This window comes from Hypanus sabinus, chromosome 1 (genome assembly GCF_030144855.1).
Source record: "Hypanus sabinus isolate sHypSab1 chromosome 1, sHypSab1.hap1, whole genome shotgun sequence".
NCBI lineage: Eukaryota > Metazoa > Chordata > Chondrichthyes > Myliobatiformes > Dasyatidae > Hypanus > Hypanus sabinus.
The window spans coordinates 8,676,932-8,821,110 of NC_082706.1; the positions used below are offsets into that span (position 1 = coordinate 8,676,932).

Consider the following 144,179-nt stretch of genomic DNA (forward strand, 5'->3'; position numbering starts at 1 on the left):
TGCTCCTACCATTTTTCTGCATGTGCTCTAGAGCAGGAGTAACCAATTTTTTTTATATATGCCTCGAACTGTTGCCATTAATCAGGGGTTCCATAGATTGGCAAGCCTCGCTCTAAAGCATGAAGTGACTAATAAGCCTAATAGAATAACTGGTATTCAGTGATAATTATGTTGACAACTGGTTTGATTACCTGAATTTATTTCAAAGGAATATTTAAAATGGGAATGGTGACTAACTTTCCTGAGACAAGTCTACTCTTGCTTTTTATGAGAATGAGTATTTGGTTAACCTGAATAATTAAATTTCAGTTGATGTAATTCTTTAATGTATTTTCCTGCATCAACTTGACCTTAATCTGATTTTTCAGGTTGGACGGAAAGCATGTTGTGTTTGGCCGTGTGGTAGAAGGCATGGATGTCGTAAAACAAATGGAATCAAAGGGATCGCAGAGTGGAAAGACGAGTGTTACTGTTCGCATTCTTGACTGTGGAACAATGTGATAAGAACATTCCTACGGTGGCTGCTCAGTCTTTTTTCCATTGGTACATTGCTATGAAGGTGGCAAAATCCAAATCTCAAGTTGATTTGTGTAATCGTACATTTCCAAGTTACCTGAGGCTTTTGCCCAGGTTGGGAGCCTGAACCATCAATTTTCAGTGATCTGTGGCAGTGCTTAGCCTTTAACTTTTTCATGAGGTATAATGGAATTGTGTTTATTTTAGCCTTGTACTAAAACACTTCATTCAAATAAAATGTACATTTGCTCACCAAACCTGCTTCTTAGAAGTTCCTCTTTTTCAAAAGCTGAAGTCCCATCTATCTGCATCTGGATTATGGGCCTCAATACCTCTCATCCATTTACCTATGTAAACTTTCAGTTGACCTCGGCTATTGCTTCACACTTGCACCACACAGAAGTTCTCCTTGAATGTATTCTAATTCTGCACTCTCCCTATTCATACTTTTGCATCAATTAAGATTTCTTTTTGCTCCACTGTACTCCAGGAATAAAGTTCTAGTTTGTGAACCTTTCTCTATAACTCAGGTCCTTGTGTCCCAGCAACATCCTTGCAAGCTTGATATTTTCCCCTGTAGGTAGGTGAGAGGAGCTGTGCGCACAATTTGTCTTCACCAATGACTTGGACAACTTCAACATAACATCTCAATCTTGTACCCAATACTTCAATTTATGAAGGCTGTCAGAAGCTCTTTATGACCTTAATCTACTTGTGATGCTACTTTGAAAGAATTGTGTATATGGATTCCCAGGTCACTTCAACTACATGCCTCAGTACTCTACCATTCAATATGCAAGTCTTGCCCTGGCAAGCATTTCACACATCTGCATTAAATTTTTAACTTTTCCATCCATTTTCCCAGCTGGTCAAGAAGGTGCTGTCAGCTTTGATGGCCTTCGCTGTCTACACCAAATCTTGGTATCCTCTGCAAATTTGCTGATCCCTGTGATAACACCTCTAGTTACAGACCTCCAGTCAGAGACAAGAGTCTACTTCTCAGCTCTTGCAAAGCCGATATTGAATCCAGTTGACAATTCATCTGACTACCAAGCAAGTGAACCTGGACCAGCTATATGGGATTTTGCTTAATGTCCACATCATCAGCAACAACCACTACTTTCATCAACCTTAGTAGTTTCAAAATATCCTTAAGATCAATTTAGACATGACCTGATGTGCACAAAGCTATGTTGATTGTCCCTATCTGTTCAAATTCTTATAGTATATCCTATCCCTTGGAACAAATTCTAATAAAATTTCACCAGCCTATAGTTTATTAATTTCTTAATGAAATGTTAGAGAAGTCCTCTAGCACCTCACCTAAGGGCATTTTAAATATCTGCCAGGGTCCTTGCAATTTCTGCATGAGCCTCCCACATGGTCTGAGTGGACACCTCATCAGGCTCTGGGGATTTATTCACCTTAAGGCTGCAATCACCTTTCTGTTACCTGGATATGGTCTGTGACCTCACTACTCTTTCTATACCTTGTGTCTGTCTGCTGAGTAAATGCAAACAGAAAAAAATACTTAACCTCTCCCCATCTCTTGAAGCTCCATGCTGATCTTTGTCCCTTGCTGTTCTATTGTTCTTAATACAACTATGAGATTTGCTTTTGTCTGGTTCTCCAGTCATCTGGCACTCTACCTGTGGTTAGCAAAGTTCTAAAAAAAATTAGCATTGAATATACTATTATCAGGCCTAGGAATTCATACCCCTTTAAGCTCTTGAAGACAGTACTTGCATTTTAATAACACATTTCACCACCTTGACTGACTGTCCCCAACTCCCCATCCATCTCCAGCCCCTCCCTGAATTCTCCAACTACAACCTCCTTTGGTGAATACTTCTCATTTGTATTTACTGTGTTCTCCAGGTACATTAGCAGATTTCCTCAGGTACTTCCCTCTTTCAATATAAAATAGTTAGGGAATTTTTCTTAATCGTATCATTTGGTGACAATTCTACCAAAATTTGCTTAGTTCTGGGAAGGTTAAAAAACTGCAAACTATTCAAGGAGGGAAACATTGAAAGGCCAAAGATAGAGTGGGTGTGGAGAATAGAAGGAGACTCTAGGACCAGAGGGCACAGCTTCAGAACAGAAAAGCACCTCTTTAGAACAAAGATGAGAAATGTATTTAGCCAGAGGGTGATTAAATGAATTCATTGCCACAGACAGCTGGGTAGGCCAAGGTCACTGGGTAAATTTAAAGCAGAAGTTGATAATGTTAATTCATTAGTAAAAGCAAGCAGGAGAATGTGGGTGAGAGGGGAAATAAATCAGCCATGATCAAATGGCAGAGCAGCCTTGTTGGGCTGAAGAGCTGAATTCCACTTACATTTTTTTAGTATGATAATCAGAACAGCACACGATGGTTCAGGTGCAGTCTTATCAATGTGTTGTACAGCTGTAAAACAATGTCCTGACTTTTGTACTCAATGCCAGTATAGCGGTTCTGATTGACAAAATCTTCTCCAAGAGGACTGACACATTGAATGGTAAGACCCTAGTAGGTATTCAAAAACAGAACAAACTACAAGTCCATGGGTGCCCTAAGGTGGCAGCATAAGGGTAAGCAGTAAGATCTGAGGAAGGATTTTGTTTAGAGGTGGTTGGTATCTCGATCACATCTATTACTGTCCTTGTGCACAAGTAAATAAGAGTGATTGAGTAATTGCTTCTAATTGTGTTTTTGCAATAATATCTTGCAGTTTTTTTCCTTCATTGTCTTGTATAATTTGAGCAAAGGAGGTTAAAGAAATGTGGCATGTCCCCGCGACCTATACCAATTTTTATTGATGCAACATAGAAAGCATTCTATCAGGATGTGTAATGGTAACTGCAAGAAACTGGAGAGTTGTTCACACAGATCGGTGTATCACAGGAACCAACCTCACCTCAATGAACTGTGAGTATATTTCTCACTGCGAGAGTAGAGCAGCCAGCGTAACCAAATACCCCACATACACTTGCTATTCTTTCTTCCCCCCCCCTCCCACTGGACAGAAGTTACAATATGAAAGCATGTACCACCAGGTTCAAGAACAGCTCTTAATCCATTGTTATCAGACTCTTTTATGATTACATGAACACTTGACCTCACCTGTGGAAGTTGCAGCAAGGCAAGGATTCAAATGGTGTGCTGACAGAATAGAGTGCAGGCACTACATTGTACAGTTGTGGTGAACTACATATACCTGTCTGGACATGCTCCCCCCGCCCCACTGCTGACTGCTCCTTAAGCCCCTCCCACTGACCGTGGCTCCTCCCACAGACCCTGGTATAAAGGTGATTGGAGTCACAGACCCTTCCTCAGTCTCCAGGATGTTGTACAATGGTCACTTGCTGCTTGTGCTTTCTTCCAGTCAATAAAAGCCGCTATCTCGCCTGACGTCTCAGAGAGTTATTGATGCTGCATCAACAGTCTCAAGCACAGCCAGACTGGACTTCCAAGCAAGACTTAAGTTGATAAGCCTGCAGGAACAGTGTGCAGTCCTAAGCTAAACATGGCTCCTAAAAGGCCAATTCTCCTTTGTACAGCATTTCTATTCAAGTCTGGAAACTGAGGTCACAGAGCATGCCAAAACAAGATAAAGATATTAACAAAGGATTTTACTGCAACATTATTGAACTGTTACTTTACTTATCTTAAGTAAACACAGAGATTTAATTGGTTATTAAACACCTGAAATATGATTGGTATTTAAATATTCAAATAGTGGGATTCAGAAGTGCTCGTAGTTTCTATTGGATCAGTATCTATCCAATTAGTCAATTTCGGTATAAAAATGGCATTTCTCTGTTGAAACTTCAGAATTGTTTAGTGAAAGGGACTGAACTCCTCTCCTTACGCATAGGTAAATAAAGTGTACATTGAGTAAGGATTGCAAGTTATCAAAGTCCAGTTAATTAGAAACGATGTCACAGTCTACCTCATTATAATCACTTAATATTGTTTATCTGCACTGCACTCTGTAGCTTTTACACTTTACTCTGCATTGTTACTGTTTTACCTTGTTCTACTTCAATCCACTATAATGATTTGATCTATGTAAACAGTATGCAAGACAAGCTCTTCACCATAAGATATAGGAGCAGAAGTAGGCCATTCAGCCCATTGAGTGTTCCGCCATTCAATCTTGGGCTGATCCAATTTTCCACTCGTGGCCACTCCCCTGCCTTCTCCCCATACCCTTTGACACCCTGGCTAATCAAGAACCTATATATCTCTGCCTTAAACGCACCCAATGACTTTGCCTCCACAGCCTCCCATGGCATCAAATTCCACAGATTTACCACCCTCTGGCTGAAGTAATTTCTCCGCATCTCTGTTCTAAATGGACGTCCTTCAATCCTGAAGTTGTGCCCTCTTGTCATCGACTCATAACTTCGCCACATCTAATCTGTTCAGGCCTTTTAACATTTGGAATGTTTCTATAAGATTCCCCCCCCCCCCCCCTGGGAATACAGCCCAAGAGCTGCCAAATGTTCCTCGTACGGTAACCCTTTCATTCCTGGAATCATTCTTGTGAATCTTCTCTGAACCCTCTCCAATGTCAGTATATCCTTTCTAAAATAAGCCCAAAACAGCACACAATTCTCCAAGTGTGGTCTCACAAGTGCCTTATAGAACCTCAACATCACATCCCTGCCCTTATATTCTACACCTCTAGAAATGAATGCCGACATTACATTTGCCTTCTTCACCACTGACTCAACCTGGAGGTTAACCTTCAGTATATCCTGCACAAGGACTCCCAAGTCCCTTTGCATCTTTGCATTTTGGATTCTCTCCCCATCTAAATAGTAGTCTGCCCGTTTATTTCTTTCATCAAAGTACATGACCATATTCTTTCCAACATTATATTTCATTTGCCACTTCTTTACCCATTCCCCTAAACTAAGTCTCTGCGGACTCTCTGTTTCCTCAACACTACCCACTCCTCCACCCATCTTTGTATCATCGGCAAATTTAGCCACAAATCCATTAATCCCATGGTCCAACTCATTGACATACATTGTAAAAAGCAGCAGTCACAACACCGACCCCTGTGGAATTCCACTGGTAACCGACAGCCAGCCAGAATAGGATCCCTTTATTCCCAATCTCTGTTTTCTGCCAATCAGCCAATACTCCACCCATGCTAGTAACTTACCTGTAATTCCATGGGCTCCTATCTTGCTAAGCAGCCTTATGTGCGGCACCTTGTCAAAGGCCTTCTGAAAATCCAAGTACACCACATCCACTGCATCTCCCTTGTATACCCTGCTTCCTCAAAAAAATTGCAGGGGGTTAGTCAGGTAGGATTTTCCTTTCAGGAAACCATGGTGGCTTTGGTCTATCTTGTCATGTGCCTCCAGGTACTCTGTAATTTCACCCTAACAATCGATTCCAACAAATTCCCAACCATTGATGTCAGGCTAACTGGACCTTTCTGCTGCACCCCCACCCTTCTTGAATAGCAGAGTAACATTTGCAATTTTCCAGTAATCCAGTACAGTGCCAGAATCTATCAATTCTTGAAAGATCACTGTTGATGGCTCTGCAATCTCTCCAGCTACTTCCTTCAGAACCCAAGGGTGAATTCCATCAGGTCCAGGAGATTTATCCACCCTCAGACCATTAAGCTTCCTGAGCACCTTCTCAGTCGTAATTTTCACTACCCATACTTCACTTCTCTGACACCCTTGAATGTCCAGTATACTGCATCCGGTATACATCATTTTGTATTGGTCCTATATCTACCCTTGACTCTCTTTTACCTTTTATATACTTAAAAAAGCTTTTAGTATCTTCTTTGATATTAGTTGCCAGCTTACTTTCATAATTCATCTCTTCCTTCCTAATGACCTTAAATTCTTTCTGTAAGTTGTTAAAAGCTTTCCAATCCTCCATCTTCCCACTAGCTTTGGCTTCCTTGTATGCCCTCTCTTTTGCTTTTACTTTGGCTCTGACTTCACTTGTCAGCCACAGTAGTGCCCTTCTTCCATTCGAAAATTCCATTCGGAATATATCTGTCTTGTACTTCCTTTGTGCCATTGTAATTTCCTTTATTCCACTGAAATACTGACACATTGGAATTTAGTTTCTCCTCAAGTTTCAAAGTTAACTCGGTCATATTGTGATCACTATTCCCTAAGGGTTCCTTAACCTTAAACTCTCTTATCACCTCCGGATAATTGCACAACACCCAATCCAGCACAGTTGATCCCCTAGTGGACTCAACAACAAGCTGTTCTAAAAAGCCATCCCTAAGACATCTACAAATTCTCTCTCTTGAGGTCCAGTACTGGCCTGGTTTTCCCAATCCACTTTCATGTTAAAATCCCCAATGATTATCATGACATTGCCCTTCTGACATGCCTTTTCTATCTCCTGCTGTAATTTGTAATCCACATCCTGGCTACTGTTTGAAGGCCTGTATACAACTGCCATTAGGGTCCTTTTACCCTTGCCATTTCTTAATTCAACCAGTAGAGACTCTACACCTTCCGATCCTACATCATCCCTTTTTTTCGTAATTTTTTTTTATTGAAGTTCATCAAACAAACATTTCCATAAGATGTATTTCAGATATTGTATATATAGAGGAGGTACAGCGGCTAACGGACTGGTGCAGAGCCAACAACCTGTCTCTAAATGTGAATAAAACAAAAGAGATGGTTGTTGACTTCAGGAGGGCACGGAGCGACCACTCCCCGCTGAACATCCGACGGCTCCTCGGTAGAGATCTTAAAGAACACCAAATTTCTTGGTGTTCACCTGATGGAGAATCTCACCTGGTCCCTCAACACCAGCTCCATAGCAAAGAAAGCCCAGCAGCGTCTCTACTTTTTGCGAAGGCTGAGGGAAGTCCATCTCCCACCCCCCATCCTCATCACATTCTACAGGGGTTGTATTGAGAGCATCCTGAGCAACTGCATAACTGCCTGGTTCGAAAATTGCACCATCCCGGATCGCAAGACCCTGCAGTGGATAGTGAGGTCAGCTGAGAAGATCATCGGGGTCTCTCTTCCCACCATCACGGACATTTACACTACACGCTGCATCTGCAAAGGAAACAGCATTATGAAGGACCCCATGCACCCCTCATACAATCTCTTCTCCCTCCTGCCGTCTGGGAAAAGGCTCCGAAGCATTCGGGCTCTTACGACCAGACTACAGTTTCTTCCCCCAAGCCAACAGACTCCTCAATACCCGAAGCCTGGACTGACACCTTGCCCTACTGTCCTGTTTATTATTTATTGTAATGCCGGTACTATTTTTGTGCACTTTATGCAGTCTAGTGTAGGTCTGTAGTCTAGTATAGCTTTCTCTGTGTGTTTTTTATTATGTAGTTCAGTCTAGTTTTTTGTACTGTGTCATGTAAACCATGGTCCTGAAAAACATCTCATTTTTACTATGCACTGTACCAGCAGTTATGGTCGAAATGACAATAAAAGTTGACTTGACTTGACTTGATATATCATATATGCCACAAATCTCCACATAATATTTATCTGAGGTATGCACTTACAGAAAAGAGAGGAAAGAAAGAACAAGTGAAAGGAGAAAACTATGTACAAGTAGGGAGTGAACTTTTTTTACAACATATTCATTGATTTGTGAGGATAAAATCAGGCTAATGAGGTGTTATGTAGTTAAATTATTTTTCCCAGTATGAATCAAATTGTTCCAACTGATTAACAGATGCTGTTACTTTCTCCATTTTGTAAATGTAAATTACAATTTCCATCCATGCATTTAAGGTTGGACTCTCCTGTGATAACCATTTCCTAGTAAGAGTCTTTTTACCAGCCACCAGCCGTATATTCATTAAATATTTACCTCTTTTTCAACCAATCTTGAGGTATATACCTAAAATATGTGGTCTTACATTCTAAGGGTATTTCGCATTTAAAGATATCTTATAGGGCATTGTGTATCCCACTCCAATAGTCTTTGATACTGGGGCATTCCCAGAAAATATCATAATGGTTTGCATTTTGATTTCCACAATTTCTCCTGCAAACAGGGAGTTTGCTATCATAATGGGATTTCTGAGAGGGTGTAATAAAATATCTTATCAAGATTTTTCATCCGAACTCCCTCCATTTCTGTGAACTAGTACAGTTCCATTGATACCTCCATATTATTGTCCATTCTTCCTCAGATATAATTATCCCTCCTTCCTTCTCTCATTTTGTTTTAATGTATGAAGTCGAATGTGTTTTATGATTTGACAAAACCTTATACACGCTTGAAATTATTCTACTACTGTTATCTGAATTATATGCTTTTCTAAATAGCTCTATCAAACAGGTTCTTGCCTTGGTTACATTTTTAACCGTCCTATTAACATATTGTCGCATCAGTAAATACCAATAAAAGTCTTGTTTTTCTAACGTGTTTCTGTTTAGCATTTCAAGACTGAACAGTGTTCCCTCTTTCGTTATATTGCAAAGAACTGTTATTCCTTTAGCTGGTCAGTCCTTAAATCTAGCATCCAGTCTATTCGGTGTAAAATCCGAGTCATATGCACACCATTTAAGAATTGCAATATCTCCCTCTAGTTTATATTCTTTTATAATAGGTTTCCATATTTTGAGAGTCCATTTCAGCCATGGGTTATCAATAGTATTTATGTACATTTGTCAGCCAAAATTGTCTGTATGGGGATGGGAAGTATCCCCTCCTGAATGTTTTCCCATTGAGCGTCATATGATGGGTTGCACCAACATATCACAGCTCTCAACTCTCAATAATAATCTCTAAGAGAAGGTAGGCCCCATCCCCCCTTTTCCTTGACTAATTGCAACGTTTTGAGACGAACTCTAGGTCTTTACCTTGCCAAATATATCTTGATAACATTTTGTTTCATTCATTGGATTGATTTTGATTAATCTCTATCGGTAGGGTCTGAAAAAGATATAATAGTCTGGGCGATATATTCATTTTAATAGATTCAATCCTTGAACTGAGACTGAACAAAAGGAATCAGGTTCCATCTTGTTGTATCTTCCTTAATTTTTTTATATATAGGCTGATAATTGAATTCTGATAATTTTGCCAAATTCTTTGGCTTAATGATGCCCAAATATTTGAAAGACTCTTTGCCATGCCCAGGGATATCTACTTTCAATTTCCCTTGGTGGGCTATAGTTATATGGAAGTAATTGGGTTTTATTTATGTTGATCTTGTATCCTGATAATTGACCATATTGTTCAAAGGATTGCATCAATTAGGTAAAGAGTATGTTGGTTGCCCTAAATAGATCAAAATGTCATCCATGTAACAAGCCAATTTATGCTCTGTCCCTTTAATAGTAATTCCCCTGATATATTCATTTTGTCTGATGTATTGAGCTAATGGTTCCAGATATAATGTGAAAAGTAGTGGTGACCATGCACAACCCTGTCTTGTGTCCCTTTTTAGGGTAAAGCTATTTGATAAATATCCATTGACTTTAATCCTAGCAGTAGGGTTATCATATAGTGCCTGCATATTTTTAATAATTGTGTTATGGAAACCAAATCTAAGTAAAACTCTGTAAAGAAAATTCCAATTAACCAAATCAAATGCCTTTTCAGCATCCACACTTATCTCTATTGCATATTCAATTTTTTTTTGTATATAATCCATAATGTGACGTATCCTTCGTATATTGTCTTGTGTTTGGCATTGTATAAAACCTGTCTGATCATTATGTATCAGTATGGGTAGAAACTCTTCTAATTGTTTGGCCATGATGGAGGTAAATAATCTATTGTGGCGACCCTTTTCCTGGCGTATCCGAACCGACTCACAATGAGATAGCCTACGGGGGTTTGCGAGCACAGAGCTTTGGAGCCTCCGCGCCATGGGGGGCCGGTTGACAGAGGCTTAAAAGTGAGGCTGAAGTTTTGGAATAAAGTTTTTTCCTTCGACTGCAGTTACCGACTCCGTGTCGTAATTTTAGCGCTGCGTGTAGCACACCGCTACACTATAATCTACATTAAGAACAGATATTGGTCTAAATGACCCACAATCCATTTTATCCTTGCCTTCTTTTGGTATAGCTGAGATTATTGCTTCCTTCCAACTGAATGGCATTTGTGTCTTTTTAAGAACCTGAGTAAGACTAATTTTTAATTTAATTTAATTTAAAAAAGACTAATTTTTAAATTCTTTGTACCACTCTGCCGTATACCCATCTGATCCTGGTGACTTGCTTAATTTAAGCCTACTAATTGCAGCTTTTAGTTCAACTTCAGTTATGTCAGCAGTCATCGTTCTATTTTGTTCTTCACTTGAAGTAGGTAACTCTAGAGAATTCAGGAAGGTGTCAATTTGGGTTATGCTTCCCCCTGGAACTTTGGAATATAGAGTTTTGTAAAACACTTCAAAAGCTTCTTGAATTTCACTTAGCTTATTTTTTATGATTTTTGTTCTTGGATCCCTAATTCTGTGAATTGTATTTCCTGCTATCTTTTTTTTTCAGTTTCCATGCCAGTATTTTCATAGATTTCAATTCACTTTCATAATGTCTGTTTCAGAAACATAAAATTTTTCCCGATTTCTTGCATAGCCAAACTATTAACGTCATTCCTAATTTTTAAAATTTCCTCTAATGTATCCAGTGCCAAATTCAATTTGTGTTTTTTCTGGTTCCTTCAGACTATTTTGTAATTGCTCTAATGTTTTATTCCTTTTTTTTCTTATATGAAGATATTGCTATAATTTTCCCTCTTAAAACAGCCTTCAGAGTATCCCATAGAATGGAAGGTGAAACCTCCATTATCATTTGTTATGAAGGATGAACAGCTCTGATGGGCAGAAGGGTGCAGAGTTGCCCATCCCCCCGCGGGAGATTTGCAAACCGTTACTGTTGCTATGCTGCTATTGAGAGAGAAAGAGAGGAAAGGGAAAACATGCTGGAATTGGAATATCTGCTACAGATAAGAGAGAGATAAATCCTGGGAGAGAGACTTGTTCCACCATATTATGACTCCTGAAAGACTTATGGCTTCTGAGAGGGTTGTTTATCTTAAACTATTTTGTTCATTAAAATTGCTCAGTGGACAGCCGGAGTGGGCTGGTTTGATGGACTAAGCCATTCAAAACTAATTGACACCTGAGACCCCATGAGTAGGGATAAAAGTGAGGTCTGGGGAGACACCTCTCAGACACACCAGGAGACACACTAGTGAGCACTGCTTGAGTGTTGGAACCCACGTGAAGGTGTGGGGCATCGGGGACCGAACAAAGGATCGGTCAGTTTAACTCAGTGATATAGCAGGGCCGGTGGGGGCTTGTGTGTGTGTCCGCCCTTGCCTGGGTGACGAGTCCACCATAGAAGAATGATCATTAACAATAAGTATACCGTACTGGATACTGTTGTTCGGGATGACCTACCAGGAATGAATTGTAGTGGTCCTGCCTCTGGCACAGAGGTTGAACCCTCAACTAGGAAGCGGAGGAGGGAAGAGAAGAGAGCGATAGTTTTAGGGGATTCTATAGTCAGAGGGGCAGATAGGAGATTTTGTGGGGCAGATCGGGAGTCTCGGATGGTATGTTGCCTCCTTGGTACCAGGGTCCGGGACATCTCAGATCGGGTGCAGGCTATTCTTGAGAAAGAGGGCATGAACCCAGATGTAGTGGTCCAGGTAGGACCAACGATGTAGGTAAGGTGAGTGAGGGGGTCCTGCTTATAGAGTTCAGGGAGTTAGGAGTGAAGCTGAAAGGCAGGACCTCCAGGGTGACAATCTCGGGATTGCTACCTGTGCCACGTGCGAGTGAGGCGAAGAATAGAATTATTATGCACATTAATACGAGGCTGAGAGCATGGTGCAGGAAGGAAGGGTTCAGGTTTTTGGATGATTGGTCTTTGTTCCAGGGACATTGGGATCTGTTTCGAAGGGATGGTCTACATCTGAACTGGAGGGGTACTAACATTCTTGCAGGAATGTTTGCCAGTGCTGCTCGGTGGGGGGGGGGTTTAAACTAGATGTGCAGGGGGCAGGAATCCAGAATACAAGAGAAGGTGATATGATGAAGGTTAAGGGACAGGTGGGGAATACACGTCTCCCAAATATTAATTGTGTAAAGGAGAAAGGTGAAACAGAACATGTGTTGGAAAAGTTACATGTACAGAGGGTTGGTCAGAAGGAGCATGGGGTTAAATGTGTAGAAGGTTTGGGTGATCTTGAGAAGGTCATCAAAATTCAAGGTGCAATTAGCCCGATGGAAGTTCAAGGAGCTGGGTTAGGTACAATAGAGTGTTTTAAGCAAAGAGAGGAGGAATGGGCTAAGAATTCTATACTTGAATGTGCGTAGTGTCAGAAATAAGACAGATGAGCTTGAAGCTCAGATGAAAATGGGGAACTACGATATTGTTGGGATAACGGAGACATGGCTGCAAGGGGATCAGGCCTGGGAATTGAGTGTACCAGGGTATACGTGCTAACGTAGAGACAGAAATATGGGAAGAGGGGGTGGGGTGGCCCTGTTGGTGAGGAATGAGATTCAGTCCTTAGCAAGGGGTGACTTGGGAACAGGGGAAGTAGAGTCTGTGTGGATTGAGCTGAGGAACAGTAAGGGTAAAAAGACCCTAATGGGTGTTGCGTACAGGCCCCCAAACAGTAGCGTGGATATTGGGTACAAGTTGATTAGGGAGTTAACATTGGCATGTGCTAAAGGTAATGCAGTCGTTATGGGAGATTTCAACATGCAGGTGAACTGGGAGAATCAGGTAGGTGCTGGACCCCAGGATAGGGAGTTTGTGGAGTGTCTAAGGGATGTATTTTTGGAACAGCTTGTGCTTGAGCCAACCAGGAACGAGGCTATTTTGGACTTGGTGATGTGTAATGAGCAGGAATTGATAAGTGATCTTGAAGTAAAGGAGCCATTAGGAAGTAGTGATCATAACATGATAAGTTTTTATCTACAATTTGAGAGGGATAAGGGCAGATCAGAGGTGTCAGTGTAGCAATTAAATAAAGGAGACTACGGAGCCATGAGGGAAGAGCTGGCCAAAGTTAAATGGGCGGATGCCCTGGCAGGAAAGGCAGTGGATCAGCAGTGGCAGATATTCTTGGGGATAATACAAAAGATGCAAAAGCAGTTCATTCCAATGAGAAGGAAGGATTCAAAGAGGGGGAAGGGGCCATAGTGGTTGACAAAGGAAGTCAGAGATTGTATAGCATTAAAGAAAAAGAAGTATGACAGGGCTAAGATGAGTGGAAATACAGATGATTGGGAAAGTTTTAAGGAACAGCAGATCTGATCTAAAAAAGCAATATGGAGAGAAAAAATCAGATATCTCAGTCTAGCCAGGAATATAAAAGGGGATAGCAAAAGCTTTTTTAGCTATGTGAAGAGAAAGAAGATAGTTAAGAACAATGTCGGCCCCTTGAAGAATGAATTGGGAGAAATTGTTATGGGAAACGGGGAAATGGCAACAGAATTTACTGCGTACTTTAGATCTGTCTTCACCGGGGAGGACACAAGCAATCTCCCAGATGTATGGATGGGCCAGGGTCATAAGATATCAGAGGAATTGAGACAGATTGACATTAGGAAAGAAACTGTGATGAGTAGACTGATATGACTGAAGGCTAATAAATCCCCGGGTCCAGATGGTCTGCATCCGAGGGTTCTAAAAGAGGTGGCTCAGGAAATTGCGGATGCATTGGTAATCATTTTCCAATGTTCCTTAGATTCAGGATCAGTTCCTGAAGATTGGAGAGTGGCTAATGTTATCCCACTTTTCAAGAAGGGAGGGATGGAGAAAACGGAGAACTATTGCCCTGTTAGCCTAACGTCAGTCGTGGGGAAGATGCTTGAGTCCATTATTAAGGACGAAATAGTGGCATATCTTGATGGCAGTAATAGGATTAGGCCGAGCCAGCATGGATTTACCAAGGGCAAATCATGCTTGACTAATCTGTTGGAGTTTTTTGAGGGTGTAACAAGGATGTTAGACGAGGGTAAGCCAGTGGATGTTGTGTACCTAGATTTTCAGAAGGCATTCGATAAGGTGCCACATAGGAGATTGGTGAGTAAAATCAGAGCTCATGGCATTGGGGGCAGGGTTTCAACATGGATAGAAAACTGGTTGGCAGATAGAAAGCAAAGGGTAGCAATGAATGGGTGTTTCTCGGACTGGCTGAAGGTGACTAGTGGGGTACCACAGGGCTCTGTATTGGGACCACAGCTCTTTACGATTTATGTCAACGATTTAGATGAGGGCATTGAAAACTATATCAGCAAGTTTGCTGACGATACTAAACTGGGTGGCAGTGTGACATGCGAAGAGGACGTTAGGAGAACACAGGGAGACTTGGATAGGCTGGGTGAGTGGGCAGATGTCATTCAATGTGAATAAATGTGAAGTTATCCACTTTGGAAGCAGGAACAAGAGGGCAGAGTATTGTCTGAATGGTGTAGAGTTAGGTAAGGGAGAAATGCAAAGAGACCTAGGAGTCCTAGTTCATCAGTCAATGAAGGTGAATGAGCAAGTGCAACAGGCAGTGAAGAGGGCAAATGGAATGTTGGCCTTTGTTACAAGGGGAATTGAGTACAAGAGCAAGGATGTCCTTTTGCATTTGTACAGGGCCCTGGTGAGACCACAGCTGGAATATTGTGTACAGTTTTGGTCTCCAGGTTTAAGGAAGGACATTCTGGCAATTGAGGAAGTGCAGCGTAGATTCACTAGGTTGATTCCTGGGATGGCAGGGCTGTCTTACGCAGAGAGATTGGAGAGATTGGGCTTGTACACACTGGAATTGAGGAGATTGAGAGGGGATCTGATTGAAACATTTAAGATAATTAAAGGATTTGATAGGATTGAGGCAGGAAATATGTTCCAGATATTGGGAGAGTCCAGTACCAGAGGGCATGGATTGAGAATAAGAGGTCAGTTATTTAAAACAGAGTTGAGGAAAAACTTCTTCTCCCAGAGAGTTGTGGAGGTGTGGAATGCACTGCCTCGGAAGACGGTGGAGGCCAATTCTCTGGATGCTTTCAAGAAGGAGCTAGATAGATATCTGATGGATAGGGGAATCAAGGGATATGGGGACAAGGCAGGGACTGGGTATTGATAGTGAATGATCAGCCATGATCTCAGAATGGCAGTGCAGACTCGAGGGGCCGAATGGTCTACTTCTGCACCTATTGTCTATTGTCTATTGATCCAGCTGAAGGACAGAGGGGTCATACCTGAATGGCCACAACACATCGACGGATCAAGAACGTAAAGGAAGAGTTGCCTGTCTGTAGCCGTTAACGCTCGCTCACTCTCTCTCTCCAACAATTACAACACAACCACCAACATCTACCTCAGCCCGTATGAACTGAACTGAACTTTATACTTATAAATGACAATTCATTATCCCCTAGACATCAACAGAGCTTGTTTATTATTGATTATTGTTATACCCACACTTTTAGGTTTAGTATTGCTAACGAGTATTATCTATATATTTGTGTTGTTGATATTGATTTGTATATTTTACTAATAAACACTGTTTGAAAATAGTACCACCAAACTCCAGTGGATACTTCTTTCTCTGCTGGTTAGACACCCAGTTACAGGGTACATAACACATTTAATTCTAGGTAACGACGAATTCCTTTTTTAATTTGTTCCTTAAAGTAGGGATCATTGAGTAGACTTGAATTTAGTTTTGAAATAGTATTCTTTGGTTGTAGGTCAAAATCAACAGATAAGTATATAGGTGCATGGTCACTTAGATCTACTGTCCCATTTCCACAGGTGTTTATTTTGTCTTTGTCTTTTCCAAAAGTTATGAAATAGTCTATTCTTGTATATACAGAATGGGGGGGGGGGCAGAATAATGAGTGTAATCTCTTCTGTTGGGAAAAAGGTCCCTCCATATATCAATTAGACCAACATCCTCAAAAAGTGTATTAACTTTGTTATGTAAGGGTTTTGTTTCATAGGTTTTTCTATTGGGAGAGTCTAACTTTGGTTGTAATTATAAATTTAAGTCTCCCCCACATATCAGGAGGCCACCTGTTTCCCCTACCATTATATTAGTAATTTTCTGAAAGAAACTAATATCACTTCCAGGGAGTGTGTATATATTCAATAGAGTAACTGAATTTCTGTCTATATTCCTCCTTGCCAGAATGTATCTGCTACCCTTATCTCCCATTTTAAATACTTTTTCAAAATTTAGCTTGCTTGAGATAAGAATAGTAACTCCTCTCCTATGTCCTGATTTATATGAGGAGAAAAACAAATTAGTGAAGCCCATTCTCTTTAGTTTGTCATGCTCATTATCACTTGTGAGTTCCTGTGAATATACTACATGGGCTTGTTTGTTTTTTCATCTTGGATTAGATTTTGATGGGATTTAACAGCCCAATGACATTAAAAGAAATGTATTTTACTTTGTCCTTAGCCATGTGTATTTATCCGTCAATATATCATTGAAATTAGCAGAATAAATCTTAATCAATCTACTCCCTGAAGAAATAAGAGCCACGAAATGCAAATAATAAAAACAAAAGGCAATGAAGGTGTGATTCCAAGGCTGAGGTCTCTAGTAGATGACTCTGGGTTGAGCTAGAGGAAACGTCTAGCTGTGGGGGATAACCCCTCCTACCTGTGAGTTGAGGGCCCCCATTGCAGTATCCATTAAAGTAAGTGAACAAATCTATGTCCATTACACTGAAAAGATTTCCCTGTGTATTCCTCCTATATATATATATATATATTCTCATTTAGGTGGGGGGAAAGGAGTGAATGAATGAATAAAAAAGAATAATTGAGTAATATAAAATCTACATTATAATAACTATTTCTTGGGATAGGTATAGCACCATCTATTTTTGCTTCTGTTTAGCTTCTCAACATTTTTAAAGTTAGCCAAACCTTATGGCTCTTCTGGAGGGGGTAAGGGCTGTGTCTGGAAAACTCACAGTCTCTTCCTGATATACTTCTCTCGCCCTCCTCACGTCCCTGCTTTCTCGATTCCCTATTTCCCAAGCAGAGCGGGATAACTGCTCAGCCAGGTTTTCCCTCGGTTTGATCATGCTGATGGGCAACCCTCTGGCCTTCATGTCTGTAGTCGCCTCTTCCACTGTCTGATACAGTTGGATCCCATCTTCATAAAACACTTGCAATTTAGCAGGGTACAGAGCTTGAAATCTAATCTTCCCTTGCTTTAATATTCGTTTTACTTCAGAGTATTCTTTACATTTCTGCAGGACCACTGTGGGGGGGGGGGGTAATCTTGATTGAAATACAGGTATATTAATTTCCTGTCCAACAACACCCTCTTCTCTCCCCGACCCTTCCTATGATCTCCGCCTTGGTATTGTACTGCAGGAATCTAATTACTATTGAGCATGGCTTATCTCCTCTGTCTCCAGTAAGCCTCAGAGTGAGCGCACGATGCGCCCTCTCAATTTCAAGCTCCATAGTTGAAGGAATTTCTAGCACGTCCTGCAGCAACTTTTCTACAAACTCTATCATAGACAAACCCTCCGCTCCTTCGGGAAAATTGTATATCCTGATATTTTTCCACCGTGATCTTCCCTCCTGGTCAAGCAGTTTACTTTCTTGTCGATTTAATATTTTTATTGACCTTCTTAGTATCCATTCCACATCTTGCACATGACCTTCCACCTTCTCAATTTGTGTCTCCGCCACCGCTATTTTTTGATCGACTTTGGTGAGCTTTGACTTGATATCATTTAGTTGCTGTTTTATATCTTTTTGGAATCCCTGTATCTCTTCCAGAATTTTTATCATATTCGCCGCTTCGCCTGAACGAGGCCCGGCGCCCACCTCACTACCACGTAGTCGGGTAGGAGAGCCGCTCGCTGCACCCCTCTCATCCACAGGCTCCGCAGTGATTTTTATCTCCATTCTTTTTCCCCCATTCTTGCCCCCCTTATCAATTCAGATATTTTTGAAAGGATTAACAGGGCATAATATGCATTTTTCTGGAGGAGCTAATGCCTTAAGCTGCCATTCTGGACGATGATGTCACCAGAACTCCCTGTCATCCCTTTCTAACGATTTAATATTATTTCTTATAGACATGGCTACAACACCCCCTCTGCCTCCTAACCTATCTTTCCGATACACTGTATATCCTTGGACGTTCAGCTCCCAATGGCAGCCATCCATTAGCCAAATGTCAGAGATGGCCACAACATCATACTTTCCAATCTGTAGCTGAATTTCAAGATCCTCTATTTTATTTCTTATGCTGTGTGCATTCAAATATAATACTTTCAGTCCAGTATTTGTTCTTTTCTGTTGTAAATCATCCCACTGGCTGTGATTATGCCTAATCTCCTGTCTGTCCTTTCTATCATCTCTTTTGCACGATACCTTTGATTTATTTCTGTTTCCCCCTTCCTCAGCCCTATCACTCCGGTTCCCAAACCCCTGCCAAATTAGCTTAAACCCTCCCTAACAGCTCTATGCGACAATAATAAACCAACACCAAAGTCATAGAAAAGTACACCACGGAAACAGTTTCTATGACCCATCTAATCCATGCCAAACCATTTAAGCTGCCTAGTTCCATTAACCTACACCTGAACCAATACCCCCGTCCTCCATGTACACATCCAAACTTCTCTTAAGCATTAAAATCGAGTTTGCATGCACCGTGTGCACTGGCAGCTCATTCCACACTCTCACAACCCTTCGAGTGAAGCAGTTTCCCCTCATGTTCCCCTTAAACTTTTCACCTTTCACCCTTAGCCCATGACCTCCAGTTGTAGTTCCACTCAACCTCAATGGAAAAAGCCTACTTACATTTACCCTGTCTATACCCCTCATTGTTTTGTATACATCTATCAAATCTCCCCTCAATCTTCTATGTTATAAGGAATAAAATCCTAACCTATTCCATCTTTTCTTATAACTCAGGTGCTCCAGACTCGGCAACATCACTGTAAATTTTCTCTGCCACTTTAGATCCCTTTGTTCTACCGCACTCAGCAGTACCCACCATTCACTCTGGTTGGTCCTATCAAGATATAACACCTCGCACTTGCCTTCATTAAATTGTCCACATCTGCCATTTTTCCAGCTGGTCCAGATCCCGTTGCAAGCTCTGATAGTCTTCCTCACTATCCACAACACTCCGAATCTTGGTGTCATCTGCAAATTAGGTGACAAACAAGAACAGACCCAGCACAGAATCCTCTGGCCCTCCACTAGTCACAGGCCTCCAGTCAGAGAAGCATCACTCTACCACCACTCTCTGGCTTTTCCCACATCTCCAACTATCTCATCCTGAATGCTGAGTGGCTTAAACTTCTTGGCTAAACTCTCATGTAGAACCTTGTCAAATGCCTTGCTAAAGACCATGTAGAAATTATCTACTGCCTTGCCTTCACCAATTTTCCTGGGGTAACTTCCTCAAATAACTCTATGAGATTGGTTAGACATGCATACCACATGAAGCCACGCTGACTATCCTTAATCATACCAATCTATTCAAATACTCATATTTCCTGTCCCTTAGAACAGTGATTCTCAAAAGCAAACACAAGGAAATCTGCAGATGCTGGAAATTCAAGCAACACACACAAAAGCGGTGGAACACAACAGGCCAGGCAGCATCTATAGGGAAAAGCACTGTCGACGTTTCAGGCTGAGACCCTTCGTCAAGACTAACTGAAAGGAAAGATAGTAAGAGATTTGAAAGTAGGGGGGGGGGAAATGTGAAATGATAAAAGACTGGGGGGGGGGGGTGAAGCTGAGAGCCAGAAAGGTGATTGGCAAAAGGGATACAGAGCTGGAGAAGGGAAAGGATCATGGAACGGGAGGCCTAGGGAGAAAGAAAGGGGGAGGGGAGCACAAGAGGGAGATGGAGAACAGGCAGAGTGATAGGCAGAGAGAAAAAAAAGATGAGAGGGAAAAAAAAACTATATAAGGGATGGGGTAAGAAGGGGAGGAGGGGCATTAGTTAGTTAAGTCAATGTTCATGCCATCAGGTTGGAGGCTACCCAGCCAGTATATAAGGTGTTTGTGGTAAACTATGTGTATACCTGTCTGGACATGCCCCTCTGCTGACTGCTCCTGTGGCTCCTCCCACAGACCCCTGTATAAAGGCGATTGGAGGCACTGCTCCTCCCTCAGTCTCCAGGATGTTGTGGTCACGTTTGCAGCTAATAAAAGCCTATTGTTTGCCTCCCTTCTCCGAGAGTTATTGATGGTGCATCAGTGTTGTTTCTGCAACCTGAGCGTGGCTTCATCTTGACAGTAGAGGCGGCCATGGATAGACATATCAGAATGGGAGTGGGATGTGACAGTGCCAAAATCAGTTTCGTGAGACTGGCAAGCAAGACAGAAAACAGTGACTTTGAATAGGTATATTAATCACTTAATTACTAACAGTAAAAATGTGACCAAACATTCATGTTCCCCAAGTTACAAACACTACAGAGCTGAATATTCAACAAACATCTGCAGATTTTCTATTGTTTGTGATTCAACAGACATTCTTAGTTAAAACTGGGCACAAAGTGTACCTTACCAATGGTCACGTGCACCACCTGCCTTAAACAAAGGAAGAGGAAGAACTTCCCAGGATATTTCAAACTAGACACCCTGCAGCTAACCAATGGGAAAACAGCTGCAGTTTCTAAACTAACCAATCACAATGGAAGTGATTTTCGACAGTTAGAACAAGCCATGGCCTCCATAGGACTCACTTCTATTTCAGAGTGCAGAGGACTTGATCCAAGATGTCCTGGACCCTGGCACCCGGGAGGCAATGTACCATCTGGGAATCTTGTTCCTATCCTCCTGTGTGCTACAAATTGGGTGTAACTGCATCTGTACGTGTCTTATTTATCCCAGATGATCTGGTGTTCATCCAGTTCCAGCTCCACCTCCTTCACGTGGATTGTAGAAGCTGCAGCTGGACGCACTTCTGGCAGTTGCAGCTGCCAGGGACACCTGAGGCCTATCTGCCTTCCCACACCCCACAAGAGCAACATTCAGCTATCCCGTCTGGCATCTCTACAGTTCTAACTGTGCAAATATAAAGACGGAAACAATAAATAAACAGAGGGAAGATCTACTTACAACTTTTTCACCTTCTTTCACCCAAGCCTCTTAATATAATTGATGTAAGATACGTATTTAAAATCTGTGTCCCGTGAATTGTCTGAATCCATAGACCTGTAATATGGTTGCAAACAAATTTGTCATTGTATTTGTACCTCACATTATATTTGCACACGTGACAATAAATTTGTTTTTAATATGAAGAATTGGTTCAAAGTACATTTATCATCAAAGTATGTGCTTAGCATACAACTGAGACCTATCTTCTCATAGGCAACCATGAAACCTGTTCAAGAAAACATCAAACACCCGATGCTGAAAAACACACTAATTGCCCACAGTGAGCGAACGACAGATAAAGTATCAACATCAAACCAGGAGTCCACTGTCGTCCCGCTAGCCAATGCTGGTCGCAGGGCTACTCTTTGAAAAAGCGCCCCAGTCCGCATCAACCAAACCTATCAAAAAAAAAGTAACCAGAATCCAGGAGCACTTGCAGCGTGAACTTTAAGTCCGCCAAAGCGAGATAAGATATGATCAAGGGCTCTTTCAACTAGCCACAATTAAAGAAACAGGAAGACATCTCAGAAGAACCGACTCACTATTTGAGCAGAAAGATCGAGCCGGAGGAACCGTGAGAACGGAGTGGAGTTATTTCAGGGAAAAAAGAATAATCAAAAGTAGACATGGGAGTCTATGAGCTTGGAGTGGGTGTCTGTTGTTGAGCTAGCCTCTGAAATCTAGAAAAGAAAGGGAAGAGTGTGATATGAATCACAGGAAGGTGAGAACAAGGTAGAACTTGGTAACAAATTGCAGTCAGTAGAGTATCCGAAAGAGCCGAGGGAGTAATCCAGAAATGTGAAAAAAGAGACCGTCTCGTATATCGTAGAAAGGATTTGCATCACATGTTGGGCACAGAACTATGCGGAACACTGGGGTGCAGAATGGGTCTGTCTGTCTGTCTGTATCCGCATCCTCTGCTCTTTAAGTAACTGCCTTGAGTAAATCGGGTTGTGAGTCTTGAACCACCGGCCCAAGCCTCGCAGATCTCCCGGGACCCGCCGGCACCCGGCAGCCTCGCTACTCTCACGTCCGCGTTACCGCTGGAGGACGATGCGACACCCGGCCGACGTGACTGGCTCCCCGGAAGACGTTCTCTTTCTCAGTGGCTGAAACGCCGGTCAATCCACACACGTCACAGCCAGAGGGCGCTGGGAGTTGTAGTGTTTACGGCCCGACAAGCGCACATGCGCACAGTGCGGGATGGGTCGCGCCGGCCCGGGAGGCGGGGCATGGAGCAGGTGTGGAGTCCGTCGGCTTCTGCTCGCTGACTGGGGCACTCGGTGCCGGTGCGCTTGAGTCTCTGGCCGTGGCCTACCTCCGCCCTCACCCCTCCGGGGCGCAGGTGAGGAGCCCTGGGCTTCCCGATGACTGCCTGGGTCATCCTCCCCGTCAGCCTGTCCGCCTTCTCCATCGCCGGCATATGGATCGTGTGAGTACCTTGTTGTCTCTAATCTCCCCCGGTCCCCCACGGGTTTCGCCCTCCATCTCCCTCCCTTCCTCGCAGAGGGGGCTGTGGGTGGGAGGTAACGGCTCTCCAGCCCCGAAACGCTGTCTGACCTCTCCCCACCCGGGGGCTCTGCCGCCGGCCACGGCCGCCGGCCACGGCCACCGCCTCTCCTCCTCCCCCCGACCCGCTCTCGCTTTGCTTCGCCCCCTGCCCAAACCTCACTCTTCCCCGCTTATGGAGCTCATTTTAAAGCCGCCCTTCCACCGGTTTTCACGGGTGGAAACGCGCGGCTTGTGCTTGATGTGGACGAGATGTACACCGCGTAAATGGTATGCTGTAACCACGTCTGAAGTTTTATAGTCCAAGACTTCCCAGCCGTCAACTGTAGATACAGTGCAGCATTACCCTGTCTTGTCGGTAGACTCCTCACTGCATCCACTCGAAACAGAGATCTAAATCAAAACGCTGTGTAAAAAAAAACCCAGTAGGTCAGGCAGCGTCTGTGAAGATAGAAACAGTCCAATGCTTAAGACTTAAAACTCCTGGCCGGCGATTCCTTCTTTCCACAATGCTGCCTGGCCTACTTTTATCAGCATGTTATGTTTTAGTTGCTCTGTATTTACTGTGAGACTCAACCTGCGTATATCAGGAAGCAGGAGTAAGGGGAGAAATTGTCATGGTTTGAAAGGTGGCTTCTGAAACTGGACAGAGAAACAGTAGACACAAAGGGTTTACCGGTAGAATGTGGTAGACTGCACGTTGAACTTCTCTAAGAAGGAAGGCTGATCGTTAGAGGACTTTCGGATCCAAAACCAAAATACCACAGGCATTACACGCAAGTTAAGGATTCAGCAGGTTAGGCAGCATCTATGGAAGTGAATAAACTGTCCACAGGTGCTAAAAATCTGAAAAAAAATAGAAATGCTCAACAGATCTGCCAGTATGAATGGAGAAAGATGGTGATTTTTTTTTGGTCATAATCATTGACTGGAAGTATGGAGAGGTGATTATAACTGCATATGAGAATTTTGAACTTGCTTGGCTAATGTCTCTGGATAATAACTAGCCCAGTGGTGGAAATCTGGAGGCCCAGAGGCCTGTCCTGAGGTTGGAAGACTGCCAGTGTGCGTGGGTGGGAAAGAGGAAAGGGGTTTTGTGTTGATCTGCCAGCTTTATGGGGACTCTATGTTGGTGCCAGTACGGGTGGCAACTCTTGCAGGCTGCCCAAAACACATCCTTAGGTTAATGTTGGTTGCTAATGCAAGCAATGTATGTTTTGATGTACATGTGTAATATAAGTTTGGATCTGAAAGAATAGCCTGACAGTTTTAGACAGGTCTGAGTTTATATAGTTTTGAATTGGATTGTGAAGAACTTGCATGAGAGGTGATGGAAGTACATTTAAGGGGCTGTTCTTATTGATCAATGTTGCAGAGGAAAGAAATGTAAAGTGATCTTAGTGAAGTCTTTAACCTGAAATTTTAACTCTTTTTCTTTTTCCATGAGTGCAGCCAGTGTGAGAGATTTTCTAGCATTTTCTGTCTTATAAGAGATAATTTGCATTTATGCAGAGCCACTGATGTAAACTCAGAAATGACTTTGATATTAAGGGAATCAAGAAATATGGGCTTATTACAGTGGTGCTGAGGTAAAAGACTAGCAACGATCATATTAAGCTGCTGTAGGTACAAAGGGCCTGATGGACAATTCTTGCTCCAGTTCCTTATGGCAAAGGGAGTACTTACTTTCAAACAATCTTTGAGAGAGGCAAGTTTAAGCATTCCAGTTTAGGCAGAACAGGTAGGGGAGTAAAAATAATAATCTTAGTGGAATTTAGAGATGATGGTTCTTCGAATGAATCAGAAAAAATTCCACCTGCCTGTACCTCTTGTCAGATAAAGAATTTGATGATTTACTGCAACAGATACAGAATAAAGTTTTAATCAGAATCAGTTTATTAACGTTAATGTATGTTTTCTTTTACAGCAGCTGTACAATGCAATACATTAGGTTACAATAAGCAATCTAAAAAATGGTAATGCACGGAGAGCAGGTAGTGCGGCGGGGTTCAGGGACCCATTCAGAAATCTGATGGTGGAAGGGAAGAAGCTGTTCCTAAAACATTGAGTGTGTCTGGAGGCTTCTGTACTTCATAATGGATGCTGCCTTCTTGAAGTGTGGCTCAGTGTGAGGTACATTTGGACCTTGGCATGCTTGCGGGTAATCCTAGAAAATGCAGAATGTAACCGGACAAAAGGATAAATTTGGAAACAATAGTAAGGTGGCAAGAAAATAGATACTGAGTACATGGGTTTGGGTAGAGTAAATGGGCCATTATTTAGACAAACAGAACTGAAATAGTGGAAGACGGTGGTGTGGTTAATTATGACTCTGGGGCTTTGAGATAAGGTATATTCAGTGCTTCTCCCAAGTGGATAATCTTTATGCGTGAACCTGGTTGGCAGTTTATTAAACTAGCTGAACCTCTGTTCACCTTTTCCATTTCCTTATCCTAGATCACAACATTCGGTTCAGCCAAGTAAACATAAACTGGGATCAGATCCAGGAGATTCCTTGTACATATCACTTATCGCCATATCATACGATAGGTATGCTTACAGTTCTGGGGATGGTTAGTTAGTTGTACTGTTTCCTGATATTGCTGTGATCCCTTTTAACATTGTAATTACACCTAGAAGTAGAAATTATTAATTTGGTTGAAATAATTTTCAGGAATTATATTGGCGGCATGTTGTGTGTGGTTCTCCAGGTTTGCGATTCGCAGAAATTTTGCACTGTGTACAAAATTATCGCAAACAGCTGTGAAATAGGAGGTCTCCTGAATTCTAGGGAGGACAGGTGGTAGATGAAATTTAGTACTGAGAAATTTGAAATACTATATTGCACTTTGGTAGTGTATACAGCCCCATTCATCACAGGAAAAGACCTCCCCACCAGTAAGCACATCTACAAGGAGCAATGCCACAAGAAATCAGCAGCCAACGTCAAGGACCTACACCTTCCAGGCCACCCTCTCCTCACTGCTGCCATTGGGAAGGAAGTACAGGAGCCCACACCACCAGCTTCAGGAACAGTTATTACCCCTCGACCATCAGGTCCCACACCACCAGGTTCAGGAACAGTTATCACCCCTCAACCATCAGGTCCCACACCACCAGGTTCAGCAACAGTTATTACCCCTCAACCATCAGGTCCCACACCACCAGGTTCAGGAACAGTTATTACCCCTCAACCATCAGGTCCCACACCACCAGCTTCAGGAACAGTTATTACCCCTCGACCATCAGGTCCCACACCACCAGGTTCAGGAACAGTTATTACCCCTCAACCATCAGGTCCCACACCACCAGGTTCAGCAACAGTTATTACCCCTCAACCATCAGGTCCCACACCACCAGGTTCAGCAAAAGTTATTACCCCTCAACCATCAGGTCCCACACCACCAGGTTCAGGAACAGTTATTACCCCTCGACCATCAGGTCCCACATCACCAGGGTCAGGAACAGTTATTACCCCTCGACCATCAGGTCCCACACCACCAGGTTCAGGAACAGTTATTACCCCTCAACCATCAGGTCCCACACCACCAGGTTCAGCAACAGTTATTACCCCCTCAACTATCAGGTCCCACACCACCAGGTTCAGGAACAGTTATTACCCCTCTACCATCAGGTCGCACACCACCAGGTTCAGGAACAGTTATTACCCCTCAACCATCAGGTCCCACACCACCAGGTTCAGCAACAGTTATTACCCCTCGTCCATTAGGCTCCTTAACCAGTGTGGATAACTTCTCTCACCTCAGTGCTGAGCACAACCCGTGGACTCACTCTCGAGGACTCTACAGCCCATGTTCTCAGTATTATTTATTGTATTTGCAGTTTGTCTTTTGCACATTGGTTGTTTGCCAGTCTTTGTAGTTTTTCATTGATTTTTATTGTATTTCTTTGTTTTACTGTGTCTGCTGCAGGAAAATAAATCTCAGGGTCGTATATGGTAACATATATGTGCTTTGATAATAAATTTTCTTAGAACGTTGACAAAGTATGAAAAGAAGTAGTATGAATTAGTAAGAAGTAGTGTGCATAGCCAATAAACTCAACTTTGAACTTCGGGTGTGTGCTGTCCCTCCACAGATAACCCAGTTCTGTAACTCAGCTAGCTAGCTAGCCAGCACAAGGTGGCAAAGCTTTAAGAACCCAAAGGTGTCATGGGTTATTTCTGGAGATTAGTTATAGAATCACTCTGTGTGGAAACAGACCCTTTGACCCATCAAGTCTCAGCCAACAAGCAAGCCTCAATTTACTCTAATCCTAAAGTAATTGCATGTATTGTTCTCCTCAAACACATTCTTGCCAACTCTCCTGCACTTTCTGCTATAATCCACAGATCAGGGGCAATTTATAAAGGTTTATCAATTGACTGACTCAGTAAATTTATTATCAAGGTACATATAGTACTGTGCCAACATTTTTGGCACTTATATATAGCTAAATCTCCTACGACTTCTGCACAGTGCTGTGATAATTTTATTAATTGTATTTTATTGCTGCCACCAAAAACAAGTTTCTTGACATGTGTGAGTGATGATAAACCCAATTCTGATATGGGTTCCTTTGTGGATTAAGAGTGGGAAGTGGCAGGGAGTGGGGAATGATGGTTGGGAAAAGGGGAAAGGAGAGGAGAGGGAGTGAGAAACACCAGAGAAACATTATGTAGTGATCAATAAACCAATTGTTTGGAATCAAATGACCATTCCTGGTGTCTCTCAGGGCTGGGTGTGCCTGCACCTGTGCCAATGCCTGGCCCCTGGCATTGGTCCCACATTACTCTCACGGTACTCCACAACTGGCATTCCCAACGTCTTTTGCTCCCACCAGAATTACAAATTTGTTCATTACTCCATGTTGACATATACAGTCCTGTGCAAAAGTCTTAGACATATTAGCTGTATATATATATATATGTGTGTCGAAGACTTTTGCACAGTATGGTATATGTCATCATGCACTACCTTGAGATTTATTTTCTTGCTGGCATTTATAGGAAAATAAAGAAAATAGACTATAGATTGACAATTAATGTACAAAAGAAGACAAGTCGTATAAATAACAATGAAAATGTGAGTTGTGGAAACAATTGAGAAAGGTTTCGGTCTCAAACGTCGACTGCGCTTTTTTCTATAAATGCTGCCTGGTCTAGTGAGTTCCTCCAACATTTTGTGTACGTTGTGGAGCCCTTGCTGGAGCCTTTAGGTTGTGGAAGCAGTTTAGATTTGAGATGAGTGAAGTTACCCACACTGGTTCAGGAGTCTGACAGTTGTAGGGTAATAATTGTTCCTGAACCTGTTGATTAGGGACCCAAGGCTCCTGTACTTGTTGTCCTGTGGTAGCAGTGAGAAGAGAGCATGGCCTGGATGATGGGGGTGCTTGATGATGGATGCTGCTTTCTTGTAGCAGCGTGACCTGTAAATGTGCTTAATGGTGGTGGGGGCTTTGTCTGTGATGGACTATGCTCCACCCACCACTTTCTGCAGACCTTACGTTCCTAAACATCGTATACCTTTTGGAATACAGGAGAAAACCTTTAATGTGAACTAAGTGAATTTCAGCAGCATCCTGTAATATTCCAGCTGGGTTACTCAAGCTCTGTACACCAATTAATTTGGTGCCAAGTGATGAGAACCCATCTTCAGTAACAGTCTGAATGGTATAGCCATAATTAATTAAATTAATTGAATGCTATTAAGTGCATTAAAGATGATGCAATTAGTACAGATGGTCTGATCCTGCGAGGAGTTGCTATCACCAGTGATGCAACCATTCTGTGCTTCTGCATTCATGTAGATGCTTCTCCTCTGTGAAGCAAACTGCCAATATTCCACAATGGGTACTATCCTTCTGACTGAAACTTTGTTCTTTCAGATATGCCATGGCTGTTATGAATCACCATGTTTGTCCTGTGGAAAACTGGTACAGTATTTACAATTTATTTGCTTTCTGTCAGAAATCTGAATTTTCTCATGGTCCAGCCTGTGCTGAATTAGTTGATCTTGTCCACTCTGCTTTGTGGTGCCGTTAAGAGTCGGACTGCGAATTTAGTTCCTTACTGGGAAATGGAACCAAATCAAGTGTACCATATAAACAGTCTGATAAAAGGCCCATTTGGAATGGATGTGGTGAGGATACTTCCAGTGTTGGGAGGGTCTGGAACCAGAGGGCACAGCCTCAGAATAGAAAGGTCTCCCTTTAGAACAGAGATGAGGAGGAGTTTTTTTTTAAATTCAGAGGTACAGCACAGTAATAGGCCCACTGGCACAACAAGCCCACAATGCCCAATTACACCCATGTGACCAATTAACCTACTAACTCGTATGTCTTTGGAATATGGAAGGCAACCAGAGGAAATCCATGTGGTCATCGGGGGAAGGTGCTAAGTCCTTACAGACAGGGGAATTGAACCCTGGGTCGATGGCTACACTACTGTGCTTCCTGAAAGGGTGGTGAAGTTGTGAAATTCATTGCCACGGATGGCTGTGTTGGCCAGATATTTGGGTACAGTTAAAGTGGAGCCTGATAGGTTCTTGATTGATAAGGGTGTTAAAGTTTTGAGGAGAAAGCAGGAGAATAGTGTTGAGATGGAAAATAAGTCAGCAATGATTGAATGGTGGTGCAGACACAATGGGCTGAATGGCTTAATTCTGCTCCTATGTCTTATGGTCTTATAACAATCATCTAAAACTAAATTTCTCTTGCTTGCAACAAGCTTCAAAATAAATCTGTGAAGCAGTTATAATTACTCTTCTCACACTTTGTTTTGAGTTGTGTCTGTTCACTGCTTTGTTTCTGACCCTGGTACTTGTACCAATCTCTTCTCAGCATCCAGTTACACATCTAAGGATTAAGTTAGCATCAAATAATCCAAGAATCCAACTTCATTTTCATTCCCCAGTAAAGCTGTAGTGGCTGCCACAATATGTGTGACTGAATTACACTCTCAGTGGCCACTTTGTTATGTATGTATGCATATACACCTTGTTAATGCAAATATCTAATCATTCAATCATGTGGCAACAACACAATGCATAAAAGCATACAAACGTGGTCAAGAAGTTCATTTGTTGTTCAGACCAAACATCAGAATGGAGTAGAAATGTGATCTAAGTGACTTTGACCGTGGAATGATTGTTGGTGCCAGACAGGGTGGTTTGAGTATCTCAGGAACTGCTGGATTTCCATACATAAGTTTCTAGAATTTACAAAAAATCTATTTTTTAAAAAATATGAAGAGTGCCAGGCACCGAGCTTGTTAATGAGCAAGGTCAGACTGGTTCAAACTGATAGGAAGGCTACAATAACTCAAATAACAGTGGTGTACAGAAGAGCATCTCTGAAACATAAGTCAAACCTTGAAGTGGATGGGCTATAGCAGCAGAAGACCAAGTGTGTCCACTCCGTACTTAATAAAGTGGCCACTGAGTCTATAGATGGTTCTGTGTAAGCATGTGGTGATACAATTGTGTTTGAAGTATTGTTTTTCAGTTAGTTTTCTTCCCTCTTGTAACCTCGGCAATATGGCAACCTGACCAAAGGCATCGCAACAAAATCTATTCAGTCCCTAACCAGATGCTAATCACCTTCCAGCAAGATTTATCGACAGTGATCAGTAGTGGGAGTTCCAATTTGTTTTCTCTCTCACCCCTTTACCAATTAAACAAGGGGTCTCAAATTGACTGTGACGTGCCAAAGACTAATCAGCATAGAAATCAAGCCGCCTTAGTTATTTGGCACAATCACTTGTATGTAAACTATGGAAAGTATTTGTAGAGTTCAATATTGTAACCTCTAACTAATATTAGAGCACTGGTGACTGCATTGGTGCTGCTTCCTGCACCCATGCAGGGCTTGTTGACCTCATCAACTTTGCCTTCAACTTACACCCTGCCCTCAAATTTACTTAGTCCATCCTCAACACCTTCCTCCCCTTTCTCGATCTCTGTGTCTCTAGACACAGTTCCTCTACTGATATCTATTATAAACCCACTGACTCTCACAGCTACCTGGCCTATACCTTTTACCACCCTGGTTCTTGGAAAAGTGCCATCCCTTTCTCTTATTTCCTCCATCTCTACCGCATCTGCTCTCAGGATAAGACTTTTCATTCCAGAATGAAGGGTTTCCCTACCACCACCATCAACGTTACCCTTAACTGTATCTCTTCCATACGCACGTCTGCCCTCACTGCATTTGCCCGCCACCCCACCAGGGGTGGGGTTCCTCTTATCCTCACCTGCCACCCCACCAGCCTCTGCATCCAGCACATAATTCTCCATAACCTCTGCCATATCTGGCGGAATCCCACCAAGCACATTCCCACCCCACTTTCTGCTTTCCGTAGGGATCACTCCCTACTCAACTCCCATGTCTATTCATCCATCCCACTGATCTCCCTCTTGGCACTTGAAAGCAGAATAAGTGCTACACCTGCCTGTGCACCTCCTCCCTCACTACCATTCAGGGCCCTAAAATGTCCTTCCAGGTGAGGCGACTCTTCACCTGTCAGTCTGTGGGGGTCATCTGCTATATCCGGTACTTCTGGTGAAGCCTTCTGTAGGTTGGTGAGACCTGATGTAGATTGGGAGACCACTTCGCCGAGCGCCTGTGCATCACTTGCCAGAAATAAAACTTGATCTCCCAATGGCCACCCATTTCAATTCCACTTCCCATTCCCATTACAACATGTCAGTCCATGGCCTCCTTTACTCTTGTGATGAGGCCACACTCAGGTTGGAGGAGCAGCACCATATATCCTGTCTGGGTAGCTTCCAACCTGATGGCATGAACACCGATTTCTTGAACTTCCGGTATTGTTGCCCCTCCCCCTTCACCATTTCCTTTTCCCTCTCTTGTCTTATCTCCTTACCTGCCCATCACCTCCCTCCGGTGCTCCTTTCCCTTTTCTTTCTTCCATGGACTTTCGTCCTCTTCTGTCAAATTCCCTCCAGCCCTGTATCTCTTCCACCAATCAACTTCCCAGCTCCTTACTTCACCCCTCCCCACTTCCTGGTTTCAACTCTCACCCTGTGTTTCTTCCTCCCCTCCCCCACCTTCTAACTCTGACTCCTCATCTTTTATTCCTCCAGTCCTGATGAAGAGCTTTGGCCCAAAATGTTGACTCTTCTCTTTTCCTCCAGCTTTTTGTATGTGTTGCTGTCCTCGTCCTGTTCAAGTTAATGTGGTAATAAGACAGTAAGACATAGGAGCAGTGAGGCCATTCATCCCATCAAGCCTGCTCTGCATTCCATCATGGTTGATTTATTTTTTCCCTTTCAACCCCATCCCTCTGCCTTCTCCCCATAACCTTTGCCGCTTTTAAGAATCAAGAACCTAGCAATTACTGCTTTAAATATACCCAATAAACTACCTGTAGTTGGTTACCCTGGCAGTGTGGAAGTGGAATTTATTCACTTGACCTCATAAACTTGCTCCTTAAGAACTTTACTGATTGGTCCACTCCTGTTCATTTCAATTCCATGTCCTTGAAAATTAAAAGCAAGTACCTTTCAAATCATGCTTTTTAAATCTACTGTATCTTTTATTCCCAAGGTTATATAACGAGTCTTGCTCTGAGGAAACTTCAAAGCATGGCTATCCAAAAAGTTGCTGTACTATTCAGGATATCCCGCTTGTCAGGTAAACCCACTATGTTTAATGAAGCTGTACGAACCTATTAATTTTTCCGTATTAAACAAAAATTAATTTTAACTAGTTCAACGACGCAGGAAAGAGAAGGAAAATTAACATTGCAAGTAGATCAGGGCATTTCATGTCATTTATTATCATTTAACTATCTACATTTGAGGAATTTGAGGAAACTATGGGAGAGGAGGTTAGTTCACCAGTAGAGCAAGTAAATAGACAGTGTGTGAGGGAGGAAAGGCAGGTGATGGAGAAGGGATGCGCTCAGCCCAAAGATGTAGGGGAGAAGAAAGAAAAGGATAATAAATTTGAATGCATTGTTAGGGATGAAAAGAGAGGAGGAGGTGGAGAGTATCTTAAATGTATCTATTTTAATGCAAGGAGCATTGTAAGAAAGGTGGATGAGCTTAAAGCTTGGATTGATACCTGGAATTATGATGTTGTAGCTATTAGTGAAACATGGTTGCAGGAAGGGTGTGATTGGCAACTAAATATTCCTGGATTTAGTTGCTTCAGGTGTGATAGAGTAGGAGGGGCCAGAGGAGGAGGTGTTGCATTGCTTGTCCGAGAAAATCTTATGGCGGTGCTTTGGAAGGATAGATTAGAGAGCTCCTCTAGGGAGGCTATTTGGGTGGAATTGAGGAATGGGAAGGGTGTAGTAACACTGATAGGAGTGTATTATAGGCCACCTAATGGGGAGCGTGAGTTGGAAGAGCAAATGTGCAAGGAGATAGCAGATATTTGTAGTAAACACAAGGTAGTGATTGTGGGAGATTTTAATTTTCCACACGTAGACTGGGAAGCTCATTCTGTAAAAGGGCTGGATGGTTTAGAGTTTGTGAAATGTGTGCAGGATAGTTTTTTGCAACAATACATAGAAGTACCAACTAGAGATGGGGCAGTGTTGGATCTCCTGTTAGGGAATGCGATAGGTCAGCTGACAGATGTATGTGTTAGGGAGCACTTCGAGTCCAGTGATCACAACAGCATTAGCTTCAATATAATTATGGAGAAGGACAGGACAGGACCTAGAGTTGAGATTTTTGATTGGAGAAAGGCTAACTTTGAGGAAATGCGAAGGGATTTAGAGAGAGTGGATTGGGTCAAGTTGTTTTATGGGAAGGATGTAATAGAGAAATGGAGGTCATTTAAGGGTGAAATTATGAGGGTACAGAATCTTTATGTTCCTGTTAGGTTGAAAGGAAAGGTTAAAGGTTTGAAAGCACCATGGTTTTCAAGGGATATTAGAAATTTGGTTCGGAAAAAGAGGGATGTCTACAATAGATATCGGCAGCATGGAGTAAAGGAATTGCTCGAAGAATATACAGAATGTAAAAGGAATCTTAAGAAAGAGATTAGAAAAGCTAAAAGAAGATACGAGGTTGGTTTGGCAAATAAGGTGAAAGTAAATCCGAAAGGTTTCTACAGTTATATTAAAAGCAAGAGGATAGTGAGGGATAAAATTGGCCGCTTAGAGAATCAGAGTGGTCAGCTATGTGTGGAGCCGAGGGAGATGGGAGAGATTTTGAACGATTTCTTCTCTTCGGTATTCACTAAGGAGAAGGATATTGAATTGTGTAAGGTGTGGGAAACAAGTAAGGAAGTTATGGAACCTATGACAATTAAAGAGGTGGAAGTACTGGCGCTTTTAAGAAATTTAAAAGTGGATAAATCTCCGGGTCCTGACAGGATATTCCCCAGGACCTTGAGGGAAGTTTGTGTAGAAATAGCAGGAGCTCTGACGGAGATCTTTAAGATGTCATTAGAAAAGGGGATTGTGCCGGAGGATTGGCGTATTGCTCGTGTGGTTCCATTGTTTAAAAAGGGTTCTAGAAGTAAGCCTAGCAATTATAGACCTGTCAGTTTGACATCAGTGATGGGTAAATTAATGAAAGTATTCTTAGAGATAGTATTAATAATTATCTGGATAGACAGGATCTGATTAGGAGTAGCCAGCATGGATTTGTGCATGGAAGGTCATGTTTGACAAACCTTATTGAATTTTTTGAAGAAGTTACGAGGAATGTTGACGAGGGTAAGGCAGTGGATGTAGTCTATATGGACTTCAGCAAAGCCTTTGACAAAGTTCCACATGGAAGGTTAGTTAAGAAGGTTCAGTCGTTAGGTATTAATGCTGGAGTAATAAAATGGATTCAACAGTGGCTAGATGGGAGATGCCAGAGAGTAGTGGTGGATAATTGTTTATCAGGATGGAGGCCGGTGACTAGCGGGGTGCCTCAGGGATCTGTTTTGGGTCCAATGTTGTTTGTAATATACATAATTGATCTGGATGATGGGGTGGTAAATTGGATTAGTAAGTATGCCGATGATACTAAGGTAGGAGGTGTTGTGGATAATGAGGTGGGTTTTCAAAGCTTGCAGGGAGATTTATGCCGGTTAGAAGAATGGGCTGAACATTGGCAGATGGAGTTTAATGCTGAGAAGTGTGAGGTTTTACATTTTGGCAGGAATAATCCAAAAAGAACATACAGGGTAAATGGTAGGGCATTGAGGAATGCAGAGGAACAGAGAGATCTAGGAATAACAGTGCATAGTTCCCTGAAGGTGGAGTCTCATGTAGATAGGGTGGTGAAGAAGGCTTTTGGAACGCTGGCCTTTATAAATCAAAGCATTGAGTACAGAAGTTGGGATGTAGTGTTAAAATTGTACAAGGCATTGGTAAGGCCAAATTTGGAATATTGTGTACAGTTCTGGTCACCGAATTATAGGAAAGTTATCAATAAATTAGAGAGAGTGCAGAGACGATTTACTAGGATGTTACCTGGGTTTCAGCACTTAAGTTACAGAGAAAGGTTGAATGAGTTAGGTCTCTATTCATTGGAGCGTAGAAGGTTGAGGGGGGATTTGATCGAGGTATTTAAAATTTTGAGAGGGATAGATAGAGTTGACGTGAATAGGCTGTTTCCATTGAGAGTAGGGGAGATTCAAACGAGAGGACATGATTTGAGAGTTAGGGGGCAGAAGTTTAAGGGAAACACGAGGGGGTATTTCTTTACTCAGAGAGTGATAGCTGTGTGGAATGAGCTTCCTGTAGAAGTAGTAGAGGCCAGTTCAGTTGTGTCATTTAAGGTAAAATTGGATAGGTATATGGACAGGAAAGGAGTGGAGGGTTATGGGCTGAGTGCGGGTAGGTGGGACTAGGTGAGATTAAGAGTTCGGCACGGACTAGGAGGGCCAAGATGGCCTGTTTCCGTGTTGTGATTGTTATATGGTTATATGTTATATGTATACCACCGAACGAGGCAATGCTGCCCAGGGTATACACAGTAGTACACATCATATGCATATAACACACAGTAACTTTCGAAAGTAAGGATCACATCTACAGATGAATGACGTATAAATAAGCAAACTAAAGCGCATAAATTAAATATTGTAATATACAGGACAGATTAACCATTGACACTTTGAATACCATGTGGCAGGGATGCTGGATGGGTGGGTGGGGATCCTTGATAATTAAGGGCCATGTGTATGCTGGGCTTCTGATAAATGTTAGGGAGACCCCTATAATTCTCTCGGCTGTTCTCACAGTGCTTCGTTGGGACTTTCAGTCTGGTGCTTCAAGAAGGATGAATAATTCTACCTCGGGTGTCAAGTTGTCTTTGTGGATTTGCTACAAATTTTCAGCACATCTCAATTCCCAGTGATCTTATTTCTGATTCTTTGTGCTTGATTTTTGCCTTTTATTATTTCTATTTGGTATCAGTTCATTTTGAAAGGATTTGGGCAAACTACCTCCCAACAACTGTGTTCAGTTTCGGTCACCGTGCTGTAGGAAAGGCACTATTGACTGGAACTGGAAAGAGAGTATACTTATGCAGAGCTTGGTAGGTTATTGATTAGTCAGGGTGTCAAAGATTATGTAGAGAAGATGGGTGAATGAGATTGAGAGGGATCATAAATCAGTCGTGGTGAAATGTCTAAGCAGGCTTGATGGGCTGAATGGCCAGATTCTGCTCCTGTGTCTTATGGAAAGAGTGAGGTTGTTGACAGGACTTGAGGGACTGAACAACATGAAAACAACAATTTTTATACAGATGGTAGTATCAATGTGGAATAAGCTGCCAGAGGAAGTAGTACAAAAACTACTCTTAACAGGGACATTGAACAGGAGAGGTGTAGAAAGTTTGGGCCAAATGCTGGTAATTGGGACAAGCTTGGATGGGGCATCTCGCTGGGCAAGTTGGGTCAAAGGGCAAGCTTCCATGCTGCATGACTAAGTGAAAAAGAATAATTCTGAGCAAGACAATTTGAAGAACAAATTGTAATTTTAAATGCAGAAAATATGTCAATTCTTCATATTCACAATATCCACAGGAAATTATAGGTTTGATTACAACATATCACTGTCAGTTTCAGTACATAAAATTTAAATATTTCTTAATGTAGATGCTCTATTTAATATTGAATTTTATTGTGTGCCTGTTTTGAAGTGCTTCACTTGCACTTAACCTATGTTTTATTTGGGGAAGGAATATTTTTGGATTTGTCTTTTTCCCAGTTTTCACTCCACTTGTCCTGTTTCTGTGCCATGATGTCCCTCACCTTGGATGGTGCCCAGTCTCCACCTGCTCCTCCCTCAGTTCTTTAATTCTCAACCAATAAAACATTCATTGGAATATTTGGAAATGGCCCTTTGATGCATGATCAAATAAGTTTAATACAAGGTGCACAACTTGATCTTCTGTGAAGAATGCATTTTCTCTGCTGAGAAAGTTTAAATGACAAAGAAATAGGTAGAACAACGTTGCACTAATAGAAAGAAAGGAATTATATCTCAACATTAACTTAAATGCTAATAAGTTCAAATGTGTTTTGTTTTAAATAACATTATTTTCTTTGACATCATGATCTGACCTTGAGTAATGTTTAAACATGCAAATATATCTACTATGTTAATCTTATTTACTTAGTTCCTCAAATATTAAAAAAAAGTTGGCTAAGCCCAATCTCCCTTTTGGAAACCCTGTTAATATATATTATATTTTCAGTTTACAGATATTTACATTTGTCTGGATAAAGATTTCACTATCTTTTCTGGCATTTAGCTAATTAATATGTTGTTCCCTGGACTCTTCATACGTAGGATTCATGCTTGACGCCTACTGGTTTTCTGGAGTCATTCCGTAGCTCTGTTTATTATATAAATACAAATTCCTTTATGGATTTTCCTGACACCAGAAATCTGCAAATCTTATTGACAGACCCTCCTTGCTTTTTCTCCAACTGCTCTTGTTAGAACTAATTATGCTAGGTTAAGTTCCATTGCAAATAGGTTGCTGTTGGATGGTATTCAACCTTCTACTCTTCTCCTCCCCCAAGCAGCAAACATCAGTTATATTCAACTGTTTTTCACTCTCTGCATATTACACACTCATTCGTTTCTTTGTCTGTTCACCCCAACAAGCAGATGATCACCGCAGGTCTTCAGCTTTCCATTTTAAGCTGATTGCTCAGATGAAAATGAAGGATAATGGGTAACTGGTTCATCAGTGCTTTGTGATCCCCTTTCCTCATGGGGCTTAATGACAGACAGGCATTATTTGCTCTCAACTTTATGCCCATTTTTACAATATTGATGAGCAACTGCTGCTGGAAGGTGTGGAACACTAGGAAGATGCAACCTTGATCCTGCAATTTGCTTAGTAATTCTTAACTTCAGTATTAAAAATGGCACCTGTGAGGGATAACAGAAGGGCTGTACATTGGGTATGTAAATCTGTACAACAGATCACCGACACCAGCCTAATCCATCAGACACGTACAGTATGCAGCAAGATGCCGGCAAAAGGCCAGCAATATCATAAAGGATCTCACCCACCCCGATTATGGACTGTTTGTCCCACTCCCATCAGAGAAGAAGCTACACAGCTGGACTACTTGGACTTTAAAAAAAACAAGCTGTCAGGCTGGTCAACACCTCCCCCACCCCCCACTAATCCCCTCCACCCACCTGTCACTACCACTGCATACATATCACTTAGTGTCACTTTATTTACAGTTTATGTATATAACAGTTTTATTGAGTTTTATAGGATTGTTTTTAATGTCTACTTTTTTCTTTAAATTGTTTTCTTTGTTTATTGTGTTTTTTTATGCTAGATTGGATCAGGAATAACAATAATTTTCTCACAGCTACCTGGACTATTCCTCTTCCCACCCTGTCTCTTGCAAAAAGGCTATCCCCCTTATCACAATTCCTCCGTCTCCACCGCATCTGCTCTCAGGATGAGGCTTTTCATTCCAGGACGAAGGAGATATCTTCCTTTTTTAAACAAAGGGGCTTCCTTTCATCCACCATCAACTCTGCTCTCAAACGCATCTCTCCCATTTCCCGCACATCTGCCACCCCACTCGGGATAGGATTCCCCTTGTCCTTACCTACCACCCCACCAGCCTCCAGGTCCAACGTAAAATTCTTCTTAACTTCCGCCACCTCCAACAGGATCCCACTACCAAACACATTTTTCCCTCCCCCCCCCCCCCCTTCTGCTTTTCACAGGGATCGCTCCCTACGCGACTCCCTTGTCCACTCGTCCCCCCCATCCCTTCCCACCAATCTCCCTCCTGGCACTTATCCTTGCAAACGGAACAAGTGCTACACCTGCCCTTACACTTCCTCCCTCACCACCATTCAGGGCCCCAGACAGTCCTTCCAGGTGAGGTGACACTTCACCTGTGAGTCGGCTGGTGTGGTATACTGCGTCCGGTGCTCCCGGTGTGGTCTTTTATATATTGGTGAGACCCGACGCAGACTGGGAGACTGTTTCATGGAACACCTACGCTCTGTCCGCCACAAAAAGCAGGAGCTCCCAGTGGCCACATATTTTAACTCCACGTCCCATTCCCATTCTGATATGTCTATCCATGGCCTCTATTGTCAAAATGAATCCAAACTCAGGTTGGAGGAACAACACCTTATATACTGTCTGGGTAGCCTCCAACCTGATGGCATGAACATTGACTTCTCTAACTTCTGTTAATGCCCCTCCTCCCCTTCTTACCCCATCCCTGACATATTTAGTTGTTTGCCTGTTCTCCATCTCCCTCTGGTGCTTCTCCCCCCGCCCCCTTTCTTTCTCCTGAGGCCTCCCGTCCCATGATCCTTTCCATTCTTCAGCTCTGTATCACTTTCGCCAATCACCTTTCCAGCTCTTAGCTTCATCCCACCCCCTCCGGACTTCTCCTATCATTTTGCATTTCCCTCTCCCCCACTACTTTCAAATCTCTTACTATCTTTCCTTTCAGTTCGTCATGACGAAGGGTCTCGGCCCGAAACGTTGACAGTGCTTCTCCCTATAGATGCTGCCTGGCCTGCTGTGTTCCACCAGCATGTGTGTTGTTGTTATAGCAATAATTTTGTTCACTTTTACACACGTGCACTGAAAATTGCCAAGAAACAATCTTGAATAAGGGTAGACTGTAGCTCCCAGGGAACTAGCCCAGAAATCAAAAGCCTCTAGAGGTGGACAATATTGGCCCCAGTCATCAAAGCAAATGCTGATTTTTTTATTATATATTTTCTTGACAGTAAATGTGGTTCATATCCTCCTGAAAGCTGCCTCTTCAGTTTAATTGGCAATGTGGGTGCCTTTATGGGTAAGTGATTATTTTGTTCATTAACAAGAGCTGCTGTTAACTTCTAGCTTTCCTACTCTTTATTGCTACCATTCTGGATCAATTATTTCTATCAATATTGATTGCTTGTTTCAGTGGAGCATCAGTTTTCTCTGGAGGCTGTTCAGAAGTGACTCAACTCTGGTTCAGTTGAAGTTTGTTGACATTGTCCCATTCTGATATTGAACACTGGCCAGGGGTGTCATGTGGTTTGCAGTCATAGAAGCATAGAAAATAGGTGCAGGAGTAGGCCATCGGCCCTTCGAGCCTACACTACCATAATGTATGATCATGGCTGATCATCCAACTCAGAACCCTGTACCTGCTTTCTCTCCATACCCCCTGATCCCTTTAGCCACAGGGCCATATCTAACTTCCTCTTAAATATAGCCAATGAACTGGCCTCAACTGTTTCCTGTGGCAGAGAATTCCACAGATTCACCACTCTCTGTTCCTCATCTCGGTTCTAAAAGGCTTCCCCTTTATCCTTAAACTGTGACCCCTCGTTCTGGACTTCCCCAACGTCGGAAACAATTTTCCTGCATCTAGCCTGTCCAATCCCTTTAGAATTTTATACGTTTCAATAAGATTCCCCCTCAATCTTATAAATTCCAGTGAGTATAAGCCCAGTCGATCCAGTCTTTCTTCATATGAAAGTCCTGCCATCCCAATCAATCTGGTGAACCTTCTTTGTACTCCCTCTATGGCAAGAATGTCTTTCCTCAGATTAGGGGACCAAAACTGCACACAGTATTCTAGGTGCGGTCTCACCAAGGCCTTGTACAGCTGCAGTAGAACCTCCCTGCTCCTGTACTCAAATCCTTTTCCTATGAATGCCAACATACCATTTGCTTTTTTCACCGCCTGCTGTATTTGCATGCCCACCTTCAATGACTAGTGTACAATGACACCCAGGTCTCATTGCATCTCCCCTTTTCCTAATCAGCCACCATTTAGATAATCTGTTTTCCTGTTCTTGTAACCAAAGTGGATAACCTCACATTTATTGTAACCAAAGTGAATAACCTCACATTTATTGCAACCAAAGTGGATAACCTCACATTTATTGCAACCAAAGTGGATAACCTCACATTTATTGCAACCAAAGTGGATAACCTCACATTTATTGCAACCAAAGTGGATAACCTCACATTTATATATATTCCCCAGTCCTGGACAGGAAGCTTCAGTGCCAACCAATCTTGGCAACTGGCAATCCTCAGTGGCTTATTTGGGAGATATTGTATGAATAAATAAGCTACGAGGTTAAGCATGTCCATACCACGAAAATTACTGCACAAAAATAATCATTTGGTTCAGCGATGTCTATCATTCATTCATTCATTGTGTGCCATGTCTGAGATGGGCGATTGTGATCTTTCCATGACCATGATGGTTCTCGCAAGTTTTTCTACAGAAATTGTTTGTCATTGTCGTCTTCTGGATAGTATCTTTACAAGGTGTGTAACCGCAGCCATCGTCAGTACTCTTCAGAGATTGGCTGGCTTCAACAGTTGCATAACCAGGACTTGTGATATGCACCAACTGCTTATATGACCATCCACCACCTGCTCCCATGGTTTCACTTGACCTTGATTGTGGTGGGTGGGGGGTGGGTTGCTAAGCAGATGCATCAACCTTGCCTAAGGATGACCTACAGGATAGCAGAGGGAAAGAACACATTACACCTCCATTGGTAGAGACTGGAGACACCCTGCCACTCTAATATCTATATGCCACCTAGAACTCCTACTGTAATTACTACCTCCCATATTCAAAGTTAAAAGTGTGTGTGTGTATATATATATATTACCCTGAGATTAAATTTTCATGCAGCATTTACAATAGAACAAAGAATACAATAGAATCGATGGAAAAACATCTTATCCCCATAACTTTCGGTGGAAGTGGTATTGTTGTTTATAATGATCAGGCAGGAAGCTGGAGATTTTAGTCATATAAAAGTGCACTGCAGAAGCAGGCCCCATGGCCCATCTAGTCTGTACCAAACCATTTAAAATCCTTACTCCCATCGATCTACACCATGACCATAGCCTTCCATACCTCTACCATCCATGTACTTATCCAAACTTCTCTTAAATGTTGAAATCAATCTTGCATGTGCCTCTTGCACTGGTGTACATAGTGTCTTCTTGGAATTTGTGTGTGTATAATTTGAAAATTTCTTCTTCTTTGAATCACATCATGAACTTGCATCTCTTATCTATAAACTTCTCTAACTTTCCTGAACACTATTCCTCTAGGACAGGGGTCGGCAACCATTACCACTGAAAGAGCCATATGGACCCATTTCCCACAGAAAAGAAAACACTGGGAGCCACAAAACCCGTTTGACATTTAAAATGAAATAACACTGCATACAACGTTTTTTTTTGCCTTTATGCTATGTATAAACAAACTATAATGTGTTGCATTTATGAAACTGATGAACTCCTGCAGAGAAAACGAAATTACATTTCTGCATGCAACAAAAACATTTTGAACTCCGAAAAAAAGACGTTGGGTTGAAGGTTACTCCATAGTTAGCCTACCTTCGATCGAAAAATTAAAAGAAATCGCACAGTGGCGGGTGTCAGGGATTGGCAGTGGTGACGTATATTAATAGCGATAAAAAACACGTTGTGGCAGTGTGCTACACGCAGCGCTAAAATAATGACACTGCAGTCAATGATAACTTTATTCGAACTAAACAGCCTTGCTTTAAAGCCTCCCTCAACCCGCCACCCGTGGGCGCGGATGCTCCAAAAGACACGTACTCACAAACCCCCGTAGGCTATCTCCCTTAGCCGGAACGGTGGCTAATTGTGAGCCGGTTCGGATGTGCCAGGAAATGGGGTCGCCACAACTTTTTATTTAGATTGTACAAGATCACCATAATCTTCAAATTTCGAATTACATTTCAAAAACTAACAAACCACGGGGAGCCGCAGCACAGAGATGAAAGAGCTGCATGCGGCTCCGGAGCCGCGGGTTGCCGACCCCTACTCTAGGACTATTCCCTTTGCAAACCACTTCAACTTGCTTTCAGTGGCACCACCCTAACTATGTGCCGTGTGTGAATGTTGGTACTGTGTTTTGCACCTTGGCTCCATAGAAACACTTTTGTTTGGCTGTATTCATACATATGGTTAAATGACAATTCAACTTGAATTTTTCCACTACAGCAGCTTTACAGTGTCAGTAATATCTCATCAGGTTTCAATTCTCACTGCTGACTGCAAGGAGTTTGTTCATTCTCCCTATGATTATGTGGGCTTTCTTCAGGTGCCCTGCTTTTCTTGCACACTCCAAAGATGTATGGGCTAGAGTTAGTGAGTTGTGGGCAGGCTAAGTTGGCACCAGAAGCATGGCAATACTTGCAGACTGCTTCCAGCACATTATTGGTCATTGATGCAAGATAAGGCATTTCACTGGTTGTTTTGATGTATATGTTACAAATAAGGCTAAGATTTATCACCACTGATAGTCATTGCTACATTTATCTCTTTGGTATCTTACCCCAAAATCTCTCTGCCTCACTAATTCCATCTCTTTAACATTCACTGCTTTAACCAAGGTCTTGAACAATTCTTTTGACTGGCTCATTATTTGTCTTTGAGATAATCTGGATAGTTTTTATTTGTTAAATGTGCTAAATTTATGCAAATTCTTCTTTGACGTGTTGGTATTAAGACCACTGTAGTACTTTCCTTGTGGACAAAGTTTCTTTGCGATGAATATTCAACAAGAATTGTGGTTGGATAAAACAGGGTGGGACCATAACGTTACCTCAGCATGTGTCTGTCTTTAGCAGCATCAATTGTTACAGGCCCACAGCATCTGTGCTAGATTACTCTCTGTATAGACAACCCATAATTTCGACTGTTATTAGTTTTAAATTGCATGACAAGGCACCAGTTAAAGAGGTGATGGGAAAAGAGAGTACAGAATTGTACTTTTACGTGCCTGTTTTGGGGACGTTTGGTTGGATAATGCTGAGAGAGCTCTACTCTGTAACTATCCTGTATTGTATTGATATACAACATGGAGGGAGGCCATTCCATCTGTTGAATTTATCCAGGATTCAGCTAATCCCACTGCCTTCATAGAAGTTTAAAGGTGGGGCTGGGTGGAGGCAGAGAGAAGGGCATGGTAGAACAATGGACTTTGGCGTTGTATTTATGCTAATACAGCATCTATGCCTAGTAATGCTCGTTGGACGAAAAATACTTGAATATGCGATTCACCTTCAGTAATGAAGACAGTACTCAAAAATAAAGCTTGAGCAATGAATTGTTTAATGGACATATACAGTTGCTATCGATGAACAGAAACAATTGTTCTGATCATTGCCTGTGTCCATTCACAGGCAATAACTACGCGGTTTCTCTCTCCAGTGGAACAGTGCCAAATTGCTGATGTCCACAGATATCTACTGGTTTGGTCATTTCCTTGCCATTAGCTACATTCTACTTAGTTTTGGGAATGGCTCTAACTATTGTGCATTTTGTGTTTTCTCTTGTCTATCCAGTGATCTTGATCTGTGGTCTACGTTACGGTCAAATTTTAGAGAAGTGCCGTCCAACATGGATCAACTCTGGGGCACTGATTGCTGGTTGCATTAATGCAATTGGCCTTGTCATGGTTGGAAACTTCCAAGTAAGTTCCTGTTATGTTTTCCCTGTATTTGAGAAAATATTTTGATAGTTTAAAACAAAGGAATTAGTTTCTGTAAACCATGAGGATTAATTTTGTGACCCTGTGACTGAAGGATGTCCCTTTATGGTATGAAGATTGGTGGAGGGGTAGGTAGTGTTGAGGAAACAGGAAGGCTGCAGAAGGACTTAGACAAATCAGGAGAATGGGCAAGAAAGTGGTAAATGAAATACAATGTTGGAAAATGCATGGTCATGCACTTTGGTAGAAGAAATAAATGTGCTGACTATTTTCTAAATGGGAGGAAAATCCAAAACTCTGAAATGCAAAGGGACTTGGGAGTCCTTGTGTAGAACACCTTAAAGATTAATTTGCAAGATGAGTCAGTGGTGAGGAAGGCAAATGCAATGTTAGCATTCATTTCAAGAGGTCTCGAATGCAAGAGCAGAGATGTGATGCTGAGGCTTAAAGGAAGATCATTGGTTGTGGGAATATCTCAATAGATGAGTGTAGTTATCCTCTTTTGTTCAAGAGTCTGAATGTTTCAGTTCTGGTTGCCTCACTACAGGAAGGATGTGGAAACCATAGAAAGGGTGCAGAAGAGATTTATAAGAATGTTGCTTGGATTGGGGAGCAAGCCTTATGAAAACAGGTTGAGTGAACTTGGCCTTTTCTCCTTGGAGTGATGGAGGATGAGAGGTGACCTGATAGAGGTGTATAAGATGATGTGAGCCATTGATCATGTGTATAGTCAGAGGCCTTTTCCCAGGGCTGAAATGGTTGCCACAAGGTTTAAGGTGCTAGGGAGAAGGTGCAGAGGAGATGTCAGGGGTAAGTTTTTTTACACAGAGTGGTGAGTGCATGGAATGGGCTGTCGGCAATAGTGGTGGAGGCAGATAAGATAGGGTTTTTTAAGAGACTTCTGGATAGGTACATGGAGCTTAGAAAGAGAGCTATGGGTAAACCTAGTAATTTCTAAGGTAGGGACATGTTTGGCACAACTTTGTGGGCCGAAGGGCCTGTATTGTGCTGAAGGTTTTCTATGTTTCTATGTCTCTGGGCCTGTACACTCTGGAATTTAGAAGGATGAGAGGGGATCTCATTGAAACCTCTCGAATGTTGAAAGGCCTTGAGAGTAGATATGGAAAGGATGTTTCCCACAGTGGGGGAGTCTAGGACAAGAGAGCACAGCCTCAGGATAAAAGGACGTCCATTCTAAACGGGTTCAGGGAAATTTCTTTAGCCATAGGGTGGTGAATTTGCAGAATATATTACCACAGGCGGCTGTGGAGGCCAGGTTGTTGGGTGAAGTTACGGGAAGATTGATAGGTTCTTGATTGGCCACAGCATCAAAGGGGAGTGGTGCTGATGCCGGGGGGGGGGGGGGGTGGAAGTAAAAGGATCAGCCATGTTTGAATGGCAGAGCAGATTCAATGGGCCAAAATAGTCTAATTCTGCATCTATGTCTTATGGTGGAGATGAAGATTAATTTCCTCAGCCAGAGGGTGGTGAATCTGTAGAATTTATTTCCACAGTTGGTTGTGAAGGCCAAGTCATTGAGTGAAGGTTTACAGTAGAGGTTGATAGGTTTCAAAGGTTACATGGAGAAGGCAGAAGAATGGGGTTGAGAGGGATAGTAAAACAGCCATGATTGTTTGGCGGAAAGAATCGATGGACTGAATGGCTAATTCTGCTCCTCTGTCTTGTAGTCTTATCCAAGGTGGATTTCCACCACTGCACCACTGAAATTTAAATTTGTGTAATTAAATCAATCTTTTATTTTGGAAAACTAAGCTCAAAAAGCCTCGAAGCTCTCCAATCACTGTAAAAACCTAGTGAGTCATTAATATCCGTCAGGGAGGGAAATTTCCATTCCTAGCTTGATCTTGCCTATGTGCAACTCCTTCCCACCAACGTGGTTGGCTCCGAACTGCTCCTCCATTCAGGAGTAGTTAGGGATATGAGCACAGTCCTGGAGTAATGAAAAGTGATCGTTTTATGTTTGAAACTGTGCTGCAGTCTGGCAGATGGCCAAGCATTCAGTGAGATCAGGTGTAGGCATGTTTACAACAGTACACTTCCCAAATATTATTCTATTAGATTCCTTTTGTGTTCCATTCCTGTGGTTTGTAGTTACATAAACTACACACCTGCTCTCTGTCATTAAAGGAAAACTATCCTTGCAATTTGCTCCAGGGGCTTAAGTGCCGGCACTTGTCAGCAAAGGACTGTTGGGTTTTCTTCATTCCTTCACAGTGCATCGTGCTTCAAACCAAATACCAGCAGATGTACCTGCTATTGCAAAAGAAAAAAGATAGAAATAAATATAAAATGAGTTTTAAGATGTTGCCAGTAGAAGGGGGAAGTGATAAGAGAAATGAATGAATGATCTGTGATTGGGAGAAATGCAAGAGTTTAAATGATAAAGGGTGGGGTTGGGGTGCAGGTCAGAGAACAAAAATCTAGAAAAGGTGTAAATGCAGAACAGCTATCTGTAATTACCAAAAGAAAGTGGAAGAGTAAGCTGGAGAGATGTCAGAAATGAAAATTATCTACAATTATTGAAACAGTGTAGTGGTTAGTGCAGCACTATTACAGCTCTCCCTCTGACTCTTCTCTTCCTCATCTTGAATTCTCGGTCTCCATTCCAAAGAATAAGTTAACAAGAGGTATCCCAATGAGTGCTAAATCTCTGTTGAATACTGGTACACCTGCCCCTATACCTCCTCCCTCAGCACCATTTAGGGCCCCAAGCTGTCCTTCCAGATGATGTAACACTTCACCTGTAAGTCTGTTGCTTCACCTACTGTACCCGGTGCTCCCTCCTCTACGCCAATGAGACCCGATGCAGATTAGGGACTGCTTTGTCAAGAACCTTCACTCTGTCCCCTGCAAAAGGCAGGATCTGGTAGCTGTGCCCATTTCAGTATGCCTTCATATTCCCATTTTAACGCATCTGTCCATGGCTGCCTCTACTGCAATGATGAGGTCAAACTCGAGTTGGAGGAACAACACCTCTTATTCTGTGTCTGGGTAGCTCCCAACCTGATGACATGAACATCAATTTTTCTAGCTATCAGTAATCACTCCCCCTCCCCCTTTTTCTGTTCCCCATTTTAGTTGCCTTGTTACCCTTTTTTTTCTCACTTGCCCATCACCTCCCTCTGGTTCTCCTCCTTCTTTCTTCCATATTCAATGCACTCTCCTATCAAATTGCCCCTTCTTCAGCCCCCACCTTTTCCACATAACCCCTCCAGTTTCTTACTTCATCAGTATCCACCCACCTTTCCTGTCACCTGGCCTCTCCTGCCAGCTTGTGCTCCTTTCTCCCCCCCCCCCCCCCACCTCCCCAACCACCTTATTCTGGCTTCTGCCCCCTTCCTTTCCAGTTCTGATGATGAAAGGTCTCTGCTTGAAAAATTGACTGTTTATTCCCCTCCATACATGCCAAGCTCCTCCAGCATCTTGTTATTCAAGATTTCACAGGAGTCACTTGTGTTTGATTTGCTTCTTGTTTTATGGTCTGTTCCATTATTCCAGCTCTTCCATTTGGTTGTATCTTGTCATGATGGATTCCTCTAGCAGAGTTTCCAGTATGTCGTACTTTTTCCTTGAGTGTGAATTCCTCTCTGTTATGACATTGCATTCAATCACCTTTGTTCAACTTCGACATTCTGAAACCAGAAAAGGATTCTCATTGTCTGTACTTGCCACCCTACCAATCTCCATACTCTGCAGTTTCACCAGCAGGCATGATATCCCCACCAGATGCAGCTGTCCTTCTGTTCCTTTCAGTATTTCAAAACAACCATCTCCTTGGAGATGTTCTGGCTCACTGTTTTAATTCACTCAACTTCCTTTGTGATGCAGGAGATGCAGCAGCTGCTTGTCTTCTTCCTAATCACAGTGCTGGGCTCCGAAAGTACTATCTAGTACTATCTAGTACTGGCAAATTGCTGCTTTCTCTAATTCAGCATGGTATTAAAAAAAAACTGCAGATGCAGGAAGGTTAAAACTGTTAGGGATCCTCGGCAGACCAGGCAGCATCTCTGGATACAGAAACAGACAATGTTTCTTTACAGCCCACCTCCGGGCCCTGGAGCCTCCATATTCCTACCATGTCTTGCCATGCCTCACCCCCAGCCCAAACACCACCCTCAATCCTTATCCCTCCCCTCCTTCCTCAAAGCTCCCTTCCTGGGGTGGAGGCTGCTAGCCTGCCGTTGTTCAACAGCTGTTTTTGCCGTGCTATTTTTGTTATCCTGCACACATTATATTTTCATTATACTAACAGTACGTAATAATTTAGTGCATATGTGTGATGAACAGGTGTAAGACAAAGACTGCTTACCCGTAGCACACAGATTCAGAGTTGGAAATGATGGCAATCCCAAGCTATCTCATTATATATTGCAAAATACAAAAAAAATCTGGCCCTGTGTATTTTGAATAAGGGGTACTCAACTCACATTTCTCTTTGCACAGGTGCCTTCTTAAAAATTTTTCAATGTTTTATTTAAACGTACTGAACTGAAGTATCATTTATCAGACCCAGAGAGCTTAAGATCAGTCATGTTGAGAGGGAAAGATAGTTTCCTGAGGCCAATGAGCAGACAAGTGAAGTACATAATGTGAGAGGCTGTGAGTTGATCTTGAATATGGTTCTGTTGCATTTGAGCGAGGCCGATCTGATTTGGGAGGATAGATCTGCTCAGGTTGTGGTGTTCAATTGCTATCTTGCAACTATGTAGTGATGAGTCTCAGCAATGAAGCATGCCAGCAAATCCAATATTATCATCATCCCATTCCCTTAAACTCCCTCCCCCCACCCCGGATACTACAACTCACCTACACACTAGCACAATTTAAAATAGCCAGTTAGCCCACCAGCCTGTGGGGCTTTTAAAGGAGGAAACTAGAACACCCCAGAGTTCACAAGAAAACTTACAACCTCCACAGGGACAGTACCAGGAGTCAAGGTTGAACAGAAATGCTAGACTGTGAGGGAGCAGCCCTACTAATTGCACCACTTAGGTAAAAATGTGTGTATTCAGTGGTTAAATCATCGGGTAGTTGCAATTCTCTTCAGTGCTAGTCAGTGCCTACAAAGTTCAAAGTAAATTTTATTATCAAAGTACATATATGCCACCACATACAACCCTGAGATTCATTTTCTTGTGGGTATACTCAGTAAATCTATAGAATAGTAACTATAACAGGATCAATGAAAGATCAATCAGAGTGCGGAAAACAACAAACTGTGCAAATGCAAATATAAATAAATGGCAATAAATAATGAAAACATCAGATAGCAAGATAGAGTCCTTAAAGTGAGATCTTTGGTTGTGAGAACTTCTCAGTGGATGGGCAAGCAAGTGTAGTTTTTTTTTGGGTGCCTGATGATTGAGGGGTAGTAACTGTTCTTGAACTTGGTGGTGCGAGTCCTGAGGCCCTTGTACCTTCTACCTGATGGCAGCAGTGAGAAGAGAGCATGGCCTGGGTGGTGAAGATCTCTGATGATGGATGCTGCTTTCCCTTGACAGTGTTTCATGTAGATGTGCTCGATAGTTGGGAGGGCTTTACCTGTGATGTAGTGGGTAAAATCCACTTCCTTTTGTAGGATTTTCTCTTTAAAAGCATTGGTGTTTCCACGATGGGCTCTGATGCACTCTCCACTATACATATTGTGTGCAGCTCATTCACCTAAAGGTGGTGGCTCCTTACTGCAGTGCACACTTTAGAGATCGGGTGTGCTCCGACATTTACCCTGTAGGCCTGATCTTTATTTGTGTCTTCTAATATATAATGCTGGACATGTTCCAGAGCTCTTGCTTCTCAGAAGCCCTATAGATTCTGTTTAGTTGATAAAATATTTGCAACATTAGAGTAAAAAAGTTAATTTGATTGTCTCTAAAAAGTTATATTCCTTTGTCTTCAGGTTGACCATGCTAAAAGCCTACATTATATCGGTGCAGGAGTGGCCTTTCCGGCGGGCATGGTCTTTGTCTGCCTACACTGCATCCTGACGTATAAGGTTGCGGTATCACTTCTAGATCACTGGACAGGCCACATCAGGGTTATCCTCACCATACTGGCCTTAATATCTCTCGTCCTCAGTATCCTTCCATGCAATACTCTTCACCAGAGGAGTTTTTATCTGTGAAACAACAAGGCTAATGTTTGGGAGTTTTGCTCCACAGTTAACACTGGTGGTGAGTACACTTTTCAAGATACAAAAATACAACTGCAGATGCTGTGGATCAAAGAATACATACACAACGCTGGAAGAACTCAGCAGGTCAGGCAGCATCCGTGAGAAAAGATTAGCCAACGTTTTGGGCTGATCTTGAAACGTTCTTCCAGCGTTGTGTACATACACTTTTCAAGGTGTTCCCTCTACTATACAAAATCACAAGATGTGTTGATAGTTTTAAAATTGAAGCACTGGAGTAAATTTGCAGTTAACAGTAGAAATATGATGTATGTTACAGGAGTACCATACAGAAGGTTGGGACAATTCATGCTGCTGTGTAATTGGTCAAGAACAAGCAAGAGTTTAGAATTGGATCATTTTCAGATAGTGGTTAGAATATTTTCAATACCTCTTTTATTACAAAAAAGATAGCAGTTTCTAGTTATTGTCTAGTGAGTCCAGCTGGACAAAACAGATTAGAAATTGTGTTGTGGAGCATAGATTGCATGATAGTGTTTTATAGAGTAGAAATGCTACTTCTGTCCATGTTTTACATGCACTGCCTCTCTCCAGTACTGCCCTCAGACTGACACTGACATGTTGGAGAGTTCTTGCCCCCACACCCTCACTATATATATCCCATCCTATCCCCTCTTTCACCCCCATCCCAACTCCTTCTAGTGGCTTCCAACATTCACAAGCAGGACTGTCCTGCCTTGATTATTCTTTCTTTGCTTGTTCAATTCTTCCCTATCTCCTTTTGTGACTCCTTTGATGCCCCCCACCGTCTCTTTCACAGTTTCCAGTTCCCTAGTTCCAGCCAGCTCATCTTCGTGCACATACAGTTCCCCCTTTACCTACATCTCAAGGTGCCTGAGGGGCACTTCACTTGCGTGAACAGTGACATCTATACAGGGTGTATGGAATATATGGCAAGACTTGTGGGCTGTCCTCAGCACGTACATGGGTGTGTTGTTAATGGAAACAATACATTTTTTATGTTTCTATGGTATGCATGATAAATGAACTCTTGAAACTTGAAACATGCCCAAACCTCACTAACCCTAACCATACGTCCTTGGAATCTGTGAGGAAACCAGAGCACCCAGGGGGATGTACAGACAGCAGTGGGAATTGAACCCCAATCTTCCAATTGCTGGTGCTGTAAAGTGTGGTGCTAATGGCTACGCTGTCATGAGGTACGTGGATGAGAGGGGTTTAGCCCCAGTGCAGGTAGATGGGACCAGCCTGGCTTGGGCTGAGGGCTTTTCTCTGTGTTGTAATCTTCTGACTCTTTACTTATTTGCTCCAGATTTTCTTTTGTATCGACTGAATTAGTCCAATATAAAAGCATAGCAGGGCACTTTGGGCCCAGGTTCTGCACATCCTGTGGCACGTTGGGAGTTATTTTTTTATTTATTGAGATGCAGCGCGGAATAAGCCCTTCCATCCCTTCCTGCCGCACCACCTCGCTTAATCACAGCACAATTTACAATGACGATTTAACCTACCAGCTGGTATATCTTCAGTATGTGGGAGGAAACCAGAGCACCTGGAGGAAATCCATGCAGTTATGGGGAGAACATACAAATACCTTGTAGGCAGCAGCAGGAATAATGCTTCTGGTGTTCAGGATGGATGCGAGTGTCTTCACCTGGAGGAACTGGTTCTCTACACTTTGCTGCTTGTACATGGGTGATGTTTTAATAGGTACATTAAATGTCAGAGAAATGTATACCATATACATCTTGAAATTCTTTTTCTTTGCAAACATCCACAAAAACAGAGGAGTGCGCCGAAGAATGAATGACAGTTAAAACGTTAGAACCCCAAAGCCCCCCCCCAGCTCCCCCTCCCACAAGCAGCAGCAAGGCAGCGATCCCCTCCACCCCTACCAGCAAAAAAGCATCAGCACCTTCCACCGAGCACTCAAGTGTGCAGCAAAGCATCAATAAATACACAGGCTTGCAGTACCCCAAAGACTACTTGTTCACCTGGTCATTTGACATACCACAGGCTCGCTCTCTCTCTCTCTTCCCCCCCCCCCAATGAGGGAAAAAAGGGTGTCCCCATTTCACAGCGAGAGGGGAGACATAATAATAGCTTGCTGATTTACGATGTTAAAAGTCTGTTGCGTCGCTTTTTCCAAGGTCTTCACCCAGAGAATTGGCACCAAGAAAAGGTGCAGCTTTCCGGACACACAACTCCCGGCAGCTAGCCTGCTGCTCCCTACGTTCCGTGTTCTTCCGCAACACTTCAGTCAGGGGTACTGGCCTAGAATCTGCACATCCTCAAAGCCACAAAAATCTGGAACCCTGAAGGCGCACTATTCTTCCAGGCTGTGTCTTTGGTATATCAAAATGCGGCCGGTCGTGAGTCCCTGAGAGTGGATCCCATTCCTACAAAGAACAGAAGTCAGACTGTAACTCCAGGTCAGGGTCTTCAAAAAACCTTGAAAAGGGAAAAAGGAGATATCAAAGATAGAAATAGAGCTGTTTCTGAAGATGCAAGCAAAGGAGTCGCTGTTTAACGCCATCTTGACTTCACCCCACCTCCAGATTCATATCTGTAGAAGCATGAAGCTAAGTGTTTTGTGGGTAGCCTGTTTCAGGAGAAACACAGAATGTTGGAGAAACTCAGCAAGTCAGGGAACATCTATGGAAAGGAATAAAGAATCGATGGATTGGGCTGAAGCCATTTTCAGAAGATAGCAGACAGGGATGACTGCCAAGCATGCTGGTGGTTCAGGAGTCCAGGGCACCTTGCTCTTTCTCATCAGTTTTTGGACATGAGTACTGATGGGGAAGAGATGATCTCCCTCTGACTGTAACCAGACCAACAACATAGCAGTAATCATGGCTAGCTTCCTGAGAAAAGTCAATAGGTTTAGATTCTAATTGGGAGTAGCTGGGTATTTCTGTGATACAAAGGTACACTATCTCTTTGATGCTGGGGTGTTACAAACACTTAGGAGGAGAATTTGAACACCCTGAGGTTGTGGTCCATATGTGAACCAATGATGGGGGTGGATAAAGGGATGAAGCTATGTAGAATTTTAGGGAAGAGTCCAAGAAGCAGGAGTTGAAGAGTATAATTTCCACACTCTTGTCAGATGTAGGATAGTGCAGGTGAAGGTGAGTGGCTGGAAGGGTAGCACAGGAGAAATTAACAATCTGCTGGAGGATTCAGCAGGTTGGGTAACATTTGTATTGGGGGGGGGGGAATGGAATAGTTTGAACCCTGCATCAGGACTGAGGGCGGGTGGCCAGTGTAAAGAGAAAGGGAGACGAGTCTGAGGATCATAGAGTTGGGAGATGGTGGATGGTAGATGGAGGTGGATGAGGTGCAGATAGAATTGAGTGTCTACTGGATGGTACAGAAGGCTGGGCCTCTGACGTTGTGGGCAGTTCTGAGAGTCTGTACAGACTGTGCATCACTGGAGCTGGAACTAATGCTCTTGCAGAATTGTTCGCTTAAACTGCTTTGGTGCTGGGTCCAGAAAAATGAGACGAACAGAAAGAATTGGGAGCAATAAATGGAGTCGGAACAATTAATAGAAATTTTTGATGCAGAACCAGTTAATGAATATAATGCAAATTTGCATCTATAAATACAAGAAGCATATTAAACTGGGATCAGTGAGCTGTAGGTGTAGTTAACCTGGAAATGCAGTTACAGACTTGGCTTCAAAATAAGGCAGGAATAAGTTCAAAATACTCTGATTATATTTGTATAAATATTTATTGATATCATCAGTTGGGTAGAGAAGGGAAGGAAGGAGGGAAGTGGCAATCTAGAATAATATTGCCATGCAGCAAGGTGAGAGTGTCTGCAACAGTAATGGAAGAGCTACCTGTGATGAAGAAACCACAGAGATATAATTGCATTGCTGGGATGGTCAACAGCTGGACAACTAGTCAGTAGAATGTTTAGGTTGAGTTCTCCAATCTTGGCAATCCATTTGCAAAAATTTCATTAACAGTGTACTGATGATGTCTCCTCGTATGATGAAACATTTGCAAATCGATAATCAAGATCAGAGAACAACTCAACCCAACCCAAGCTACACATGTTCTGAGTTATTTCCAGTAGGTAGAATATAGAGGGGTAAATTGGAAGGGGAAATGTATGGATGTGAAAAAGCTGCAGAATAGCAGTAATGGGGACTTCATTAGAGTGAGAAACGGAAAGAGAGAAAAACACATACAAAATGCTGGAGGAACTCAGCAACCAGGCAGCATCTATGGAGAGGAGTAAGTCAAAGTTTGGAGCCAAGCTCCTCCATCAGGATTGGAAAGAAAGCTGGAAGAAACCAGAAAGGTAGGGGGAGGAGAGCTTTTGAAATATAAAATGTTTTAAAGGAGAACTTCTTTGTGGTATTTCTTTTTGCTCAACTGGAAACTAGCCTGGGAGTTGAGCCAGGCTAAATGGAATAAATATCAATATGGAACATCTAAGAAATGATAATCATAACATGTTAAGGTCTACAATAGCTATGCAAATTGATTTGGAACACACCAAGGTAAAAAGAGTCAATTAGAGATGGACCACTTTTACTGGGATGAAAACAAACCTAGTTAGCTAAGTCAAAGTATGTCTCCATGAAGGAGTGGATTATGGAATTAAAACCAGAGCTTTATGGGTGACCAAAGATGGTAAAATAGAGCATATATATAGAATTATGGCAGATGATAACACACATGAAAATTAGACGAACACACACAAAATGTTAGAGGAGCTTAGTAGGTCAGACAACATCAATGGAGGGGAATAAATAGTTGATGTTTCAGGCCAAGATCCTTCATCAGAACTAGAAAGGAAGGGGGTAGAAGCCAGAATAAGGTAGGGGAAGGGGAAGTGATATGAAAAGGTAAAGGGCTGAAGTAGAAGGAATCTGATTGGAGAGTGGATCACGGGAGAAGGGGAAGGAGGAGGGGTAATAGGCAAGTGAGGATAAGAGAAGAGGAATAGTGAAGAATGGAAGATGAGATGAGTGGGAGCTGGGGGGGGGGGTTGCAGTGGGTGGGAAAGCTACTGGAAGTTAGAGAGATCAATGTTCATGCAATCAGGTTGAAGTCTAGCCTGATGGGATATGAAGCAATGTACCTCCAACCTGAGAGTGTGCTCAGTCGAGAGGCCATGGACTGGGATGTCAGAATGGAAATGGGGATTGGAATTAAAATGGTTGGACAGCAGGAAATCCTATTTTTCCGTATGTGCTGCCTCACCTGCTGGGTTCCTCCAGTATTCTGTATGTGTTACTCAGGATTTCCAGTGTGTATTCCCTTTTATCCTTTCTGTTATTCACAGTCGATTGTTTGGTCTTACTGATGTTGAGTGCAAAGTTGTGGCTGTGACACCACTCAACTAACTGATGTATCTTGCTCCTGTATGCTTTTTCATCACCATCTGAGATTCTACCAACAATAGTTGCCGTAAGTTTAATTTGTAGACAGCATTTGAGCTGTGCCTTGCCACACAGTTGTGGGTGTAGGGAGGTGTGCCAGTGCTGATTATCAGTGATGTGGAGAAGTTATTTCCGATCTGTACAGAGACCCAACTTTTGGAGCTTTTTGATCAGACCTGTAGGAATGGCTTCAGGAGAGATAAAGAGTGAGCATGTGAAAAGATAACAAAAGGAAGCCTCAAAGTATTGTATCACCCTGAACAGGATATGGATGAAGTTGACCAGAGACTGCAAAAAGAAACCCTACTCGGATACAGAGGGCAAAGTCCAAGTACTAAGCCCATACTTATTGTCTTCACTGAAGAAATTGATGCTGCTTGAATCTCAGGAAAGGAAGGTGTAATTAAGACAAAGCAGGGAATAAAAATTGATAAAGGGGTGGACTGGAAAGGCTGACTTCACTTGGTGGATACATCATCTGGTCATATTTCTCCATTATTATTTTATCCATAGTTTTATTATGTCCCAGGAAGAAGCGGTTTAGCTCATGAGTCAGAGCCAGTTCCTGAAGCAATTTCCTTTAGTCTTATTTCCCTGTCAGAAGCTGTAAAAATCACGTTCACTTTCTGGAGACTGTCACTATGAGATGGTTTGATAAACACCTCCTGCACTGCAGTCATTTGGCAGTCTGTCAAGTATTTTACTTTTCAAGTGGCAGCCAGATGTTGTGAGGAATCTTGCAGGTTTCTGAACTCCATGATTAGCAGCATGCCGACAGTGTTGGACCCTGATCGCAAGTGTAAAAAAAACACATTTATATTCAGAGTTCCTCTTGGTCCCAACCTAACAAATTATTGCATGATTTTTCCCCCATCACATTCCCTTGGGACTTACTTTCACCGCAGCAAAACAAAAAAATAAGATTTGGGCACTCAAATTTGGGTTTGCTCAGAAATTCACAAAGGTGTGATATGTAACCCTTCTTCACCTGAACTGCCAAGAGGTAAACTTCAAAAGTTTTTAGATACTTCAGAATCAAGCTTAATACAGGCTTAATATGTCATGAAGTTTGTTAACTTTTTGGCAGCAGTTCATTGCAACACATGATTTTTTTAAAAACTTGATTTACATAAATAAATATAAATTATATTAAATTAAATAAATAGGCAAAAAAAAGTAGTGAGGTAGTGTTCACAGGTTCAATGTCCATTTAGAAATCCGATGGCAGAGGGAAAACTAAATTTGTTGAGTGTATGCCTTCAGTCTTCTGTACCTCTTTCCCAAAGGTAGCAATGAGAAGAGGGATTCCTCCCACAGTCCAATGATGTATAGATAGTGTTAGTAAGTTGTGGGCATGCTGTGTTGGCATGGGATGTGGCAGCAGTTGCGTGGAGCCCCCAGCAGAATCCTCACTTCATTTCATAGCTTGTCACACCAGACAGCCAGCCACTCTAGTGTTGTTTGGTTGATGTTGAGCAGATCAGTGTCAGCTAAATCAGGTGAGTTGCACAGAACGCGTTCAATGTTCTTCACCCTTTTGCCACACTCACAGGATTCGCTGGTCTTTAAACCCCACTTCACCATATTGTCTCCCGTCCTACAAACTCCCGCTCTCGCTCTGTTGAGAGTGTACCCCTTCCGTCTGTCAAGCAATGTCCAGTCTGGCAACATTTCTGTGGGGTCTTGCACTGTATTGTTTGGTGGGGTTCTGGCTTCTGTTTGTTGCCAGAGGTCAATCCTGTATGTTTGGGGGGGGGGGGGGGGAAATGTTCCGCATGGTAGTTCCTCCACTGTAGCAAAGCTTTTCCTCGATTTTAGGCAGTTGGGAATTGGCATATGACGATGTTGTGGGTGTTGTGGATCCGGGTTCTGTTTACCTTTTTCAATATCTGTTGTGGTGTGTCTTCAGATCTCTGGAAGAGCAATGCCTGAAAGTCTGTAAATGATGTTAGTGGGTGTGGGGCCCGTGATTATTCAGCTGACTTTGTTAAGCAGTGGGTCTATTTTCTTCGCATGGGCTGATCTGCTCCACACAGGTGCACAGTATTCTGCAGGTGCATAGCAGAGTGCTAGGGCAGTTGATCTAAGTGTGTGAGAATTAGCTCCCCATTTCGTGCCTGCTAATTTTTTCAAGGCAGAATTGCGAGCACCAACTTTCCCTCAGAGTCTTTGGAAGTGGGTGGCAAATGAGAGCATCCTATCCAGTGTCACGCCCAGGTAAATTGGAGTCGGATGGTGTTCGAGCTCCTTCTCACACCAAAAGATCTTGATTTTTCAAGCTGCTTCTCGATCCCTCAGGTGGAATGCACACACTTGAATTTTTGATGGATTTGGGTTCAGAGACCATCTTTCATAATATTGCTTCATTACTTTGAGGGCGGCTGTAAGTCGTACTTCAACTCACTGATGTGATTTGATGCAAGCAAGCATTTCACTGCTTATTTCAACGTACATGTGACAAATAAATCTATTCTTTTCTAAGCTATTGGAGAGATCTCAAATTGATTGAACCTATCGAAGAACAAGTTTTAAATTAACAAGTTAGAAAATATTTTGTACATCCATTCTAATATTTTCACTAGCAGAAATGCTCATTGTACTTTCTTATATCATATGCAAATATTTTGGGTTAAGATCATCAGACCGTAAGACTTAGGAGTAGCATTAGGCCATTCAGCTCATTGAGTCTGCTCTGCCATTCTATTGTGGCTGATTTATTATTCCCCACAACCCAACTGAGGGCGCTGCCCTCCTCTGTATCTCTTCTTTTTCATGCATGTCTGCTCTTACCCCAGCCTCAAGGGATAGGGTTCCTCTTGTCCTCACTTACCACCCCACTAGACTCCACGTCCAGCGCATAATTCTCCGATGCTTCTACCATCTCCAACGGAATCCCATCACCAAGTACGTCTTTTCCTCCTCCCCACTTTCTGCTTTCCGCTGGGATCGCTCCCTACGCAACTCCCTTGTCCATTCGTCCATCCCACTGATCACCCTCCTGGCACTTACCCTTGCAAGCTGAACAAGTGCTACACCTGCCCCTACACCTCTTTCCTCACTACCATTCAGGGCCCTAAACTGTAATTCCAGGTGAGGTGACACTTCATTTGTGAGCCTGTTGGGATTATATACTGCATCCAGTGCTCCCTGTGTGTCCTCTTGTATATTGGTGAGACCCGACATAGATTGGAAGACTGCTTCGATAAGCACCTACACTCCATCTGCCAGAAAAAGTGGGATCACTCAGTGGCCATCCTTTTTAATTCTTCTTCCTATTCCCATTCTGATCTGTCCATCCATGGCTTCCTCCACTGTCGGGATAAGGCCACACTTAGGTTGGAGGAACACCTTGTATTCTATTTGGGTAGCCTCCAACCTTGTTCCATGAACATCTCAATTTCTCAAACTTACGGTAATACACCCCCCACCCCACCTTCACCATTTCCCATCCTCTTTTCCCTCTCTCACCTTATCTCTTTGCCTGCCCATTGCCCCCCTTTGGTGTTCCTCCCCCTTTTTCTTTCTTCCATGGTCTTCTGTCTCTTTCACCAATTCCCAGCACTTTACTTCATCCCTCCCCCTCCAGGTTTCGCCTATCACCCTGTGTTTCTCTTTCCCCTCCTGCCATCTTATAATTCTACTCCAGTCTTTTTGCTCCAGTCCTGCCAAAGGGATTTGGCTTGAAATGTTGACTGTACTCTTTGCCATAGATGCTGCCTGGCCTGCTGAGTTCCTCCAGCACTTTTTTGTGTATTTACCCATTCTCCTGCCTTCTCCTCATAACCTCTGACACCTTTACCACTCAAGAACCTGTCAACCTCTGCTTTAAATACACCCAATGATTTGGCCTCCACAGCTGACTGGACCAGTTAATTCCACATATTTACCACTCTTCTGACAAAAGAATTTCCTCCTCATCTCTTTTCTAAAGGGATGTACCTGTACTCTGAGGCTGTGCCCTCTGGTCCTAGACTCCCCCACTACAGGAAACATTTACTCCACATCAACTCTATCAATATTTGATAGGTTTCAATAAGATCCCCTCTCATTCATCTAAACCAAGTGTTCCCAACCTGGGGTCCATGGAACCCTCTGTTATTGGTAGGAGCCCATGACAAAAATGGTTTGGGAACCCTTGATCTAAACTGATGCTGATCTTGTTAATTTCATAATGGCATTGTCAGTGCAGCCTGCTAGTGTGCTGAACTTCAGGCAACTTTGAAACTTTCTGGCTGAAGAAAACAGAACATTCCAGGAAAAGCATTTTCACTCATTGTCTATGCTAACTGTGATGCTAGTTTAAACTGCATGTCTGTCTCTACATCAGGGGTTCCCAACCTGGGGTCCATGGACCCCTCAGTTAATAGTAGGGGTCCATGGCTCAAAATAGTTGGCAACCCCTGCTCTACATCTACATTCCCCCCACCCACCCCCATTCCCTGTCTGTTCATGTGCCTCTTAAATGTTGTTATCATGTTTGATTCCAGCATTCTCCTGGCAGTGCATTCCAGACACCTACTACTATGGTTTTAAAAACAAAATGTCTTATTTAGTGAATCTCCTTTAAAATCCCCCCACCCCTTTCCACCTTTCACCTTAAATTTATGGCCTCTAGTATTTCTCTTTTTTCCTTAGAGTGAAAATGGTCCTATCTACCCCATCTGCACCACTCAGAATTTTATACACCTCCATCAGGTTGTGCCCCCCTTCCCCCCTGGCCTCTGATGCTCCAGAGGAAGCTATGTAAGCTTGTCCAATCTTTCCTTGTGCCTGAGGTCTGATGCTCTCTGTCCAGGCAACATCTTGGTGAAACTCTGTGCCACATCCTTCCTGTAATGTGGTGACAAGAATTGCACACAAAACTACAAATGCAGCCAAACCAAAACTGCAACATGTTTTCCAGTCTTTTATAAACACTCCACCCCAACTAGTGGGGTCTTTTCTTTGCTTCCATATCTTCCTGTGTTGCCACTTTCAGAGAACTATAGTCCTACACTATCTGAACATAATGGCTCCCAAGGTCCTGACAGTTACTGTATATTTTTATATATGACTTCCCAAAGCACAGCACCTTGCACTTGTCCAGATTTAAGCTCCATCTGCCATTTTTTTTTCGCTCTCATTTTACCTGATCTATATCCTGCTGTACTGTTTGACAAGCTCTCTCACTATCAATAGAATCATTTAAAATGTGTCAAAGTCTTGAAAACATATTTGTTGTTGACTGGAAATCCCTGCTAGTTTTGCCAATATTATGACTATCAAGTCAAGAGTTTGCAATCCTAGAAAACAACCATGTTGTCATTTTCTGAAATGTGAAGTCACATCTGTATATGCATCAAGAAAGCAAGTCAATTGTGCTCTTTTATTTTTTACATAAATTCTGGGAACAGTGATTTTATCCCATGGCAACTATAACTGGGAAAAATACGGAACTCTATTCACACAGAAAACCTCTAGGAAAAAGTCCAGGAAAATCCAAGAGAATCTCCCTCTCCTGACAATGATGTTTTTATATTTCAACACAAAGATAATACACAATTAACTACTGTTTGTGTTGTGATCACCTATTTTAACATTTGGAATATAGTTCCAAGTTAATTTACAGAATTAGATATGATAGCACATCCCAACTAGCAGAATGTCTTTGAATATTCAATACTGGTGTGTGTTCCAAAAGCCTCGAGACCCAAAATACCCCCCTTTTGTTACAGTGATGAATGACAGCCCCATGAATATACAACAGACATGAGAAAACAGATCTGTTCTGAACTGTGCCTTAAGTTGTAAGGATGCAGCTTTAACAATATGCTATCAAGAGGAACATTCATCTATTGTCTTCCTCTACATAGAACATTACAGCACAGAAATTTGTCTTCTGGCCCATTTAGTGTATTAATCCCATCGACCTGCACCCAGACCATAGCCCTCCATACACCTCCCAACCAAATTTCTCTTAAATGCTGAAAGGAAGCCTGCATGCTCCTCTTATGCTGGCAGTCCGTTCCACACTCTCACCATTTTCTGAGTGAAGAAGTTCCCCTTAACCATTTTACCTTTCACCCTTAACCCATGACCTCTACTTCTAGTCTCACCCAACCTTGGTGGAAAACTTGTATTTAACCTGTGTATACTCATAATTTTGTATACTTCTGACAAATCTCCCCTCATTCTTCCTTGCTCAGGGAATAAAGTCCTAGCCTATTCTACTTTTCCCTATAATCCAGGTTCTTGAGTCCTGACAAATTTTTCTCTGCACTCTTTCAATTTTATTGACATATTTCTCGTAAGTAGATGACCAAAGCTGCACACAATACTCCAAATTAGGCCTCATTAGCGTCTTGTACAGCTTCAATATTGTATTTCAATGGGACAGAATCAGAATGTCCCACACCCAATAATTGTTTTTCACTAGCTACCAAGTATAAATTGGAAGTTAAATTACGTTCAGGTTTTATTTCCTGATGATTGGTTATGCTATCCATAATGTCATAACTCCAGAATGATCCTTAGCACCATATCTTCAAAATTTTGGTTGGTGATTTGTGAATTCAGTAAGGGTGAATTTCTACTACCTAAACAACCATTATATAGGGCCACTAGCATTGACTAGTAATCCAAGGCACTTGGCAGTTGAAAGCTTGTTCAGTAAGAGTTAGCACTGAGATATTGAGAACATTGGCTCTAGAAGATTGCAGCATCTTGGCCAAGCTTGAATTGTGACCAAAAGGAACCTTCTCTTCATATCTGAGATGTGAGCCAGGGACAAGATAATGGACATCTTTTAGTCCTCCCTTGAGCAGGCATGAGGACGAATGAGTCAAGTCAATTCCAGTTTATTATCATTTAACTGTATACACACACACATATAATGTATATAGGGACCAAGATAACATTCCTCTAAGCCAGCACGTAAAGCACAGCATAACACACGATAACTTATAAAGATAAAATCCACAAATGACGTACAAACATAACGAGCTAAGGAACATAAATTAAATTTTTTAAAAAAGGTTAACCATTGTCATGTAGAATGCGGTGCAGCAGGGAGTTAAGAAGCCTAATGGCCTGAGGGAAGAAACTGTTTCCCATCCTGACCGCTCTTATCTTTATGCATCGGAGTCTCCTGCCTGATGGTAGAAAGTCGAAGAGGATGCTGAATGGATGGGTGGGATCCTTAATAATACTAAGGACCCTGCGTATGCAGCGCTCCTGATAAATCTCCCCAGTAGATGGTAGGGAGACCCCTATGATCCTCTCAGCCGTTCTCGCAGTCTGATGCTCGGCTGCTCCCATACCAGTGATCTGGATTGGTAATGCAAGATGGGAGAAAACTAGAGGATCCTCTCACAGTTGCAGATGTGAGCCCATGTCTGGATTTGAGGATCTCAGATAGCAGGCGAACAAGCCTTTCTCTGAATAATGATAATGTGCCAAGAACAGAATGTATATCAGTGGCCATATTATTAGATACACATGTACAACTACTTGTTAATGCAAATACTGTATCTAATCATCCAATCATGTAGCAGTAACTCATTGCATAATAGTATACAGACATGGTCAAGAGGTTCAGTTGTTATTTAGACCAGACATCGAAATGGGGAAGAAATGTGATCTAAGTGACTTTGACTATGGAACGATTGTTGGTGCTAGACGGGATGGTTTGAGTATCTCAGAAACTGCTGATCATCTGGGATTTTCACTCATAACAATCACAAGAGTTTACAGAGAATGGGGCAAAAAAAGCAAGAAAAAAAGTCCAGTGAGTGCCAGTTCTGTGGGTGAAAACACCTTGTTAATGAGTGAGTTCAGAGGAGAATAGCCAGACTGGTTCAAACTGACAGGAAAGTGACAGTAATTCAACTAACCGTGTGTTACAACAATAGTGTTTGGAAGAGTATCTCTGAATGCACAACATTTCAAACCTTGAAGGGATGTGCTGTAGTGACAGAAAACCACACCAAGCCAAGCAAGAAAAAACTAACTTTCCTCTAAGTATCTGAGTTCTCAATTAACTACTTTATTGGAAGCCATCTTTCTACTCCATGTAAACTCGCTGGTGGTCGCAAGCACACAAAAGAAAGTTAATTTGGGGACAAGATACCTTTATAGCTTCAGAACTTCAGCAAAATAAACTTTTAATTAATGTTAGCTGACATGATGGAAAACAACACTTCTTTCTCAACTGTACTGAAGACATTAAGGTGAAGACTTAGAATAGTTGGAAGGGGATTTTTTTAAAAATTTAAAATTATAGATACACATGGTAACAAGCTCCTCCAGCCCAATGAGCCTGCACTGCCAAATTACATCTTGTGACCAATTAACCCATTCATCTTTGGAATGTGGGAGGAAATCCATGTAGTCATGGGGAGAATGTACAACTCCTGACAGACAGTGACAGGATTGAACCCAGCTCGCTGGTGCTGTAATGGCATAGTGAATCTGTGGAATTCTTTGCCACAGGCAGCAGTGGAGGCTAAGTCTTTATGTATATTTAGGGCAGAGGTTGAAAGATTCATGATTGGTTGGAGCATGAAGGGATACGGAGAGAAGGTAGGAGATGGGGCTGAGAGGGTGAATGGATCAGTCATGATGAAATGGTGGAGCAGACCAATGGGCCAAAAGGCCTAATTCTGTTCCTATATTCCATGGTCTTATGATTATACTACCCATTATGCTACCATGCCTCCCCTTCTGCACATGCAGACTTGGCAGTCAAACAGATAGCTGAGGGCAGTCAACAGTACATTAATGAAAGAAAAAATATTACAGACATTACCAGTTAAAGCTTGTAACCTTTCCGCACTACTTCGCCTTCCTCCTAGTTTTGGCATCTTTGTGGAAAACCAGCCGATCTGAGCTGGTGTCGGTTTATGCTTCATATATTTTATGTTGTTCTAAAAAGGAGGAGGCCATTGTGGTCAACTGAGTCAATGTTGGTTCACAGAGCACTCCCATTCCCCATTCATCATTATCATTATGTGCCGTGTCATATGACCATGATTGTTCTTGGGAAATTTTTCTACAGAATTGGTTTGCCATTGTCTGCTTCTGGGCAGTGTCTTTACAAGACGGGTGACCCCAGCCATTATCAATACTCTTCAGAGATTGTCTGCCTGGTGTCAGTGGTCGCATAACCAGGACTTGTATATGCACCAGCTGCTCCCATGGCTTCATGTGACCCCGAATGGGGGGCTAAGCAGGTGATGCACCTTGCCTAGGGGTGACCTGCAGACTAGCCAAGTGAAGGTGTGTCTTTGATAGAGATGCATCTCCAACCTGCATTCACCATTGGTTTGCCCTTTTTTCCTCCCCACATTCCCATCCACAGCCCCAGATTCTACCATTCACCTGCATTACAGGGACAATTTATAGTGGCCAATTGAGCATTAATCCACAAGTCTGTGGGATATGGAAGGAAATAAAATCACCAGAGAAAACCTAATGTGATCAAAGGGAGAAGAGATTGCATTGAGATCATTCTTAAACCTGGGTGGCTAGAGCTGTAAGTCAGCTGATGTATTAGATATTCGAATCCTTTTCCCTGTCTCTTTCTGTATTGTTGTTCTTGAAGACTTAATTATTCATACACAAGCATTCCTGTGAAACAGCTATTGTTTTCCATCCAAAGACATTGATTAAGCTGTCAGATTTTCATTTGTAGTCACTCATGTACACGATTTCACATTTGCACAAATAAAAATTCTGATTTCTATTATGAGAGCATTCTAGCTGGCTGCATCACCGTCTGCTTTGGGGGTGGGGGGACTACTGCATAGGATCAAAGTAAGCTGCAGAGAGCTGTAAAATTAGTCAGCTCCATCATGGGCACTAGCCTCCGTAGCATCCGGGACATCTTCAAGGAGTGGTGCCTCAAAAAGGCAGCTTCCATCATTAAGGACATGCCTTCTTCTCATTGTTACCATCAGGGAAAAGCCTGAAGGCACAAACTCAACAATTCAGGATCAGCTTTTTCCCCTCTGCCATCCGATTCCAAAATGGACATTGAGTCCATGAACGCTATCTCACATATGCTGGTGATGTAAAATCTGATTCTTACTAGAAAATGGTGGTGTGTTCAGTCTTAGCCTATTCATTCCAACTGGTATAACACCATAGACTGCAGTAGGCAGTTCTTATTGCCAATCCCCTCAATCTCAACATTCCCTCAATAAAATGCAGATTTCTTGAGTGGATAAATATAACTTTGCTATAGTGATCTCATCTCGTGACTGAAACTGCCACAGAACTGTTTATGTAAAGGGAAGAACATTTGACATTTGCGCAGATAAAGCAGTTAATGCAGATCTTTGCACAAGAAAATGACTGCAGTGTGGGAGCTGGAAGCTGCAGGGGAACCCATGCCTTATAAGGAAATGCAGTGAAGCTGAATGATTTCAGAATCTCTTTGTGCCTGCAGGTTATTTCCAGCTGCACAGCTTGGTGTTTAAATAACCTTAGTTCAGAACCAATCTATTAACAGATCAAAGGAAGTGTTTTCAAATGAAGATTTTATCATCTAGGAATGAAGTGGTGATATTGCTGTACAGTTGTTGGTCATAAGGAGTAATTCTGCCAGAGGAAGAGGTCAGTGGGCTATATTAGGAGAAAATTTTTCAGGTGCGCAATAACCTATTGACACACAAGCACTCTTCTCTCATCCTCTCTTGGGGAAATTTTGCCTAGTTTATTCAGGTAGAATAGAGGACATTAATCAATTTTGTGTTACTGTGGTTATTGTTTTAGCAAGCAGATATGGGGGGGGGGGGGTGTGGAATATGCTACTAATCCACACTTAGCCAGCTGGTGGTGAAGTGGCATCCGCACAGGATTTTGAGGCGAGTGGTCGCAGGTTCGAATCCGGCTGGCTCCTTGCATGCTTTCCATCCATGCTGGGCTGAGCATTAAGCTAGCAACTTGGCCTTGTTAAAAAAAAACAGACAAAATGCTAAAGAAACAGCAAGTTTGCTGTCCAATGCACCACAAAGTGCGGAGAGGAATAAAAGTAACCAGATACGGGGGGGGTGTGTGGGGGAGATCATGCCAATAAGCCACACTTACTGGCTTCCTTAAGCGATGCTCTTGTATCAATCCTTCAAACCATATCCTTCCAGAGGGAGAGAGAGAGAGAGAACCTTATTCTCAGCAGTAGCTTATCCTGCTGCTAATACTGGTAGTTCAAATTGTTCTTTATGCACAGGACCCAGGTTTAGATGACCAGAATTTGACTCCCTTCCCTTTCGACTTTGCCTGTCTTTTGAAATCCTGATGCCAGTAATGATTTATTGTCTGGCTACTTAGTCAAAATCTACATTTCTCCACACATTTTAGCCAGGGGCAGTTTTAGTTTAGTTAAATATTCTTTGAATTAAATGTTTAATTCATACTGACAGGGATACTTGTCAGCATATACTGTTGAGACAAATAGCTTCTGCCTTAATGTAGTCTTCTCATTTGATATGTTCCACACTTCCCTGTGTCTCTAATTTGAGGTTAAGGGTTTTGCATTAGGATAATGTTAATGAATCTGACATTAACAGGAACTGTAATAACATTTTTATCTCCGCTAGAATACATCAACTTGAACACCATATGTTTTCTGGTTGTGCTGCCTGCTTTCTACTCATGATATTTCTCCAACCCCCGCCCTACCTCCTCTCCATAGGATGTGTAGACAGAGTATTCAACCAATTATAGCACAAGACTGCTTCTCAACATGGTTTTCCAACATCCACATTCAAATTGGTCAATCAATCTAGCTAATATAGTTAGTAACATTTGTAAAATTGTCCCGGTAACATTCCTGATACTGTCTGACCAGTTGTGAATGTCCAACGTTCCATGATTTTTTTTTGTTTCTCAAATCTCCACCAGTCTTGGATTTTCCTATTTGTATTTGGTATTTTAACTATAACGTTTTCAGGTGAGGAAATGAAAGAGAACTTTTAACATGCAAAAGTTCAAACATCTACAAAACTAATTTCATGCCACATGCTGGTGATACTAAACCTGCTCCTGATTCTGAAATGAAGATCTGGGCAAATGTGTAATTTAGAGATTCAGATTTATTTATCACGTGTACATTGAAACATACTGTGAAATACGTACAACTTTTGCATTACAACCAAGGATATGCAAGCGTCTCCAAATTTCAGCACCCACCTTGCTCAGCAGACCAACATAGAACACAAAGCAAAACATACCAAGCAACAGGTTTGGCTTTTTTTTTATCATAAAAGTTACGGTTTTTCATTATTGCAGTCACGAGAGTTGTATTATAAACATGAGAAGATCTGCAGATGCTGAAATCCAAAGCAACACACACAAAATGCTGGAGAACTCAGCAGGTCAGGCAGCATCCGTGGAAAAGAGTAAACAGTCAACATTTCAGACTGAGACTTTTCTTCAGGACTTAAGAGGAAAGGGGAAGATGCCTGAATAAAAAGGTGACATGAAGGGAAAGAGGCTAGCTGGAAGGCGTTAGATGAGACCACGTGGGTAAGGAAGATTAAGGGCTGGAGAAGAAAGAACCCGATAGGAGAGGAGAGTGGACTATAGGAGAAATCATTGAGGAGGGGATCTGTAGACGGATGGGAAGAAGTGAAAGGTCAGAATGGGGAATGGGGAGGGGATGGGATTTGTGCACTGGAAGGAGAAATCAATATTCACACCATTAAGTTGGAGAGTTGTGTTACATAAATATTATTGATTCTCATTTAAGAATATCTCTGTGTTTTTGATCACCTGATCACCAGGTCTTGGTGTGATTGTACCCCTATGATGGGATTGGGAGTATTACAGTGTTAAGGATGGTATATTAATGTGAGTTACTCCAGGACAGGGTTCCCAATCTTTTTTTGTGCCATGGACCAATACCATTAAGCAAGGGGTCTGTGGACCCAGGACTGGGAACCCCTGCTGTAGGGTCATGCAGCACAGAAGCAGATTCAACTTTATTTATCACATGTACATGGTAGCATATAGCGAAGCTGTGTCATTTGCGTTAACAACCAAAACATCTAAGGATGTGCTGGGGGCAACATATCATCCTCACAACGCCTGGCAGAACAACACAGAACACAACAAGATGAGCCCCGTTCCTCCCTACACACGCACTCTCACTCCCGACAGTGCCAACTAGCAGGTACCTATCTATACAAATTCTCTGCTTAATTTCTAATAGATCAAGTTAAGAAAAAGCCATGATCTAAGCACACTATCTCCTTATCATTGTTTATAAATACAATGCCATGAGCAAAGATGAGAAGGGAGTTGCAGAAGAATTGGTTTAAAAAAAAATGTAGATTTTTAGAGATGGATAGGTCAGCAGAAACAAGAAACACAGCTATTCTGAAGCCTTTAGAACCAAGGTTCTCAACCTGGAGTCCACAGAGCCCTTGTTTAGTGATATTGGTCCATGGCATAAAAAAGGCTAGAAACTGCTGTTCTGGGAAGAAGAGTAAGGGCTTATGCAGGAGAGCTAGAAAGATGCTTTTAATTCAAAGGTTGGTCACATGATGAATGTCTGTTGGTCCAGGTTTGAAGCAGCAATCTGACCAGAGGCACAAATCATTTGGAGTCATCATCCTACTTTGAGCTAGCCAATCAATTTCATTTTCATTCACAAACCAAAGCACTAGTCCATTTGTTACTGTGGCAACAACAAAATGTGGAGGCAGTTGGCTTCCTCTTGCTGATTGGTAAATAAATTTGCTAGGCACTATTACAGTTGAAACACATCGGAACCCCAGTGTTCACGTTGTATTTCCGTTTAGCCTGGGCTTAAAGCTGCTTTGTTTTATGACTGCCATTTTTGTTTAGAATGCTGGTCTTCTTACTTAATAGCAAGTGAGAACGAGGTAATCTCCTAAACGATTATACTCAGTGGCCACTTTATTAGGTACACATACTCATTAATGCAAATATCTAATCAGCAATTCAATGACTAAAAGCATGCAGACATGGTCAAGAGGTTCAGTTGTTGTTCAGACCAGACTTCAGAATGGGAAGAAATGTGATCTAAGTGATTTTGATTGTGGAATGATTGTTGGTACCAGATGGGGTGGTTTGAGTATCTCAGAAACTGCTGACTTCCTGGGATTTTCACGCACAGCAATCTTGAGTTTCCAGAGAATGTTGTGAAAGACAAAAAAAAATCCAGTGAGCGGCAGTTCTGTGGGTGAAACCATTTTGTTAATGAGAGAGGTCAGAGGAGAATGGCCAGAATAGTTTAAGCTCACAGGAAGGTGACAGTAACTCAAATAATCATGCATTATCACAGTGGTGTGCAGAAGGTCATCTCTGAACACACAACACTTTGAACCTTAAAGCGGATGGCTACAGCAGCAGAAGACCATGAACATAGACTCAGAGGTCACTTTATTAGGTACAGGAGGTACCTAATAAAGTGGCCACTGAGTGTATGTTGTATTGTAGGGATTCCCTTGGAAGGGACAACAGTGACTTTGACTAAGATTGTAAGATACCGTTCCAGCCAAAAAAACTGGAGGGGGTGGAGATTTTTTACATGAGTCATATGGGAAGAGTCATCTGTAATATCCCCAGAGTATTCTGTACAGTTACAAAGTCAAAGTTGATTTTATTGCTATATGCATAAGTGCAATGAAAAACTTACTTGCAGCAACATCACAGGCACATCACATCAGATGAGCAGCATTCATAAAAAGATAAATTATATGTACATTTTATAAGAAAGAACAATTGAAAGCCAAAAAAAAATCCATTTTATCATGGTAATCGAAGTGGATATAGTGCTGATGAACTGAATTTATTAGGGTTTTTGTGGAAGGATGTGGCTGTTCACGTGAGAGTGTAGAAGAGATGCAACTCTCTCCAATGCAACCACATCCTTCCTGTGGGAAAGTTGCTTAGTTTGAAGGAATTTAATTAAGTGGAGGGATTGAATGCACTGGGCCTGTTTCCTATGGAGTGAGGGATACTAAAAATTGACTTGATAGGGGTGCATATATTATGAGGGGCATAGATAGAGTAGTTAGTCAGAAACTTTCTCTCACCGGTACGGGAACAAGATAGCATAAGATGAAGTTGAGGAAAGGAAATTTTAAAGGGGATATGAATAGAAAATTTTATCTTGACACAGACTTCTTGATATCTGGAACTTGCTGTCAGTGGAGATGATGGAGTCAAACACACTTAGACTGGCACTTAAATGGGGAAGGGATGGACCTAATATGGGCAAAATATTGACATGGATGATGTGGCAGTAGAGTCCATTTCTGTTTGGTACCCCCACCAAATTCTAACACTAACCTACAGGCAATTTAGAGTAGCCAATTAACTTACCATTTGATTTGAGCAGCCATGGCTTGAAGTAAACTGCAGAAATATCCCAGATTTGTTTGTAGAAACTGACCTCAATATTTCATTAAAATTCAGTGACCTTCAAGTTAGGTTTGCTCACCGAAAACAAAAACGTGGTGCTTGCATACTGTAAGTCACCAGCCACTCTGAAGTGCACATGGTTCTGCACTGGAGAGATTTGAGAACGTCTGTAAAGCTTTTCATTGAAGAATATTCTAATGTTTGCGGTCTGATTACCCAGGTAAAAAGATAATTGAGCCAGAGACAACCGAATTTCCAGTGACTACCCCTAGGCTGCAAGGCTACTGAACTCCCTGCCATTACCCATGTCACATCACATAGTAAGCAGCTGTTAATCCCAGGGGATCATGAGTCGGCCCTCCTTATCCGCGGATTCAACCAACTGTGGACCGGGAAAACCTGGAAGTTCTCTCTCCAGCACTTGTTGTTTGAGCATGTACAGACTATTTTTTCTTGTCATTATTCCCCAAACAATATAGTATAACAACTATTTACATAGCATTTAAATTGTATTAGGTATTATAAGTAATCCAGAAATGACTTTAAAGTACAGGCAGTCCCCGGGTTATGAATGAGTTCCACTCCTGAGGCTGTCTTTAAGTTGAATTTGAAGTTGGAACAGGTACATCTGGTATTATTTAGCATCAGTTAGTCAAATGTTTTTCTTAGTATATGGTACATATTTTACCTTTCTATGCATATAAAACACTTAAGAAACATACGTATTTCAATAATTAAACCACTGCGTTGCTTAGTAATAATTGTAGCTTTCATTGGGGCAGGGCTTTTCACATGCTCCATTAAAATTGTTCCGATCGTTGACCGACTGTAGCCTAATGCTTTTCCAGTAATCGGTGGCGTTTCACCTCTTTCTGATCGCTTTATTACTTCCACCTTATTTTCAATCGTGATTGTGATTATTTTCGTGAACAGAAACACTGCGGATTCAGAGCTGCAGCGCCAGGTCCTAATGTCCACCGCACTGAGACATGTTAAATAAAGTCCGGGGTTCCGCTGGGTCCTAATGACCACCGCACTGAGAAAGGTTAAATAAGGGACTTGAGCATCCGCGTTTTTTGGTATCCACAGGGGATCTCAGAACCAATCCCCCGTGGATAAGGAGGGCTGACTGTACTGTTTACTTTTTAACTGTCCTGCCCTGTCTGTAAGGGGTTTGTATGTCCTCCCCATGACCATGTGGGTTTCCTCCAGGTACTCTGGTTTTCTCCCACAGCTCAAAGATGCACCAGTTGGCAGGTTAATTGGTCACTGTAAATTGTCCCGTGATTAGGCGGATTAAATCGGGGGATTGCTCGAAGAGCCGGAAGGGCCTATTCCACACAGTGTCTCAATTTTAAAAAGGTTGTATGGTATATTATTTGCTAATTTATTTGTGGTAATATTACTTTATGTGTTATGTGTGTGAATTATATGTACTACGTTGTGCACCATGGACCAGGGAAACTTCATTTCATTTGGTGGTATGCAAATGTGTATATAAATGACAATAACCAGAACTTGAACTGGAACTGTACCTCACAAGAGGGCAGTACCCCCAAAAGGAACTGGGAGTATGTGGAAAAAAAGTCTTAAAGACCAAAACTAAAGTGCTTGCTTTTTTCCTGGGTAAAAATTATTTTCTTCCAAGCTCTTTCCTTAACAGATGCACTCAGGTGGTATATTTTTTATTAATGAAAGCTCTCTGTTGCAACATGCTGCTGCTGTGTGCGAGTGGATTTTTACAGTTGACGTCCTGGTTTTCTATGGAACCTTCTCCTTTGAGTTCGGTTCAATCACCAAAGAGACAGTGCTGGCTATCCTGAGGAGTGGACGCAGCAAGAGCTCCAAATCCCTGAGCAGCAGTGCGCCGGCACACCTAAATAATAACCCAGAGAGCATTGCTATGATTTAACCTGCTCTGTTACTAGGCAGTCACTGTGAGGAGGTCTTGGATGCTGAACGTTAGGGGCAAGTGGCAGGCTCGGCTCTACTTGGTCACCAGAAGTCAAGATTTGACCCTTTGTATCACAGCAACTTTGTATCTTGGGGCAAGTCTGCAATTTAATTTAATACACCAGTGGCACGGACTCCTCAGATCACATTTTCAAACAGCTAGTTATTCATTAACCTGAACTAAACAGGCCACTGGCATTTCACAGAACAGCAGCCTTGGATTAATGCAGTGTCACAGAAGATTGGGAGTGACATCACAGGTCTTGTGCAGCTTATTTTTTTGTCAAGTGATCCTTAATTTTAAGATGAGTACTTTTGGATATACAGTTTTCAAATTCACTCAGGCCACTTCTTTTTTTTTGTAAAGTGTTTAATTTTAACCTATCTAACCTAGAAAGTAGAGAGTTTGGGTCAAATTCTGTGGAACCTATACTAAAAGGAATCGGCCATGCTCTGTCTAATATTCAATATTCTTTCAACAAAGAAACCATTAAGTACCTTTATCAACCTTTTGCCATTTGTCAAGGAAGTGGAGGCTGTTTTTTTTAATGTGGTCCTTATTTGCTTCTGTGGGGTTACTTTCTTTGCAGGAAGATCAAAAGGAGAGAAATTTGTCTTGGCCCTAAACTGGAAGTGTAATTGTGGAGGGAAATATTGGATGGGTAAAAAGTTGCCGGGATAGGGTTTGGGGTAATATGCTCATGCATGTTGCGTAACAAATTCTAACTGATAATATTACAAAAGCTCTTGATAACCTGATTATTGGAAATTGGTAGAGAGATTGTCCCTGATCAATGCCTTGCATTACAGGGTGATACCCTCCACACCCTTAAAAAACAAAAGCTAAAAGTGAAAGCAGGTGCTATTCCTTTCCCCCCCACCCCGCCCTCCCCGGGACAAGTAAATGATTTCTATGGTTGGCATAACAGCAAGTGTTCAGGGACCTGGATAAGCCAATGTTTCAGGAAGCATTCTGCTCTCTGTCATTTAACAAGGAAGGAAATGCTGGTTTTTGGTTGGTCCTCATTTGCTTCTGTGAGGTTACTACCTTTGCAAAAAAGTCAAAAGGAGAGAAATGTGGCTTGGTACTAAACTGGCAGCTCAATTGCAGAGGGATTGATATTAGGTGTGATATTAGGTGGGTAGAAAAACATGGCTGGAGCTGGTGTTGGGGTTTATTTGCTCATGCCCATTTTGTGTTACCATTCCAGACAAATTCTAACTGATAATATACAACAGCTCTTGATCTGATTGGTGTCTGAATCCATCCTAAAACAAATCAGTGCCCTGTCATGAGGAAATGGTGGATTAGGCACTAATTTGAACCTATAAAACCTTAAGACGTAGGAGCAGAATTAGGCCATTTGGCCCACTGAGTCTGCATTGCTATTTCATCATGGCTGATTTATTAGCCCTCTCAACCCCATTCTCCTGCGTTTTCCCCATAACCTTGGACACCCTTACTAATCAAGAAACTATCAACCTCCACTTTAAATATATTCAATGAGCTCCACAGCCGTCTGTGGTAATGAATTCCACAGATTTACCAGACTTTGCCTAAAGAAGTTCCTCCTCATCTATGTTCTAAAGGGACGTTTGAGATTGTGCCCTCTTTTCTTAGACTCTCACACTATTTGCAACATCCTCATCATATTCATTCAATCTGTGCCTCTCAATACGAATGGAATATCCCCCCCCCCACTCTTATTCTTGTAAATTCCAACAAGTATAGGCCCACAGCCATCACACACCACATACATTAACCCTTTTGTTCCTGGGATCATTCTCGTGAACTTCCTCTGGACCCTCTCAGATGCCAGCACATCCTTTCTTAGATAAGGGACCCAAAACTGCTCACAATCTTCCTAGTGCAATTTGATCAATGCCTTATGAAGCTTCAGCATTCTAGTCCCAAGTAAGGGGAAATCATGTGGCATTATGGAATTGATGCTGTTGATACATCATGCCAGTGGCTTTGAACTCATCACTACCAGATACAAATTCTGTTGCCTTTGACAGCTGATAAAGATTCTCAGTAAACCATGTAGGTAGCCTGAGCATTGTTGCTTAGGAATGATTCCACTATACAGAACTTCTCTAACACTAATACATTTTCACCAAAATGTCCTTGAAGCAAGTGAAACCAGAGAGTAATTGAGGCTGAGTTATCAATATCACCAAGGAGTTAAGAATGGTTGAGGGGTGTGGAATACAGATCTTAGCACAGAAACAGTAGACATTGACCTTGAGATTAAGATTTTAGAGAAATAAACACCCAGGTCATTAGAGGTGGATGGTGGGATAATTGGTATGACTGACAAGGTATAAAGTCATCCCATACTGTTCATCCCACCACCTATTTCTAATGGCTGTGATTTAATGTTTGAGCTTTTACTTAGGCCAATGAAATCTTGTCGCTGTTTTTCTTGCAGTTATATACACTGGGAGGGGTTTTGTAGAAAGTATTTATATTGGGATCACAGCAAAAGGGTGGCGGAGTGGAGATGTGTCTCTACCAAAGGAGGTGTAAGGCGCTCCTTTCCTCCACTAGCCTGCAGGTCACCCTTGGGCAAGGTATAGCACCTGCTTAGCACCCCAACCCCCAACCATCAGGGTCACGTGAAGCTGTGGGTGGATGGTTGTGTGAGTAGCTAGTGCATATCACAAGTCCACTGACAGCAGGGAGACATTTTCTGAAGAGTATTGATAATGGCTGGGGTCACCCATTTTGTAAAGACACTGCCCAGAAGACAGCAAGGGCAAACCACTTCTGTAGAAAAATTTACCAAGACCAGCCATGGTCATAGATAGAGAAAAGAAGTCCATTGAAGGGGGTGAAAAAGCAGGTGGAAGACCATGATCACCCATGTCCTACGACACGGCAGGTAAAGATGAGATGAGAGATTTTGAAATCAACTCAGTGAAAGGAGACAGGAATCACTGGATTCCTTCACAAATATGTTGTACCACTTGGTCAGTGGCCATGTCACATCCATTGTACAGCAGAAGTCAATAACATTTGCAGACTCTCCGCACCCTTCCAATGAGTTATCTCACTGATCCGTAAGGTAACTGGCTGCCTGATTCTCTCTCTCTCTCGCTATGTATTTAATAGCAGACAGATTTGTTAAAAGTTAGAAACTCAGGGAAAAACACAACAAAATTGAATGGCACGTGGATTGAGTTTGCTAATTCATGTTTTGACTTTTGGGCAGACATTATATTTTCTTGACAGGGCTGTTTCCTTGTAAATATTATCGCTAAATTAATTGAGGTTTTTTTCTTTAGCTACCTACTTTGTTGGAATTGGCACGGTTCCTTGTTTGAGAGCTGCATCTAAAATTTTTATTGTGACAGGAAGGAGAGTACCCGATGCTTTCTGTGAATGTGGTCATTACTCAGTGCTTGGCTTAATACACAAGGGAAGATCTCAGCAAGGAAGGAATTTCTGAAATATTAACAATTTCATCGATTATGAACCTTCCAACCGAATGCTATGCCCTTTTATAAATTCAGTCTCCAGTAAGCTGACTTCTTCCCTTCACTCTCTCTCTCTCCTCCCTTCCACTAGTGTGCTTGGAAATTAGTTTCTCAAAGCTCACCCAAATGACATTCTCCCCAGGCAAAGAAGGTTTTCTGTGGGGCCATGGTGCGGCAAAGCTGAGCTCACTCCATATCTCAGTACAGTCACAAGGCCAGTTCAAAACAGAAGCTTGAGGAAAGGGAAAATGCCAAGGAGGCTCATCCTTCACAGTGTTTGAATGCCTGAATGAGTATCCAGAGCCTGGGCAAATGATCTGATCTGGAGCCAAGAACAAATCCTGCCATGGTAGCTAGGGAGACTTAATTCTATTTACCAGGTAAATAAATGAACTTCATCTACTGGATTATTGTTAAAAATCCACCTGACTAAATTGTGACCTTCAAAAAATCTATTGTACATACCTGGTGTGGTCTTTATAGTATTCAAGGTCTGTGATAATGTGGCTGATTGTCATTTGCTCTCTGAAATGACCGGGTGATCTTTTTAGTTCAAGAACAATCGTTAATGGACTAATATTGACCTTGCTAGCAACATCTGAATTCCATGAATTTTAAAGAAAAGCACCAGCTAATATTAACCAGAAGCGGGCCTGGCATTTCCAGTTTACGTAATTTCATTTATTAACAGGGCTGTTGTGGGCAAAAGCTGTAGTGAGCTAATGGGACCTCCTGTAGTTTTTACAGAGTATATTTTGAATAATGATTATGGCATATTAACTTGTACAAGTGGCTTAATCCCATTTAGCTGCTGGACAGCAAAAGAAATGTAATAGAAAGTAAAGGAGCAGGCAGAAATTATGTTAAAATCATGAAAAGTAAAATTACTAACTGGATGAATTTGCCTGCCTGGAGATTTTTTTGGGTTTCAAAAATAATTACATAGATCAATTCCACAACCACTGTGACAACAGAATTACTCCTAATGTTTCAAAGCCTTCTGTACCCCAGTCGTCAACAGCTAATTTTAAAAAAATCCTCAATATTTGGATGATGTGTACCTTGGCTTTTAATGTTTTTAATTAATTTATTATAAATGGAGAAATGTCTCCTGTGAGATTTTTAACTAATATTTTTTACTTCTGTGTGTCATTGTACTTGTATTTATATTGAAATTTGCAGAAGTGATGTTGACCATGATAGGTAAAGATCATGAATTGAGTCACAAATTTAAACCATGTATCAGGAAGTTATTTTTTTAAATAAATGTATTTTTAAATTTTGTTGTTCCTTTCTGTTTCCCACCCTTTGCTGCATGTTTAGCTTTCATGCCCCCTGCAGTAGAGTCATTGCAAATACAGGCAGTAGCTGACTTGAGTGGGTAGAGCTGGAAAGATGGGGAGTTTGGAGGGGGAGGGGGAGGGGTGTGGAGAACATGTTTTGATGATTTTTCTCTTTTCTGTTCCCACAATGTTCCTAATTTTCTTTCCTCAGATTGACACTAATTTGCAGATGAGACTTGAGTGAAGTTGACCTAATTTAGTATTTTCTGTGGGACTCTTATAAGTTGGCTGTATTCTGGTTAAATATATTTAATGGTTGCTCTCAGAAATACGTTCTGTTATCAATAAGGGAACTTTCCCTCAGAATCTATTTCAGCATGACATTCTTATGAGAATGATCCTGGGAATGAAAAGATTAATATATGAAGACCATTTTATGTCTCTGGGCCTGTTTTCGTTGGAATTCAGAAGAATTGGCGGGGGTGGGGGAGGGTGGTGAGGGATCTCATTGGTTATTGAAAGACCTAGATGTTTGCAGTAGTGGGACAGTCTATGACTAGAAGGCACAGCCTCAGAATACAAGGACATCAGAGATAAAGAAGAAATTACTTTTGCCAGAGGGTGGTGAATCAGTGGAATTAATTGCCAAAGATGGCTTTGGATGCTAGATCATTGAGTATACTTAAAACGGAGGTTGATAAGTTCTTGGCTAGTAAGGCCATCAAAGGTTATGGGGAGAAGGCAGTAAATGGAGTTGAGAAGGAAAATAAATCAGCTATGACTGAATGATGGAGCAAACTTGATGGGATGAATGACCTAATTTTGCTCCTATATCTTGTGGTCATGGCAGGGTGGTTTCTTCATCAGGACTGGAAAGGAAGGGGGAAGATGAAGGGTCTTGGCCCAAAATGTCAGCTCATTATTCCTCTCCATGGATGCCTGACTTACTGAGTTCCTCCAGCATTTTGTGAGTGTTACTCTGGATTTCAAGCATCTGCAGAATTTCTTGTGTTTATCCTGTATATTTATGTGCTTGTTTAGATGTTAGCTTTAAATGATCTAAATTTAAAAGTAGAGATTTCATATTTTAGGTTAATTGAATGACTTTATCTATTTCTTTTTATACTGAAAACAATTATTTATTAAAATAAATAAGTAGGGTTAAGCACTGTACAATTATTCAAGATTGTATTTTTAATAAAATTTCAAATATTTAATCAACAGGTTTTGACTATCCACATTACAGAAATGCAAACAAAAGAATGAACATGAAAAATATGTTTAAATCAGGTCATTTTAATTTCCAGCTTTTAATCTTGATGGTTTGTTATCATAAGTCTACGCATATGGTGGTAATATCGGTTGCAGTTTTAGGAGCAGGTTAGAAGTACTCTTGACAAGTTTACATTGTTCAGTTACGGATGTGTAAGACGTAACATACAAAAATAAGGGTAAAACATACTTTGGTTAAAAAATGGAGCTGGAATTGCTGTGGATTTATTCAGATCTATGTTTAGGAACAGCTTCTTCCCCTCCACCGTCAAATGTTTAAGGGGAACATGAGGGGCAGCTTCTTCACTCAGAGGGTCGTGAGAGTGTGGAACGAGCTTCCAGTGCAAGAGGTGCATGCGAGCTTGATTTCAATGCTTAAACAAAGTTTGGATAGACGCATGGATGGTCCGGGTGCAATCGATGGGACGAGGCATTTTAAATGGTCCAGCATGGATGAGATGGGCTGAAGAGCCTGTTTCTGTGCTGTAGTTTTCTATGACTCTATTTCCGAATGGACAATAAACACTATCTCATTATTTTTGCCCTCTTTTTGCACTACTTAATGAATTTATTTCATACTACATATATATATATTTCTTATTGTAATTTATAGTTTTTTATGCATTGCATTTTACTGTTGCCACTAAAACTCAAATTTCTCAACATATGTAAGTGAAATTATACTGAGATGGTACAACAATCTCTCAGTACACAGCTCCTTCAAACAAAGGTAGTATTACCCCATAAAAGCCTTAATACTTCGCACACACTCTACAGACTTAACCATTCTTACATGTTTCAATACAGAAGACATCCCATCATTGGATGGATTGCAAAGAACTAAAGAATGAATACAAATAATTCCATTATCTGTAGTACTTCAAAATATATTTATTTTCCAGGAACTAACTGCTACAGTAGCATAGTGGTTATCACAGCACTATTAGAACTTGCGTCGTTGGAGTTTGGAGTGCAATTCCGATGCCATCTGTAAGTATGTTCTCCCCTTGACCGCGTGGGCTTCCTCCGGGTGCTCCGGTTTCCTCTCACAGTCCAAAGACGTACTAGTTGGTATGTTAATTGGTCGTTATAAATTGTCCCGTGATTAGACTAGTGACAATTCCGTGCCTATTCCGTGCTATATCTTATTTAATAAAAAATGCTTTGTTAATGAGAGCGGTCAGAGAACGGCCAGACTGGTTCAAGCTGACAGGAAGGTGACAGTAACAAAAATAACCACAGATTACAACAGTGGTGTGCAGAAGAGCATCTCTGAATGCACAACACGTTGAACCTTGAAATGGATGGGCTACAGCAGCAGGAGACTAACATACACTCAGCGGCCACTTTATAAGCATAGGCGGAATGTAATAAGGTGCCACTTGTACATGCCATCATTTAAATGAGAACAGGATATGGTTATTTGTGATTCTTCAGTGGAATGGGCCACTGATACTGGATGATAACTGAATACATGGATTCAAATGCTTATAAGGAAGTGAAAATATGGGAGTGCAAATGGGAACTATCCCTCCACATTTTTCAGCTGTCTATGGTTCTGTAAACATCTACAGATTATTTGAATATGAAGTCAAAACTACAGACAAAAAGATGACACCTCAGGGAAATTATTGCCCTTGCTCTTAATAATGTGACATCTCAGTTTGAGCACCATAGGAGCTGCAGAAAGTTGTAAACTCAGCCAGATTCATCATGAGCACTCGTCTCCCTAGCAGACAGGACACCTTCAAAAGGCAATGCTTCAAAAGCAGCATCCATCTTTAAGTACCCCCCTCCCACCCCATCACCATCACCCAGATGCCCTCAATTACATACCCAATGATTCGGGAATAGCTTCTTCCCCTCCACCATCAGATCTCTGAATGGACAATGAACCCTTGAACACCACCTCAGAATAGTTTTTCCCTTTCTTTTGGCACTGCTTTTTTATTTTTTTATATATCCTTCTTACTGTAATTTACAGTTTTTATTATGTATTGCAGTGTACTGCTGCCACAAATCGACTAATTTCCTGACATCTGCCACTGATTTTAAGCCTGATTCTGATTCTGACAATCCCATGTAGCAATGTTTTCTTTGTCCTAATCACTCAGGACTCAGTCTCTTACTGAGCCAAAGTGAACTATTTCATTCATTCTGTGTCAGGAAACGTGCACGTTTGTGATCCAAACTTAAGCACATAACCTAGGCTAGTGCCCAAACACGATGAGGGACGTGTTCTTCATCCAAAGCAACTTGGAGTAGATTCTTGTTGACAACTTGGAGAAGGGTCCTGGTGTTAGCAATGCTTCTCAATTAATCAACAGAACTACAAGATGGTAGTGCTTCAGAGCAGCTAATGAAAATTTAAAAAATACAAATGCAGTACTAGAAATCTGAAGCAAAAACAGAGTGCTGGAGGCATTCAGCAAATCAGGCTGCATCTGTGGAAAAAGAGTTAACCTTTCAGGTCAAGGACCCTCTCCTTGTTAAGAATCTTAAATATTAACTCTGTTTCAAGCTACCTGACCTATTGAGTGCTTCCAGCATTTTTCTGTTTTTTTTTTGTTTAAATGCAGTTAATATGTTTGTGATTTAGAAAAAATTTTGATCCCATCTGGTGTTTAAAATAAGAATTCAGTTCCAAACTGCTCTCTTCTCACTGCTGTCATTAGGAAGAAGGTACAGCAGCCTCAGGACCCATACGACCAGGTTAACGGACAGTTACTACCCTGAACCATCAGGCTTCTGAAGCAGTGGGGGTAACTTCACTCACCCCATCACTGAACTCTTCCCACAAACTATTATGGACTCACTTTCAAGGACTCATGTTCTCAATATTCATTGCTTATTTATTTTTTTTCTTTTGTGTTTGCACAGTTTGCTGGCTTTTGCACACTGGCTGTTGGGTGCAGTTGTGGAGGGAAAATTAAGAGGAAAATTAAATTTTGAATTATATTTTTTTGTCAAGCTTGACTAAGTAAGTATTGCTCAAGTCTTGGGTCATTTGGGTAATAAGGTAAGATATGGATGCTGCCCTGCTTGTGTGAGCTAACAATAGATCATATTGGTGATGAGATATTGTTGACCTTTGTCCGAGATTGTCTAGCTAATAGAGGAACTGACTGTGGACGTACAATTTTAACTTTGTGTATTGTGTGGGAACACTTGTAAACTTGCTGATCCCTAACAAGTGCTTTTAAAAATCACTGACCAAGTATGTTTGGCTGTTGGCTATTACCCAAAATTTACTGTATATATTAAAGATGTAACCTAACATTGGCAGAGTTGTAAGGCAGCGGCTCTCCATAGAGTATTAACCTTATAATGAGGTCTGTGTCTTTATTTCTGTTTGATAACGGGGTAAGGTCTCTTACAGTAATTTAGCGATGAAATTCTTTTACAGTAAAATATGATAAAGCAGTAAATTCTTCAGAAGCAGTCTTTCATTGATTATATAATGGTTCTTGGATTTACTGTGTATGACTGCAAGAAAATTAATTTCACGGAGGTATATGGTAACATATACATACTTGGATAATAAACTTACTTTGAAGTTTGAATTTTAAGATTAGTTATGTAAAATACTGGAGGTCTTTCAAAATCAGGATCAGGTTTGATATTACTGGCATATATCATAAAATTCGTTAACTTTACAGCAGTAGTACAATGAAATACGTGATAAATATAGAGGAAAAAAACTGAATGACAGTGTGTATATATATATATATATATAGCTATTAGTTAACTTAAAATAAGTAGTGCAAAGAAAAAACAAGTAAAACAGTAATGAAATAGTATTTGTGGGTTCAGTGTTGTTTTAGAAATTGGATGGCAGAGAGAAAGAAACTGTTCCTGAATTGCTAAGTGTGTGCCTTCAGGCTTGTGTACCTCCTTCCTGACGGTAACAATGAGAAGAGGGCATGTCCTGGGTGATGGGGGTCCTTAATGGATGCTGCCTTCCCAAGGCACTGTTGCTTGAAGATGTCTACAGAAGCTAGTACTCATGATAAAGTTAAAGTCTGTCCTGAGCCTTATCGGCTCATCAGGCCGGTGCTTATGCCAGTTTCCATGGTGTGAAGCATCTGAGAGTACGAGTCTTCTCCCCCCCCCCGCCCCCCCAGATAGGATGCCAGTCTATTGGGAGGTTAACCCCTAGCATTTTGCCGGTACCCATTTTCAGCTGGGTGGACTGGAGTAATGTGTGGTTAAGTGCCTTGCTGGAGGACACAACGTACTGCCCTGGTTGGGGCTCGAACTCACAATCTTCAGATCGCTAGTCTAATGCCTTAACCACTTGGTCACGTGCCACAAGTACCCATGATGGAGCTGACTAATTTTACAAGTTTCTACAACTTATTTTGATCTTGTGCAATAGGCCCCCCCCCCCCACCCACCATACCAGATGGTGAAGCAGCCATTCACGGTGCATTTATAGAAGTTTTCAAGTGTTTTAGTTGACAAACCAAATCTCCTCAAATTCCAATTGATATATAGCTAGTGCCTTGCCTTCTTTATTGGCTGCATCAGTTTGTTGCATCCAGGTTAGGTCCTCAGAGATACTGACATGCAGGAACTTGAAATTGCTCAATCTCTCCACTTCTGATTGCTTTATGAGGATTGGTTTGTTCCCTTCCTGAAGTCCACAATCAGCTCTTTGGTCTTGCTGACATTGAGTGCAAGACTGTCAACTAACTCATATCTCATTCCTGTACACCCTCTTGTCACCATCTGAATTTCTGCCAACATTGGTTGTATCATCAGCAAATTTATAGATTTATAGGTATTTGGCATGGGAATAGCAAGAATATAAACATTAAATGCAGATACCAGCAGTAACAGAGGAATTATGAATATAGCCCGTGCTATCTGTGAGAAATGGAGCAGTAGATTGGTTTGGGTTTTTGGGATGTGCTGTCAGTGGCAGAATATGCTGTCATAAATCTTGTGAGCGCTTAAGTGATCTGAATGGTAAAGTACAATGGTGCTACCTAGTGCACGAACAGTAATACTGCATGGAGCCACATCCTCAGTCTAGCACTGTCACAAATTACTGTACTTAGAACATTAGGACAGTACAGGCCCTTCAGCCCACAATGTTGTGCTGGCATTTTAACCTACTCCAAGATCAACCTAATCCTTCCCTTCCCCTATAGCTTTACATTTTTCTTTCATCCATGTGCCTACCTAAGAGTCTCCTAAATGTGCCTAATGTACCTGCCTCTACCAATTTTTCCAGAACCATTTGGTAGGTTTCACACACCTACTGAACACTTATTAAAAATCTATCACTTTTAATGCAGAACTTTTCCTCTATAATTAAACAATTTCATAAAATGTGCAAATCGCTGGGATAGAATAAGAGAAAAAACTGAATTGATGGACATCTTTTGGAATCTTTCTGACTGTCTCAGGGTTCTTTACAGCTTATTGAAGGACATGCAAAGCAGTGGGCACTCATCAGGTACACCTGCTGATTAATACAAATATCTAACTAGCCAGTCACAGTGCCTAAAAGCATGCAGATATGTTCAGGAGTTGTTCAGACCAAATCTCAGAATGGGGAAGAAATATGATCCAAGTGACCTTATGGTTAAGATGGCGCTACCAAACGTGTGCAACAGCTTCTGGAAGTCAAAAAGCTAAGAAATCTGACCAAAATCATCACTAAAAATACTTTATTGTTGTTGAGGCAAGATGGTGTATTGCAAAATCTTTGCAGGTGGATTTCCAATGCCTCTACAGCTGGCCCAGGAGTGAGTTTGGATCTTTCTGGGTGCTGAAAGCAGAAGTTGGGGCCCAGGCAGGAAAGTTCTGATGCTCGTTCGACGTGGAAGCAAGATTGGATCGCTGTGGGCACTGAAAGAAGTCGGGGCCTGGGCAGAGGAGATCCAGTGCCTGTGCAACTGGCCTGGGAGTGAGGTTGGATTTGTCTGGGCGCCAAGCTGATTTGAAGAGCTAGAGAGTGGCTTTGGGCTGGGCAATGAAACCTGGGCCTGGTGAGAGTCACTGAGCGATGTGGTCTAGGCCTGGAGCCTTTTGCTGCAGCTGGGTTCTACTGTGAGGTACAATTCACTGTTTAGTCAATTTAAACATCGGCCCTGATTGGAGGCCGGAGCCGATTTTGCTCACTCTCCGTGATCTTCACTCCTCTCTCCTGGACGCTGGACCCTTTTGCAGTTCCGTTGTTGGTCAGTTTAAACGTCAACCCAGATAGACTGAAAAGACAGGGTGTCGGGAACTGAGGCAAGAGTGGATTTTGCTTGTTCTCCGTGAAGGTCATCTCCATGGCGCTAGGGCTATGAAGACTGCCCCCAGCTGCTGTACCCTGTGCCCACTAATATGATGAACTGATAAGCAAGGCTTTGGGCCTGCTCTGGGGTTTGGATCTGATCTCTCCATTTTGGTTCGGAATGCTGTTTGTACGATTTATTTTTCTTTCTCTTGTCCATTGATCGTTGGTCTTTTATTTTTCTTTTTTTTTCTTTAATTGGGTTATTTCGGGTTTCTTCCTTATTGCTGTCTGTTGTTATGTAACTCGTAACTGGGCGTCTAACCAGCAGAGAAAGAAGTATCCGTTGGAATCTGGTGGTACTATTTTCAAACAGTGTTTATTAGTAAAATATCCAAATCAATATCAACAATGCGAATATATAGATAATACACGTTAGCAATACTAAACCTAAAAGTGTGGGTATAATAATAATAATCAATAATAAACAAGCTCTATCAATGTCTAGGGGAATTGTCATATGTGAATATAAAGTTCAGTTCAGTTCATACAGGCTGAGGTAGATGTTGGTTGTTGTGTTGTAATTGTTGCAGAGAGAGAGCGGTAACGGCTACAGACAGGCAAACCTTCCTTTACGTTCTTGATCCGTCGATGTGTTGTGGCCATTCAGGTATGACCCCTCTGTCCTTCAGCTGGATCGTTCTTCTATGGTGGACTCGTCACCCAGGCAAGGGCGGACACACACACAAGTCCCCAGCGGCCCTGCTATATCACTGAGTTAAACTGACCGATCCTTTGTTCGGTCTCTGATGCCCCACACCTTCACGTGGGTTCCAACACTCAAGCAGTGCTCACTAGTGTATCTCCTGGTGTGTCTGAGGGGTGTCTCCCCAGACCCCACTTTTATCCCTACTCACGGGGTCTCAGGTGTCAATTAGTTTTGAATGGCTGTGTCCATCAACCCAGCCCACTCCGGCTGTCCACTGAGGAATTTTAATGAACAGAATGGTATAAGATAAACAATCCTAAGTCTTTCAGGAGTCATAATATGGTGGAACAACAAGTCTCTCTCCCGGGATTTATCTCTCTCTTATCTGTAGCAGATATCCCAATTCCAGCATGTTTTCCCTTACCTCTCTTTCTCTCTCATTAGCAGCATAGCAACATAGCACCCTTCTGTTCATCCTTCGTAACACGGTAAGCAAACAAATCTGTGAGTGGCAGTGGCCGTGAATGCCTTGTTAATGAGAGAGGTCAGAGGAGAGTGGTCACACTGGTTCAAGATGACTGGAAGGCAACAGTAACTCAAATAACCATGTGTTACAACAGTGGTGTGCAGAAGAAGCTCTCTGAATGCACAACACATCAAACCTTGACGTGGATGGGCTACAGCAGTAGAGGACCTCGAATATACACTCAGGGGCCACTTTATTAGCTACAGTGGATATCTGATAAAGTGGCCACCGAGTGAACAACTTTAAGTTTCTTGGCAGACGCATCTCTGAGGATCTTACGTGGTCTTTACATACTAGCTGTGTGGTGAAAAAAGCGCAACGGTGCCTCTTTTACCTCAGATGGTTAAAGAAGCTTGGCATGAGTCCCCAAATCCTATCCTAAGATCTTACTACAGGAGCACAATTAAGAGCATCCTGATGGGCTGCATCACTTCCTGCTATGGGAACTGTAATTCCCTCAATCACAGGACACTGCAGAAAGTTGTACTGACAGCCCAGCCCAGGGGTCGGCAACCTTTACCACTGAAAGAGCAATTTGGACTTATTTCCCACAGAAAAGAAAACACTGGGAGCCACAAAACCCGTTTGACATTTAAAATGAAATAACACCGCATACAATGTTTTTTTTGCCTTTATTCTATGTATAAACAAACTATAATGTGTTGCATTTATGAAATCGAAGAACTCCTGCAGAGAAAACGAAATTACATTTCTGCATGCAAAAAAAAACATTTTGAACTCCGAAAAAAAGACGTTGGGTTGAAGGTTACTTTTAAGTAAAATACTCAATGTCTATTTGAGTCCTTCTTGTATTTATGAAAAACGCCGAACTTAAATTGTCCGCCAGCAGCAAACCAAAAATAACATCAGCCAGCTGTCAACCTGAAAATAAAAGGACTATTTCACTGAACAATGAAAACATTTGAATATACGTAAAATAATAGGCAATTAAAATATTTATCATACTTGGTTAATGGGATTTCTGTTCCTGGACCTCAGCGCACAGCGTCTGCACATCAGGGCTGTATGATGTCACCTTCATCTTTACACAGGATCTCAAGCTGTCATCTGTGAGGCGTGCGCGATGTTTGTTTTTAATAAAGTTCATGTTGGAGAACACCTGCTCACATACATATGTGGATCCAAAGATCGACAGGACTCCAAGCGCATACTTTTTAATGTTTACATAAATGTCGGGGATAGCATTCTATGTTTCGAACACAAGTTTGTCCGGTTTGGGGAGGTTTTCAATATCACTTCAACTGTGATTCTGAGCAAGAACGGCCTTCTGACGGGCAACATCTTCAAGGTCTGCTGTCAAGCGTCTAAACTTGGACACCCATATGTCTTTGTCGGCTATGTCGGCTAGTTACATCTCAAGATCAGGTTGACTCACACCTGCCAATGCAGTCGTATTCAGCAGGGATGGATCAATGCTTAGGGGAGTGACCGGGAAGGATAATATGTTTTTTTCCTCTCTGAACTCACAGAAGCGTTTCCCAAACGATGTTTGCATTGCGCTGATTGCAGAATGTAAATACTCCGAATTTATCATGTCGTGAGTTTGTTTGAACTCTCTCAAATTGGGGAAGTGAGACAATGTGCCTTTCTGTAAATCTCTGGGAAGAACTGTCAACTTGCGCGCGAATGCCAAAACATCCTCCAACATGTGCAGGACTGTGCGTCCTTTCCCCTGAAAAGCTGTGTTCAGCGTGTTCAGGTGCGCTGTCATGTCTACCATGAAGTGTAGCTTTTCCAGCCACTCTGGCTGTTCCAGCTCAGGAAAGGTGACCCTTTGCTGCCCAGGAAAGTTTTCACTTCTTCCAGACACGCGACAAAGCGTTTCAGCACCTCCCCTCTTGACAGCCACCGGACTTTGTTGTGCAGCAGGAGATCAGAATATGCGCTTTGCAGCTCGTCCAGTAACAAACGGAATTGACGGTGATTTAAACTTTTTGCTATTATTTTATTGACAATCTGCATAACAACATCCATTACTTCTGTGCATTCTGGAGGAAATGTTTGAGTGCACAATGCCTCTTGGTGCAAGATGCAGTGAAAAGTCAGCAGCTTTCTGCCCAGCGACTTCTGCAGTAAAGCCACAAATCCCTTGTACGCTCCTGTCATACTTGTTGCCCCATCAGTAGCTACTGACACCAGGTGGGTGGTCTTTATTCCTTTGGCTCTTAAACAATTCAAGACAGCCTCACAGATGTCCTCCCCCCGTGTTTGGCCTTTTAGAGGTATCAACTCAATCATTTCTTCCTGTGGCCCGACAGAGTTTACATACCGGCAGAACAGCGCTATTTGTTCAATATCACCTTTGTCTTTAGACTCGTCGCAGGCAATCGAGTAGGCCACAGCTGAATTGATGTTTTTAATTTGCTGTCTTGTGATGTCTTCTGCCATTTTTATGGTTCTGTCTTTGACAGTCTTTGCAGAGAGGGGCATATCCCTGATTTTCTGCACAATTTCACTCATGTTTTTAAAGTCCGTGAATAGATGTTTTGAAATCTTAATGAAAGATTCTTTTATATATTCCACCATCTGTAAACTGCTTCCCGTGCCTGACTATTTCCTGAGCGGCAACAAAACTAGCATATGTTGTTGATTTTCCAGACTTCATCCACTTCTTGAAATGATTTTTGCTCAGCTCAACCTTCCGCATCAGTTCCGAAACGGCTTCTTTTCTCTCATCTCCATCCGGATATTTTTGAGCAAAGGCTGTGTGTTTGCTGGAAATGTCTTGCGACTTTGACTTTTTGTTGTTTGCTAGTTTCTCATTGCATATTAAGCATACCGGTAAACCAGTCTTGTCAGCACTGAAAGCAAATGAATCTGCCCACGTATCATTAAACGTTCTGTTTTCTTCAGTCACTTTTCTTTTTTTAGAATTCTCCATTGTTCGTCTACCTTGGATCGAAAAATTAAAAAAATCGCGCACTGGCGGGTGTCAGGCATTGGCAGTGGTAACGTATATTAATAGCGACAAAAAACACGTTTTATTTAGATTGTATAAGATCACCATAATCTTCAAATTTAGAATTACATTTCAAAAACTAACAAACTAACATAAAATACATTTAAATTAAATACTCATCATTTATTTTCCAAAGCCACAGGGAGCCGCACCACAGAGATGAAAGAGCCGCGGATTGCCGACCCCTAGCCCAGCCTATCTGTAGATGTGAACTTCTCACTATTCAGGACCTTTACAAAGACAGGTATGTAAAAAGGACCCAAAGGATCCTTGGGGACCTGAGTCACCCCAACCACAAACTGTTCCAGCTGCTAATAACCGGGAAACGGTACTGCAGCATAAAAACCGGGAGCAACAGGCTCCGGGACAGCTTCTTCCACCAAGCCATCAGACTGATTAATTCATGGTGATACAATTGTAGTTCTATGCTATATTGACTGTCCTATTGTACATACTATTTATTTCAAATTATTAAAAATTGCACATTTAGACGGAGAAGTAACATAAGGATTTTTACCTTGTGAAGAATGTAAGTAATAAAGTCAAGTCAATTCAATTCAAAATTCAATATATTGCAGTTGCATGGAACATAGGAGGCAATTGAACAACAGCAAGCTCTCCTGCAGTAAATGATTCATTTTCCAGTAATTTTGACTGCAAGGTAAATGGTGGGCAGGACACCATGAATAGACCCCCTCCCCCAGTTGTGCCATACAGAGGCTAACTGTAATGTCTCATTTAAAAGCCAGCACAGTCAACAAAGAAGCACTCTCTTAATACCACACTGTAGGTTGAACTATGATTATTGTGCACAACCAAGAGTCTTTAAGAGAAAATACATTAAGGCAATAATTCAGAATTTCTCCAGCCGTCCCTCAAATGTATTCAAATTGTGAATTCAAAAAGGATGAATGTAATCACCTCAAAACTTAACTGATCACTGAACAGATGTGGACTCACCTTAAGGGCTTTACAACTTATGTTCTCAGTATTTATTTACTTATATATTCATTGTTATTATTTTTTATTTGCACAGTTCAACTGAATCTCAGGGTAGCATATACTGTACACATATGTTCTTTGATAATAAATTTACTTCAAACCTTTGAATTTAATAAGTCTTACTTTTAGATAACCTAGATATTCAAATGCTAGTCAAATTCAACAAAGTTATCACTGAAGCTAGTATTGCAACAAGCAAGAATGACCTGTCTGCAAGAGGATGCTAGAAATCTGGTGTTATCCAAAATACAAATAATGTTTGAAGTGTTCCTGCATTGTCACAGCACTTCATGAGAGGAGTTAACATTTCATGTAAATCTATATAAAATATAGATTTATAATATTTATACAAGGACATAAGGGAGAGAATTGGAGAATGGAATTGAGAGGGATAATAAGTCAGTCATGATTGAATGGCGGACCAGATTTGATGGGCCAAATGGCCTGATTCTGCTCCTATGTCTTATGAGACAGACCTTTCCTGCAGATAGTACACTTCAAACATGTCTACTCCAGATTGTTCATAACCAAACCTACTCTCCCAAAAGCTATTCTATAGTTCCATGGACTCTAATTATGCTGATTATTCAAGAGTTACAACCTCCTAGTTTGAGAACGGTCCACTCATTCTCACTCTGTTTTCTGCTTGTACTCTTTAGTTATGTCAATATATTATCCTAACCCTGTGCATTTCTTTTTAACTAACCTGTTGGTGAAGATGACAGATTTCCTGACATATACTGGTGATATTAAACCTGATTCTGTTGAGTGGCACCTTAATGCAGACCATCTGGAAATCACATCTGCTATCACAAATCACTAATTCCCTTCTCAGCCTCATAATCTCCTAAAACTCAAACTGATTTGTCAAATCTTATTCCCCTTCATAATTCTGTATTGACTCTACCTAATCCTATTATTATCTTCTAAGTGTCCTGCTAGAACTTCCTTAAGGGTAAATTGTAGCATTTTCCCAACTTTCGTTGTTAGGCTAACTAGTCTGTTTAGTCCATAAGTCCATGTTTTCTCTCTCCTTATCGAGAATATATTGAGGTGTACATTTGCAACATCCAATAGGGAATTTTAGAGATTTCAGCCACTATGACCATTTTACTAAAATCATGCTGTGCCAGTTATCAGGTTGTTGGGATTTATTGGCTTTCAGACACTTCTGTTTCTCTATTTCTAAATATTGCTTTTTTCTTCAAATTCTCTCTCTTTTGCCCATTTTGCCTTTAGTGTTTAGGTCAGCAATGAAGATCCTCCATCTCTGGCTGTGTTAATGGCTTCCTTCATCCTGCCAGAAGCTTCTGCTAGGTTTTCACTACTGCTAGTCATGCAAATCCCGGATGGAGGCTGATGAGGAATACCGTTGCACTAAGTTGTAGGATTCTTCATTGCTGTTTCTGTAACAGTTTTGTTTTACCAGTCAGGGTTTTAAGCCCTGAGCCTCAGGCCTTCGTAAATAGCCTGGCCTCTACCCATTTATTTGTTTGGCATGGGAGACAAAGCATAAAGTCCTGACTCCAGCCAACATAACTCTGTGGGCCATTCAGGTACGCAAGCCTCCAAACCTTGACAAGATTGTGGCCCTTTTGGAGGTTTCAGATTCTCATTCGTTCTAAATCTGTTGCTCTGCACTATTTTCAGGAGGTTAACTGTCTTTTTCCTTAAAGATGGGCACAAAGTAATTTCACATTCATTTCCTTATTCTCAGTCTGCAAGGGTCTCCCACTTGTATATCTATCAAAGCTGTATAGTCTTGTTTGTATGTTTCTCAATTTTTGATTACTCCCGTATTCTACTTATCCTTATCGATTTCTTAATGTTCCTTTGCCGAGTTTTGAAAATATTCCCAGTTCTCAGGCTAACTAATCTTCTTTTGGCAATGCTAAAAACCTTACTTTGAGTAAAAAATTAGCTTTATTTGTCAAATATACATCAAAGTGTAGAGTGATACAGTAGGAGTAATTTGTAGCAACGACCACAGTCCAAGGATTGAGCCCATTAACGTTGCCAACATTGCACATTCTAACATACTAACTCTAACCTGTATGTGATGTTCTGTAACTTCAAAACATTAAACTAATTCAAAGGAAGACACAGGAGTCTGAAAGGTGAGTCTAACTTTGTGTTCACTTTAAACGGGGTGCATACGATCACGTGCTAGTATGATCATGTATAAAATTCACATATTTATACATATAACCCATGTTACGTACCCCGTAACTGGGTGTCAGACCAGCAAAGACAGAAGTATCTGTTGGAGTCTGGTGGTACCAAAACTATATGTGTTTATTAGTAAACTACATAATACAATATCAAAAATGCAAATATACATATAAAACAAGTTAGCAGTTATAAACCTAAAAGTGTAGGAATAATAATAAGCAATAATCAACGAGCTCTATTGATGTCTAGGGGTAAATGAATTGTCATAGAAGAGTATAAAGTTCAGTTCATGCATGCTGACGTAGTTATGGTTGTTGTGTTTTAATCATTGGAGAGAGAGAGAGAGAGAGAGAGAGAGAGAGAGCGACCAAGATGTAACAGCTGCAGCAGGCAAACCTTCTATTGCTTTCTTATTCCATCATATCATTGTGGTTATTCAGCTATGACCCCTCTGTTCTTCAGCTAGACTGTTCTTCCATGGTGGACTCGTCACTCTGGCATGAGTGGACACACACACACAAGTCCCCACCGGCCCTGCTGTAGCACTGTGAGCTTTACTGACTGATCTCCTGATTCGGTCCCCGAAACCCCCACCTTTCTGTGGGTTCACAACACTCAGTCAGTGTCCACTGGTGTGTCTGAAGGGTGTCTCCCCAGACCTGTCTTTTATCCCCATTGACAGGGTCTCAGCTATCCATCAACTCTGAATGACTGTGTCCATCAAATCAGGCCACTCCTGCTGTCTCCTGAGGAATGTTAACGAGCAAAGTAGTCCTCGTAGTGAAAGGTAAATAATCCAGGAAGAGTCAAAATACAATAAATCAACAGTCTCTCTCTCCCTCTTATCTGTAGCAGATGTTCTTGCCCGGGCTTTATCTCTATCTCTCAGTACCAGCATAGCAACAGCAATAGTTCATAGTTTTCGGGGGGGGGGGGATGGTTAACTCTTCACCCCATTTCCATCAGGTCTGTCCATCACTCATAACACCCATAATGAATTATTGAAATGAACAAGAATGCTTAATTAAACAATATATTTACAAGATTACTCAAATATTACTGAAATGTTAAATACACAACACACTGGAATGTGGGAAGAAACCAGAAACCCCGGAGGAACCCTACGCATTCACAGGGAGAACGTATAGACTCCTTACAGATAGAGGGGGGAATTGAACCCCAATAGGTGATCATTGTCACTGTAAAACATTGCAATAAGTTAATACAGAAGTGTTTCAGAGTTTTTTGGATTTTGAAATATATAATTAGATAGCTTCAGATTGCCAACATTTCCAACTCTGAATTTATGTGCTACCAGTAAGTAGTCTTTTTCTTACACTTGTTCATCACACATATGTACTTAACAGTAAAAATTATTACAGACCATTAATGATGAAAATATGTGTGTAGGGTAACAAAAGAGGCTCAGCAGCATCGAGAGAATACCTCAATCAGCTGTTGAAAAACAACAAAGGCAGGCTTTCAGTCTCCAACTACAATGACATGTTTTAATTAAAAGGTTACAGTACACTATATTTGTATTTTACCTTTTTCAGGATTTACAGTACTGTCCAAAAGTCTTAGACATATATATATGTGTGTGTGTGCCTAAGACTTTTGCACAGTACTGTATTTGTCAACGTAGAGTGGAGAGCGAGTTTGTGAATCTGGCGGGAACAAAGGATATTGGGAATGGTGAGGGTAGAGCACAGTGGGAGGGGTGTGGGACAGGTGAAAGAGAAAAAGTGCCAGTGGTGGGGGTTTGGTGCAGGTGCAGGTGCAGACACCAGGCAAGGTCATTTGATTCCAAACAGTTGGTTTATTGATCATTACAGAATGTCTCTCCAGAGCTTCCTGTTCCCTTACCTCTCCATGCCCTCTTCCCACTCTCAGTCCACAGTAGAGATGATTATCAGAATCAGGTTGATCATAATCAACATATGTTGTGAAATTTGTTTTTTTATTGTGGCAGTAGTATAGTGCAATACGTAAAATTACTATAGTACTGTGCAAAAGATTTAGGCACCTCAGCTCTACATTATGTTCAGTACTGCATGTAACAATCAGCATTGTAGACTTGTTCTTGTGCTGGACTTTAATCAGCGACTATCTTGGCAAACTCATCAATGAATTTCTCTACTGCTTCATGATCACTGGACACTTTAAAAATGCAATGCCATGCCTTTTCTTAAAATTTTGAAACCAACCTGCTGAATATTCACAGTACCTTTAATTCACAGTTTGTCATGATAGATCCTTGTTTGTTTCATGATCGGCATACTATTAAGTGGCATAATACACAATCAAGATCTACATTTCTCTCTTTATGCTGTGATTTTCCATTTTTCATTATCTTATGTGAGGTCACTTCTCAGAATTGTCTGTGGCATGCAGAAACCTGCTTGAGAACCTTCCCAGCATCATCGAGAATTTTCCATTTGTGACGTCATGTCAATGTGTCAATGATTTAAAAAGCTTTGGAGTTTAGATTTTTGGATAAGGGGTACTCAACCTGTAGCACCTTTAACTTTTCTCATTAGTCATGCTGGACAGTGTTTCCTGTTGCAAACCACGTTTTTATAGTTTTAAGTGTTAACTGTTGCTCATATAGCACCATACTTTTTCCAAGTGATTATAGTCATGACTCATCATCACAGGCATGAGAGACTGCACACATAGGAATCTGGAGAAACAATCTGCTGTAACACAGTGGGTCAAGCAGCACCTATTAAGAGGGCAGAATTGTCAAATGTTTTGCATTGAAACACTGAATGTCATCAGTTCCTTTACTCTGACAAATGCTGCCAGACCCATTAAGTTTGTTCAGATCTTTGTAGTTAGATTTAGAAACCTAATTTCTAATTGAATTTAATTGTTTTTTTAAAATTTTTATATAAAGTTCTATTATGTGATTGAAGTTTTGACCTGAAGAAGGGTCCCAACCCGAAATGTCAACTGCTTATTTTCCACAGATGTTGCCTAACCTGCTGAGTTCCTCCAGCATCCTGTGTGTGTTGCTCCAGACTTGTAACCACCTGGGTTTTCTCTGCTTTCTTTTATTTGTGTCCTGATAGAACAGTTCCTTCCCTGTACTGGTGCCAGTGACCCGTCAATTAAACCTATTTCCCATGTACAAATCTTGCTGTTGCTGGTGTTTCAGGCAGCAGTGAAGGTCCCTCCCTCCCTTTCTGTCCTTGGCCACTCAGATGTAGAAGGATTCTTCATTGCTGCTTCCATAACAGTTTTGTTTTACCAGTCAGGGTTGTTAGCCCTGAGCTGAACCCTTAAACTTGCAGGAGTGGTGGACCATTCCTAGTCTGACCTCTACCCTTTGACCGCTTGGCATGAGTTACACTACCAAGAGCCAATAGAGCTCTCCAGGTCACTGAGGCACACAAACCTCCAAACCACAACAAGGTTGGTCCTCTTGGTGTATAAATCCTTGAGTGATGATCTTATTGACCCTCTGCCAATTTGTACATGGCTCTGAAGTAATCCACATATTATAACCTTAATAGATGTGTTCTTTCTTGAATATTAACTGCGCTTCTGCAGCAGAACCACCTCTTTAGTCTTATCTGTTCTGTTGGCAACATCTTCAAATTCCTCTTCACCCCCGATTGTACTCGACTGTACTCTTTTCCATAGATGCTGCCTGGCCTGCTGAGTTCCTCCAGCATTTTGTGTACAATATGTCGCTTTGATTTCTAGCATCTGCAGATTTTCTCTTGTGATTTGATTACACTACTTCACTATCTTTTTGTTCTCTTTTTGCACTGTTATCATATGCAGTCATTTATTATTTTTATTATGTATTGCAATCTACTGCTGCCGAAAAATAAACGAATTTCACGACATAGGCCAGTGATTCGGACTCCTTGAACAGCACTTTCCTCTTCAGGCCGCGTGGCTCTGTCGCTCGGCAACCTGGTTACCCTTGGAGATTGTAACCAGGTTTCTCTGATTGGCCGGCTGTGAATCACGTGGGGTCGGAAGTAACCGGACAGCCTAACTTAGCTAAAGTAAGGTCCCGCCTACTCACCGTTGATTTGCCTGAGAAGTCGGTGGCTGACCTCGTAGATTAGATTGGTCACGCCACCTGTCAATCATCTGACCAAGCTTGCGCGTCTCCGGCAAAATGACTTCGTATTTTGAGGAGCATAACTGTGAGCCGACGAATCCCGAGGAGCAGTATCGACAGAACGCGTTGTTAGAGCTGGCCAGGTAGAACTTTTTTAATGACTTTTACAGCGGGATGAAATATATGGTGGGCGAAATTACTCCTGTGACATGTCACGAAAGAAACAGGCCTCAGTGTAGGCCCTGTGACTCGCTGCCGGTATGAAATGAGACAGGAAGTGTTGTAGAAGTCTCTGGAGTCTTCTGCAAAACGTTGGAAAATTGTATTGAACTCTGGCAACCTTGCCGTAGGAAAGATGCCATAAAGCTGGAACGACTGTGTGAGGACACAAGGGAATGAATTAAGCAGACACGAGGAAATCTGTGGATGCTGGAGATTCAAACAGCAACACACACAAAATGCTGGTGGAACACAGCAGGCCAAGCAGCATCGATAGGGTTTCGGGCCGAGACCCTTCGTCAGGACTTAAGTAGACATTCAGAATAGCTTTGGACTTGATAGGAGGGGAGATCTTACAGTGGTGTATAAAGTTATGAGGGCCATTGAAAGGCTGAATGCACACAATATTCGCCCCCGGCTGGGGAATCAAGAACTAGAAGGCATAAGTGGGGAGAGTTTTAATAGAAACCCCTGGCCGATATACGGAACAAGCTGTCAAAGGCAGTGGTTGAGACGTTAACAAAGCTTCACTTTATTTCTGTTTTTGCATTACTAATTTAACTATTTAATATACATACTCACTGTAATCTATTCCTCCTATAGCATGCATTGCTATAGAAATTTCTCTACGTATGTCGGTGATATTAAACCTGATTCTGATATTTAAAGGGGGCTTGACAGGTTCACGGAAAGGAAAGGTTTCGGAGGATATAGGCCCAATGGGACTTGCTTAAAAAGGTTAGCATGGCGCAGTAGGGCTGAAGGCCTGTTCCCGTGCTGTATTAGTCTGTGGAGTGAGCACAGGAATTAAGTTTCACCTTGATGACCTTTTGTTAGAACTGAGAAATGAAACTGTTTCTCTTCATCGAAATGGTGAAGAACAACCTACCTGGAGTAAATAAACAGTCCAAAGAAGCAATTAGTGTGAATTAAATAAGGCAATACATTGGAGAAGTTGGTGGGTTTGGTGATAAATGCCTGATGGTTGGCACTCCAGGGTTATAAAGTAGGTGGCTGTAAAAACATTTTTTTTGGATGCACTCACTGTTAGTGACTTTACAAAATTCCATGATGGCGGGTGGCACAGTAGTGCGGTGGTTAACATGATTTACAGTACCGGCAACCCGGGTTCAGTTCTCGCCACTGCCTGTAAGGAGTTTGTACGCTCTCCCTGTGACTGCGTGGGTTTCCTCTGTGTGCTCTGATTTTGTCCCACAGTCCAAAGACCTACTGGTCAGTAGGTTAATTGGTCGTTGTAAATTGTCCTGTGATTAGGCTAGGGTTAAATTGGGGATTAGTGGGCAGCATGGCTGAAAGTGTTTCAATAAATAAATCAATAAAATTTGTACGTCCTTTTGGTGACTTGCGAAGGAAACCTGTGTAGGTTTACTCCAGATGCTCTGCTTTCTTCCCAAATACTAAAAATGTACAGATTGGTAAATTGTGGGCATGCTACGCTGGCAGGGAAATCGTGGTGACACGAGTGTGGGTTTCCCACAGCACATCGTCGAGCAGTGTTGCTTGTTGACGCGAGCGACACTGTGTATCAGAATCAGGTTTAATATCACCGACACACGTCGTGAAATTTGTTGTCTTTGTGGCAGCAGTACAATGCAATATATAATAGAGAAAAACTGAATTACAGTAAATATATACAGCCTTTATAATTTCCTGTCAGTCACCTTATGTATGGGCAGGCCTGTGCCACTTTATTGGGCATATAGTCAATGTATATAAGCTATCATATGTATTTATATTTTTAATTTTATTATTCTCTTTATCACCTTTCTGTGCTGCTTTGGATCCAGAGTAACTATTGTTTTGTTCTCCTTTACACTTGTGTTCTGGAAATGGCGTTAACTAATCTTGAATTGAACCCGGCCCCCTATTACCCAGTTCATTTCCCCTCTCCCACCTCCTCCATCTACCCATCTCTCTCTTTCTCACCCTCTTACTGGGATTCCTCCCCCCACTGCTCCCATCTGCGCACCCCACCTCCCTTATTTGATTATATGTCTACCTCTCACATCACAGCCTGTGTCACTATGTCACCTTTGCCTCACCCACCAGACTCCTTCTGTTGCTTACCAGCTCTTACCCCACCGCTCCCCCCACCCCGACCCCCAACCATTTCTTTATACTGGTTACCTCATCTTCAGATTTTTTAGTCCAGGCAAAGTGTCTTAACCCGAAATGTTTTACTTTACTGATGGAGATCCTGAATATTTCTACAGTGTTCTTTAGTCAATTAAGGCTGTAGTTTTCATTGATTCTACTCTGTTATCTCACTCAAATTATCCCTTGTCTTAAGGGGGATAAAACCTTAAAACGTAAGAGCGGATTTAGGGCATTTGGCCCATCAAGTTTGCCCCACTGTTCCATCATATCTGATTTATTTTCCCTCTCAATCTCATTTTTACTGCCTTCTCCCCATAACCTTTGCTCTTAGTAACCAAGAATCTATCAACCTCCACTTTAAGTAAACACAATGACTTCATGCATCTACTCTCTGGCAAAAGAAATTCCTCCTCATCTCTGTTCTGAAGGGATGTCCCTCTATTCTGAACCTGTGCCCCTTGGTCCTAGGCTTCCCCACTATAACATCCTCTCCACATCCACTCTATCTAGGCCTTGTGATATTCAATGAGACTCTTTCCCCCACCCCATTCTTCTAAACTCCAGTGTGTACAGGCCCAGAGCCCGCAAACATACATTAACCCTTTCATTTCCAGATTAATTCTTAACTAATGCCAACTTAATACAGTCAGTAACTTGAGTTCAGGTGATTGGGTGTACAAGATGATGAGAGGCATTGATCGTGTGGCTGAAGTGGCTAACATGAGCAGGCATAGTTTTAAGGTGCTTGGAAGTAGGTACAAGGGGGATGTCAGAGGTAGGTTTTTTACACAGAGAGTGGTGGGTTGTGTGGAATGGACTGCCAGCAACAGTGGTAGAGGTAAATACAATAGGGTTTAAGAGACTCTCAGACAGGTACATGGAGCTTAGAAAAATTGAGGGCTCTGCGGTAGGGAAATACTGTGCTGTTTCTAGAGTAGGTTACATGGTCGGCACAACATTTTGGGCTGAAGGGCCTGTATTGTGCTGTAGATTTCTATTATTGTATTTAAAGGCATAATTTCAGTTCATGAAAATTCAAATACCATATTAAATATCACTCAAAAATTAATCATAGGGAATTGCGACTTGTTAAAATGCACACAGTAAAATTTTATTTAAAATTGTGAAACAGTATCAAGTATATGGTATTCCACTGAACTAAGGGTTTAATTGATTGAACCTTGTTGACTGATTTTGATTTGTTTTAAGATTGGATTTCAGAAAACTGAAAAATGCTAACTAATGTAATATTCTATTTGTGTATGTTCTTTGATTTAAAGGTCTCTTTTAGCAGGGATTGATCTAGACCTGGGACAAGTAGACTTTTCTGACTGGGATCACAGACTACCGCCTGCAGCTAAGAAGGAGATTGTGAAAAATCTCCCTTCTATTCCTGTAACACCAGCACAGGCAGGTAGGTCTTTCAAGCCTGACACGGTGGTGGCTATAATTTGCAGAATTCGCATTGCAGTCTTGTTAAATATTTGAATCATGTCAATGATGGGTTGCGTCTGATTGAATGGATGCTGTGTGTATTTCTTTTTTTTTTTGATAATTTTTTTTAATTGAAGTTCATCAAACAGTCATTTCCATAAGATGTATTTCAGACATTGTACATATATATCATATAATCATATATATTACAAATCTCCACAAAGTATTTATCTGAGGTATACACTTATAGAAAAGAGTGGAAAGAAAAAACAAGCAAAAGGAAAGAACTATGTACAAATGCTGTGTGTATTTCTGAGCATTATAGATTAGAAGGTTCTTGGTTTCTCACCTTGGCATCGATGCTGCATCTGGCCTTTATCTTATGGGCATTGAAATGGAGAGGAAAAAGCAGTATGTGCTTCTCATGATGAAGTGCAAGCCCTTCAGTTTGCTACTAATATTGTGATTGTGGCTGTATATATCCCTCTGAGCAACATGCACAAAACGCTCAATGAACTCAGCAGGTCAGGCAGCATTCATGGAAGTGCACATTCCGTCAAGGTGGGAGGAGGGGAAAGAGAAAGCTAGAAAGTGATAGGTGAAGCCAGGTGGGTAGGAAAGGTAAAGGGCTGGAGAGGAAAGAACCTGATAGCAGAGGAAAGAACCTGATAGCATACTTCATTGATCCCGAGGGAGACTGGACCATGGGAGTAAGGGAAGGAGGAGGGACACCGGGGGAGGTGATAAGAGGTAAGAGGCCAGAGTGGGGAGTAGAAGGGGAGGGGGGGGGGGGGAATTTTATTTTACAAGTAGGTGAATTTGATATTCATGCCATCAAGATGGAATACGTGGTAATGCTCCTCCATCTGAGCATGGGACTTGTTGTGATGCAAGAGGAAACTGTGGACTGACATGTTGGAATGGGAATCAGAAATAAAATGTTGGGCCACTGGGAAGTTCTGCTTTTGATGGATGGAACAAAGTTGCTCGATGAAGCAGTCCCCCAATTTACAACGGGTCTCACCAATGTAGAGGAGGCTGCGTCAGGAGGAACGGATATAATAGACAACCCCAACAGATTCGTAGGTGAAATGTTGAAGATGTTAGAACCTCAGTTAACAGGTTGCATGGTAGCATAGTAGTTAGCACAATGCTCTACAGTAGAGGTTAATTTCAAACCGCTGGCTGTAAAGAGTTTGTACATTCTCCCTGTGAGTGCATGGGTTTCCTCCCACCGTCCAAAGACGTGCCGGTTGGAAGGTTAATTGGTCACTGTAAATTGTCCTATGATGAACCTAGGATAAAATTTGGGGGCTTGCTGGGCAGTGTAGTTTAAAGGGCTGGAAGGGCCTACAGTGCCTATAAGAAGTATTCTACCCCCGCCCCCCGGAAGTATTCATGTTTTATTGTTTTACAATACTGAATCACAGTGAATTTAATTTGGCTTTTCTGACAATGATCAATAGAAAAGACTCTTTTGTGTCAGAGTGAAAACAAATTTCTACAGATTGATATAAATTTATTACAATTATAAACAAAATAATGAATTGCATAATTACCCTCCAAGTCAGTATTTAGTAGATGCACTTTTGGCAGCAGTTAAAGCCAAAAATGTGGACAGGTTTCTATCAGCTTTGCACATCTGGACACTGCAATTTTTCCCCATTCTTCTTTACAAAACTGTTCAAGCTCTGTTCTATTGCGTGGAGATCGTGAGTGACAGCCTTTTTCCAGTCCAGCCACAAATTTTGAATTGATATGAGGTCTGGACTCTGACTTGGCCACTCCAGGACATTAACTTTGTTGTTTTTAAGCCATTCCTGTGTAGCTTTGGCTTTATGCTTGGGGTTATTGTCTTGCTGGAAAACAAATCTTCTCCCCAGTCGCACTTCTCTTACAGACTGCATCGGGTTTTCCTCCAGGATTTCCCTGTATTTTGCTGCATTCATTTTACCCTCTACCTTCACAAGCCTTCCAGGGCCTGCTGCAGTGAAGCATCCCCACAGCGTAATGCAGCCACCGCCATGTCTCACGGTAGGGATGGTGTGTTTTTGATGTGCTTTGTTTGGCTTAGGCGAAACATAGCATTTAGTCTGCCCAAAAAGCCTCAATGACAACCATCCAGTGGCACTGACCTCAACAATAATGAAGTGCTTTGAGCAGCCGGCTATGGTTCACATTAACTCCCACCTTCCTGCTACATTGGGTCCTTTCCAGTTTGCTTACCGCTCAGATCAGTCAAATGATGATACTATAGCCTAAGCACTCCACTTCGTCCTGTGTCCCACTTGGAAAATGGTACCTCATATTCCAGGACACTTTTTTGACCTTAGCTCAGTATTGAATGCGATCATCCCTCAGAAGCTGCTGGGTAAACTGTCCTCATTGGGTTTGAACATCTCTCTCTGTAACTAGATCCTGGACTTCTTGACGTAAAGGCCACAGTCAGTCCCTGTTGGCAGAGACATCTCTAGCTCCGTCACAAAGGGTAGTGGGTGTGTGGAATGCACGGCCAACGGTAGAGGTGGATACAGTAGGGTCTTTTAAGAGACCTCTTAGATAGGTTTATGGGGCTTAGAAAAACAGAGGGTTATGCAGCAGGGAAATTCTAGGCCTTTTCTAGAGTAGGTTACATGGTTGGCACAACATTGTGGGCCAAAGGGCCTGTATTGTGCTGTAAATTTCTATATTGTAAAATTGGATAGGCATGAAGAACAATAATTTTCAAAGAAATGGCAAAGAAACTCATGGAGTTACTTTATTAGGGCCTGTCACATGTTCTTCTACACCATAACAACTTTAAATTTGATTACTAGATTAAAACGATTACTGGATGTTAATTAAGAGAATTGTGTAGTGGTCAAGTTACCACACTACAGTGTTATGAGTGATGAATAGACCTGATGGACAATGGGGTACAGAGTTAACATCCCCCCCAAGAAACATGAACTATTACTGTTGCTATGCTGACCATGAGAAAGAGAGACGGAAAAACAAGCAAGAACATTGACGACAGATAAGAGAGAGGGGGAAATTGCTGATTAACCATATTGTGACTCCTTTTTGAATTATTTACTGTTTCGCTGCAAGGATAATAGTTTGCTCATAAACATTCCTCAGTGGACTGAAGGAGTGACCTTATTTGACGGACACAGTCATTCAGGAGTGATGGATAACTGAGTCCCCGTGAGTAGGGATAAAAGACAGGTCTGGAGAGATACCCTCCAGACACGCCAGTGGACACCGATTGAGTGTTGGAACCCACAAGAAAGGTGGGGGCTTCGAAGACCGAACCAGGAGGTCGGTCATTAAGGCTATCAGTGTTAAAGCAGGGCCAGTGGGGACTTGTGTGTGTGTCCACTCATGCCAGAGTGACGAGTCCACCACAGAAGAACAGTCTAGCCGAAGGATGGAGAGATCATAGCTGAATGACCACACCGATACGACGGATTAAGAAAGCAAAGGAAGGTTTGCCTGACTGTAGCTGTTACATCTTGCTCTCTCCCTCTCCCTCTCCCTCTCCCTCTCCCCCTCCCCCTCCCCCTCCCCCTCCCCCTCCCCCCCCTCCCCCTCCCCCTCCCCCTCCCCCCTCCCCCCTCCCCCCTCCCCCCTCCCCCCTCCCCCCTCCCCCCTCCCCCCTCCCCCCTCCCCCCTCCCCCCTCCCCCCTCTTCCCCCCTCTCCCCCTATAACTACATCAGCACTGCTGAACTGAACTTTATACTTTTCTATGACAATTTATTTACCCCTAGACATTGATAGAACTTGTTTATTATTGATTATTATTATTCCTACACTTTTAGGTTCATTACTGCTAACTGGTTTTATATGTATATTTGCATTATTGATATGGTTTTGCTTTTTTTTATTAATAAACACCTTTAGTATAGTACCACCAGACTCCAACGGATACTTCTTTCTCTGCTGGTTAGACACCCAGTTATGGGGTACGTAACAAAATGGGGCCTTGTCTCGAGATTTGTTTACCAAATTAGGGGGCCAGTGAATCGGGATAAAAGTCCCTTATCTGATCTGGTTGTGAGATTAACCAGACGGGCAACCAGCAGAGATGGACATTGTTTTTAAAAGACCCGACTGCGGGGGCATTAGAGGCTGCCAGGAAGGCTGAAAGGGATGCTGAAAGGAGGAGAGAGGAGGAAGAAAGGAAGGCTGAATTGGTGAATGTTGCAAAATGGTTAGATCTCCCAGAGGTGACATCGTCGATGAGAAAGGTGGATATACAGAGAGAAATAACTATGCATTATGTATCCAAGGGTGTGTTCACACCAGATGAATTGGACCTGTTCCCTGTGAGGAAACCAGCCGAGGGGGAGGTTTAGTTAGAGATAGAAAAATTAAAGTTGGCTGAGAAAGAGAAACAGAGCAAGCATGAACTTCAGATGAGGCAGCTGGAAAGAGAGGAGGAAGAAAGGAAAGCTGAAAGGAGGAAAGAGGTGGCTGAAAGGGAGAAGGATGAAGCTGAAAGGCAGATGAAGGAAAGGGAGAAAGAGAGGCAGCATGCGCTGGAAATAGAGAAAGTACAGCAGGGAAGAGACCGGGCGGCAGACCCAAATGAGAGGTTCAAGATTAGTCGGGAGATCCAGTTGGTACCTCCATTTGAGGAGATGGATGTCGATAAGTTCTTCCTCCGTTTTGAGAAAGTGGCTGTGAACCAGAACTGGCCTGAGAGAAAATGGGCTGTTCTGGTACAGAGCGTACTTAGGGGGAAGGCTCAGCAAGCGTATTCGGCATTGTCCATGGATGAGTCTAAGGATTATGAGGAAGTAAAAAGGGCTGTACTGAGGAGTTACGAGTTGGTGCCAGAGGCATACCGGCAGAAGTTCTGGAATTTGAAGAAGCCCTGGAACCACACGTATTTAGAGTTTGCCCGTGAGATAGAGATGTTTTATGAGCGTTGGTGCGCCTCAAAAGGGGTTGTTGGAGATTATGATAAACTGGTGCAGTTAATGTTGATGGAGCAATTTAAAAGTTGTATCCCTGAAAATATGAAGACGTACTTGGATGAGAAGGAGAAGGAAACTGTCTGCGACTGCCAAGTTAGCGGACGAGTACGCCTTAACCCACAAGTCAAAGTTTTCCTCAAATAAGAGTTAGCAGAAAGGTAGTAGGGACAGTAGAAAAAGCCCGCCGGCTAAGGTAGAGAATAAGCTGGGAGCTAGTGGTAAAGGTGAGGAGGAAAAGCAGGCTAGCAGGAAGGTTCCTAGCTTTACCTGTTATAATTGTGGGAAAGCTGGTCATATAGCATTTAAGTATTTTGCTCCGAAGAAGGAGACAGGAAAAGGGAAAACGGCAGTCCCGACAGGTTGCATTGAGTCGATCAGTAGATTGATGAGGGAGGCAAAAGTAGATAGAGTACGAGAGGGGCATGAGAAATTTATTTCGTAAGGGACGGTGTCTGTGAAAGAAGGAGAAACCCCAGTTCCAGTGAGAATCTGGAGATATACTGGGGCTGACCAGTCATGGATCATAAGTAAGGTGCTAGATTTTGGTCCTGAAACTGGAGAGGTTGTGTTAAGAGGCATAGGAAAAGGGACAGAAGCTGTACCTTTGCACAGGATCATTTTAAAATGTGACCTGGTATCTGGACCAATCGAAATAGGGGTGCGGTCAGAATTTCCGAGAGACGGCGTGGACATCCTTCTTGGTAATGATTTAGCAGGTGGTGACATGTGTTCAGCAGTGAAATTAACAAGCAAGCCTGTGAGTGCTGAGGACCCGCCCATAGACTCTGAGATCTATCCCACATGCGTGATCACTCGCAGCATGTCGAGAAAGGCGGCTGAGAAAGAAGCCAGTTTAAATGAGTCCAGTGTTGATTTGGCGGAGACGTTTTTACCAACCCTGTACCAAGAGGGGTTAGAGGGTGGTAAAACGGAGGATACTGGGGTGAAAGAGAGTAAAGGAGAGGAGGTAGACCTACCTTTAGCCAAGAGAGAATTTATGGAGGCACAGAGTAAAGATGAGAAATAGATAAGGCAGTTAGAAGGTCCAGGGTTGGACATGGATGATCTGTCTGGCTTGACAGAACTGTTTGAAGAAGTTGAAGAATTTAAGTGTGTTCCCGATAATGATGTAAGGGCTGTCCTAAATGAAAAGGATGCCGCTACCTTGAGGGAGTCTGCTGGGTTAGCAGACAAGGCTGTTTTAACCCGCAAGGTTGAGTTTACTCCAAAGGGGAGTGGCCCAGAGAGTAACTGGGAGGATCAGGGGAACTTAGAATTTGAAAAGGGGACTGGTATGGAAAGCCTGGAAGAGTTAGATGTCCTGTTTGAGTGTGTTCAGGATGTGAAGGATGTGGATGCACAGGGTACTGAACCTAGTATTGAAACTCAGGAAAAGTCTGAGGTATCTGATTTAGTTGAAAAGGAATGCAGTCCTTTTGGGTCAGATGGACTTGGTTCAGTGAAGAAAGGATTAACCTTGGTACCAATGGAAAGTGAGAATTTTCAGTTGTTTGTGTTAGAAGGTGTTAAAAGTTAATGATGAAAGGAAAGCTGGTGATGTGAATATTACTGAAGGAGAAGGGAAAGGTGTTGTTCCTAAATTGAATAAAGAAAATTTAAAGTCTTAATTGGTTTTAGAAGGATTGACAAAAGTGAAGGGACCGTTATTTGATGGCTTGTTAACAAGGTGCCTGTGAATCAATTACAGTTTGTTTGGAAATTTAAGGATAAACAACTTGCTGATGTTCAAGTATGTGATTTGGAGAGGCAGAACTTGAAATGTTGTTTTGACCAAGAGGGATCATCTGCCGCTGTTAAACTGAAAACAAATAGAATGAAAAATCCTGAAGATAAAATTACTGACTTTCTTAAAATTAACAAATTGTGTGGAAATTCAGCAAGTGGACTTGGTTTGGAACATTGGTGATAAGGTAACTCCTCTGAAAGGAGTCTGTGATGGCCTATTCCACACTGGTGAGCAAGCTGACCACGTGAGAGTTAAGTGGAAAAGGGACAAAGGTTGACAAATGCCACAGGATCTGGTTTTGAGGGAATTTGACAAAGCATGTGAAAAATAAAGACAACATCATGGAAGATTGAATGTTAAGTTTAAAAGTAAAATAGAGATTAGTATTTGCACAAACTTTTATAATGTACCACAGTATAATCACACATGTACTGGTTCACACTTTGTAATATACACTTAAGCTAAGATCACAACCCTTTAGTATTTTTTTTGCTGACGAAATGAAATAAAAATAGGCGGTTATTAAATTGGAGTCTGTTGTTACTGGAATTTGAAATTAATACAACATATTAAAGGGAGTGACGATGTAATTGCTGATTGTTTATCTAGATGTTAATTTGAACGTGTCTCTATTATTTTAGTAGTTAAGACAACTACTGTATTTGTTAAACTCTGTAATTCAGTCATGTGCTTAATTAGTTAATTCTCCCCCTGGTGAAAATTCCCGGAAGGATGGGGGTGTTATGAGTGATGAATAGACCTAATGGACAATGGGGTACAGAGTTAACCATCCCCCCCCCCCGAGAAACACGAACTATTACTGTTGCTATGCTGACCATGAGAAAGAGAGACGGAAAAACAAGCAAGAACATTGGCAACAGATGAGAGAGGGGGAAGTTGCTGATTAATCGTATTGTGACTCCTTTTTGAATTATTTATTGTTTCGCTGCAAGGACAATAGTTTACTCATAAACATTCCTCAGTGGACTGAAGGAGTGGCCTTATTTGATGGACACAGTCATTCAGACGTGATGGATAACTGAGTCCCCGTGAGTAGGGATAAAAGACAGGTCTGGAGAGAGACCCTCCAGACACACCAGTGGACACTGATTGAGTGTTGGAACCCACAAGAAAGGTGGGGGCTTTGAAGACTGAACCAGGAGGTCGGTCATTAAGGCTATCAGTGTTAACACAGGGCCAGTGGGGACTTGTGTGTGTGTCCACTCATGCCAGAGTGACGAGTCCACCACAGAAGAACGGTCTAGCCGAAGGATGGAGAGGTCATAACTGAATGACCACACTGATACGATGGATTAAGAAAGCAAAGAGAGGTTTGCCTGACTGTAGCTGTTACATCTTGCTTGCTCTCTCTCTCTCTCTCTCTCTCTAACAATTACAATACAACAACTATAACTACATCAGCACTCATGAACTGAACTGAATATACTTTTCTATGACAATTTATTTACTCCTAGACATTGATAGAGCTTGTTTATTATTGATTATTATTATTCCTACACTTTTAGGTTTATTACTGCTAACTGGTTTTATATGTATATTTGCATTATTGATATGGTTTTGCTTATTTTTATTAATAAACACCTTTAGTATAGTACCACCAGACTCCAATGGATACTTTCTCTGCTGGTTAGACACCCAGTTACGGGGTACATAACAACAGGAAGTCTGCGGTAACATTAGAACAAATGCAGAAGACGTACAGCAGAGTACTTGCACCTTAACAAAAGATTTCACTATACTTTTTCCAATCACTGAAAGGCAATACATGCTGGCTTACTGGCAACAGCTCGTATTGGGAATGGATATGTTGAAAATCTGATAATAGTCATGGAATGAAAAGTGCATCTTTGTCTTCCACAGTGATGTTGCCCACCAACTGCTCGGTAATTCCACATTTCATTTAGATGAGAAGTGACATCAAAGTGTGTTGCCAAGTTTTTTATGATGCATTATAATAAAGATTATGTCGTTTATTTCAGACAAGGGCCTCAAATGCCCGGTTTGCTTATTAGAATTTGAGGAAGAAGAGGTTGTGAAGAAAATGCCATGTGAACACTTCTTCCATTCTGATTGTATTTTGCCCTGGTTAGGAAAGGTAAGAGTGTATATGCATCAATCCTCTTTCTCCTTCTCCTCATCTAATTAACATATAATTGTACAATTCAATTTTTTTTTAGCTTTATAACATTTTTAAGGGTGCAGTCTCTTAGGGTGGCTAGAAAATCACTAACCTCAATTCTTCTTACTCATGGAGACGCCTATTTTTGGGAGGGTTCTTTCCTTAAACCTTTCCTTTTATTTATTTACCAATGACCACTTGCATTGTTCTACAGCATCATCTATTTTGCTCATTAATTCATAAGTGCTGTGTTATATGGAGTAGGCGATCATTGTCTATCCATGACCATGACTGTTCTTGGCAAATTTTTCTACAGAAGTGGTTTGCCATTGCTGCCTTCTGGGCAGTGACTTTACAGTGTAAATGGTGTTGTTGCGGTCGGCACAATACAGTTCCAATGACCCGGGTCCAGTTCCCATCACTGCCTGTAAGGAGTTTGTATGTTCTCCCTGTGAACACGTGGGTTTCCTCCGCTGCTCCGGTTCCCTCCCATTTTCCAAAGATGTACTGGTCTGTAGGTTAATTGGTGATTGTAAGTTGTCCCGTGATTAGGTTAGGATTAAATTGGTAGTTTGCTGGGTAGGGTCTACTCCACGCAGTATCTCAGCAAGTTAAAAATAAATAAGACAGGTGACCCCAGCCATTATCAATACTATTTAGAGATTGTTTGTCTGGAGTCAGTGGTCACATAATTTTTTAATGGAAAACTGGTAATTCATTAGAACTGGGATGCAAATTCTATTGAAGGAGCACATTTGGAGCAAGAATCTGTTCTGCTGCAATTAGTGGATTAGTTTACTTCAAAGTGCTCAACTTTTTTTAGTTCCTCCATTTTTTAAAAAAGTCCTTGTTTCTAGTGTCATGTCTCTTGCTCTTTTAGGCAATAATTTGACTTCCCTGAATTCTTCCCTTAATGACGCAGGTGAATTTGTCATCACATCTAGATATCTGTCCTGGGTCCTGGCATAAGTGTCATCACAAAGAAGGCATGTCAATGCCTCTGATGAACTCAGCAGGTCGGGCAGCATCCGTTGAAAGGAGCAGTTAACGTTTCCAGGAAACGTTGACTGCTCCTTTCAACGGATGCTGCCCGACCTGCTGAGTTCATCCAGTTTTTGTGTACGTCTTGATTTGACCACAACATCTGCAGCGTACTTTGTGTTTATGTCAATGCCTCTACTTTCTTAGAAGTTTGTGTAGATTTGCATGTCACCAAAATTGTTGGCATGCTTCTATGGGTGCACAGTAAAGAGTATCCTAATTGGTTTCATCAGCCTGGTATGGAATGCCCAGGAACAGAAAAGTGCAGAAGTTGATTCTGGGCTTGGACAAGCTCAAGTCTAGAATAATGAGGGGGTTATCTCGTTGAACTATGCAGGATAACAGTTCAGCACAGACTAGATGGACTGAAGGGCATGTTTCTGGGTCATAGTGCTCTATGACTCTTAACGTGGTAGATTTAGCCCAGTCCATGACAGGCAAAGTCCTCCACACCATTCAGCATAATTACAAGGAGTACTGCCATGAGAAAGCAGCATCCATCATCAAGGACCCCACCATCCAGGCCATGCTCTCTTCATGCACAGCTGTCAGACAGGAGGTATAGAAGCCTTAGCTCCTGTATGGTCTGGTTCAGGAACAGTTATGACCCTACAACCATCAGGCTGTTGAGAACCAGAGTGGATAACTACACTCACCACAACTCTGAACTGATTCTAGAACCTGCAGAGTAACTTTCAAGGACTCTTAAGAAACCATGTTCTTAGTATTATTTTTTATTTGCAAAATTTGTCATTTGCACATTGTTAGTCTTTGTTAATGTATAGTTACTTTCCTGTAAATGCAAGGAAATTAATCTCAAGGTAACATATGTACTTCGATAATTTTTCTGCGCACATTTTTACATTAATATGAGATTCTGCAGATGCTGGAAATCTTGAGGAATGCACAAGATGCTGGAGGAACTCAGCTGGTCAGGCAGCATCTAAACAGTTGACGTTTATTCTTCTGTAGAGGTGCTGCCTGATCTGCTGAGTTCCTCCAACATTCTTAAATTGATTTACTGCAGAAATTCCCTAACTATTGAAAATTTATTTTTTGCAGACCAATTCATGCCCTTTGTGCAGACTTGAATTACCCACTGACAATGAAGAGTATGAAGAATACAAGCAAGAGAAGGTAAGATGAGAAACCTACAGTACATGTCAAAGAACTGAAATAAACTGCAGGAAATACCCACAGATTGGACTGTTCACATGTTCAGTCATTGACCTTTTTATCAAAACTTCAACATTAGAGAACAGTTATAGAGTCATTACAACACAGAATCAGGCCATTCAGCCCATCTAGTCTGTGCCAAACTTATTCAGCCTGGTTCCATCAATCACACCTTGACTATAACCCTCCAAACCCCTCCTGTCTATGTACTTGTACAAACATCTCTATGTTAAAATCAAGCTTGTATCCACCATTTCTACTCGACCTAGACTCACACCACCCTCTGAGTGAAGAAGTTCCCCTTAAATAGTTCACCTTTCACCCTTAACCTGTAACTTCTAATTTCACCCAACCTCAGTGGAAAAATCCTACTTGAATTATGAATTAAAATTAACATAATTTTGTATACCTTTATCAAATCTCCCCTTGTTCTCCTAAACTTCAGGGAATGAAGTCCTAACCTATTGAACCTTTCCCTGTAACTCAGTTGCTCAAATCCCAGCAGATAGAGAATTTATACACCATGGTTCTTATGGAAATAGAGTAAGCAGAAAGAATACAAGAGGTACTGTTGATTCTGGAAATGTAGAGCAATACACACAATGTACCAGAGGAGTTCAGCAGGTCGGGCAGCATCTATGGATGGGACTAAACTGTCAACATTTTGAGCCGAGACCCTTCATCAGAAGTAGAAAGCATAGAAAGAAAGGCCTTTGATCATGTGAAATCCACATGAGGATAAATGACAGAAGGGTTAATGCCACAGTACAAAATGGGACAAGAAAGAAACAGAAAGTGAGCCCAGAAGTGTAAAACAGCTAAAAAGTAGAATGACGAGCAACAGCTGAAAATTGGAGACCATGAACGTGATTTGAAATTTCTGAAAGCAGTGTGGAGTTTGGGAGGTTGCAAAGTAATAAACTGAAAGATGAATGAATTTACTGGAGTTTTTACCTCTTCCCCCTTCTCTCTTCTTCCACTGCCCACTCTAACTCCCCTCTTACCTCTTTACCTGTCTACCACCTCCCCGCAGTACCCCTCCTCCTGACTTTTCACCTACTGTTTACTCTCATCATCTATCAGATTCCTCCTTCTTCAGCCCTTTACCTCCCAGCCTCTCACTGCACCCTCCTTCCCCCACCCACCTACCTACCCTCTCACTTGGCTTTACCTATCATTTTCTAGAATGTACTCCTACCCCTCCTCCTCACCTTATTCTTGTGTATCCCCCCCCCCAAACTTCCTTTCCAGTCCTGATGAAGGATCTCAGCCCAAAAGGTCGACTTTTTATTCCCTCTGTAGATGCTGCCTGACCTATTGAGTTCCTCCAGCACTTTGTATGTGCTACTGGTGCCTCATCAAGGTTCATATGAATATCGACTGAATCCAGGGATGATACAATGGAGATAACAGAAAGAGTTGCTAGGTCAAAGGACCATTATTAGCAATGTACATATACTGTATGTCACCACATATTACCATGAGTTCATTTTCTTGCAGGGATTTAGAGAAAAATACACATGAACAAAGGCAACCATAGTAAGCTTGATGTCACAAAAACAAAGAATGAGGAATTTGGCAAAGCAAACTGTGTTTGGTCTCCTGGGTGTAGAGAGGTAGTACAATACAGTGAACATGATGCACTAAATTTAAATAATCACTCTTTCACCTGGAAGCAATGTCTGGGACTCTGTATTGAGGGTACTTACTGCCTGTTGTGCCACTGCCATTTGGGGCAGCAGTGAAGCTCCTCCAACTCTGACAGTGTTCAGGGCTTCCTTCTCATCAGTAGCCTCCTCTGGGTTTTCACTACTGAAGTCATGCAAAGTCCCAGATGGAGATTCAGGAATACCATCGCACCCAGATGCAGAAGGATTCTTCATTGCTATTTCCGTAACAATTTTTGTTTTACCAATCAGTGTTTTTAGGCCTAAGCTGAACCCCGAACTTGGAGGACCAGTAAACCATTCTTAATCTGGCCTCTGCCCTTGACCTGTTTGGCATGGGTGACCCTACCAAAAGCCAACGCATAAAGCCCCAACATAGCTGTCCGGATTATTGAGGCACATAAGCCTCCAAACCATGACCTCTTGGAGGCTATTAAGGGCAGGCAGGATCAAAAGGGGTTGTTTCATTTCCAGTAAGATGCTATGCACAAAGGGGAAAGCAGTTAGGGAAGTGTAATAAATGCTGGCTCTTTACAGATGTACTCACGTTTATATGTTTTGTAGGTTGTACACAGTGTGCTAGTGGAAGAGGGAATGAATATAAAAGACATTTCTTTTGTTCATCATGTGCCATATCGTATCATGTGGGCATTCAAGGTTCTTCCATGACCATGATTGTTCTTGGCAAATTTTTTCTACGATAGTGGTTTGCTATTGTTTTTTTCAAATTTGAACTTCATGGGATGTTCCTAATATGTTAAGCCTACCTGTGGGGAAAAATCTTAATCAGTTCATTTATGTGTTTGTATGTCGAATGCAGTAAGGAATTAAGTTAACACGTGGCACATACTCTGAAGGTTTGGTACAACTCTATATTTGATCAGCAACATGCATTCACAATGAGAAGTTTACTTTCAAATGATTAGAACTAGAGTTCCTGAGTATGTCCAGAAGGTTAATGGCTTATTTTTGCTTGTTAGGATGCCAGCGTGTTTTATTGGATAAAAGAGTGGATCTTTTGTAGATCACACCATGTCATTAATACTTTTATGGAAGTGGTAGGTATTATTAGACGGAAAACATGCATTTTTAAACATTGAAATTAGAAGTTTAGGCTGTGTCATTCTCCTCACATTAAAAAAAAACCTTTGAAGAACAAATCACAGTTTACTCTGTAATAAGACTTTTAACTGACTTAAGACCATAAGACATGATTTGACCTTGCAGTCCATCGAGTCTGCTCCCCCATTCCATCATAGCTGATTTATTTTCCCCCTCAACCTTATTCTCCTGCCTTCTCCCTATAACTTCTGATGCCCTTACTGATTGAGAATCTATCAACCTCCGCTTTAAATATACCAGGTGACTTGGCCTTCACAGCCATCAGTGGTGATGGATTCCACAGACTCAGTACCCTCTGGCCAGAGAAATTCCTCTTTATTTTTGTTCTGAAGGGAAGTTGTTTGGGACTTGGCCATTAGGGTCAGTGATGCTGCTATCAGACTGTTCTTGATTGTGAACTCATATACGTTTATATCAAAATACATTTTTGACTCTCCCTTTGACTCTCAGTATTTTTTACAAGTGCTGTCCAACTTGAAGAGTGCCAAATACAATAACCTCTTAAAAATATCTGTTCTAACTTGGTGAATAAATGCACTGTTCTGGCCTCGATGCACTTGTTAGCCTACTCACCACAGCATAGCAACTTGTATGTTTTTGAAAACAAAATAAAGCTCTTGGTGTTCAGTCCAGAATGTGTGCCTGGTCATCATATAGAATCATTATGACTGAAGATCTAGGATTACATCTGGGAGATTGTAGTTAAGTCTTCTGGAACCAACTGCAAATCCCGTCTGAGGAGTATCATCTAGTGGCTGAAACATGCCACGTCAAATAAATTAAAGTTATCATTAATGGGATCCTTCCCCGGAGGAGGTCTTTTAAGTTAAAGATAATAAAACAACGTAGAGGAGAATGATCTGAACTCCAATTTGCTTATCAGGCAATATCTGGGACTGGGAGCAAATGCAACTGATAGATGTCAGGGACTCCAGACTGCCCGATCTTTGTAGTCAAGGGATCAGGCTACCAATAGACTCAAAATGGCACAAGAGAATGGTAATTTTTTGTATGCAACTCTGTATTACCTCACTATTTTTGTTCTCTTTTCACACTATTTACTTGATATGTATTTTTTACTGTAATTTAGTTATATTTATGTGTTGCACTGTACTGCTGTAGTTAAAAACAATAAATTTCATGAAATATGTTGGTGTTAATGAGCCTGAGACTGAGCATTGGAGGAGCCAGGGAAGCTGCAGGTGTAGAGAACAGTGAGGGCATTCGAGGGCCCTGTAGCAAATCTTGATATGAATTGTTGACATGTTGGCGCTCTGCAGAGTGATGACTGCAAAATTATTTTTTAAAAACTTATACCTACAGGAGAGAAGAAAAGAGAAGGAGCAGCGTTTGGAAAATTTGCACGATGCCATGTACACGTGACCACCAGCAGGTGACCCTCCTGGAAACATTCTCATCTTCAACATTCAAAGTAAATTTGTTATCAAAGTACGTATATGTCACAATATATCACCCTGAGATTCGTTTTCTTGCCCAGGCTTTCACAGTAGAACAAAGAAATAATACAGAATCAATGAGAAAGTACACACAACGAATAACAACCAATGTGCAAAAAAAGACAAACTATACAAATAGAAATGAAAAATATAATAATTATAGATAAATAATTCTGAGAGAATGAGTAATAGAGTCTATAGGTTGTGGAATCGGCTCCATGTTGAGTGAAATTGTCCACTCTGGTTCAGGAGCTTGATGTTTGTTTGATAATAACTGTCCCTGAACCTGGTGGAGGCTACTGTACCTCCTGCCCAGTGGTGGCAGCGAGAAGATATCACGGCCTGAACGGTGGGAGTCCTTGCGATGTCCTGGTAGCACTCCTGTTTCGGCGTGCGCTTGCCTGGTTTCCAGTCTGCGTAGCCGCGTGGGCTCCTTGAACATGTACTTCCAGGCACTGTTTTCCCCTCTCTTCAACAAAATTGCAGAACAAGGATCAATAGCAGCTACACACAGCATGTTTTGTAAAATTGTAGAACTACACTTCATCCCGTTTTGCTTGTGCAGGAATAAACTATTGTTCTCATTGTGACTTGTTCTTCCTGTGGTGCATTGCTTCATAAACTTTGTTTTAAATAGTTTAGAAATGTTAATTAAAATACTTTTTAAGAATTGTTGCTTTTTATGATACCTTTTTTGTACAAAAATGCATGTATAAAAGTTGACATTGAGGCAATGCACCTTTGTGCATGTGTGACATAGATTGAGATTTTTTTTCCTGTTTCCCTGGCATCAATGTTTCTTAGATGGTCCAGGGTAGTGAGGTGTGAAGCAATGTGGGTTCTACAGTGGCCTGCCCGCTATGTTAACAGAACACCCTTGGCCCCAGACTCTCTGTGGTTGTCAAGTTGCCACTTTAAATTACATTCATAATCACTTTGGATCTGTTGAAGTAATACTTTAAGTCAAAACTAATTGTAAAATTTAAAAGACCAAAAACACGTTTAAAATAATTAAAATATTAATTGAACCAAATATTTTTGCATTATACTTGGCAATTCTTCCATTTATGTCTCAGATGAACTAATAGAGATGTGTGCTTTCCACAAGGCATCTACCAAGAGCACACAGATACTCCACAACTGTTCATTTGAACAACATGTTGTTGCTACATCCTCTGCTCAGGAATAGCCTAGTTTAAGCCAAATTGTGATAAAGATGGGCTCAGGTATTGTATAGGAGGCCATGTAATCATTTCTTGCCCAATCAGTTATTGATTATTTGATGCATATTTCCCCTTTCCCTTTACTGAGAATGTTTCTTCTCATGGGAGAGGAGGTAGTATACAGTAATCCTGATAAAGGGTCTCAGCCCAAACCCTCCACAGTTTATTCCTCTCTGTCGATGGTCTGCTGAGTTCCTCCGGCACTGTGTGTGTTACTCTGCAATTATCAGCGGGGTAGTTCATGTGACATTGCTGACTTTTGTATGGTACTGTATTTCTCAGTATGGAGCAGTGAATGAGTTTGTTGATCTGGTGGGACCAAAGGATGTTGGGGATAGGGAGGGTGAAGTGCTGTGGGGCAGGTACGAGAGAGGTGGCAGAGAAGGAGTACCGGGGTGGGGGATGGTTCAGGTGCAAATACACCCAGCCCTGAGGCACCAGGCTAGGTAATTTGATTCTAAACAATTGGTTTATTTAATCATTACAGAATGTCCCTCTGGTGCTTCCCACTACCTTCTCCTTTTCTCAACCATAATTCCTCTCTCCCTGCCTCCTTCCCATTGTAAGCCCACAATAGAGACCTCTATTAGAATTAGGTTTAGCATCACTCATGAAATTAGTTTCTTTTTGTGGGGCAGCAGTACAAGGTAGTACATGAAATTACTACAGTACTGTGCAAGAGTCTTGGGCACCCTAGCTATATATGTATGCCCAGTACTTTTGCACAGTACTGTCTAAGACTATGAATGAGGAAGCACATCTTGAGGCGAATTACAAGTAATATCAAGGGAAACTTTTAATCACTCTATTTGATGCTGAGATACATCGTAGGATGCACTGGGACACTTCATCAGGGATGTAACCTGGGGTTAGTGGCTGTTTCAGGTCTTTCAACATCAGGCACCCTTCCTTGCCCATGTGACCCAGCCAGGGTTGATCTGGCCCTGGCACATCTCCCAGCAGCAGCATTTGCTCTGCGGAAGACAAAGCTGAATTGTGTTCAGCTGCAGATTTCTGTAACAATCATGGACTCAGGGTCTTGGTCTGTATTTTTCGTGTGACTGCTATTTTGTATGTGCTTGCTATTTTACGTGTTAAATGTGCTTTGTCCTGTGTGTGACTGTTGGTGCTATGTGTTGCACTTTGGCCCTGGAGTAATGCTGTTTCATTTGGCTGTATTCATGGCTATTCATGTATGGAAGAATGACAGTGAACTTGAACTTGGTCCACAGATCACACCTCTTGAGCCATAGTCATCTGGAGGTACGTTCAGCAGCCTCTGGGGCGGTCCTGAAGGCTCTCAGTCCCTGTAATGCCAAGGAGAGAATTTTCACCATGATGTCTTCCATGAAGGTTCTGATTTTGGGGGGTGGAGGGGAGCTGCTGCACACTTGTCTTAGGGGGCCTCCACACTCCACTTGGGTTGCCTTAACCTGCTTGTACATCTGCTTATAATGCCCTTCTCGAGCCAATGCCAGCCTAATGTGGTTGTTCCTGAGGCGAGACTCAATCTGAACTTCCTGTAGTAGTCTAGGACGAGGTCCCTTATCTTCCTTGGAACATGATGTCAGTTCAGCGCGATCTCCACCAGCTTGTGTGGTAGTGACCTGTACACGTTGGCGAGGTCTAGCCGCAGTAGGACTAGGTCATCCTTTCCTTTGCACTGGGGACCCATGCCCATGTGATCCAGGCATCTTGGCACACTGAGAATCCCTCCCTTCTGTACAGATGTATCAATGTAGCCATTTTTGAGAAAAAAAACTTGGGCGACAGGAAGCGATACTGAAAAATATCTTCCCCTTCCACACTGAGCAGCAAATGTATCTAAACTGTTCACTGTGCTTGGAGTTCTCTTTGGGGATCCGGACTCCCTCTGCAACCTCCACTAGTTAGTGACCTTTCCCTTATGTCAGATTACCCTATCTGTTCTGAAGGTGTGGATCCATCTCTAGTTTGGTACATATGAGGTGCGCGCTATGCTTCTGTCCAAGCAGCTGAATCCCATTGGGTTGTGGCTCGCTCTCTTCCCTGTCTTTTATGCCATTCTGCCTTGTACAGTGCCATAAGCATATGATTTACAGAGCTTAGCAAGTGTTGGTTTCTCTCTTTCACTTGTTTCCCTGCGCCTGCCCGTACTGTTTAGTTAGGATTGGAGCTCCTGATTAGCTGGTGTATTTTGGCCGGCCCATGGTCCATTGGATAGGGGACTTTGCTGGTTTTCTTCTCCACTAAGCCAAATCTCTTAGCAACAAAGCTGACAGTGATAGCTGACTGTTCTGCAGCTGTCTTAACTACATCCTCCTTCAATGATTTGGAGTACATCCTCAAACTGTAGTCGCTCCCTCTGATGGCTTGTTGGAGGCCACATAACCTGCCAGTGATTTGCTACTCTGCCTGGAGTGAGAGTTTCTAGCACTTGAAGGTTCTGGGCACTGTGGGAACCTACTACATCTCACCAGGAATGAATCGTAAGCGCAAATGCATCTGTCACTTTTAATTGATGATCTTTTCGCAAAGGTTGACATTCTAGAGTCCGTCCTGGCAAAGTGCTCATCCTCCCCTCTCTCTTGGGTACCCCTGGGTTATGTCTCAGAAGGTCTGTTCATAGTTTATAGGGTTTCTTCCTCTCAGAAGATGAAGGTTGGTTTGCTAGCCCTTCCTCCCCTGGTTGCCATCTTTCTGAGCTGGCAACTGTCTCTCCAGTAGTCACCAACCTGTTCTTTGTTGTCACCCACACTGATACAAATCTAAAAGGAAAATTGCTAAAGAAATTCCATCTTTTAAATTCATTGTGTTTAGTCTTGGTATTTTTATTTCACAATTTTATCTTTGCAATTACTTTGGATCTGTTTATATAATGTATTAAAATCAAATTTAATTGTAAAAGTTAAATAGCTAAAAACAAATGTACTTAATAAAAACATTAAATAAATCAAATAAATACTGTGCTTTAATTCTGGAATTGTTTTGGGAGGGGATAAAGTCAGTTCTATGCAAAATACTGTCCATTACTATAAATGATCTTTGTGTTGGACTAGATTTTTAACAAGTTCTGCTTTGTTGCAATTATAAAAACCTTTTCTAATGGAAATTAACTACTCAGCTAGACCTGATGAAACTTAATTTTTATTTATTTTTATTTAGCAATACAGCATGGTAACATCTGACCAATTAATTAACTAACCTGTATGTCTTTGAAATGTGGGAGGAAACCCGAGCACCCAGAGGAAACCCACAGAGTCACAGGAAGAATGCACAAACTCCTTATAGACAGTGATAGGAAGAGAACCCGGTTACTGGCACAGTAATAGTGTTATGCTAACCACTACAGAGGAAGAAGAATAACATTTTTCTTTCAGGAAGCGAGGGTATTACCTGCACCAAGAATTGTTCTTCACTTTGAAAAATGGACTATTCTCATAACCACATTACAAATTGCAAAGTAGTGCGATCACTCAAGTTGAGTGTGATGTTCTCCTAACCTAAGGAGTTTTCTATTGGTGTGTCCTCAGGATTCACACATTCCGGTGTCAGAGATGGCAAGACTAAATGGTGGCTGTGGTTAGCGGTTGGGTCTACTGGTTGTTCATTCTCTCCTTTGTTTCCTGTGACACAAACTGTGGAAGTCGATCTCATGAAGTCACAGGTTCCTCTTGAATAGATTTCCTCCAGGTGTATCTATTGAATACGATGTCCAAATTGGAAAGTAAATAGGGTTAAAATCTGTGTATAGAAGCAGAAACCAGCAGCATCCTAGCTATTAGTAATAGTCATAGAAAAGTACAGTGCAGAAACAGGCCCCTTGGCCCATCTAGCCTAAAAACTATTTAAACTGCCTACTCCCATTGGCCTGCACTGGGACCATAACCCTCCATATCCCTACTGTCCATGTACCTTTCCAAACTTCTCTTAAACTTTAAAACCCAGCCTGCATGCACCATTTGTGCTGGCAGCTTGTTCCACACTCTCAAGACCCTCTGAGTGAAGAATATTCCCCTTAAGCTTTTCACCTTTCATCCTTAACCCATGACCTCTAGAAGTAGTCCCACCTAACCTTAGCGGAAAAAGCCTGCTTACATTTACCTTATCATAATTTTGTATAGCTTTATCAAATCTCCCCTCAGTCTGCTACACTCCAAGGAATAAAGTCTTAGCCTGTTCAATCGTTCTTTATAACTCAGGTCCTACAGACCTGGCAACATACTTGTAATTTTTCTCTGTGCTCTTAAAACTTTATTTACAGCTTTCCTGTTAGATAGGAGGAAGCCCTTTGCTGCCTATAAATCATTTATCTAAACTGTGCCTGATGTGTCATTCAGTTGTTCAATTTTAAGGTCTTCTGTTTTCCGGGAGTCTGTACCACGTGTAATCTCTGTGAAGAACACTTTCTGCAGTTAATGTACAATTTTCTGCCATTTCCTTTCAAAGTAATTCCATTTTCTTGGCTCCCCTTGTGATGCACCATCAATAACTCTCGGAGACGGGAGGTGAACGATAGGCTTTTAGTAGCACAAAACGAAGCACAGCATCTCGGAGACTGAGGGGGGAGCAATGCCTCCAAGCGCCTTTATACAGGGGTCTGTGGGAGGAGCCACAGGAGCAGTCAGCAGAGGGGCGTGTCCAGACAGGTATACATAGTTAACCAAACCTTGTCCAGAATTTAAAATAATTGATTCCTCCTCTGAGCTCCAATTACACAACTTTCAAGGATGAAGATTGGCCCAAACGTGATGCCAATGGGAGAAATTCACTCCGATTGTTGCTGCTCAAAAGAGCACATACAGGGATTTCAGAGAAGGATGGAAATGTTGTTATCAATCAAGGCTTGGAAGGAACAAATGGTCCCCTGGGCAAGTCCACACACAATGCCTTCTGGGTGAGGTCTGTTGTATCTGAGAACAAACCACCCACAGACAGAGTTGAAGAAAATTAATGAGGAGTGCTCGGAGAGTGAACAAACAAAATTTGTATTAAAATTCTAATCTACGTAATGCTGAGATTTTATGCAGAAGAGTTCATAACTTGCAAATAAAATTTTGTTAACAAAGATTGTTGGGTTCAGTTTTCTTCTAAAAAGCTGTTGTATTGAAGTTACCAACCTTCTCTGACCAGATTAATTCTGTGTGCAAACTCCTGTAAATATCTTGATGGAGTTGACACTTGAATACATGCTAAAGGCACTGGAGAAGTGAATCTTTGTTCCTAGTTCAGTTCTGAAGGAGATTTCCATAGAATCAACAGAACGGAAACATGCTCCACAAGTCCATGTTGAGCAAGAAGAACCCCTCGCCCAAATTAGTCCCATTTGCCAGTGTTTGGCCCATGACCTTCTAAACCTTTCCTACCCATGTACCTGTCCAGCTATTTTTTAATAGTTGTTATTGGGACTGCTAATAATCCTAATGTGAACAATTGTTTGCCTTGGGCTGAATGGCCTAATTCTGGTCTTATGTCTTAAGGTCTTGGTACCAAAGTACAATCAGCAATTATTTGATGGCTTTTTGAGTAGCAGAAATAATTGAACCTAGAGAGTTTACATTAATGGGTCTGTGGACCCCAGTTTGGGAATTTGGTCCGAAGTAATTTAACTCTGCTAAGGAATGCAACAAAAAAATCATCTTTGATTGTGCATCAGATTAAAAATGCATTATAGCAAAGGATTTGGCAATGATTTAGATCAGGGGTTCATCATTTAGGGTCCATGGATCCTTTGGTTAATGGTAGGCTTAAACAAAGGTTGGGAACTCTTGACTTAGATTAAGATGTCAGGTGTATTATGTCAAAATTTGCTAATGATACGGAGCTAGGTACCAGTGTGGGTTGTGGTGAGGACACAGAGGAATGTAGACAGGTTAAGTGAATGGGTAGGAATATTGCAAGTGGAATGTAATGTGGAATAGTGTGACTTCATCACTCTGGTAGAAAAACAGAAATGTGAAGAGTTTGTTTTAAAATAGACATTGAAGGTTTAAAGAGGGGCTAAAATTGTGCTTTTCCGTTAATGATAACAGTGGCTTGCTGGTTACCACGACGCTGTTACAGCTCAGGACGTCAGAGTTCAATTTTGGTACCGTCTGTAAGGAGTTTGTAGGTTCTTCCCCGTGACTGCCTGGGTTTTCTCTGGGTGCTCTGGTTTCCTCCCACAGTTCAAAGATGTACAGGTTGACAGGCTCGTTGGACATTGTAAATTGTTGTCTGATCAGGCATTTGTTAAATAGGTGGGTTGCTGGGCTGGTAGAGCCTGTTCCATGCCGTATCTCCAAATAATTTTTTTTTAATCACAAAGCTAACATGCAGATACGGCTAACTATAAGGAAGGCAAACAGTGTGTTGGGCGTAGGGGCTATCATAATGATTTACAACGCCAGCAATCGCAGTTCATTTCCTGCTGTTGTCTGTAAAAAGTTGGTGCATTAACCTCATGATCATGTGAATTTTGGCCATGTTCTCCAATTTCCACCCACGTTCGAAATACATAGCGGTTAGTAAGTTGTGGGCATGCTATGTTGGTGCCAGAAGCGTGGCAACTCCTGTGAGCTGTTCCCAGAAAAATCTCGGACTGTGTTGGTCGTTGACACAAATAATGACACATTTCAGTCTGTCTTTTAATGTACATGTAGGAAAAAAAACAAATATACTTATTTATCTTGATCTTAATGTCCTGATGCAAAATTCCTGGGCTATTGCAAAACAACCATTCCCGCCTGCCCCTGAGCTTTTGAGACTGAGATAACCATCTCAAGCACTTAACCATTTCACAACATATGCCGATGATAGTAAACCTGATTCTGATTCTGCAAATATCACCAAGGTTATCAGTGCAAAGATCTCGAAGTACACAGGAAGGGCAAGTTCCCTTTCTATTGCCAGCAATGCGATCCTAGTTACACTGGGCTCACCACAGTGTTCACATGTTCTGATAGCATATGCTCGAGACACTTTCAAAATTGGGCATGTTCACACATTGAAACAGACATGTTCGAGTTTGGAGTTTGCTGTCCTGTCATTGGCTAATCCAGGGGTCGACTGGTTGTCCAGAAACTGAAGCCAGATAGCCAAATCCTGAAGCCTGGAGACCAGAGGCCTGAGCTGGAGTTAGAGGACTCCATGTGTGGGCAAGTGGAAGAGAGGAAATGGGGTTGTTTTGCTGTTATTATTTTGTTGCTTGTTCTGTTTTTGTTTGGTTCCTCAAGGTTGTTAAAGCCGGGGCTGGTAATGGGGACGAGCTCCCACTACCTGTCAATGGCATGTGTCTCAAATAGCCTCTGACAACCAAGTCCAGCTCCTGGCCTTCTTTTGTGGCTTAGCTACTAATCCCAGCAGAACCATTTCTACTGATGGGAGAAGTGGCAGAAGCAGGTTACTGATGCCTTAAACCCAGTCACTTTGGGCAGGTGGGGCTGGTCAGCTCATCCAGAAGGGAAACTCTGATCTCAAACCTCTGGTGCCTTGCGGCTAAACCCAATCGTGACGAAGGATTTGGGAGTAAGCCCCCAGGAAAAAATCCGGAGCTGAAAGCCACAAGGCAGTCCTACGTTAAGTTCAATTCTGACTGGCAACTCTGCAACACCGCTGCCTTTCCCTGCGTGGAGAGGGGGAGCCTGCTACACGGGCAACAGCTTGCTCTCCATATCGTCCTACCCTGGCTGACGGCGATGCACCAAAGCGTAGACTGCTAGGACACAACACATCATGGATGACCCCGACCAACGAAGGGTCTTTCTGCATTATGGGAATGCTATGTTGGCACTGGAATGTGTGGAGACACTTGCGGGCTGCCCCCAGCACGTCCTTAGGTGTGATCGTTGTTAACACAAATGACGCATACACTGTGTGTTTCCATTTTGCTCATGATAAATAAATCTGAATTTTATTCCATGCTCTGTCACAGAAAGAGCTTACCAGGCAAGCAGATGAAAAGATTCAAGGATGTGCTCAAAGTCTCCTTGAAAAAACGCAGTGTTCCTTTAGACTCTTGTAAATTTCTGGCCCATGATCACTCAGAGTGGAGAAAGAGCTACTGAGAGCACACAGGTCCCTGTGTAAGTGACAGGAGGAGCAAGACCAATGTGGAAACTATCCACTACTTTGCCCATCCATTGAAGACAATTAGCCTCCTCAGAACCAACAAAAGTTAAGCAAAGTGAGTCATCTTCACCCCTGAGAGACTACCTCAGTAGAAGAATAATGGTTCACTTACAGTGTGTCTCTCAAGATGGATATATTGGTCTTGGAACAGGCATGGTGTAGATTGACTGAAATGAAATGGAGCTTAACGAGTCAAATTATGAAGACAGGTTGCATTAGCATCCTGTGCTTCATTACCTATAAATGATTAAAGAGGTCTTCCTGGAGAAATACACATTTACAGTCACCCTTTATTGCTGTGATGGTTTCATCATCAAGCCCGATCAATATCTACTGTCAAAGTAGATAACAAGCAGCAATTTACCACCATGCTACATCCTGGAGACTGAGGGCAGGGCTCAGGCCTCAGTCGCCTTTATACCGGGGTCTGTGGGAGGAGCCACAGGAGCAGTCAGCGGGGGGGGGGGGGGGCGCGTGTTGTCCAGACAGGTATATGTAGTTCACCACAGTTGGACAAATTAAGAGGATAAAAATGAAACAACACGAGTGAATCTGCAGATGCTGGAAATAAATAAAAAACAAGAAATGCTGGCAGAACTCAGCAGGCCAGACAGCATCTATGGGAGGAGGTAGTGACGACGGGCCGAAACCCTTCATCAGGAGTGAAGTAACATGGGATGGTCGAGGGGGGATAAGAAGTGGGGGGAGGGATGAAGTAGAGAGCTGGGAAGTGATAGGCTGGGGGAAGGTGGAGAATTATGGGAAATAAAAGAGAAAGAAAGGTAGGGCTGGGGGGAGATTATATTGAGGGGGGAAAAAGAGAGAGAAAGAGAACCAGACTAAAATAATAGATAGGGATGGGGGTAAGGGTGGGGGGGGGGCAGGGGTATCAACGGCGGTCTGTGAGTTGGATGTTCATGCAGTCAGGTAGGAGGCTACCTAGGTGGGAGATAAGGTATTGCTCCATCGACCTGCGTGTGGCCTCATCTTGACAGTAGAGGAGGCCATGGACAGGCATGTCGGAGTGGGAGTGGTCTGTGGAATTGAAGTGTGTGGCCACAGGGAGATCCCGCCACTGCTGGAGGACTAAGCGCCGGTGTTTGGTGAAACGGTCTCCCAGTCTGCGGCGGGTCTCCCCAATGTATAAATGGCCACATCGGGAGCACCGAATACAGTATATCATCCCAGCTGACTCGCAGGTGAAGTGGTGCCTCACCTGAAAGGACTGTCTGGGGCCTGGGATGGTGGTGAGGGAAGAAGTGTGGGGGCAGGTGTAGCACTTCTTCCATTTGCAGGGATGAGTGCCAGGAGGGAGGTCCGTGGGGAGGGATGGGGGGATGAATGGACAAGGGAGTCGCGTAGGGAGCGATCCCTGCAGAAAACCGAGAGTTGGGGGGGGAGGGGAAGATGTGGTTGGTGGTGGGATCACGTAGGAGGTGGCGGAAGTTACGGAGGATTATGCGTTGGATCTGTAGGCTGGTAGGGTGATAGGTGAGGACCAGCGGGACTCTATCCCTGGTGGGCTGGCGGGGGGATGGGGTGAGGGCAGAGGTGCGTGAAATACGGGAGATGCGATGGAGAGCAGAGTTGATAGTGGAAGAAGGGAAGCCCCTTTCTTTAAAAAAGGAAGACATCTCCTTTGATAAAAATGAAAATGCTTTGTCAGAGAACTTTTAAAATAAAGCTCATTACCAGACTTCAAGTGGCAAATCTTTTATTTTAGCATGATATTATTGGGAGTCCACATGTATTGAACTCTGAGGTACAAGGAAAAAGTGTTTATATCTAGTAGCAGATCAGTGAAAAATCGGTAGATGTCAAAGACTTGACAGTCCATAGAGTTTCTTCATGATTTGTGGCATCTTTGTCTTCATTTATCTTGCATGTTCAGCTGTTTTATTGCCCTGAGGTGGAGTATTTAGTGCCCAGCACCATAATCTTAGTTAAGTAGATTTGCAACTTAATTTAAAAGCACAGGATGTCCACACGATCATTTTAGCAACACACATCTCTTAACCCTATATTTGAAATTTATTTTCCACACATATCCACTAGTGAAATGCAGGAACAAGGGTTAAACTGAGAAAATAAAAAGCTCAATTAGTTTAATTTCAGTCTCAACCTGAAGTGTCAACTGCCCCTTTCCCCCACCCTGACCCCTCGAGTTCCTGTGGTTTAACCTCAGTACTGGGCGAATCAGCAAAATCAGTTCTGAAGGGCAGCATAATATCAGCATTTAGAAATGCACGGACTAACAACAGACTGCCTGGATTTGCTAAGGGCGGTGAGGCAGTGCATTTATGGATTTCATACCTGTTTTTGACAAGTGCATCCGAACAGTAAAATCCCTTGGGACCTGACAGAGAACAGGAAATTTGTTGCAGGAAGTAATGGGAGTTGCTTTTACTTCTGGGTGTCTTTTTTTTCCCAGAGGGATTCCTGATCCCTTTTTAATTGTTGTGTACATGCAGTGGCCACTTTATTAGGTACACCTGTGCACCTGCTTATTAATGCAAATATCTAAATCAGCCAATTGTGGGCAGCAACTCAATCCTTGCTTATAAGAGAAGTTAGAGCACAATGGCCAGATGGGTTCAAGCTGACAGTAATTTAAATAGTCACATGTTGCAACAGTTTGTGCAGAAGAGGTTTCTGAACATACATGTCAAACCTTGAAGTGGATGGGCTACAACAGCAGCAGACCATGAGAATACAGTCAGTGGCCTCTGAAGAGTAACTGCACTGACCCTGGTAACTATAGACCAGTAAGCTTAACGTGTATCGTAGGTAAGATAATGGAAACATTAATAAAGAATCAGACGAAAAAGTAGCTGATAAGAGCAGGCATGTTAGCAGAAAGACAGCATTGGTTCAGAAAGGGGCAATTTTGTTTTACTAACATGCTGGAGTTCTATGAATAGGCAACTACAAGTTATGACAACAATAGAGCAATTGATATCATTTAGTTGGACTTTCAGAAGGCTTTTGACAAGTTACCCTATGAGAGGTTAATAATCAAATTACAGGAGGTAGGGATTCAGGGTAAGTGTGCGAATGGGTGCAGAATTGGCTCAAAAACAGAGAACAACGAGTTATGGTGGGAGGATCATTTTCACACCTAGAAGATGTTAAAAGTGGGGTTCTGCAAGGATCAGTTCTGGGGCCACTGCTGTTTTTTAATTTACATTAATGATTTGAATAAGCACATAACAAATAAACTAGTAAAGTTTGTCAGTGAGTCAAAATTAGGCAGGTGGGCTGATGACATTCAGGCAGCAAAATCAATACAGTTAGATTAAACAAAATCCAGATGTGGGCACATAAATGGCAGATGAATTTAATGTAAGTAAATCTAAAATATTATGTATAGGAAGTAGAAATGTTAGATGTAAATATACAATGAGGGGTCTTGAGTTAGAAAGTGCAGTACATGAGAAGGATTTGGTTGTCCTGGTAGTCTCACCACTGGCAACGTCTAGACAATGCACAGAAGCGATTAGGAAGGCTAATAGAATATTGGGCTATATAATGTGCTCAGAGGTGTCCAAGTCTAGAGACGTTCTCCTTAAGCTGTATAATGCGCTTGCGAGGCCACACCTTGAGTACTGTGTACAATTTTCATCTCTATATTTTGTGAGGGATGTGAATGCACTGGAAAGAGCTTAGGGAAGGACGACTAGACTCATTCCAGGTCTGCAGGGTATGAGCTATGAGGAAAGATTGAAAGATATTTTTAACCAAAGTAGACGTAGAATGAGAGGAGGTGTGATAGAAGTGTTTAAAATCCTTAAAGGCATAAGTAAGGAGGATGTCAGCTGCAACTTCAAAATTAATCCATCAACAAGGACACAGGCAGAGACTGGTTAAAGGGAGAGTTCAGACTCACATCAGGAAGCAATTCTTTACACAGCCAGTTGTGGGCACATGGAACAAACAACATGATTGTGTAGTTGAGATTAGTACCTCAGAGACTTTCAAATCCGAACTTGATAGTTATTTCAGCAAACTATGTGACTAAGAACTTGGAAAGCTTCGTCAGACCAAAACACATATATCGTCGAAAACTTTCTATTGTTCTTCTGTACCCAATAAAGAGACCACAGTGTACATTAATGATTTATATTTAAATGTAGGGAGCTTAATAATATGTTTGCAGATAGATAGATAGATACTTTATTCATCCCCAAGGGGATATTCAACATTTTTCCAGTGTCCCATAAACTTATTGTAGCAAAACTAATTACATACAGTATTTAACTCAGTATAAATACGATATGCATCTAAAATCACCCTCCCAAAAGCATTAATAAATAGCTTTTAAAAAGTTCTTAATTAGTTTACTAAAGTGCATTGAGTGGTAACTTAAGCTCAGTCCTAACCCCGGCACTTTAACATGTCTTGCCCCTGGTGGTTGAATTGTAGAGCCGAATGGCGTTGGGGAGTAATGATCTCTTCATCCTGTCTGAGGAGCATTGCATTGACAGCAACCTGCCGCTGAAGCTGCTTCTCTGTCTCTGGATGGTGCTGTGCAGAGGATGTCCAGGGTTTTCCATGATTGACCGTAGCCTACTCAGCGCCCTCCGCTCTGCCACCGATGTCATACTCTCCATTTCTGTGCCCTCGACAGAGCCCGCCTTCCTTAACAGCTTATTAAGACGTGAGGCGTCCCTCTTCTTAATGCTGCCTCCCCAGCACGCCACCACAAAGAAGAGGGCGCTCTCCACAACTGATGATCTGATATATTAACTGTAGGAGGATATGAGTGTATCAGCCACTTGGACAGAGTAGAATTGAATGAGGCAAGAGGCCTTGCACAAAAATAACAGAGATGAGAAACACTGATGTTGCCAGCAAAATTGCCCTCTTGTGAAGAAATAAATATAGTTTCTGTGTAATAACATCCAAATTAATATACTTGCAAATAATACTCAAACCTAATGAGAATTGTTACTGTATGGATTTAAACAGTGATGCACCATCAATAACTCACACTGAGACGTAGGCGAGATATCGGCTTTTATTGACTGGAAGAAGGAACCAGGAGTGAGTGTCTATCATACAAGGTCCTGGAGACTGAGGCCGATCTTCAGGCCGCAGGTCTCCTTTATACAGGGGCCTGTGGGAGGAGCCACAGGAGCAGTCAGCAGGGGCGTGTCCCGACAGGCACATAGTTCACCACATTCACCCCCCCTTCGTTTGAAAAAGTCCTCATGTAGCGAAGGTTCTTACAAGTCAAGCCGATCAGGCGGTCGAATCTGTCGCTGCGATCTACGTAGCACCGGCTGTGACCGCATAGGTGCCGGCAACATTGGCGATTGCACAGGGGACGGGGGTTGCGCGTGTTCTTGCCCACTAGGCGCCGGTGAACCCTCATGCATGTGCCTGGTATAAATGCGTACGAAACGCCCGGTATACAAGTGTCGTGAGGAGTCTGTGTAGGGCCTGGTGAGTACGGTGTCACCTCTGGTGCAGGGTTCACAGTTACCGGAGAGCCTTCAGGGTAGTGGTCTGCTGCACCTGCGGGTGCCAGGTCGCGGATGGAGACCGTGTCCTCCCGCCCATCAGGTAAGACCACGTAAGCATACTGGGGGTTCGCATGGAGAAGGTGAACCCTCTCCACCAGCGGGGAGTATTTATTGCTCCTCACATGTTTCCGGAGCAGCACTGGCCCCGGGGACGTCAGCCAAACTGGTAGGGTGGTCCCAGTGACAGACTTCCTGGGAAAAGAGAATAGGCGTTCGTGAGGGGTGGCATTGGTGGACGTACATAACAGAGAGCGGATAGAGTGCAGTGCCTCAGGGAGGACCTCCTGCCATCGAGAGACCGGCAACCCTTTGGACTTAAGGGCTAAAAGTGTGGCCTTCCACACTGTGGCATTCTCCCGCTCTACCTGGCCATTACCCCGGGGATTATAACTCGTGGTCCGACTGGTAGCAATGCCCCTAGCTAGCAAGTACTGGCGCAGCTCCTCACTCATAAAGGAGGACCCTCTATCACTGTGGATATAGCAGGGATACCCGAACAGAGTGAAGAGCTGGCGCAGGGCTTTTATGACGGACGTGGCAGTGGTGTCGGGGCAGGGGATGGCAAAGGGGAACCGTGAGAACTCGTCAATAACACTGAGAAAATAGACATTGCGGTCAGTGGAGGGAAGGGGGCCCTTAAAGTCAACACTCAGGCGTTCAAAAGGGCGGGTGGCCTTGACAAGTTGTGCCGTGTCAGGACAGTAGAAGTGCGGTTTGCACTCGGCACAAATTTGGCAGTCCCTGGTCATCGTCCTGATGTCCTCCAGGGAGTACGGCAGGTTCCGAGCTTTCACAAAATGGTAAAATCGGGTGACCCCCGGATGGCAAAGTTGTGCATGAAGGGCGTACAGCTGGTCGAGCTGTGTGCTAGCACATGTTCCCCGGGATAGGGCATCAGGGGGCTCATTGAGTCTGCCAGGCCGGTACAGGATATCATAGGTGTAGGTGGAGAGTTCTATCCTCCACCGCAAAATCTTATCATTTTTGATCTTGCCCCGCTGTTGGTTGCTGAACAGGAACGCAACCGAGCGCTGGTCGGTCAGCACAGTGAATCTTTTGCCAGCAAGATAGTGCCTCCAGTGCCTAACAGCCTCCACTATGGCCTGGGCTTCTTTCTCCACCGCGGAGTGCCGAATTTCAGAGCCTTGGAGGGTGCGAGAAAAGAATGCTACTGGTCTGCCTTCCTGATTAAGGGTAGCAGCCAGAGCGAAATCGGAGGCATCACACTCCACTTGGAAGGGAGCGGTCTCGTCCACTGCATGCATCGTAGCTTTGGCAATGTCCGCTTTAATGCAGTTGAAGGCCGCGCAGGCCTCAGCAGAGAGGGGAAACGAGGTAGACTTGACCAGGGGGCGAGCCTTGTCTGCGTAATGGGGGACCCATTGGGCGTAATAGGAAAAAAACCCCAGGCACCGTCTGAGGGCCTTGAGAGTGGTGGGAAGAGGGAGCTCTAACAGGGGGCGCATACGTTCGGGATCAGGCCCAATAACCCCGTTTTCCACGACATACCCAAGTATAGCAAGGCGGGTGGTACCAAAAACACACTTGTCCCTGTTATAAGTAAGGTTCAGAGCTGCGGCCACTTGGAGAAACCGTTGGAGGTTGGCGTCGTGATCTGGCCTGTCATGACCACAGATGGTGATGTTATCCAGATAGAGAAATGTGGCCTTCTCTATCGCCGAGCTTAAGGTAAGATCCGAGTTCTCCAGCAGCCGCTGGCGCATGTACACTGACCTCAGTCCCGTCACAAAGGCGTCTCGCACCAGCAGCTCCGCATGCTGTTCTGCCCTGAGCGTCTTGCAGTCGCAAGGTCGGACGAGTGTCTGTAGTGCTCGGAGAAACTCAGCGCACGATTCGCCAGGCCGCTGTTGCGGGGTAGCTAAGCGATGTCTTGCGTAGACGGTGTTCACCGGCCGCAGGTACTGTCGTTTGAGGGCGTCCAGTGCCCCTTCGTAGGTCGGCAGGTCCCAGATAAAGGAGTAAACTTTGGAGGAGACCCTCGAGAGTAGGATTCTGTGCATAACGGCGGGTTCAGTCGCACGAAGCTCCGCCAAGTACGATTGGAAGCATGCAAGCCAGTGTTCAAAAGCGAGAGCCGCGTCAGGGTCTTGAGGGTCCAAATCCAACCGGTCCGGACGCAAAACGGGTTCCATGTTTTAAAACTTCCAGTCAATAAAATTGATGCACCATCAATAACTCACACTGAGACGTAGGCGAGATATCGGCTTTTATTGACTGGAAGAAGGAACCAGGAGTGAGTGTCTATCATACAAGGTCCTGGAGACTGAGGCCGATCTTCAGGCCGCAGGTCTCCTTTATACAGGGGCCTGTGGGAGGAGCCACAGGAGCAGTCAGCAGGGGCGTGTCCCGACAGGCACATAGTTCACCACATTCAACAGCATAAGCCTTTATCCCAGAATATTGCCTTTCAATGTTACAAATTCCGGGCTGTACTCAGTTCCTGACTGTGTGGCATGATCAGGAAACTCCCATATTTGTTCAGTTGCAGAAGGGGAAGAGGCCATTTGGCTCATTGTGTCCATGCAGAGCTCTACAGTTGGTTTTGCTCCTTGTTCTTTTTAAATCCTTTTTTAAAACCACAAATCTTTATCTAATTCCCTTGTGAAATTCACAATTAAGTCAGCCTCCACCGTCCTCAAAGTTCGAAGTTAATTTATTATCAAAGTACATACAGTACATGTTACCGTATACTACCCTGGGATTTATTTTTTTCACAAGCATTCACAGCAGACCAAAGAAATACAATAGAATCAGTGGAAAAACTACACAGTAAGACTGACAACCAATGTGAAAAAGAAGCCAATCTCTGCAAATACAACAACTAATAATAATACTAACCAAGTAACACTGAGAACACGGGTTGTAGAGTCCTTGAACGTGAGTTGTGTTCATTGTTGAGGTGAGTGAAGTTATCTACGCTGGTTCAGGATCCTGAAGGTTGAAGGTAATAACTGTTCTGAATCTAGTGGTGTGAGACCTAAGGCTCCTGAACCTCCTTTCTGATGGCAGTACTGAGATTAGAGAATGGTCCAGATGGTGGGTCCTTGATGATGGATGCTGCTTTCTTGTGACAGCGTTTTCTATAGATGTGCTCAATGGAGGGGAGGGCTTTTCCTGTGATGGACTCTGCTGTATCCAGCACTTTTCTTAGGATTTTATGTTCTTAGGTTAGTAAATTTGCTGATGACACAAAGGTGTTGTGGCTGTGTGGAGGGCTGTCAGAGGTTTCAACGGGACATTGATAGGATGCAAAACTGGGCTGAGAAGTGGCAGATGGAGTTCGACCCAGATAAGTGTGAGGTGGTTCATTTTGGTAGGTCAAATATGATGGAAGAATATAGTGTTAATGGTAAGACTCTTGGCATTGTGGAGGATCAGAGGGATCTTGGGATTGGCCTTCATCAATCGTGGGATTGAGTTTAAGAGCTGAGAGGTAATGTTGCAGTTATGTAGGACCCTGGTCAGACCCCACTTGGAGTACCGTGCTCAATTCTGGTCGCCTCACTACAGGAAGGACATGGAAACCATAGAAAGGGTGCAGAGGAGATTTACAAGAAGGTTGCTTGGATTGGGAAGCATGCCTTATGAGAATAGGTTGAGTGAACTCGGCCTTTTCTCCTTGGAGCGACGGAGGATGAGAGGTGACCTGATAGAGGTGTTCAAGATAGTGAGAGGCATTGATTGTGTGGATAGTCAGAGGCTTTTCCCCAGGGCTGAAATGGCAAACACAAGAGGACATAGTTTTAAGGTGCTTGGGAGTAGGTACAGAGGAGATGCCAGGGGTAAGTTTTTTACGCAGAGAGTGGTGAGTGCGTGGAATGGGCTGCCAGCGGCGGTGGTGGAGGCGGAAATTATAGGGTCTTTTAAGAGACTCCTGGATAGGTACATGGAGCTTAGAAAAATAGAAGGCAATGGGTAAAGCCTAGGCCCTAGGTAGTTATAAGGAAGGGACATGTTTGGCACAGTTTTGTGGACCAAAGGGCCTGTATTATGTGTAGGTTTTCTATGTTTCTATACCAAGCCGTGATGCAACCTGTCTGGATACCCCCACCATATAATACAAGTTTGTCAATGTTTTAGATGCAATGCTGAATCTGCACATACTTCTAAGAAAGTAGAGGTGCTGCCTTGCCTTCTTATATTCTGGTCCTGGGATAGATCCTCTGACATTCATTTTCTTGCAGGCATACTCAATAAATCCATAATAGAATAGCCCTGGCAGAGTCAATGAAAGACCACTTGGGCAGTCAACCAGTGCGCAAAAGACAATAAACGGCGCAAAATCAGAAAAAAAGAAATAATATTCATAATAAATAAATAAGCAATAACTATCAAGAATATGAGATGAAGAGTCCTTGAAAGTGGGTTCATAGGTTGTGGGAACATTTCAATGCTCGGGCAAGTGAAGTTACCCCGCTGGTTCAAGAGCCTGATGGTCGAGAGGTAATAACCGTTCCTGAACCTGGTGGCGTGAGTCCCGAGGCTCCTGTACCTTCTTCCTGATGGCAGCAGCGTGTAGGGAGCATGATCTGGGTTCCTGGTGATCTATCCTGCTTTCCTGCAAGAGTGTTTTGAGTAGATATACTCAATGGTGGGGAGAGCTTTACCCATGATGAGTAAACACAAAGTGCACTGCAGATGCTGTGGTCAGATCAACATGTACAAACAAGCTGGATGAACTCAGCAGGTCGGGCAGCGTCCATTGAAAGGAGCAATCAATGTTTCGGGCCAAGACCCTTCGTCAGGACTGAAGAAGGAGGGGGCAGGGGCCCTATAAAGAAGGTGGGGGGAAGGGTGAAAAACCAATCAGAGGAAAGATCAAGGGGTGGGGGAGGGGAAGCAGGGAGGGGATAGGCAGGAGAAGTGAAGAAGGAATGTAAGGGGAAAGCACTATGGTTAGTAGAAGAAGGCAGAGTCATGGGAGGTGATAGGCAGCTAGAAGAGGAGACAGAGTGAAAGTGGGATGGGTGAAGGGAGAGGGAGGGAATTACTGGAAGTTGGAGAATTTGAAATTCATACCAAGGAGTTGGAGACTACCCAGACGGTATATGAGATGTTGCACCTCCAACCTGAGTTTGGCCTCATCATGGCAGTAGAGGAGGCCATGTATGGACATATCTGAATGGGAATGTGAAGCAGAGTTGAAGTGAGTGGCAACCGGGAGATACTGTCTGTTGTGGCGGACGGAGCGGAGGTGCTCGACGAAGCAGTCCCCCAGTCTGCATCGGGTCTTGCCGATGTAGAGGAGGCTGCAACGGGAGTACCGGATGGAATAGAAACGTTGACTGCTCCTTTCAACGGATGCTGCCCGACCTGCTGAGTTCATCCAGCTTGTTCGTATGTGTTGATTTACCCATGATGGTCTGGGCCATATCCACTACTTTTTGTAGGATTTTCCATTCAAGGGTATTAGTGTTTCTATACCAGGCTGTACGCAGCCAGTCAATATACTTTCTGCTACACATCTATAGAAGTTTGTCAAAGTTTTAGAAGCTATGCTGTATCTTTGCAAATTCCTAAGGAAGTAAAGGCACTGTTGTGCTTTGTGCTACCAGGACAGGTTCTCCAAGGAATTTATAGTTGCTGAAGCTGAATTTCAAGGTTGTGTTTAGCAAACATGGTTAATTTGTTATGTGCTATGTTGTAGGACGTGGGCAATCGTGGTCTTTCCATTGTTACGCCCGTGGCCCCCTCCTTTTTGAGAATCGCAGGATCGCTATTGATTCGGGTCAGGAGACCCAGGAAATGAGAGAGAGACACGCAGATTCCTCAATGTTTGGAATGTGTCCTGGGCCTCCAAGAGACAAAGCCATGGTTAACGGCCATTATCTCTTGGAGACGGAGTTGTGTATTGAGTGCTGTACGATTCATCGAAGCCCTCAGGAAATGAACAGAGGGGGAGGTTGGTTGAGGGATTGCATCATCTCAACCTGATTGACATCTGAGACCCTGTGAGTCAGGATAAAAGAGGGTCTGTGGGAACAGCCCTTGAGACGCACCAGAAGAAATGCTAGAACTCCTGTAACAGCGTAACAGCGAAAGCCGGTGGAAAAGCCCACGTGCGTCCTTTTCCATTTGCCTCGGAATTGGTGGGCCTTTACCACGGAAGCCTGGCTTTAGCTAACCACAAAGGAGAAATCAGCCCCCACCGACTCTCGAAGGATTGACATCATAAAAGGGATGGGCAAGTTAAACCTCTGTCTTTCTCTCCAACCAAAAAGCTGCAGCTTGAATGAACTTGAGTGACTTTTATATTTCCATCGGACAATACATTATCCCCTAGACAACGATAGAGCTATTTCTTATTGATTATTATTGTACCCGCGCTTTTAGATTTAGTATTGATGACGTATATTATCTGTATGTTTGCATCGATGTTATTTTTGTGTATTTTTATCAATAATCACAGTTAACAATGGTACCATCAGACTTCAACGGACCTCTCTATCTTTGCTGGTAAGTGACCCAGTTATGGGGTACGTAACACCATGACCACAATTGTTCTCGGCAAATTTTTCTACAGAAGTGGTTTGCCATTGCCTTCTTCTGGGCAGTGTCTTTACAAGACGGGTGACCCCCAGCCATTATCAATACTCCTCAGAGATTGCCTGCCTGGCGTCAGTGGTCACATAACCAGGACCTGTGATCTGCACCGGCTGCTCGTACGACCATCCACCACTTGCTCTCATGGCTTCACGTGACCCAGATTGGGTTGGGGGGGGGGAAGAGGAGAAGACGTTAAGCAGGTGCTACACCTTGTCAAAGGGTGACCTGCAGGCTAGTGGAGAGAAGAGGCACTTTACAGCTCCTTTGCTAGAATCATATCTCCACCCCGCCATTCAATATAAACCCTTCGATAATAAATGTACTTTGAATTTTGAACTTTTGAAGCAAGGACTTCTGGGATATTGAATTGCTATGTATCCGTATGGGCCCTGAAGGAGAAAGACTCTGGTGAAAGAGGAGGAGGTCCTGGTTACGGTGGCAGCAGCTTAGGCAATGACTCTCGACAATCAAACTAGTGTAGTCCTAAGAACCTTAACAGGCTCACCCAAGAGAGTCTGTGTCATCGTTAAGGATGTTTAGTCAATACACTTAGCTGAGTGTTGTCTTTAGTTGCCCCACCCTTTCTCTCTCTATTACCTCAGTCACTGTAAACACTTCAAACCATTATTTTATACTGCTGTTTACACTGTAAATACATGCTGATATTTATGTATTTATGCACATTGTATTCCACGCCTGTACTTCTAACTTTATTTTTATATAATTCATTATTACTTGTAAATGCTGAATGTTGTTTTTTTTGTTGCATGCCGGCCTCTGACCAACAAACCACAGTAAATGTAAATGGCGAATAAAGTTGATCCTTGATCTTAAGGTATGTCAACAAAAGCAGTCAGAAACTTCTATAGATGCACTGTGGAGAGCATTCTGACAGGCGACTTCACCGTCTGGTATGGGGGTGGGCGGGGGGAGTTACCACACAGGACCAAAAGAAGCTGCAGAGGATTGTAAATTTAGTCAGCTCCATCTTGGTTACTAGCCTACAAAGTACCCAGAACATCTTCAAGGAGCAGTGTCTCAGTGTCTATTATTAAGGACCTCCAGCACACAGGGCATGCCCTTTTCTCACTGTTACTGTCAGGTAGGAGGTGCAGAAGCCTGAAGGCACACACTCAGCGATTCAGGAACAGCTTCTTCCCCTCTGCTGTCCGAATCCTAAATGGACATTGAACCCTTGAACACTATCTTGCTTTTTTAGTATATATTATTTCTGTTTTTGCATGATTTTTAATCTATTCAATATACACATACTGTAATCGGTCCATTTATCCATCCATCCATCCATCCATCCATCCATCCATCCATCCATCCATCCATCCATCCATCCATCCATTTATTTATTTATTTATTTATTTATTTATCTATTTATTTATTTATTTATTTATTTATTTATTTATTTATTCACTAATTAATTAATTAATCGATTGATTGATTATTTTTCTCTCTGCTAGATTATGTATTATGAACTGCCACTGCTAAGTTAAATTTCAGGACAGATGCCGGTGATAATAAACCTGATTCTGAGTCTGAGGTCAATTCTCCTTCACTTTCAGCGGTATAGGTATAAATTCAGGAACCAAGCTTGGGTGGGTGCTGGGGTGAGAAGGGGTTGGGGTGGTACCAAGGAAGGACGTGAAGGAGGTAAGATAAGATAACTTTATTTGTCAATGTACATAGAAACATACGGTGAAATGCGTTACAGGCAGTGGTGGGAATTGAACCTGAGTCGTTGGTACTGTAAAGCGTTGTGTTAACGACTACGCTACCATGCTGCCATATTTATTTGGTGCCTCCAACTAACAGGTTCTTTTCTAAATTGGTTTCAGGGTATATTATGTTTCCTAGAAACCCCAGAGCAACATCAAGCGAGCAAAAATATGAATCGCCAATCACTTATTAAAGGACAGAATGGTAGCGTAGTGGTTAGCATAACGCTTTGCAGCACAGGGGACCCAGGTTCAATTCCCACCGCTGCCTGTAAGGAGTTTGTACGTTCTCCCTGTGACTGTGTGGGTTTCCTCCCACACTGCAAAGACTGTACCAGATGATAGGTTAATTGCTTGTTGGAAATTAGGTTAATTGGTCGTGGGAAATTGTCCCATGATCAGGCTAGGGTTATATCGGGGCTTGCTGGGCAGAATGTCTCGAAGGGCCAGATTGGCCTGTTCCACGCTGCATCTCAATGAATAAATAGATTTGTGTCAACAACCGACACAGTCCAAATATGTGCTGGGGGCAGCCCGCAAGTGTTGCCGTGCTTCTGGCACCAGCATAGTATGCCCACACTCACTAACCCAAACGTATTTGGAATGTGGGTGGGATCAGAGGAGACACAGACATTGGGAAAATGTACAGACTTCTTACGTTCTGCAGTGGGAATTGTCCTGCCAAAGGGTTTCGACCCGAAACGTCGACAGTACACTTTTCCAGGCCTGGCCTGCTGAGTTCCTCCAGCATTTTCTGTGCGTTGCTCCGGTTTCAGCATCTGCAGATTTTCTCTAGTAGGTGGGAATTGAACCCCATTCGATGGCACTGTAAAGTGTTACGCTAGCCACTATGCTACCAGGAGTGGGAATTAAATCAACCACCCAGAACTGTTCCATAACCCTGAAAACAAAACTCGTCTCTAAAGAGATCTAGAAGAGTGTAGAGTAGCAGTTGTTGCTGTTGTTCAGTTGTTAAGTCCGACTCTTCGTGACTTCATGAACCGAGACTTCTTGTTGGAAATTGCCTCTCTAAGATCCCCAAAGGTCATACGCATTGTCTGAGTAATATTGTCTTCTTCAAGGAATCCTGTCTTCTCATGATGTGGCTAAAATACTTGAGCTTTTGTTTCATAATCAAGCCTCCTAGTGAGCAGTTGGGCTGCATTTCTTCAAGTATTCACTTGCTGGATCTCCTTGTAGCAGTTAGAGCAATTCTACTACAGATCAGGGTGTTGGGAGTTCAGTTCCAGTCAGGAGTTTCTACATTCTCCCCATGACCATGTGGGTTTCCTCCCGCTGCTCCAGTTTCCTCCCACAGACCGTAGACGTACTGCTTAGTAGTTAATTTTTACTTTCGCCACATAATTTAAGTAGACTGTTTTGTTTTAAGAAATATCATTTAATTGGATGGTAGGGTGGAGATAGGCCTCTACCAAAGGAGGTGTAAGGTGCTCCTTCCCTCCGCTAGCCTGCAGGTCACCCTTGGGCAAGGTGTAGCACCTGCTTAGCCCCCGATCAGGGTCACGTGAAGCCACGGGGGCTGGTGGTGGATGGTCGTATGAGCAGCTGGTGCAGATCACAAGTCCTGGTTATGTGATCACTGATGCCAGGCAGGCAATCTCTGAAGAGTATTGGTAATGGCTGGGGTCACCCATCTTGTAAAGACACTGCCCAGAAGAAGGCAATGGCAAACCACTTCTGTAGAAAAATTTGCCAAGAACAAAGACCATGATCACCCACGTCATATGACAGGACACATAACGATGATGATGATTATGGATTTAATTGATAAGGCAGTTAATAGTTCAAAATCAGTGGTTGTTTTTAAAAAACAAGCTGTACCTGCCACTGGTACTTTGTTATTTCAGTACTTTATTATAAGATAGCAGGCCATTTGGCCCAATTTATCTATGGCAGCTCACAGTGCAATTCCATTCTCCATTATGTTTCCCTGTGCTCTGCTGTCTTTACAATCCCATCAATTTCCATCAGATTTTACCACCCAGTTTACAGTGGCCTGTCAGCCCAGCAACCTGCACTGCGGGACGGTACAGGAGCCTACAGGTAAGTGTAACCGCTTTACAACACCGGCTGTAAGGTGGAGGTTCGACTACCACCACTGCCTGTACGTTCCCCGTGTGGCAGTGTGGGTCTCCACGCACATTCCAAAGTCGCACGGACTAGGTTCAGTGAGCTGCGGGCACGCGGTGTTGCCGCTAGAAGCGTGGTGACTCTTGTGGGCTGCCCAGCACAATCATTGCTGTTTGATTCAATAATATCATAATGATTTTTCTTGGCCGTTGGGTGGACAGTAGAAGGGATGGAAGAGATTTGCTGTTGCTGTTTTCAAAATTCAAAGTTCAAAGTAAATTTTATTATCAGAGTACATTTATGTCACCATATACAACCCTGAGTTTCATTTTCCTGCGGGCAGACTCAACAAATCTATAGAATAGTAACTATAATAGAAAGATCCACCAGAGTGCAAAATACAACAAACTTAAAATGCAAATATAAATAAATAGCAATAAATAACAAGAACATGAAATAACATGATAAAGAAGCCTTAAAGTGAGATCATTGGCTGTGGGAAACATCTCAATGATGGGGCAAGGGAGTGCAGTCATCCCCTTTAACACAAGCTTCAGCTTTTCACTGTATGTTTCGATGACAAATAAAGCTAATGTTTCTAATCTTTCCTTCCTGTGTTTGGAGTGTAAGAGGAAATCACAGCACCCAGTGAAATCCCCAAGCAATTACGTACAGAAAGTTTAAACTCCATGGATACTGACAGGTCGGCACCAAGCCTCGTTAATGAAACTGTTCAGGAGTGGCTAAACTCACTGTGCCTTCAATACTCAGTGGCCAACACATTACGTACCTCCTGTTAAAATGTGCTTGCCTCGATGATTATAATCTCCCTCAGTGTTTTAACTGACAAGGTCAGTGAGAAGCAGAGTTGATCGTAGGCTCGTGCCCTGTCTCCAGGCTTCTATGCTCAAAACACCCTCAGAGACAGCAAAGCGCCAGATCGCTCAATCAGCCCAAAAAACGCACCGCCAAAATGTCGATCACAGGCTCCAACTGTGGAAGAACCATATTTGAAAGAAAAGGAGACATAAAATTCAAAGTTCGAAGTAAATGTTACTATCAAACTACATGTATGTCTCCAAAAACAACCCTGAGATTCATTTTCCTGTGGGCCAACTCAGCAAATCTATAGAATAGTAACTATGACAGGATCAATGAAAGATCAACCAGAGTGCAGAAGACAATGAACAGTGCAAATGCAAATATGATTAAATAGCCATAAATAATGAGAACATGAAATAATACAATAGTCGACAAGGTCAGTGAGAAATAGTCAATCATGGGCTCGCATCCTGTCTCCAGGCTTCTATGCCTGAAGTGAAAGTAGTTTTGTGACCCGTCTGGAGGACGTTACCCTTGGTTGTGTTGCTCACAGGCACCATCTTTTTCTGGACATGACAGTGAGACATATTAATGAGAGACCTCTCTCATTAACAAGCCATTTTCAAAGGTTCAAAGGTTTATTTTGTTGTCAAAGTATGCATGCACAATACAACTCTGATATTTGGCTATTCCCGATAGCCACTAAATACAGAAAGACCATGGCTATAGATGTAAGAAAAGACGTCAACTTCTGCCCCCCCACCCCCACCACCAACTGGCACAGAAAAAACAGAACTCACAGATCCCATAATAGCCCTCTCACCCACAGCAAAAAGCAGCCACATAAACAATCAATGATGCTCAACACGTGTCGGTCCCCGACCATCTCACTTGCAACAGTTGCACCAGATCCCCAACACCCTTCTTACACACAAATAACTAACAGATCACCCACCCACCAATCGTTCACAAGAAAAGCTGAAAAAATGAAAGAAAATCTACGGAACTGACACTCACTAGACTTTTTTGTTCTCACCCTACTCTGTAAACTCTAGAGTTTGATGTGCAAGAAAATCCCAGGATATCAGCAGTTTCTGAGATACTCAAGCCACCCCATCTGGCACCAACATTCATCTCAAGGTCAAAGTCACTTAGATCACATTTCTTCCCCATTCTGGTGTTTGGTCTGAGCAACACCTGAACCTCTCTACTATATCTCGACAAGTTGTTGCCGTGTGATCGGCTGATTGGATATTTGCATTAACGAGCAAATATACGAGTGCAGCTAATAAAGTGGCTGCTGAATATGTGATTATAATGGT

General features: G+C 42.4%; 3 protein-coding genes across 5 annotated transcripts in view; all 3 read left to right on the plus strand.

Moving 5' to 3' along the window:
• The window catches only part of LOC132391122 (peptidyl-prolyl cis-trans isomerase-like), a 17,933-nt gene extending 17,160 nt beyond the window's left edge, over positions 1 to 773 (plus strand). Inside the window, exon 6 of the mRNA XM_059963933.1 lies at positions 369 to 773. Within this exon, the coding sequence (XP_059819916.1) occupies positions 369 to 501 (133 nt within the window). The 3' untranslated portion in view covers positions 502 to 773. The remainder of the gene's footprint in view (positions 1 to 368) is intronic.
• A 22,020-nt stretch (positions 774 to 22,793) lies between these two features.
• On the plus strand, positions 22,794 to 77,946 carry LOC132391141 (transmembrane protein 150A-like). 2 transcript variants are annotated; one of them, XM_059963970.1, is made up of 7 exons: positions 22,794 to 23,038; positions 29,002 to 29,049; positions 32,683 to 32,769; positions 40,331 to 40,398; positions 44,948 to 45,075; positions 51,011 to 51,188; positions 69,703 to 70,078. In XM_059963970.1, the coding sequence occupies exons 1-7, from the start codon at positions 22,974 to 22,976 to the stop codon at positions 69,849 to 69,851; spliced, it is 723 nt and encodes a 240-aa protein (XP_059819953.1). In that variant the 5' UTR covers positions 22,794 to 22,973; the 3' UTR covers positions 69,852 to 70,078. The 2 variants fall into 2 exon arrangements, with proteins under 2 accessions (XP_059819953.1, XP_059819947.1); XM_059963964.1 differs by lacking the exon at positions 69,703 to 70,078 and adding an exon at positions 73,715 to 77,946 and having other exon boundaries at positions 22,798 to 23,038.
• Positions 77,947 to 97,720: 19,774 nt separating this feature from the next.
• On the plus strand, positions 97,721 to 120,964 carry rnf181 (ring finger protein 181). 2 transcript variants are annotated; one of them, XR_009511099.1, is made up of 6 exons: positions 97,721 to 97,874; positions 101,349 to 101,482; positions 110,212 to 110,327; positions 112,455 to 112,529; positions 116,681 to 116,806; positions 119,270 to 120,964. XR_009511099.1 is itself a non-coding variant. In XM_059963984.1 (5 exons), the coding sequence occupies exons 1-5, from the start codon at positions 97,789 to 97,791 to the stop codon at positions 116,738 to 116,740; spliced, it is 471 nt and encodes a 156-aa protein (XP_059819967.1). In that variant the 5' UTR covers positions 97,721 to 97,788; the 3' UTR covers positions 116,741 to 117,484. The 2 variants fall into 2 exon arrangements, 1 of the variants encoding a protein (XP_059819967.1); XM_059963984.1 differs by lacking the exon at positions 119,270 to 120,964 and having other exon boundaries at positions 116,681 to 117,484.
• The last annotated feature ends 23,215 nt before the right edge of the window (positions 120,965 to 144,179 follow it).

What these genes read in the sequence shown, in the direction of transcription:
- LOC132391141 (XM_059963964.1), top strand. Translation starts at nt 22,974, where the DNA reads ATGACTGCCTGGGTCATCCTCCCCGTCAGCCTGTCCGCCTTCTCCATC. An exon ending in TCATGGTTGGAAACTTCCAA is followed by an intron (nt 45,076 to 51,010) that starts GTAAGTTCCTGT and finishes CTTTGTCTTCAG; the next exon opens with GTTGACCATGCTAAAAGCCT. An exon ending in CTTAATATCTCTCGTCCTCA is followed by an intron (nt 51,189 to 73,714) that starts GTATCCTTCCAT and finishes AGATGCACTCAG; the next exon opens with GTGGTATATTTTTTATTAAT.
- rnf181 (XM_059963984.1), top strand. Translation starts at nt 97,789, where the DNA reads ATGACTTCGTATTTTGAGGAGCATAACTGTGAGCCGACGAATCCCGAG. An exon ending in GCGTTGTTAGAGCTGGCCAG is followed by an intron (nt 97,875 to 101,348) that starts GTAGAACTTTTT and finishes TTTGATTTAAAG; the next exon opens with GTCTCTTTTAGCAGGGATTG. An exon ending in AAGAATACAAGCAAGAGAAG is followed by an intron (nt 112,530 to 116,680) that starts GTAAGATGAGAA and finishes TTATACCTACAG; the next exon opens with GAGAGAAGAAAAGAGAAGGA.